At 38.3% G+C, this 114163-nt stretch overlaps 7 protein-coding genes across 9 annotated transcripts; 3 read left to right on the forward strand and 4 right to left on the reverse strand.

Annotated features, from left to right (window-relative positions):
- Positions 1 to 1043: 1043 nt before the first annotated feature.
- Positions 1044 to 12272, reverse strand: LOC586255. Of its 3 annotated transcripts, none has more exons than XM_786043.5 (6): positions 12079 to 12272; positions 9289 to 9584; positions 7311 to 8920; positions 6228 to 6748; positions 4484 to 4688; positions 1044 to 1837 (listed from the first exon to the last, which is right to left on the reverse strand). In XM_786043.5, the coding sequence occupies exons 2-6, from the start codon at positions 9581 to 9583 to the stop codon at positions 1775 to 1777; spliced, it is 2694 nt and encodes an 897-aa protein (XP_791136.5). In that variant the 5' UTR covers position 9584; positions 12079 to 12272; the 3' UTR covers positions 1044 to 1774. The 3 variants fall into 3 exon arrangements, with proteins under 3 accessions (XP_791136.5, XP_011673509.2, XP_011673510.2); XM_011675207.2 differs by having other exon boundaries at positions 12076 to 12272; XM_011675208.2 differs by lacking the exon at positions 12079 to 12272 and having other exon boundaries at positions 9289 to 9757.
- Positions 12273 to 13188: 916 nt separating this feature from the next.
- LOC583569 (cholinesterase 1) lies at positions 13189 to 22886 on the forward strand. Its single transcript, XM_030974358.1, has 9 exons — positions 13189 to 13706; positions 15789 to 15948; positions 16503 to 16583; positions 17483 to 17601; positions 17918 to 18082; positions 18781 to 19074; positions 20378 to 20721; positions 21291 to 21475; positions 22114 to 22886. Exons 1-9 carry the CDS (start codon positions 13314 to 13316, stop codon positions 22206 to 22208), a joined length of 1836 nt encoding a protein of 611 aa, XP_030830218.1. The 5' UTR covers positions 13189 to 13313; the 3' UTR covers positions 22209 to 22886.
- Positions 22887 to 24612: 1726 nt separating this feature from the next.
- LOC115919856 (cholinesterase 1-like) lies at positions 24613 to 32772 on the forward strand. Its single transcript, XM_030974359.1, has 8 exons — positions 24613 to 25123; positions 26872 to 27031; positions 28428 to 28508; positions 28907 to 29025; positions 29930 to 30094; positions 31064 to 31357; positions 31915 to 32258; positions 32550 to 32772. Exons 1-8 carry the CDS (start codon positions 24734 to 24736, stop codon positions 32755 to 32757), a joined length of 1761 nt encoding a protein of 586 aa, XP_030830219.1. The 5' UTR covers positions 24613 to 24733; the 3' UTR covers positions 32758 to 32772.
- Positions 32773 to 36558: 3786 nt separating this feature from the next.
- Positions 36559 to 47625, reverse strand: LOC583530 (2-aminomuconic semialdehyde dehydrogenase). The gene is made up of 9 exons (XM_030974394.1): positions 47399 to 47625; positions 46305 to 46505; positions 45667 to 45878; positions 44135 to 44301; positions 43547 to 43722; positions 42282 to 42453; positions 41811 to 41924; positions 40720 to 40815; positions 36559 to 38432 (listed from the first exon to the last, which is right to left on the reverse strand). The coding sequence occupies exons 1-9, from the start codon at positions 47596 to 47598 to the stop codon at positions 38286 to 38288; spliced, it is 1485 nt and encodes a 494-aa protein (XP_030830254.1). The 5' UTR covers positions 47599 to 47625; the 3' UTR covers positions 36559 to 38285.
- A 4086-nt stretch (positions 47626 to 51711) lies between these two features.
- Positions 51712 to 60441, reverse strand: LOC583511 (leucine-rich repeat-containing protein 51). Its single transcript, XM_003723678.3, has 2 exons — positions 59192 to 60441; positions 51712 to 53785 (listed from the first exon to the last, which is right to left on the reverse strand). The coding sequence occupies exon 2, from the start codon at positions 53663 to 53665 to the stop codon at positions 52988 to 52990; it is 678 nt and encodes a 225-aa protein (XP_003723726.1). The 5' UTR covers positions 53666 to 53785; positions 59192 to 60441; the 3' UTR covers positions 51712 to 52987.
- A 7799-nt stretch (positions 60442 to 68240) lies between these two features.
- LOC105445086 (deleted in malignant brain tumors 1 protein-like) lies at positions 68241 to 89343 on the reverse strand. The gene is given in 15 exon segments (XM_030974003.1): positions 68241 to 69332; positions 73470 to 73649; positions 74154 to 74459; positions 75504 to 75827; positions 77081 to 77392; positions 78063 to 78380; positions 78566 to 78892; positions 79929 to 80252; positions 81507 to 81818; positions 82463 to 82780; positions 83272 to 83589; positions 85780 to 85981; positions 86682 to 86854; positions 87777 to 88106; positions 89244 to 89343. Coding segments are annotated over 15 exon segments (3849 nt in total). The 5' UTR covers positions 89341 to 89343; the 3' UTR covers positions 68241 to 69324.
- Positions 89344 to 95783: 6440 nt separating this feature from the next.
- Positions 95784 to 113479, forward strand: LOC584505 (prolyl endopeptidase). The gene is made up of 17 exons (XM_030974187.1): positions 95784 to 95935; positions 98091 to 98218; positions 99102 to 99197; positions 99981 to 100149; positions 101143 to 101244; positions 101899 to 102041; positions 102406 to 102521; positions 103478 to 103623; positions 104347 to 104451; positions 105662 to 105766; positions 106661 to 106855; positions 107725 to 107873; positions 108995 to 109111; positions 109744 to 109839; positions 110259 to 110360; positions 110973 to 111198; positions 111622 to 113479. The coding sequence occupies exons 1-17, from the start codon at positions 95873 to 95875 to the stop codon at positions 111685 to 111687; spliced, it is 2124 nt and encodes a 707-aa protein (XP_030830047.1). The 5' UTR covers positions 95784 to 95872; the 3' UTR covers positions 111688 to 113479.
- The last annotated feature ends 684 nt before the right edge of the window (positions 113480 to 114163 follow it).

Raw genomic sequence — 114163 nt, forward strand, 5'->3', positions numbered from 1 at the left:
TCTATGCAACAAAATTAAAAAATGCAAAACGGTCACTTGATTAGAGTACACATAAACTTCACAGGCAAATTTTATTATAAGGTTTTGTATAACTTACACAAAGCTCAGTCTTTTTCATGTTTGCACAGTAAATGGACATTGATGACTATAAAAATTTGTTCCAACAATTTGACGCCTTTGATAACATAAAAAAATGTAACACCATCGGGAAAGACAACGCAATATAAAATATATATTTTCTACACTTTTCTGTTACATTACTGACTCAAATTCAGACAGACCCCGACAAAATAATTGTTTTAGCAATTTTTAAGTTACTAAAATAAGGATTATCACATTTCTGTAAACTCTTTGCTAAGATATCTTTACCAAATTTTACACTTTGAAAATAACAATAAATCATGAAGTATTAACATCGTTGTTTGTGACATGAGGGCACAATGGCGGAGAATTAACCTAAACATTTGGGAGAGGGGGCGGGTACCGGTCCTAAACAAGGGCATTCACCCATTTTTCTTCTATTAACCATTTGATTGAGTAGGCACGTGGCCCCATTATGTGTGAGCTCCATGGAAATTTAGCTACAGTGATCTGCTTAAGGAAATCTTGACCGTCTTCAGGTTGTGACCTAAAACAAATTCTTACAGTATCACAATGAATTTAAAAGGCTACAAATCAATTACACAATAAAAGTAGAAAGTGTGTAACAGAGCTTCGGAGTAATAACTTAAAGATAAACTTGAGTTCTGGTAAAAAAAAAAGAAAATAAATTATTACAGAATCAAACGAAACTTACACTGAATGTTAAAGATTACAAATAAATGTCATTTGCCAAAAAACTTTGGTAGAAAATGTATAATGGCTGAGTAATGAGCATATACAGATAAGGAAATCAAGGTGTCGGACCCCGACACCATTTGTCATTTGTGTAGTCCCATATACATCTTTCTGTGTACAGTGCTTGTTACTTTACCAAGACTTGGCCAAATCTATTATGATTTTGATAACTCCAGAACCTTGCAGTACACACCAATACTTACATGCTACATGGTCAACTTTTTCTGATCCAGCCCACACCTTTTCTTTCACAATGCAATCGCATGACCAGAACTCAACTTTATCTTTACGAAACAGAAATTGACCCATATTACAAGTAAACCCGATATACGTGCTGAGGAGCGATCACTCATAATATGAGTGGTGCTTTTCTGTACCTATATGGGGTCCGGCAAGTTTTTCCCCCTTTTTTTAAACCATGTACGCTAAGCAAGGTAGGAATATGGAGTGCTTTTAGCCAGTTTTTTTTTACGAATGCAACATTTAATTACTCCATGAGATTAATTCTAAATCTACAACAAAATATGTTACAATGTTTGCATTCAACAGTTTTGTTTTTCGTCAGGTGTGTGTTCATAAGACCATATTTCATTCGAAAGTTGGTTGTACCAATGACGAAACAATTTCTTCATGACTATTTGTCAGAGTATATCTAGTTGTGACGTAGGCAGGGGTATCTACATCCCCTGTTGTCTAAATTGCGTTGACATCATCAGGGGCGAGCGGTCGTTTGAACAATTTCAGTTGAATCGGGGTAGAGGTTGTCGATCGAGGTTCTCATACAGGTGTGAAAAGAAGAGTGATAAAGGTTTCATGATAACGATGAATATTTGGTTTCCGCACCTCCCCCGGAAAAAAAAAGGTGAGTGGGGGTGTTACTCCCCCATTTCCACTTTCTCCTGGAGCAAACCCCTTGGGAGACCAAAGCTGAGATATCTTAGGCAGGTCGTTCAAGTGTAAATACCATGTGCTCGAAGCAGTGATCATACTTCCTGGAATCCTGTAGACACGGTGAAAAAAATAAATATGCAAAGATTGTGGGAACAATGATGTATGAAAACAATTTCTTCCGAACGCTGTTATTCCTGCATCAAAAGAGCTTTCTTTTGTTGTGAGGGCCGGGGTGCGAAATTTTTATTCCCAAACAGGTTTGCAATTTCTTATATTTCCGTTCTTCTCAATGGCTGATATGTTCTACGTCATTAGCAGCTTGGAAAGAGGTCACAAACAATTAGACTTTGATTTTTTATTGCTTTGCCTCACTGTTTATAAAGGAAAAAAACTGAATAAACTGAGACTTGAACCCACAACTCTAAGATTGTATTACGCTGACCTTATCGATTGAGCCAACGATGGGTTAATGAAAAGAGTTTCTGCATGATTTCTATAACGCCATCACTCACCCTAACGGTTACGTCATTGCTAATGACGTAACATATCAGCCAATCAGATGACCGTAAATATTAGCATTGGCAAACCTGTTGGGAAGAAAAAAAAGTTAGCGGCCGGGGTACGTAAATGTAGGCTTCAGACAATAAATAATTATTGTACACATACTGAGTACATTGTACTGAAAAAAACTCAAGAGGACTCTCAAGAGATTGGTAATAAAGTGAAAAACTGTGTCATTGAAGATACACCGTGTAATATTGTGACGTCCTATGACCATGATAATGGTAACATATTTGAATATACAACCAAATATTAATGTCGTAGATATATATTTCTGTTCGTACTAATATACTAATATACACTGCATACCAGGGCTCAAATTAAATTTTTGTCCACGGGGGCTCTTCCAAAAAAAATAGCCCCCGTGAACCTTCTCACGGGGGCTCTTTTAGTGCTGACGGGGGCTCTTATTTTAATACAAATTTCCATTGGATGAAACTACTAAATTCCTTGTTATTTTATCATTATCATTTATTTAAGTCGGTATTCTCCCTCTTAGAAATTTACTTGTTACATAGCTGTATACTTTTATCCCCGTGATCAGTGGCGGATCCAGGGGGCGGGGGGCCGCCCCACCCCCCCCCCCCCCCGGGAAAAAAGAAGGGGGAAATAAGGGAAATTTTCTTCTTTCTTTTTTTTGAAAAAAGAAGTGTTCCTTTCCCACTTGTATCACAGAGAAACAACAGTTTAAGTTAAGTCTAACGTTAACGTTAATTTGTTATTAAAATTTAGAGTACAGCCCTTGGCCTTAGGCCTAATTTAGGTCGTAACTGTTTGAAAATCTAAAGTAAAATTAGACGGTTTTCATGGTTAGACCAAGTAATTGAGAAAAAAAAGTTTACCCGTCACTGAGACCAGGTCAATCAATCTTCTAGATCCATTATTAGGGTCTAACGTTAGTAGATATAAGGTAGATGCAGGCGCGGATCCAGCAGGGGTGAGCGGGCCTTGCCCCCCCCCCCCTTTCCCCAAAAGAGAGAGAGAGAGAAAGAGAGAGAAGGAGAAGAGGGAAAGGGAAAGAGGAGAGAAAGGGAAAGAAAGAAGAGGAAGAAGAAAAGAAAAGGGGAAGAAGGAGATTGGGGGGGGGGGCGAAAGGGCCTTGCCTCCCAGGCTGTTGCCTCCCCCCAATAAAACAAAATAAGAGAGAAGGAAGGAAGGAAATGGAAAGAAAAAAGGAAAAGAGGAGATGAAGGGGAGGAAAATTGAGGAAGAAGTAAAGAAAAGAAGGGGCATATCATGCAGTTGCAATTTTCCCGCCAACAAGTTGCGGATGGGGGTGGGGCAAAAGGCCTTTGCCTCCCCCGCCCGCGCTAAAAAAAAGAGAGAGAGAAGGAAGGAAAAGGAAAAAAGGAGAGCTAAAAGGGACCAAAAAAGAGGAAGAAGAAAAAAAAGGGTGAAAAGAATTTCGATGCGGTGTTCGAGTAGAATTCTGTGAGATGATATACTTTCTCGTAGCTTGATGTGACGAAGTGTCTCTATCCAAATATCTGTTGATAGTATTATAAAATATAGAAGCCTGATATGACCTTCTGCTCGTAACCGACACGTCACCGCATTAAAATTAAGTTGCAAATAGTGTTCAACAACACGATGGTGGATGAAACTTTCTAATATTCGAAGATATATGACCCTCAGACCATATTGTTTCATTATTTTTTATTCAATCAATCAACGTCAAAGAATTGATTCATCACCGCTCTTCAATTTATTATTTCACCTTTTAATGTACTTTCATTCTTATGCATCACGAAAGAACACTGAATTGGATTCTTCAGTGTTTGTTTTGATTAATTTCCTCCCCTTTCCTTCTCCCTGTTTAATACTAATAAAATTTTCAATATTTCTTAATCAAGGCAAAATATTATTTTTATATTTTCTTTATGCAAGACAGGGAGAGAGAGAGAGAGAAAGAATATGTTAAGTGAGTATTATCGAGTACAACTATGAATTGCATCCTTTTCAATATTATTCAATTCGCTGAAAATCTTTTTTTTATAATTCCACGGGGGCGATTTTTAATTTTGCAATCGCCCCCGTGGACAACCTGATGGGGGCGATTATGGAGCTCACGGGGGTGAATCGCCCATCGCCCCCCGTGTATTTTGAGCGCTGCTGCATACTCCGTTCAAAAGTTAATACTTAATATAAAAATAGATATAATAGAAAGCGTTATCCAATGAAAGACATGACTCACCGATGTCAGCGCTACTATGTACACCCAGAAGCCACCACTCGCTCTTTCGCTAGAGAGATTGTTATAGTGTTCCCTCCAAGCAATGACGTCATCGGTCCAGAACTTTCGATCAGCGACGCGGATACCTTGTGGAGCGAGGTCGACATCGGGACGATCACCGTCGTCGTTCGAAGAACATAAAGGGCTTTCGACATCCAGAAAAAATCTAGGGGAGAAAGGACAAGATGTATTGAAAGGAGGTTTGTACGTCGGATGTTGATGTCACCCTCATCCCCCATTACATAAACAATTTTCTTGTCGGTCAATTTAGGGGCTTTACAGGCTTGTTTGCAAGTCACAAAAATGATGACTTATAATGTGCGTTTGTTGTTAGCTAGGAACAATTTGTGCAACACCCCTTATTCAAAATGGTCTGGCGAGTAGCGATTCTTCTGATCAAATGAAAAACATTACCGAGTCGTTATTAATTGATGGTAGACCAATTTATGAAAGCTTTAAGCTTCAAATTCGGAAAATGACGGTGAAGATCAATTTAGAATTTCAGGCAGACAAATGGGCTTATCGAGAACATTTCGATTTTTGATTTTAATAAAGACAACAACTTTATAGATTTGCTAGATCCTTAACATCACCGACAGTTAAATCTTTCCCGCAATTCCGATATAATGAATAAAAAAAATTTGTATTGCTTTATTGTGTTCATCCCGCTTGGTTTACATCCAGTCCGTACCAATTGGTATATTCTCATTTGGTCTACATACTCTACAGTCTACGCCCATCCCGTCTACTATCCTCAGGGGTCGTTTCATTAAGGGCGCGTTCATGCTTGATTTTGAAGGTAGAATGAGCGATCTGAAATGCTCATCGTAAACGCTCATCGTGATCGCAGTTCCACGATGTACTGTTCATGCTTACTTCTCTGGCTCATCGAGGCAATTCTCCGTGTGTGGCCTTAATTGGTCTTCCAGCTGGATTCGCAAACCTTGACTGTGCATGCTACGTAGACCCACTAGAGTTCAGTGCGTTGACCCCATTTAAACGCGTTTACAAATTGTAAACGCATCTTTTTGTGAGTTTACGATCGGTGATCGTGATCGCCGTTTTTCGGTGATTCTACAAAAGTAAGCATGGACGCAACCGTGTTTAAAACTAAACGCGTAACAGATGCCTGATTCTGGCCAGAAAAAGTGAAGCATGAACACGCCCTAAACCAACTCCACGAGAGTCATAATCAGACTAATCTCCAATAGGTCTACTAACCATTTGATCTATTGCTCACTTAGTCTAATTTCCAATTGGTCTAATTCCCAGTTTGTCTAATGCCCATTGTATCTACTATCCATATGGTCTAATAATCATAAACAATGATAATCATCATAATGATCATTACACCATATGGATGGAAGACGAAACGAGCATTAGACAAACTAGGAATTAAACTTAATGGTCAATACACCAAGTTGGTAGTATACTAATTGGAGATTAGACCATATGGAAATTACACCAAATGATCTATCGCCTAAATGGTCATTAGACCAAATGATAAGTAGATGAAATGAGTAGTAGACTATGTGGATATATAGCAGACGGGTGGGAATAGACCATATGGGAATAGACCAATTGGGTAGTAGAACTGGTTGTAGACCAAATGGCAATTCACCCTTTATTCAACTTTATTCAAGATTTAAATGGAATTACTAGTTATCATTCTACATAGTTCATTTCTAATAGGGGGATACGACACCTCATTTTGAAGATAGTCGGTCTACGGATGCATTCTATGATGATCCTGATGACGTCATCGTAGTGCATGGGAGATTCCAGAACAAGGGCTCTAGGGGACGTCATATGTGGGAGTGTGCGTTCGATGAAGAAGTTCACTGTTTCAGTCGAGACGCAGGTGGACCTCCTGAAAATTGTGAATCCGTTCATGGGAGACAGCTCCACGTCAGTCTGTATCCCTTCCGTCTCCAGGAGGCCATGGGCTATCTCTCTCATGTAAGCGTCGGACCGTCTTCGTTCTTCGTTCGAAATGCGCGCCTCCTCGACATTGGGTAGACTGGCGAGCAGAGTGCGGTGATCCGTGGTGACACCCATCATATCTAGCTGTCGCACGCAGCGGAGTTTGTCCAGCGGACCATCAATCGGGAGATCGCATCCTTTCACGTCCAACCGCTCCAGAGACTTGCAGAGGGCGAGAGACTTCCACAAGAGATGCACTTGGTGGCTCGTGAGCTCGCAGTAGGCAATCACCATAGTCTTGATCTGTCGAGGGAGAGGTTGATCTTGATTGATTGGCTTATTTGAACGTAAAATAGTAATCATATATTAACACTTACTAAAGCTCTTCTGATGAATGAATAAATAAAACGAACAAATGAGAAAGAAGAGGAAACTGAAATATATCTTTTAATCTATAAAAAGAAAAATTAAAAAAAGAAAAGAATGTTTGAGCAACGAGAGAGAGAGAGAAAGAAAAAAAGAGGGAGAGACTAAGGAGAAAGAAAACCACAAGATGGGAAACCTCAAAGAGAAAAAACGAAGAAAATAATATAATAATATGAGGAAGAAAAAGAGACTTAAGGTCAATCTTTTTTTCTTTCTTAAAGGGCGGGCAACCATAGCTTGGTATTAGGTTTTATGAATATGGGCCCAGTGATCTAGTACTTCTCGGAATCGTGCAAAAGTTTTTGGGGATTACCAAAATTATGAATGGGGGTCTTCACTCTTATATTATTGAATAATTATATTAATGATAACAATATTCGGGTTTTAAAGTGCAACTTTTTTTCAAGCGATTTCCAAAAAGAGCAACAATAAATTTTACCTGGGCCTTAACTTCCATAGGAATTCTTGCAAACCCGTATACTGTGGCAGATGAGCTTGTCTCCACAAAATGAAATTCACCATCTTTGAAACATGGGAGAATCGTAGAGGTCAATTGCTCTTCGGTCAGTTTTTCAGTTGATTCGCAGAGGAGGTCAAACACAAGGCGATGATGTTGACTCCGTTCACCTAGTGCATGCATGTGAGGGGCCGGTGTGGACCAGGTGATGCTTTCGAACCTCTTCAAGATGGTTAGGCACACCGTGTCGGACGAACCTGCGGCAAATTTCAACACGTTCTCAAGTTCGAGTGCCCTTGCTTCGGTGGTAATGCCTTCGAGTATTCCCTGCAATGCTTCTCCATCGAGGGTCGACATATAGAACCCGGCGCAGTGTTCCTGGGCAAGCTTATGATAGAACTCCACGAATGTCGTCTCTGATTCGTCCCACTCGCTAGTTTCTTCAACCACTGTTTGTTTCGACACCAGCCCAATCTCAACAGCTATATCGAGATCGTCCTGGCAATCGACGAAATCCTCCTCCTCAAATATAAGCTTCTTGCTATCACTGAGTAGACTGTTCAGGGCAACTTTTCCGAATTGAGCCACAACTGATTTGATTAACCCCTTCTTAGATTTGCTGACCAAACTCTTAGAGCCGATAGATGCCTTTGATCGAGCATGCTCAAGGAGGTATTTTAATAACCTGTTGAATAATGCCGTTAGTGATTGTGTATCTTGTAGAAATTCGCCTTGCCAGAGAACGCAAAATGCCATACAGAAAAACGGAATGTTGATCAAAGATCCAATGGAGTGTTGATCTTTTAGATAGTTCTTTAGGCCAGTGGCATCTGCTTCCTTACTGCCAAAGAATCGATCAATGTAATCATCAGAGTCCTCCTTTGCGAATCCCTCTATATCCATCTTTGCGTACACGATTGGTAGTTCATCAATTTCAAAATCTTCTTGGCGATGTGGACGACAGGTAACTAGGACACGACATTTCTGAAAGCGCTGATACAGAAGAAGCTCATCTAGACTACTCTTTGGTCCTTCAGACGTTATTGACCCACTGTACTCATCGTAACCATCAAGGAGGATAACGCAGTCTTCTTCATTTTCGTCGATGAACTTCTCAATTTCTTCAGGAGTGACGCCATCTAGTTTACCAAGAAGCTGTCTCACGATAGCTTCTCCAAGCGACGTGCGTTGATCACTCCTTCTGAACTTCAGGGCGAACACGAGTGGCACTTTCTTCAGGGGAGAGTCTTCAGCTCCGGTCGCCCAGTCGTAAGCAATCTTTGTCAGTGATGTTGTCTTTCCATGTCCCGCACCACCGATCATAAGAATGCGGCTCGGAAGAGAACCATCGACCTTGGTCTTGAAGATATCATTGATGGAACCAGGAAGCGGTACTTTCTTGACATCATCGCCACCTCTTTGACCCCTTTCGGATACCATAAGACTAATTCTTGTGTGAAGATCATCGTAGTCAGCATAGTTGGTCTTGTCCCAAGGTTTGAGAGCGATTTTGCACGTCTTCTTGTACTGATCGACGAGTCTTTCTCTGCACTTTTCGACCGATAACTTTGGTGTGACTGATTTCGGTGAATCTAATGAAAAGAACGAGAAAAACAAAAGGGGGATTAAATCATAGAAAATAGCAATAATCGAAAGGATAATTATAAATTAAACATTTGCTTAGCCGCGTTTTCCTTTTGTATGGTTTCTCTTCTTCTAATTTACTAGGTGTCATGCTGGTAATGAAAAAGAGTTCGTGCAGTTTATGTTCGAACTCCTAAAAAATAACTTGATTATCTTGTTGTTTTTGACAAACAAAACTGATCAATATCCTTTCATAATCTACTACCTTTCCTCCTCAAATAGTATTCACATTCTGTCTTCCTAATCCTGCCAAATTAATGGTAAGGCATCTTTGAATCTGTCCATGTTACATGCAAATTGTTCAGGTGATACCTACCAGTTTTAGAAAGGCCCTCTCTAGTAAGGTTTGTAGTCGTCAGCATCTCCTGAACAGCCTCTATGGTCGACTCACTTGGAGGCAGCTTCATCTTCCATTTCTGGAGCATAAACTGGACGATCTCCCTTGTATCATCTCGATACTGCTTCTTTAGGTTAAGTACCTCGGTCAAACCGAAGCCGAGTTGGACTCCGAGGTCGCAGAGGTGATCGTAGGAGACTGTCCGAGAGAGGTCCAAAATGTCTTTGTCGGTGAGGCCATGTCCCGTATCCGTCGGGTTTCTAGTCCCCTCCATTCTGCGATTAAAACATGTATAATAATGGAGATTAAATTAATTTTATCGACTATTTTCAATAGAGAATATACATAGCTTACAGCCCCCTCCGTCAATACGAAAACTGCATGCAAGCAGTGACAAGAGGCATACAATTATAATCGTGCCAAGAGTTCTCCAGGCAACGAGGAAGCTGTAGGAAACTGTCAACCGTATAAATGAGCGCAACGGATATGCACTGAGCCATGCGTAACCATCACTTTTCCTGTTAGTTAACCCCGCACCTCCTCCTCCCCCCCCCCCGGTGTTATTTAGGGTACGCGTATGTATGTTCCCTCCATTTGAAAGCACCCCTCTCTCCGGTGTGTATAAGTCACTGGACTTTGTCGCGCGAAAAGTACTCCTTTACCGGAGATTTTGGAAACACGAATGCGGTTCCTCCGACCCCGGAGTGAGGGGGGGGGGGGGGGGCAGTTAACACTGCCTTGATCTAGAGGATCTAAATCACATGATATAAATAGGGTCCTTCTCTCCATTAATGGTATTGATAAAGCGTTAAAACAAACACATTCTCACACACAACCGCCCCACACAACCCAAAAATTATAAGATTTATAGCTCTGAATTGAATACTAGCATGATACCAGTGGCGTAGACAGGTTCGTACACCTGGGGGGGATGACTGGGCTGCCAACGCTAGTGAGGGCGTGAAGCGCCCGAGTGAGGGAGCGAAGCGACCGAGCGGGGGGAGGGTGTGGGAGGGGGGGTGTCCCCCCTCCCACGGTAGGGAGCTTTTGCAATTTTGAACTTGAAATCGTGCAATCTGATGCATACTTAATGAGGTAAAATAACACACACAAGCGTGCACGCACACACACACATACTCACACACACACACGCACGCGCACACACTCACACTCACACACACACGCACACGCACACACACACACACACATACTACGCCTTGAATGGACAGACATACATCGACAAGATCTACACACCGTGGCATACGAATACAGAATGGACTGACACATAGTATTGCATATTGAACCACACTACGTATTTATTTTTCTCTGTGAATTTTGCTGTTACACCTCTTCAGAAAAAAAACCAATGTCAACTGTGTACACGCAGGTATAGTCTTTGTTGTCTTGATAGGGGTATGTGGTTATAAATGAAAACAGCCTCTGTGGCCATTTGTGAATAGAACACATAAACAACAAACAAATAACGATTAAACTTTGAACAATATGTCTGTTCATTATAACGCATAATGAATACGTACATACTATGCTTTTTTTACCTCAAAGAAACAGGCATAGTATCAATAGATGGAGTATTGGCTGGCGGCTCATTAACATACAGATACAAAAAACATAAACAGTATCACTATGATCCATGGAGTAACAATACTGCTTTGTAAGTTTGTGAAGAAATCGGAACCATAACGGCATTGCATCGTTTCAAATTAGGGCATTACTTACTTCTATTTGATCTCAGTCTTATAATAGTAATAGTAATAATAATAATCATAATAATAATAATAATAATACAAATAAAAAATAATACTAATACAAATAATAATGCTAATACTAATAGGTTCCTTTTATCTCGCATTTCAAGACAGGGTAAATTCACACTGCGCTTTACATTAAACAAACTTCTTTAAACATTTCAAACTTATGTCTTCATGCATCAATCAACATACTTTAAATGAAAACAAAACAAAGTGCATCTTAAATAAAACAAAAATAAATAAATAGTTAACAATAAAGAAAAGATGTAGCTGCTGCAAGCTTAACAACAAACTAATGTATACAAGTCAGTCCTGATATCAGTATCAGTGAAACAATAGTCATATAGTGGGAGCATGAAGTTGAACAATTCATGATTATACATAATTATATATGTTTGTTTGAATAATACTTGTTATAAAGATAGTAGTATGGTACTCTCTGTCACGAATTATTATGTATATTGTTGTATCACATTCATTTTCTATTCTGTTTTAGAATTGGCTTTCACCGTGTGAATGCGGCTAACAATAAACACAATTACAATAATGATGAGGATTATTATTATCATCATCATAATTATTATTATTATTAATATTATAATTGTTATCATTATTATTATTACTATTATTATCATCATTATGACTTATTAAGTAAGCAAATATCATTCCCCAAAACCTGGGGGGGATGATTGTACATGCCATCCCCCCCCCACCTTGTGAGGTGGGGGGATGCATCCCCCTCATCCCCCCCCCCCCCGTTGTCTACGCCTCTGCTTGATACTATAGTATTCTCCAAATTAAATGTATAGAGTAATTAAAGGTTGATAACTATATTCTCCAAGATATTGAACGCAGATTCTTTTGACAATTCGGCTGTGAATACCAAGTCATTTACATTCTCTTGTTTGCAAGTTTTTGATGCGTGCCAGGGCTGCAGCCCCATGCACCCCGGCCCACGGGTTTCGCACCCCAAGTTTTAAAGAATGAATTAACTTACTACCTTGCTGCTAAGTAGTAGCCTACCGATGGTAGAATGGGTTCCTTTTTATCGGTAGTAGACAGTTGATCCGAAGGCAAATATGGAAGCAAGTAACAGCAAATTCCGCATGTCCCTCTGTAGATAGATACGATAGAGATTATTGTACCTCACATACAGAGCCAGGTTAACATGCAATGTTCAGTAGAGATAGCCCCGAGTTTGCGCTAACATCACAGGGGGGGGGGGGGGGGGGAGGTGACGAGCGTGCTCTTTCGACGCACCAAGAGGGCTTTCGTCTAATACCACATTTTTAAACTAGTGGTTAAAATCGCCCTTTCTAGATTTGTCATCGTTTAATAACAAAACTGAATATCGGGCGACTATAAAAACGGAATAATTAATTTGCTGTATTCGAGTGATGGAGAAATGGAGTCTCTGCAGTCTCCGGTTAATACCGCGGCAAAAATGACTGAAAATGCTAAGCAAATCATTTACATTGAAACTTCAAATCATTATTGGACTATTTTCATTTTCCCCATTAAATGTGATGTAGCTTTCGAAAACCAATTTTATGATTGCAGTTTAGACCAATTAAAGAACTAGAATTCTGTCAACGACATTCATTGAGTCGCATGTCTTCGCATACCTCATGAGAAGACTATAAGAATGTTGAATAAATGAACTAATAAGTTCCCCGCCCCGGCTGGATAATTGTCGTTCCTTGCTCGATCTTTCTATAGCCAAACCGATTAGAATATAAATGTGTATCATATTTCGATCAGATGACTTTACAAATGATAATGAATGCATTTGTTTCCCTACTCGGTGATATGTGACTAATATACAGTATTCTATCATGGCTTTAGGATAGCAATATTGTTTGTAGCAAAGTGCACCTTTGCAACGTACAAAAAATATAAATAAATCGCGAAGATCATGAAAATAAGACATGAAAGTGTTTTGGATACACTAAGCAAGTGGTAATTATCAGCCCCATTTCTCTCTCCCTTGCATATATGCATCCTCCCACCCCTCCTCAAACGGTTTAGTCCTGTGCAAAGAATTCGAGGTGGCTCACAAAAATAGTATATGCTTATGTTGACTTAATGATAAATTGAGGCTCTTTTGGACAGAGAGTCAATAAGGGAACAAATGCTGACACGACAGGATCCATACACCCTATAGTCCGCAAACGCTGGTATTAATATTCGTTTAAAATATCTGCTGGCCTGCAGAGTAGCATTTATAGGCACAACATGGCGAGGAGCACTGAACAGTCCTGCTGCTTCCATGTCGTGGTCATTGTCGCTATGATGTCAGTGGCATACGCGACAAACGCCGTCAAGGATGACGAGCGTCTCGTGGTGAAGACCTCGACAGCTACGTTCCACGGCAAACGAATAGAAGTCAACCCTTATCTCCTGCCCGACTTCCACGGCAGCGCAGCGGCATACACCCGAATTCCCTACACCGAGCCGCCCTTGGGCGAGTTACGGTTCCGACGACCAGTTCCCAAGGTCATCGAAGGCGACTTCGACGCAACGAGGACATCAGTGGCATGTCCACAGGCTTTACAACCACTTTTCAAAATAGACATGGATATGTCAGAAGATTGTCTTACTCTTGATGTGTTTGTTCCCGAGCCCAAGGTAACAGAGTTTGTTCTCTCTTTAAGTCTAGTGTGTGTGTATACAGTGTATTTTGATTTTTACAGACATGTATCAATCAGATATGAATACGTCTGGGGACCGACCTTTAACGTCACCATCCGAAAGACGTGACTAAGTTTCGAACCTGCGTCCTCGGCTGAATCAGTTTGTAACTTCCATTGTTAGCTGGATTACAGGCGCACGCCACAACGCGATCATATGAGATCTAATTTCAAACCTTCAATTAACCTCTAATAATATATACACACATGCAACATAGTTGCATCATATATTATACATGTGTGTGTGTATGTATGTATGTAATATATATATTCATATATAATTTTATAATCATTATGAACTGAACAATTAGTTACAAGGTAACATAACATTTCATTAACATTTAGAGTAAAAAGTCGAGCCGGTTTTCCACAGGGCTTTGCATCATGTACTTAAAGGGGCATGTTCCCCGTATTCCAGAGGGCGTTCAAAATACGTACCCGCTGGCGGACGGTGCTAGCTGCCTATTGACACCAACAGAATACGGCTCTTACGCAGATGGCATGTTCCGAATGCCCGGACAATACCGATTATCGCATACATGTGCCGAAGTAATGCCAATCGCAGTTCGGCTCTAAGATTCGGCTGCTGTTTCCGCCCACTTTCGTGACGTTGCGATCGGCAGCGATCAGCTGGCTTGGCGAAGGCAGGCCAGGCCGCGCGTACTTTGATTCACAGCTGTATGCAAATTAGAAGTCGACCTTCGGAACCAAGATGGCGATGACTAGAACAGCGATAACTAAACTGGCGGGAACGTGCCCCTTTAACATGCTTAAAGACAACACAATTCAAGGTATTTTCCATCACTTCAGTGAAGATAAACGATACACTCCAAGTTGAGTTTGGCGCGATACAAGAAAAGCAATTATCACAAACGTAGACCATATACTGACCATGCAATGCCCCATGTTTGCACAGGATATTTAAGGTATAATCTAATGGTTAATCATCTACTTGTTAAAATATAAAAGATATCCATTGTTTGTTCAATAATGTTTACAGTACGTTAGTATCTCCTCTGCTACGTTTATATTACCTGACACACAAGAAATAACGAAGCGAAAGAAAACGGTCCAGTAACAAAGATGAAGCGATTAGTCAAGTACCGGTAATTGTTTTTGATACTTCTCATTACGTCGCTTATGGTGTAGCTAGCTGGCCATCTGCAAATTTAACGCAGCAAGTGGCATCTCTGCATCGTTTCAGAGATTTTAAATTTACTATCTATCAGGGGCGGCGATCCCGGGGGAATGGGGAGGGGGACACGTCCCCCCTCATTTTTTTTTTTTTTTTTTTTGAAACTTGAAATTTGAAAAAGTACAACAATAATGTATAGCAAATACTGACTAAAGACTGCAACACATTTTTAGGCTCTGGAGGGCCTAAGAGTGCAAAGTTTAGACTAATACGTTCATGAAAAGAAACCGCCGCCCCTGCTATCTATGTTACATACCCAACTGTAGACTTTACCCTCTTCACTGAAGGTCTTTAGTAATTGACTAGCCTTTGTGAATGAAATGATATTATATATATAACTGAGTCATTTAGAAATGATAAGAATGACTTGTATCTGAAAAACAGGACCCTCAGTCATTTACCAATTGAGGGAGTGAGGAAATTGTTTATTGCAAAGCATACTTTCTGAAATTTGTTTAGAGTTTACACTAGTATTTGACCTAGTACGTGCGAATAAATTGCGAATAGATACTTTAGCTTTGATAAAGTATCTCCTCTCCTCTCCTCTCTCCTCCTTTTTTATTTTGTATAACGATTCATTCAAGTTTTCTCTATCCCCTTTTCCTCTTCGTTCACTCACATCCTCCTCATGTCCGTCTGTATCTCTCTCTCTTTGAGGCTTGAGCATCTGTCTCCCTCGATCTCTCTCCCTCTCTTATACGCTAGTTGATTCTCTATGCCTTTCTCTGTTTCTTTCTGTCTGTCTCATGAAACCCGAACACACGCACACACATCTACCTGCACACTATGTTTTTTTCTCTCTCTCTCTCTCTCTGTGCATGTTAGCCACTCTCTGCTGCTGTTATGGTATGGATACACGGAGGTGGATACGTAGTAGGTGCAGGGTCCATCCCAGAGGCACTACCCGTACCCCTGGCCGTTATGAATGACGTCATAGTGGTCACAATAAACTACCGTCTCAATATTCTGGGCTTCATCGTTCTTGGTAATGGATACAATTAAGAAAACAATGATGAAATTACTTACAAGAAATACAAAAACAAAACCAACAATGAGTAAAACTTCTGAAATATATCAACCCACGTTCAGCAGCCGACCGAAGCCCTTTTCAATAACTGTGATTCATTTTTTCAATAAATAATCTGTACTGTATATTAGCCTATTAAGAAGTCTTGTGACAACATCTAGATTAGTTTTGGTGCAACACAATTGGGAATTGGTGCAAATTATGATTTCACCAGCTCTGATTCCTTACACGAATGTAAATTGACGAAGTTTATGAGAGCAAAACACAAAAGATGTACAATTATGAAATATATATTATTCAGAAACTAATTCACTGTACAGGCTGGACTATATGGCTTTAGTACATCCTCAAAGCCCCTGAGAACCTTTCAGTTCAGTTCAGAGTATAAAGCACTCAGGCGATTAAGACACTTCTACATATTATATATAACTGTTGAGAATATTTACATTTTCGGCATATTGACCGTACCATAAACTGTTCAGACAACCTCTTTCTATATTCCATTAATTTAGGAGAGGAAGATGTGAGTGAAGCTAACGTAGGAATGCTGGATCAGCGGCAGGCCTTGGTTTGGGTTCAGGAAAATATCGCAGGTGAGAAACAACCCTTGTGCATGAGCAATACGGTTTGATTCACACAATGTCATTTCATATATTATCGACGATAGCGATTTATAATAGTAGTAATTATGAGGACGCTAGAAATTATGATAAGTTATCACGGATATGTTTTTTTTTTTTGTATAACGCAAAACCTGAGGAGTTTCGACACATGGGCAAAAGAAGCTTGGCACAGTCATTGATCTGGGCCCCGTTTCACAGAGCCTTTTTACAATGACAAATGTAAAATTTCAATGACAAATCCGCTGATAACCAATCAGTAGCAAGGATTTCAGTAGCTTATAACAAAAACTGTCATGTGTCACTGCATGACAAGTTTTGTGAAAAAGGGCCCTGATCTCGGTATTTCAAGCACGTAGCGACGTTGTGTGTAGCATCTCCACTCTCATTGGAACATTCTTACCATCACGTGATATGTTTGCACGTGACTCTTTTATCAGGACCGGGCGAGGTACACTGTACACTTAACCGTATTATAAACAAGCCCTAACCTTCTCTCTCAAGATCACCAATAATGATCTCGCAGAATTTTCGGAGTACTCAACTCAAAAACAAGAGGAAAATACACATTCCAAATTTAAGAGAGTTGAAGTTACACTCTCGACCGGGAACACGGAGAGGAATCACCATCGAAACAGTGTTCTAACACGAACATCAATAGAGAATCCACTCTTAATTTTCTCGGCATGGAGTCGTGAAGTAAGACAATGGAATACATCCAATCAAGTTGGTCCCATATTTGCACCTTGAAAAATCGCGTAGCCAATCAGCTGTATAATCTTTGAATGACGGGAAAACATTTTGTCGAACTTATTTTGGCGGGCTCGCAGAGATTATAATATTTCTTTGGTTACAATGTGTTAAATTTCCAGCGTTCGGTGGAGACCCAAGCAGAGTGACGATCTTCGGGGAGAGCGCCGGCGGGATGAGTGTGAGCCTTCATGTCCTCTCACCCATGAGTAAAGGTCTCTTTTCAGGAGCTATTTTGCAGGTAAATATAGAATCAGCATGTACCTTTTTACAGGACGGACTATAGATAGGACGAATGTTCTTCAGTTCTTGCAATTAGTCAAAGGTTACGGCTACAGCAAAAACAAACAAGTAAAATAATAACAAAACAGAAGGGCCCTTGTGCACTAGCTGCAATCACTATAAGCACCTCAATTCAACAAGTGTTCCACATCACCCGTCATGCTCTTACCGATCAGTCACAAACCTGATCTACTGATGATAGTAAGGCAATATCTTCTCCCGGTTTTCAATAAAAACTCAATAACATGTTTCAAAACCATTTCTCACCCTGACAGAGCGGTGCCGTGACATCACAGTGGTCTTACGGAACGCTGGCAGAAGGTGAAGAAACTGCTTTCGTGTACGGCCGCGCCCTGAACTGCAGTCAAAATACTCACAGGGAACTTGCTGAATGTCTACGTGGGATACCAGCTGATGATATTGTGTCATACCTCGCCTCGGTAGGTATAGGTGTACCCCTGGTCACGGTGAAGGTAAAACATACATAGCTCCAGAAGGGATATGGCAAAGTAGGCCTATACCCCTTTCACCCCCACACTTTCACCCCCTTTCACCCCCTCCTTCACCCCCTCCCTCCTCCATCCATCCTCCGAGTTTCGAGATGAAATACTTAGTAAGAGTATCTACATTTTGTCGGCCAGGTTGAATACAAATTTCGGCCGGAAACATGTAAGCTTTAATTATTTACTGCTCGATTTGTTCGTACATTAAGTACGGCAGAAATGAAAACAAGTGCATTTCTTAGCCACAAGTTTAAATTTTCATACGGAATGAATGAAGATGGTTCACGAACTCAGTAATTGTATTACTTCGTATACTCTTCAAAATCTTTTGTTTTTTATTCATATTCAGAGTGTGAGTTGCAAATCATTTAATGATATCTTTTTCATGAGCATTTCCAATAAATGTAAAAAAACGATTGCATTACTTATATTCATATTGAAATGTGGAAAATTATTTGATGGCATTAGGCCTATTACATAAGTATTCTCATAATCTAATACCGATGTGTCGCCTGATCGGCCTCGCATAGTATAGTGATCTGTTTTTTAAGTTGTGTAAATGTACTTTAAAAAGAAAATTCATGGAATGAATGAACTCGAACTTGACAAAAATATATAGTCCTTAATATCTTCAGAATCCTCCAGAAGCGTACACACACGCCATACGTCCATTCGTCGACGGTGAATTCATACCACGTGATCCCAAGGAGATGTACGCCGCAGGAGAGGTGAACGAAGTGTCCATTATGATCGGATGCCTATCAGAAGAAGGAACCATGATTATAATACCCCCCGACGCGAGTCTGGAGAGTTCCGACCGACCGGTCCTCGATAAGACCAACTACGATGGACTTCTTCCGGTCTTTATAAGGAACGTAGATGAACTGGTCAAAGACACGGCCGCATTGGTTTACATGTCTCCTGAAGAGGTGCGTGTTCGAGATGAAGATCTCTTTTCTATTGTTTAACTTGAACGGATCACAAACACTTTCGATAAATCAACTCAATGACAATTTCAATGGCCCCATGGGATATTCCATCACAGATATAACGTTCGGATTTCGTACAAGGTCATTGTGACGTCATTGTAATTGCAATGTTTGCATATTCAGCTGTATGTGATGGACAAGGCTGTAAAAATTGTCTTGGATTGATTTTTCGAAAGTCTTTGCGATGGTGTACATTTTTGCAATAGTATTATTTCCTATTATAATTTCCATTTCCAAACGAGAAACAAAAAACATTATAACACGGTGACATGTGCAGGACACGGCTCATAATCACTTTAAACAATCTTACAAAAAAGACATTTTCAACATGACTTCGATCATAAAGTACTAACAATGACGTAAATTGTCCATGATGTATATGTAGGAGAAATTGCACACTTCGATTTTGTGTTAACACATGAAAGAAAGAAAAAAGAAAAAAAAGTTTGGAATAAAGAGGCCAACATAATTAAAAGCCTCTTGGCAAATAATATTTGAGAGTCAAATTTAATAAAAATCTGATATTGAAATACTACCTGTCAAAGTAGTGCCTTTCGGAAAGCCTCTTTGGGTATAGCCTACTCCTTTTCTCATAGTCCTTCGCTGCTATCATTTTGATATTTTTACATTATCTAGGCTATTCATCAGCTATATGCCCAAGTCATCAACGCTATGATCGGCATAGAGAACTTTTACTTGATTCTCATTTGTTATTCTTTTCACTAGAGTCCTACCATAGAACTATTACCGAGAGTTGAAGGTTATGGTCCTGCAAACACGTCACAGAAAAATACTTAATTTGGTTCTAGGACAACTACCCCGGACAACTACCCCCAGACAACTACCCCCTAGGACAACTACCCCCAGATAACTAACCCAGACAACCACCCCCACGGCAACCATCCTCTAGAACAACTACCCTCGGACAAGTATCCTAGGGGGTAGTTGTATGCGGATAGTTGTCTGAGGTTAGTTGTCCGGGGTAGTTGTCCTAGGGATAGTTGTCCTAGGGGGTAGTTGTCCGGGGTAGTTGTCCTATGGGGTATTTGTCTGGGGATAGTTTTCCCAGGGTTAGTCGTCCTAGAGGGTGGTTGCCCTAGGGGTGGTTGCCCTAGAGGGTGGTTATCCTAGGGGTGGTTATCCGGAGTTGGATGTCCAGGGGTAGGTGTCCGGATACGACTTAATTTATCACAGTATTTTGTTTTACATGCAGTGAATAAACCTTCTCCTCTGTTTTAAAAAGATGATGAAAGCGGAACCGGAGTACACTGACGTCATCGTCGACTGCATGGGAGACTTCTTCTTTCTTTGCCCGAGTTTCGAGGCGGCCGACCATCTCTCGGCCGCTGGTCTGCCCACTTACAAGTACATCATGTCGCACCGCCCCTCCGTCTCGATATGGGGTAAGGGGATGACGTGGCTAGGAGCAACTCATGGTGAAGACATCGCTTATACTTTCGGAGCTCCTTTTTTGCTAGACATCCTCGACCCGGACCAGAGTTATTTACTAACCGGTCTCTTCAATGAGGAAGAAGTGGAACTGGCGGTGCAGGTCATGAGGTACTGGTCCAACTTTGCAAAGACAGGGTAAGTAGGCCTAAATAAATAGGTTTCACATTCGGGATGTCATAAACTCTCATCTTATTTCTTATTGTATCCTCTTTTGCTGTTTTTCTAGCTCTCTATTGATATATCGAGCTATTATGAAATAGATGTTTTCGTGAAAATGAAATTGATGATAGTGTTGCCATGTTTACTATAATTTAGTTTGGTTTAGTTTAATTTTCTGTATACAAAATATATATACATGAAGATTTATAAGAACAAAAAATTAGAAAGATAACACGACTGGATTGAAATAGAGAAAGGAAACAAGGAAAGAAAGAAAGAAAATAATAAAACATACATGAATATAACACAAAATATGTAATAAACATTTATAGATATAACCAAAAATATTACAAATAATATATGACATGCCCTATTCTATGAAACTAGCATATTCCCACTCCCTAACCGAATACATGTTACACTATCAAAATATATTATCCATTCATTAAGGCTATTTTTTAGTCTCTGTGGCATTTTGCGTCAAATATAATTCAACAAGGCATTATTGCTGAGGTGTGCTGAATCTCTGTATTTCCTATCCTCAGGAATCCAAATATCCAGTCCAAAGATGGTGAACCAGAGTCCAGATATCCCTTATGGGAAGCCTATTCTAAGGACAACAAAACCTACAAAGATCTGTCTGTGACCCTTGAGAATCGTGTGGGATATCCCAACCCTCAAAGTTGTATGTTCCAGAAGGATCTTCTTCCAAAGCTCCAAGCAAATGCAGGTAAAGTACAAAACATATTTCTGACCATAAAACCTCTTTATTTGAGTACAGAGCTGGTTAGTTGTCCAAAGATTCAAAAATCCGAAGGTTCCCTATATAAATTACGAATGTTGGTCTTGTGAACCTTTGGGATAGTTAATTTATGATTTACCAGAAAGTCCACCCAGTCGAAACCTTAGGGATATTATTTCCAGACCTTATTCCCAATAGATGCCCGAAGGTCACCAAGACATCTCATTGGCCTTCGGTTTTTTAGATCCTGTGAATTGTCTTGAACTATTTTGACCCTACGAATAAAAAGAATCGTGTTTCAGATACTAGAAGTTTAAGTGGAGCTGAGCAATGTTTTGTACAAAAAAAATTATAATAATATATCTGAAGTATGGGTACTTATGTGACAACCAAAGTGTATCACTAGACTTATTTAGACCATTTTACCACTTTGCTGTGAGGTTAGCCTCTGCTTAAAAAGTCACATTCAAGAAAACAACTCCTTAACAATTAATTATATGCGTTACTTCTTATTGATAATGAGACACTTTCACAATATCAACTTTGATAGTCAGTTGTTTCCACAGTTCGATTTCTGTCTTGAAATTTAAACATTTTATTTCCTGTTTAACTTTCATGTTTACTAGCTGAAATGGCCCGACTGAAATCCCTCTTGGAAGAAAAGGTGATGGCTGACACTGAGAAGACATGCGTAGATCCTGAATCTTGCCCAGAACAGTAAATGATTTAGTGGAACACATCTCTTGTCACAGAGATTAGTGGATTGCTCACTGATCCACATCATCATTCTTAATAGAGAACGGAAGTGCTAACGTCATATCCACTCGTCACCCAGGTTACTGGTTCTAATCAAAAGAGCCCGCGCATGAGGTTCATCTCGAAATCATTCAAGCAACGGGCTAGAGCAGGGCAAATTCAGTGTTTTGGCGCTGGTGTGACCGCCACACCATTGCTTAGCACAAAATTAGCAACCATGACAACTTAACCAGTATAACGTCACACTTCGGTACTCTATGGGTACCAAGTCCAAATGTTTAAACACTGGTAACTATTTTTGTAGTGATATAGTAAAGGGCCACCCTAACCAAACTAACATAGCCTTTTAAAACATGAATACACCTCTACTTATTAATATTCCAGCCTCTGATTTTTCAGAAAATCTCTGTATTGACCATAAAATGATAATAACCATCCATTTTTCACAGTTCTCACGCTTGCTGGGCTACACCTCTCGAAAAAAGGGTAATACGGTCACATGGCCTTGATGACGCATTTGACGTCATTGCGGGCATGTCCGGTTTGTCCTACAAATAAGGATCTTACAATCTCATTGTAATTCATAAATGAAACGTACTGGGATTATCAAGTGCATATTATTTTTCGGATAAATGTCTTTTTCCTACCAATTAATATCATAGTTTGCCTTTTAAAGACATTTAATGCCTAAATCACCCTTCTTTTCACCGGAGAGGCTCCTGCAATGACGTCATAAACAGTTGCGCAATACAGTTCCGAAACTGTGCTTTTTTGTGAGCTCTCTGAGTCGTCATTTTAAAGCTAGATTCCACAATTATTGATGATTTCTAATAAAAATCATTGTCATGTTTGGAATCTCCGTTAAAAAATTGTTCTACATGTCTTTTTTTTTCCCTTCATTTATTTAGCCCGTTTTGGTTCGAGTGGCCCTTTAATCTCTTTCATTATTATTATTATGTCGTTCATGAAATTCATGAAAGTCTTTTTGAATTACACAAAGCGATATGCTGTATTTTTCTTTACTTTTGCAACCGATAGATTCAATATAAAATCTAAACCACTTTTCAGTTGATTGAAATGCTGGGTGGTTGTCCTCGGAGGGGAGGGGGGGGGGGGGGGTAATTGTCCCTCTGGTAATTGGCCTGGGGATTGTTCATGGGGTAATGGTCCTAAAACCATATATATCGTATGAACATGTTTTTACCTTTGACGTGGACGTCAGTTTAAGTTGTGCCCCTTTTTATGTATGATTTTATGTCACCATGTTAAAAATGACTATACTGTGATAATGTACATGTTTGTGGAAAATAGATGAACATTAAACAATCAATCAATCAAGCAATGTTGTGCCCTCCTCATACACGCCCTTTACCAATGCGGTATATCATGCCACGATTGATTGTTTCTTCCAATCGTCTGGTCTGATGAGAGCCAGAAGGGCGTTAACTTTATGAAAAGTGTTATCAGTTAACGCCCTTCTGGCTCGATAAGCCGAGTGAATGACATTTTCTACCAACTTATGTACATCTCAGGTGATCAGATTAGATTAATCGACAGTTAGATTCATATTATCTGGTTTGCCCCATAATAAAGAACACAAACAGTTCCTCAGCTGAACCGCATTCAATTTCTATAAGTGTTTTGTTGCAATGGGTTGTTTGACCGTTTTCATCCACGAGGAAACATTCTAGTGATGTTATATTGATATAATGTCAGAATAAATTCATGAGAAATTTCCAAAGGTCGAAGCCTTCTTAAATTTTCTTCTTGTCGTCTAGCACAATCAAGTAACAGAATATCAAAACATTCCATTCCGACTCTCTCTCTCTCTCTCTCTGTACATTTGTTGTTGTATAAACGTAGAGGGATGCATCAGTGTTCATCTTTATGCATTCCAAAGTACCAATACCCATTGTTCCGAAGTTTCTTTGATTATTTTACTGTACTGTTTAGCCTTCTGATTTTGTCCATGCTACATGTAAAGCTAAACATCAGACAGTTTCAGTTTCAGTTTCAGTTTCAGTTTATTTTCATATTTCTCACATGTTGTATAGTACATCATTACATATAGCATGTTACACTTTGAACTCATTTTAGGATGCGTTTATACAAACAATAAAAAGAATGATACATAAGACTAAGTTGAATAAGGGAAGAAATATGATGGAGCCTAAAGAGAAAGCAATGCTTGTAGGTCATAGGCTCCGGAAGTTACAACAATGACATGGTCTTGTGTATATTTAAAAAAAAAACGTAATTTAATTAAGTTGAAACTTATTACAATTGATTACCAAAGGAAATTTCGAAAAATCAAGAACTTTGGACCTTGTTTCCTATATACAAAAGTTTTTAGCACATTCCGCTATCCTGTAAATCAGTAGGTTCATGTTTGCTGTGCCTTACGTATCTTCGGAATCGTTATCCTTTTGTCAAATACTCTGGCTAGCGCAGTTTGATTCACTCTAAAAGTTGCTGCCGCAGAAATACAACATGGCGCTGAAAGCTCTACTGTCCGTAAGCATTCGTCTCGCGATCATCATCGCTGTCGTGTCGGCTGCAAACGCTGACGCCGTCAGTGATGACGAGCAACTTGTGGTGAAGACCTCGACGGCTACGTTCCTGGGCAAACGAATAGAGGTCAACCCCTATCTCCTGCCCGACTTCCACGGGAGCGCAGCGGCATACACCCGAATCCCCTACGCCGAACCGCCCCTGGGCGAGTTACGGTTTCGTCGTCCAGTTCCCAAAGTCATCGAAGGCGACTTCGACGCGACGAGGAAATCAGTGGCATGTTCTCAGGCTTCACAACCACCTTTCGTGTTAGACATGGATATGTCTGAAGATTGCCTCACTCTCGATGTCTTTGTTCCCGAGCCCAAGGTAAAATAATAAAATACATCGCTTTAAAATAAATATTCTAGCAATTTCCGATGGGGAAAACATCATTTTTCTTTCAAGTTAGAAAACTTTCTGAGAGTAACGTTTGCGGAAAATAATCTCTATTCCAAATGCAGAGTAGGATACTGTCAATAACTTCGCTTAAGCCGATGTAAATGTATTAAATATTCCACAGCAGGACTAGGTTCAATGAAATTTAAATGATAGAATTTCCAGATTCTCTTGGTAAACCTTTGTTACCAAAGTTTGAATGGGAGCCTTACTTCAATGAGCAAATTGTAACTCATGTGAGATATATCAAAACCGTTACCCTTTGCCAATAACCACAACTGTTGTGGATGCATGTACATTGAAATAAATATGAAAGAAGTAATGTGAGCGTGTCATGCAACTAAATTCAATGATTACATTCTTATCGGTGGACCTCGCCCCCTATCTTTTTCAGAACGATTAAGTATCATACAAGATCAATATTGAGTGATTATCGGTTGATCATAATTTATCAGGCCTAATGTGCTTAAAGGTACATTATTTGAGATGATTTTTGTTTTTCTTTCTGTTTTTCATATTAAAAAAAAGTAAGAATTATTGAATATAATCTCATGGTCAATAGACTGATCTTATTTATAAAAGGGAATCTACAATTTACAAGCTTAGCTTTTTACTAGATTCCACCATATTTCACAACAAATATATTTGTCTAATTTCAGTTTAAATACCATGCATTTGTATTTATATCTCCGTATGTTATTTCGACTGTATTATTACTTTCATGTTCTGATATTATTGTATGTACTTTTTGTACACCTATTGAAAGAAAAATTCTTCTCATTCTTTAATTTTATTGCTTTTGATTTTTGTAATGAATGTGAAACATGAAATATGAAATAAAACTAAACTGAATAATTATATTGTATATTAGTGATTTCATGTTTTTAGATTTGTATATGTCTTTCTAAATCGAAATAAATAAATAAAATAAAAAGTAATTTAATTTCAGACAGTGTCTTCACTTTAATAATCAGGCTTTATAGTACTCAGAAAAGGGGACAGTTGCCAATGTCCTCATATATATCACATGAATTCGTGGACAGATCCCAAAGGTTAATCCTCTTTAAACGAACGCCGGGTTAGAACAAACATGATTCAATCGCAGAAACCATGGACCCTTTGTGGTAGCTAGGTCCATGCACAAACTATACGGACTATGCAGACACTGTTATCTAAATACGATTGCTCAATACTAGGTCAATATTACAGTGCTGATAAGTCTTGATCTGTCTCAAGGTCTTTTTCAAAAAAGAAACCAAAGGAAATGAATAAGGTTTATTCTGTTGGCCTTTTTTTTTTAAAACTTTGATGTTTACAGGAAATGGGCCTATACATCATAAATTAAACTAGGACCGTTTCAGCTTTACTGACCTCGGTCTAACTTAACTGAAAACTGAGCTTACATCCAGCATTAAGCTGGTGGTTTTGTTTATCTGTCTACATGTTTTTTACGAGTGTAAAAAAGTCTAGATTTTTCCCATTCAATCCCCATCAATGATCGCAATACTCCTTCGTTTCATCCTTCGCTAAATATATCATTATGTGTACGCCAACAGTATATCTCTCTCTAATAAATGAAATTAAAGTCTAAAAGTGTATTTATCTCTCTCTCTCTCTCTCTCTCTTTCTCTCTTTCTTCCCTTCTGTCTCTTTCTCTATCACTTTCATTCCACAACTAGCCATCATCTGCTGCTGTTATGGTATGGATACACGGAGGGGGGTACTCAGTGGGTGCAGGGTCCATCCCCGAGTCTCTACCCGTACCATTGGCCGTTATGAATGACGTCATAGTGGTTGCAATCAACTACCGCCTCAATATTTTCGGTTTCGTCGCTTCAGGTATGACAAAGGAAAGAAAGCATTTACATGTACAAGAAGAGTTAAGACAAGACATCATCATCATTATCAATTTCACGAGAGCACGCCATGCAACTCTTTCACCTGCCATTTGTGTTGCACCTTTCATTCCTTGTCTAGACATGTTCCTGATATCATCAGTCCAAGATATTGGTGGACGACCTCTACCCCGTTTTCCTTCGACTGCTCCTTGCAGTATTTGCTTCTCAACACCTTCAGATATCTTAACAATGTGCCCAAAATAGTTTAGTTTTCTTTCCATGATTCCACTTCTGATGGTCAAGTCTGTTCCAATCTTTTCCAGGACCCACACGTTTGTCTTTTTATCTTTCCATGACACCTGCAACAGCCTCCTGTAGCACCACATTTCAAAGGCATCAACTCTCTTTCTGTCTTTCTTTGTCATGGCCCAAAGACAAGACAACAACACTATTAGAACGCCACTTTCTTTCCACTATGCCACAACACACTACATGGAATATTAATTTTCTGCCCTTTCATATGACACCTCAATCAGGAAAAAATAAGCCAGGAATAACAAAGTTCTGTTTGTTTAAAGTAATGCTTGCATTTCCATAATTTTATTAAACGAATTCGTTTTCACTGGCTGTCTACCGTAACAACAAAGAAGACGAAATACTTCATGCATGGTTGATAGTCAACGAAACAGAGTTTGTTGTTTGTTTCTATACGGCAGGCAGCCAGTGAAAACGTATTCGTTTGATAAAATTATGGAAATGCAAGCATTACCTTAAACAAACAAAATTTTGTTATTCCTGGCTCATTCTTCCTGATTGAGGTGTCATTAATATTAATATATATAGTCAGACGTCAATGTCGTAATATATATAAAGGGACTCTGTTAAAATTTAATTGTGTCGCCCTCCGTAGACAATCTTACTTAAATGTAGTTTTTAACGATATCACACTTTGTATATAGCACATATTCGTGACCAATCAGTTCAATTAAGTTACAATAAATGCAAATTTCATACTAAATTCAATTCCATTCATTCCACCATATTAGTTATGAATAAGTCTTAAGATACACATAAAATGAATTCAATCGGACCTTTAGCTAGGTCACATTACAACTAGGTCAAATATCAGGGGGGGGGGGGCGTTTCATGAAACAATAATGTGGTTTTCACCGACTAATATCATGTTCACCGACAATTTTGTCAGCGCTGACTAAATTTGACCAATCACAGGCCTGGAAAATAGTCGGTGACAAAGAATTGTCGGTGAACATGATATTAGTCGGTGAAAACCACCGACTTATTGTTTCATGAAACGCCCCCCGGATTGTCAAAAAGAGCGCACCAATAAAATCCTTTGTTTTGTTGTTTCTTTCTTTCTATATTCCATTAATATTTAGGAGAGGAAGATGTGAGTGAAGCTAACGTAGGAATGCTGGATCAGCGGCAGGCCTTGGTTTGGGTTCAGGAAAATATCGCAGGTGAGTGATTAATTACAATCAAGAATGAGATATTGTAATTAGTAATATTCTTTAATCATCCCAGTAGACCGACAGCCCAGCAGACAACTGAGTTAAATATCTAGATGTCCTTAGATCTCCTTTAAATCCACACTGCACTACTTAGAGCAACTTGCGCCCTCTATACAGCAATCAATGCCTAATCGGTGACCATTGGTCCCCCATGATCCTCCTTTTCTTTTGTTAATTGAGAGCTGATTTGATGAGAAACCACATGTCAGTGACCTTGCAGGGTGGTCTAATCCCTCCTGTAAATTAGTACAAATGGGCTTTTAAAAAAGAAAAAATATTGTGGAAAATATATATAGTTTTTATAAGGAAGTTGCAAAGGTAATCCGCCGTTCTTATTTACTTTGCAGCATTCGGTGGAGACCCAAGCAGAGTGACAATCTTCGGGGAGAGCGCCGGCGGGATGAGTGTGAGCCTTCATGTCCTATCACCCATGAGTAAAGGTCTCTTTTCAGGAGCTATTTTGCAGGTAAAGATCAGAGTTCATCGTGCCATGTTTTATGACAAGGCAAAATTTTCTTTAAAAGAGAGGCTGGAACGTTTACTTTGAAAAAATTGGAGTGTTCAAAGCAGGCCTCGCGCCTGAACAGCAGATCGTCCGGGAAATTTGAAAAAGTGCAACAAAATAATGTACAGCAAAAACTGACTAAAGACTGCAACACACTATTAGGCTTTGGAGATCCCAAGAGTGCAGCGTTTAGACAAATACAAATGCAAAAATCGTCTGGCTCGGGAGCTATGCGTCCTCGCATAATATCCTTCAAAATGTACAAGTAAATATTGTAGAAAAGTGAAGTGTGGAACAAGTATATTGTTTGTTTTCATACTATAGTTTTGCTAAGGAATATAATTTTGTAATAAAACAAAACTTCAAAACCTGTGAGGGGGTAGTCACTTTCGTCACCTTCACCACTCTCGTTCACTTTGCTCACTCACTCGGGCTCACTACGCCCCTTGACCCCACGCCAAATTTACACCCCACTTAATTGCTTTGCTCTATCTGATCGCAAATACTTTAGCTCCCCCCCCCCCCTCTCACTTTGAAAAAAGTTCCGCGGGGCCTGCATGTAACATGTAAGAGCGGTGATGACGCTGATTTTTTTTCCTCTCCCCCCCCCCCCCCCCCCCCAATAAAGGTTTTTGCTCATTACGTCACTCCTCCCTCGTTCCTCGCCTTTCGTCCCCCCGGTCATGAAAAGAAATCGCCGCCCCTGGTGGACTATGCCTACTTCTATGAATTGGCATTTCAGTTACAGTTCATAATAAATATGTGATTGTAGTAAAATGCTCCTGTGAAGATAAAGAGGGTGAGGTATGTCTCGTACTTATGCATCCGGAGAATAATCTTTCGAAAACACTTTCCATTGATACAGAGCGGTGCCGTGACGACACAGTTTTCTTACGGAACACAGGCCGAAGGCGAAGAAAATTATTTCGTGTACGGCCGAGCCCTGAACTGCAGTCAAGATTCTTACAGGGAAGTTGTGGAATGTCTACGTGGGATACCAGCTGATGATATCACAGATTATTTAGCCACGGTAATTACATGTTCACTACTGAATCCTCCCATAGGCTTAATACATGGTCCACCCAGATTCAGTAGGCAACGAGTTAAATGATCTAAGTACCATTTCTCCATAACTCTGTTGGGCCCACTCAAGACTCGGTCACAAATGCCATTACCCACTGCTACGAACGCCGTACGAACGATTTCCAGACAATGGAAATTCGGGAAGACAATGGTAAAACAGGGAGATTCGTACGAAATTATCGTTCGTACGAGCCTTTGTGACCGTAGCATTAGGTCCACTTAGGTCCAAACATCCCAATCATTATTATTGTTTAACAACATCGCGATTTCAAAGTGATTGCTTTGCAACTTCCCCTTGGACGTCGCTATATTTGGACTGTCGTGTAAACACTATGAACAAGACGGACAATGAAAGCGGACAAAATATACAGTTCCTCATGTAGACAAAGGAACATCCCTTCACTGCTATTATGTGTAGAACAGGTGTCACAGGCATATTCACCTGTTCTACACATTTTTACATAATAGCATTGAAGGGATGAACTGTATGTTTTGTCCGCTTTCATTGTCCGTCATGTTCATAGTGAAATAAGCCTTTTAAGACTATTTCTTTGAAATTCCAAGTCTGAATTTCCCTTTTAAAGATAAATCAGGGCCTCATGGAGTATTCTTCATCGCGTAAATAATTCTTTTTATTTTCAGATGAACACGGTGGGATAGACTTACAAAACAATCAAGTTGAATGAATTTCAGTAGCCTTGCACATCATCTTTTAAACTGTACGAACGATTTTAACATTACAATGACGTGTTACGTGTTACAACCCTATCATGATCTGTAGACAATACGATAAGGTATTGATATTGGCCTTACATTGATTTCTTCCCTCGTCACCGACATTATTATCTCTCAACTGCATGGATACATTCAACATGATATCATGATCTACACTGTGTTTCACCCAAAATGCATTTAGGCGCCAGTGGAAATGTACACGCACATGCTTCGTCCTTTCATCGACGGTGAATTCATACCACGTGATCCGAAGGAGATGTATGCCGACGGAGAGGTGAACCAAGTCTCCATCATGACTGGGTGTCTTTCGGAAGAAGGAAACCTGTTTATAATACCTCCCGATTTGGGACTGGAAAACCCCGACCAACCGATCCTCAACAAGACCTCTTACGAAGGTGTCGTGTCGATGTTTGTGCCGAACGCGGATGAACTGGTGCTCAACACAGTCGCAATGGTCTACATGCCTCCTGAAGAGGTGTGTTAAAGACAAAAGGTCCACATTCTACTAAGGTGGTTAAACCTGACCCTGGGGCTAATATAGCACGTTTAACAACAAAAAAGAACTAGACGTCAGTCTATACTTTCTTTGTTAAAATACGATTTTGGAAAAGGCCTTGCACCCAGCGTTGGTTTAAAATTTAGCAAAGAATAGGGCCGCATGATTTTTCCTATTTAAGAAGACATGTATTAGTTGTTGGAATTGCTGATCACCCAGAGGCCTTTGGGAATTCATATGACATACTGTAGTTTTTCTTGTTTATGATTGTTATTTATATTCGTATTGACCCAAGGTATGAGAGGCATTTTCCTAAATGTTTATTGGAATTTAAAATCGTTTAAAAAAAAGAAATCATCCGTTAAATATTTAATTGCCTATGGACATGATAAAGTTCTAAAAGTCTTCCAAAATTAGAACAATGATTCGTCAGCGCCCATTGTACAATGTGCAACAAATAACGTTATAATGTGAAGAACAACGAACAGGTGTGCGCTTCGTTCCAAACTAACTAACGATCCTCCTTTGTTTTCAAGATGTCGAAAGCGGAACCGGAGTATACGGACGTCGTGGTCAACTACATGGGCGACTCCTATTTTGTTTGCCCGAATTTCGACGCGGCCGACCATCTCTCGGCCGCTGGTCTCTCCACTTACAGCTACATCATGACCCACCAGCCTTCTGTCTCGATGTGGGGCAAGAAGCTCAAGTGGTCAGGAGCAACCCATGGCGAAGACCTTCCCTACACACTCGGGAATCCGTTCATGTTAGAATCCCTCGATCCTGAAAGTAATCTCTTCTTGATCGGTCTCTTCAATGAGCAAGAAGTGGAACTGGCTCTACAGATCATGAAGTATTGGTCCAACTTCGCCAAGACAGGGTGATTACACGTTACGCTTAATATATTTTACTGTATACGTGTCTCATTGGAATTCGTTGTTATCCTCTTTTGTCTTGATTCTTCTGTTTCTTTTCTTATATCATGATAGAATATGTTTCTTGATAACACGAGTTACATCCCAGCTTCTGAAATTATTATGTATGTCCCCATATTTGCCTGTAACGCTTTATGCCACTGAAGGCTATTAAATCACAATACAACATTTTAATCCTATATAATTATGATTAAATGTTCAGAATTATATGAACAATCCCCTTTTTTTCTCTTCAGGAATCCTAATCTTTCATGCAAAGATGGCGAACCAGATTCGAAGTATCCACTATGGGAAGCTTATTCAAAGGAGAACAAAAACTACAAAGATCTATCTGTGACCTTTGAGAATCGTGCGGGATATCCCAACCCTCAAAGTTGTATGTTCCTGCGTGATGTTCTCCCAAAACTACTAACAAATGCAGGTACAGTAAATCATTGGAGGTAGTTTCAACTCAGTGTTATAGGTCGTCTGTACTAGTTTGGTCAGGAGGGATTAGACCACCCAGGGTGGTCACTGACAGGTGGCTATCTCATCAACTCGGGTCTCAATAAACATAAGAAAAAGAGGATCATGGGGGACCAATGGTCGCCGATTAGGCATTGTTTTCTATATAGAGGGAGCAAGTAGCTACAAGTAGTACAGTGGGGCTTTAATACAAAAATATTGGAGGTTGTTTCATCTCAGTGTCATAAAGACTTATGAGAGTAATTGCTAAAGGATATTGGTGTTTATGATAATCAAGAGACAAGCACGATCCCCGACAGGGAGCTTGAACGTGGGCACTGTTGGTCTGTTGGCAGGGCGCACTTACAGTTCATTGCCAAAGCCCCTTCCTCCGTTAATCAGTGTTTGGATACAGTGCAAATTGTCTTATTATGAGACAGAGTCAACGTGACATTTTGTAGATATTGTTGCTTTTTTATTTAATACTTCTAGTGTAAGTTTCCCTTTTCTGTCGTACTCTCTACAGCTGAAATGGTCCGACTGAAATCACTTTTGGAAGAAAAAGTGATGGCCGATACTGATAAGACCTGCTCAGATCCCGATTCCTGTCCAGAGGAGTAGATGGCTCGGTAGAAGCTGTCAGGGATCCACCACAACTTGTATCACTGGCACACCAACTGCCCCCTCGCAGTGATAGTTCCTAAGAATTTATGATCGGCTGTTAAAATAAGTTAAACAATAAGCCTAGTTATTAGTATCACCTTTATCTAATCCTTCGCTCGGGACTTGGATAAGCGTTGTTTAGATTGTTTGAAGTGATAGTTTCTTAAGCCTTATTCAGCTGGACTGATGATTTCATTGGTCGCATAAAAGTAAAAAATGTCAGTCACTGAACAGAATATCCAAATGCACATAGAATGTTGGGGCTAGATAAATTTCTATAAAAAGTTCTAATCGGAGGTATAATCTTTTTAACCAGAAGTGTAGGACTGGGTCCCGTCGCATAAAACTTACCAGTGATGGTAGCATTACAATCTATAGTCAGTAACTTCAATGGAAACCTTGATTTGATTGGCTATGGAGTGATGCTGCATTCCATGGTAGTCAATATTGACGGCAAAGTTACCACCAGTGGTTGGTTCTGTGCAAAAGGGATGCAGATCTGTATTCCCTCCTTCATTATGCTTCGGACAAGCCGACATTTAAATCATTGTATTCTAAACTGCCAATCAGCATGCCTCGCTCAAATACATAAAAAATCTTCTGCGTCAAAAGTGTAAAGTTGTGCTTCATTTTGACGTTTTATATTATTTTATATCATTAGCTAGGTTTAATGAAAATGTAATCAAAGATAAAATTCGATCATCTTTACAGTCAACACTGCTTCCTTTGAATGAATTTCTTATCGGATGGTATATACCATTCTGGCATATTCTCTGTATTTCAAATCATGAATTAAATTCCCACTTTTAAAACATTGATATATTATATGATGTATTTATTCTTCTGCACTATATAGAACACATGTTTTCTGTTTCTTCCTTAATTCTTTTTGCATTTATTTCTTATCTACTTTTAGGCTTTTTCCCCCGCAATTACACAAATTTCTTTATCGGGCGGCTATGTGATGTTATCCAAGCCCCACCAAAAACAATTGGGGGGGGGGGGCTGATGATATCTGAGCCCCACCAAAATATGGGGGGGGGGGGGGTGGTGCTCATTGATATCAGAGTCCCGCCAAAATATTTTGGGGTCTCAATGATATCCTAGATCCACCAAATATATTTTTTGGGGGTCAATGATATGCGATATCCGATGTCTGAGCCCCTCCCCAAATAAATATTTATAAAACGTTTATATTTGAATGGTAAGTCTTTAGATTATAGGTATACATGAGTTTCATGCCAAGAATATAATGATTGGGGAGGAGGGGGGTTAATGATATCCGAGCCCCGCAATAAGTATTTGGGGGCGGCTCAATGATATCTGAGCCCCACTTAAAATATTGGGGGCTTAATGGTATCTGAGCCCCTAAGGACTCAATAATATCTAAGCCCCACCAAAACAATTTGGGGCTCAATGATATCTATAAGCCCCGCCAAAAATATTTTTTGGGGGGCTCAATGATATCTGAGCCCCCCCCCCCCGGTTCCTAAGCCTATGTTGTAAATACTCCAATATTCCTAGAGATATGGTTCGATATTTTTTAACATGACCTTTTCCATTTCACGTCGCGGTCACCATCTAAATGTTTGATAATACCTTAAATGTACAGTCTTCACAGTTCTGAGAACGTATAAACGTCAATTAAAACAACTGGGCGGTAGTCGTATGGCGAGCTGGCGACTTATTTTGATTAAATTACGGTGGGTGAACTTTACAAAGTCAATGGGACATGAGGGTTCCAATGAAAGAGCTAGTGTCAACGTACGTCGGGGTGGATGTGCTTTTCGTTTAAACAAAAAATGAATTTTTAACGATTTTGGGGGGTAAAAGTCCCTGGGCTAACATGTTAGGCTGCTGGACTCTGACGATAGGGGGCGTTGTCCAATGAGACTAAACGGAGCTATATGATTTTCCCCTGACCTTCCGAATGCCCTACCCTCTGGACCCCACCAAGGGCCCTAAGTCGAGCCCCTTGATGCTCATCTGATCGTAATTAAATGCCTAAAACCCCTGTGGAACCCATCCAAATAAGTGACCTGCATGCCAGTGTCACAAATAATTAGGTATCAAAATATGCTCATCTGAGCTTGATTAGGCTCCGTCCCTGGACTCCACCCCAATGTACCTCCACTTTGCTTTGTATTGCTCTTCCTGATCGTAAATACTTTAGCCCTCCCCCCCCCCCCCCCACTTTGTAAAACGTTTAAGAGTGGTGTTGATGCAGATTTTTTTTTTCTGCCCCCCCCCCCAAAAAAAAAAAACAACGTTTTTGCCTATTATGCCACTGTTCACTCGTCCCTCGCATTTCGTCCCCCCGGTCATGAAAAGAAATCGCCGCCCCTGGTTTCGACTCTCGACTTCTCGATCAGCAAGAAGTCTTCCTTTGGCGAGACGGCGGATTCCTGGCAACGACGGCATCCAAACTGGGGGTTTTACTTGAAGGTAAGATGATAACAGCCTAAACATATTTATCATAATGATGTAACCACGGTAGCCTCACCAGCAGTCAGTACCAATACTACATTCCAGAGGCCTTCCCGAAGGGCACTAGCGCATCTCCTTGGTTTCGAACCCTTGTCACCGGATTACGAGACCACTGCTCTACCAACTGAGCTTTCGCGCATCTTAGTGATCAGTGCAATCAATTGCAAAATTCAATAGTAGGCCTACAATCAATTGCTAACTTTGTGTTACGGGGCCTAGGTTACTAGAAGGGGGTTGGTCAGTCAGGAATTCCTGTTTAATTCTGACAAAAGGTTCAGGTTCAGAGGTATATCTTGTAAAAAAGGTAATAACATTCTTGTTTTGATTTAAAGGGTTAAACTAAAATTTCTTCCTCTTTTCCTCTGCCTCACTCCTAATCTACCTAGCATCATTCTCTCTCTCTCTCTCTCTCTCTCTCTCTCTCTCTCTCCGTACATGTATCCCTCTGACGCTATGTCTCTTTCCCTACATGTACCCCCCCCCCCCTCTCTCTCTCTTCCCCTTCTTCCAATCTCTCTCTCTCTCTCTCCCCCTCTTTATGTGCTCTCTCTTTCTTCTACTCTCTCTCCCTTCCACTCTCTCTCTCTCTCTCAAGCCCAAAATGTTCTCTTGACTTGGTGACAATGTAAATGATCATGTAGCAAATGTTCATTTTGAGATTCCACAATGAATTTATTATCAAAGCAAAATGACCATCTATAAATGTACATATAATTGGAATAATATGATGTAGTGCTGCTTGCAGAAAATTTGAAAATTGAATAGATGAATATGCCAATAAATATCCTCCTGATTTCCAACTCTATCATTTCAATACAATATAAATTGTGGTTATTTACCCTCTCTCTTCCACTCACGCTTTCTCCCTCTCTTTCTCTCTCTTATTCTCAATCTTTCCCTTGGCAGTGGTAGTACTTGTAACTTTTTTTCCTTCAGTATCATTTGTTCCATTAATGGACCATTTTTTTTTGTTAAACCTAAGGCACAGTACGTCATTTAAAAAAATATATATATATATAGAAAATAAAAAGAAGACTTCTGCCCGAACCAAAGCCAAACAACCTCTTGATGCAACAAAATGTGCATAACAGTGTCTGCACTGTGAGACTAGGCTGACAGCATACATGTAGCTGCTCATTTGACACAGCCAGAGACTGACAGAGTTAGGCTCTGCTCAAGGCTTTTAGAATTGTGGTATAGTGTAAAATTAAATTAGAGTCTGTGCAGACTAATGTTTACCCAAATCTATGCTGGTGAGGGTATAAGATCCTCTATCTGAAAAAATAGCTAGTTCTAGAAAAATAAGATCATGCAGCTGGTATAAAAATGAAAGAAAAAAAAAACTTCCTTGAATAAGCTAGCCTAAATGTATAAGCCTAATTATTCATAAATGAATGATACACGCCATAAAACTAGAACAAAAACAACAACAGCCTTGATTTTTTGAATATCAGCCACATATTTTGTCTAAATGCGCATTTCAATATACCTCAATTATAAACAGATTCAGAAAAAAGGCACTGAGTGTTAAAGTGAAGTACAACATGTACTAGGAATAGTGAGTGGAATGTGCAAAGTTAAAATGTGGCAAATACAAAATAATAATAAAGTCAACTCTCTTTTAACATTTACAATGGGTTATCAAAAATATGAGGTCACAATCTTTTTAAAATACATAATAGACATTCAGTTACTGCAGAAAATAATCATTGCCTCATTAACAATATGGAAACTATGAAGGATGATTTCAAACCGTTTATAGATTAGATATTTGTACAACTATCAGCTATTTCATCATAATCTTTCTGGGTTAGTAATCTTATATTTCCGATAACAAAACTGAAAAGTTGAGAAATAATAATGATGTGTTATTTCGATATAACGGGATTGACCACCTCTCACTACAAAGAACAGTATTTTACATCCCCACAGGAAAGCTTGCAAACATCCCATCACCTGAGCATAAACATATCACACTAACACATTGGACCATTGTTATTTTAAACTTTAAGCTTGATAAAAAGTTCTAAACAAATTACTAACAACGACGTAACAACAAAGAATAGAAACAATGAGTCTTCACAGTTTTAAAAACAAGTTTGCCAAAAAATCAAAAGTTGATTTCATTCACATGGCACATGACTTGGGATAAAGATCCCCAATACTCATAGTTTGCGATTTAACCATAAAATTGGTCACGGATCACAACTTCAACTGTACTTAAAGTTTGAAGCCACAAGTGCGTCCACAAGGTCTATGCCCACAATATAACCTTGAAGTTTAAAAACCGCAATCTACACATTAAGTTGACAGAGTTTTGTGTGAACCTATCTATTATGTCTGTGAGTTTGTGTAGAAGAAGAATGCTTGTACTTCTCTCAGTGCTTGATACAGATGCACTTGGCTTCAGTGAAAAATTCCATGGATTCGTTGACCCCCTCTCGACCTACCCCAGAAGCCTTCATTCCTCCAAAAGGCATGTTGAGGTCGCGCACCATCCAGCAGTTGGCCCAAACCGTTCCGGCCTGTACCAAAGACAGACGATATGATACACAGAACAATATAATGATAATATTTCAAATTCATACATGTATAGTGCTTGAAAACTGCTTGAATATCTCTAAGCACTTAACGGATACAGTCAAATGTGTCTATAGCGAACACCCAAAGGTAACACAAAAAGTGGCCTTTGTAGACAGGTTCCTTCAGTACATGATTCAATGAGAAACCATTTTCAAGGGAAACAACAAATGTGGCCTTTGTAGACAGGTGGTCTTTGTAGACAGGTGGTCACTAAAGCAGGTTTGAATGTATATCATTGGATTGACTGATTCAGTCTTGCCTGCATTCTTTGTATCCGGGTCATAAAGCGATTAATACATCCACATTGACAGTGACACTAATTGCACCCTTTGGATCGACATATCACCGTCAGATTCAGGCTTGCCCACACACATTAGACGAAATTCATCAAAGAGGTTTGTCTTAGCCGATGGTCTCAACCTTCATAAGGCCTTTAAAAAAAAGATGTTGTATTGCCTTTTAGGTGCCAAAACATAGGTCGGTCGGTCAGAAATCTTTTTTTCCCAATTTTTTTTTTCTTCTCCCTCTTTGGGCTCATATTTTTCGGTTTTGAATGCTTTAAAGGTAATACAAAGTTTTGGTAAATTTTTAAAATTGGGTGGGTAGTGATTCTTTACAATTTTGATATATTTGGATGCCCCTGTGGATGTATTATAAGCACTAGAAAATTTAGCCCCTAAAACACTTCTGCTTTCGAGAAAAATTAAATCTAAAAATTTACTGGTGCTCCCGGTAAATTTTGATAAATTTCAAATAGCGCCTACGGCTGTACAATGGTAGCTGCGACCATGAAGAGCTCAGAATATGTAGTTGTGATATATCAATTTCAAACAGGAATAGCTAATCGGTCGATTTTAGTCAAGAGACATTGTTTTATAGCTTAATTAATATCTTGACCTTGAGATGGAGCTATACAACATAAAGAGTATATTATTTACAATTTCATAACTTTAGACTCGATTTCGACCGCGACAACGATTACTTAATATTGTAGGATCGCATATGCCTTCAATATGTTCATTTGAACCAAATCCATGACCCCATACCAAAACATTATATTACCTTTAATATTTTTATTTTTTTTAAAGGTTAAAAAAAAAACTTTTTTAAAAAGCCGACTGTAGATTTCAAGATTTTTGGGTCGGTCGCAAAGGGCAATACAACATCTTTTTTTTTAGGCCTTAGCATAGAACGTAATTGTCCACATGTCTAATGTCCGACATACTGATTACAGCATGGTGAGTTTTGACAAACTTTTACAACTGGCTTAGCGAAGATTTCCAAGCAATAGTCAAAGTAACACCAAGTCCCTCCAAATCCATGTAAATATGCATATGGTGTAACAATATTCAGCACATCGCTATTTTTATTAATGTGAAATTACATGTATTTCATATTACCAGGGCCTTGGCTTAATTGACATTTACCATTGATCCGTATTGATCACAAGTGGTCAAATCGATCACAGAGTAACATCCTCCTATCTTTATATTACAGATTTGCGACTGATATAATATGTCACGACTGATTAGATTCAACTAGCGATTAAAGGTAAAGACCAGTTATGGTCATGCGATTGCATTGTGAAAGAAACGTTGTGGAATCGATCAGAAAAGGTTGATCATCTAGCATCTAGCATCTGCAAGGTTCTGGAATCATCAAAATTACAAGCACTATACACAGAAAGATGTATATGGGACTACCCTATATCTCTCACAGACCATGAGAGAAACAAATTTACCAAATATATGAATTATTAGGCGGTTTCCCGGCAAATTTTTTATCATCATGTATTAGTCAAAACATATTCTTTCACATGATAGGTAATGAGAGCTTCCATTTCATTTTTTGAAATTGGGGCGTTTCCAATACTGGTCTTTACCTTTAAGGGAAGTTCACCCTGATATTGAATTGGTTTTAATATAAGCAGAAAAATGAGATAAACATGTTGGTGAAAGTTTAAGCAAAAACCAATTAAAGATAAGAAAGATGTGAATTTGTTAACATGCAATCAAACACAAATTAGTAACTCTATATAAAAAAAATATTTAAAAAATTGCTCCCATATGCCCTATTATTTTCATTAATATCTGATATTGCTAAACCTTTCACTAATATGTTTATCTCATTTTTCTGCTTTTATTGATACCAACGTAATATCAGGGTGGACTTCTCCTTAAAGATAGGGTGAAGAACTCAAGTAGACCTTGAAATGGAAAGGGTTCTCACCTGAAGTTTCTGAGACACACGATGTGTTCTTCCAACATCCTTAGTCCAGACACAAGCAGCTAGACCATACTTCACGCAGTTTGCCTTCTCAATGGCCTGCATATGAAATGAAAGAAGAACATTTCGAGGGGTCAGTGACACAAAGAGGTAACTCCATATTTTGCCAAAATGAGTATTTGATATCAAAATGTTCAGAAAAATGTTGGCTTACCAGGAAACACAAAGACTTAACTCCACCCAACACCCCATTGAAGTCCATGGCTAGTGAAACATAGACTTAACTCCTTAAGGCCCAAGTGCTCATGCAGTGACACATAAACCACTTTTTCTCAAAATGGCCAAAATGGAGTTACATCTTTGTGTCACTGACCCCTCAATTTAAATATCTATTATCTTTGTTGTAAAGAATTTTTTTGCTTGTACCCGGCCACTAGATACAGATCTTATTCTACTGGGTACAAGCCAAAAATTTCTTTACAACAATTAAAACTTCTCCCAGGAAGCCTAACATTCAAAGCTGTTGTCCTTATGGCGGACAGATGTATAATAATAAGTCAGAATGAGCCAGGAGAGCTGAGGAATTTGCAGCCTAGTGGTAGGGGGAAGTGAGCATTTTTTTCTTTGTTAAATCCCCCCCCCCCCCCCCCCGAAATTTTAAAATCACGCCGACCAATATTTCGCTCATTTGGGGGAGGGGGGTGGGAATGGGGGGGGGGGGATAGTGAGCATAAAAAAAGAGAACATTTTGCCCCCAATATTTCAATTAAAAAAATTTTTTTTTTAAATTCTTTACTTGGCAGCCCGGGGGTTGGGGGGGGGAGTAAACCCCCTAACCCCCCCCCCCCTCCCTCGTAGATCCGCCCCTGGCCCAGCAAACAGTATGTTCAAATCCTGTAGTTCCAAGATGTTTTCTGACTTGTCTACAATTACAAGATCGAGTAAGCAATCATTATCGAATGGTAGCAATCCGAAAATGTATTTACAAGAATTGAAACTTCTTATTTCAAATAGCTCTTCTAAATGGAGAAATCTTTATCGATAAAAACACCTGGAGCAAAAGTCATTTGAGACAATTGTGGGGTCACACTCACATCTTCTTCTGTGGTGAAAGGAGCGATACAGACGACTGGACCAAAGATCTCCTCCTGCATACATCTGCTATGCGGTCCTAGCCCAGTGATTACTGTAGGTGCCATGTAGTAACCCTAGAAAGGAAAGAAAGAACATTGGATCAAGGTCGTTGACACGAAACTTCAAAGGTAGAACAATTTTACATTTTACTGGAAATTGGGTAAAAGATTTCATCTTCCTGCACCCCTCACTCCTTCCCCTCCCTCTTCCTAATGTACCGGTAACAACAAGTGCATTGCATGTTTTATCTTTCATTCCCATGCACTTTATTTGATGGTAAAGAAATTTATATAAATTATTGATATTGTGAAGAAATGATTAGATATATCACAATTCAAAGGTAAGTCACTGAAACATTCTTCTTTTAATTTCTGACAATCCTGTTTGTACAATGTTACAGCAGTTACCAAAAAAAAGGAAAGAAAACTCACATTTTTATTTTTCAATGGAATATGCATCTCATCCACCCCTTCCCCACAATGGACTGTGCCACCTTCTTCAATGGCAAGCTCAACGTAACCTTTGACCTTATAGAGATGCTCCTTGCTGATGAGGGCACCGAGCTTTGAGGAGTCTTCCGAAGGAGGACCAACCACCATTTTTCTACATAAAGAAATAAATAAACAATAAAATGAACAAATACAAAATTGTAGAGACTTATGGTCTACTGGCTAAGTCATTAGATTAGGGATCACAAAGTACGTCACAGATAGAGAATATCATGAAATGAACAACTTTTGTGAACTATTAAAGATGGGCATTTTCAATAAGGCCTAAAATAAAAACTTGTTGCATTGCCCTTTGGGTGCCAAAACATGGGTCGGTCGGTCGGAAAAGTTTTTTATTTTTTTTTTATTTTTTTTATGTCGCCCTCTTTGGACCGATATTTTTCAGATTTGAATGTTTTTTTGTTTCTATTTTTTTTTCCAGCCCTCTTTTGGCTGATATTTCTCAGTTTTTAATGCTTTAATACATGCGTTTCAACGTCATCATTCCATTGATATCTTTTTCACCTCATAATCATCCATGGTTTGCACGAGTGAGAATTTTGGAATAATTTGATTTTATGCATTTATATTCCATTTAAACAAACAAAATACATATTTTTGTATCCATTAATATAAAAAAATTCTAAAAAAACGGTTTAAAAAAAAAAAACTTTTTTAAAATGTTGATCGTAGATTTTCATATTTTTGGGTCGGTCGCAAAGGGCAATACAACAAGTTTTTATTTTTTAAACCGTTTTTTTAGATTTTTGTTATATTAATGAATAAAAAAATATGTAAATATGTATAGGCCTAATAGTGGGTTCCTGTATAGCGCTCATGTCTGTCAGGCTATACACTCCGGTCGCTCCACACTTATTACCCCAGCTTTAGCATGGCTGCCATAACGGCGCTCTAGCATTTCATGAAAGTAATTCCTGCCAGGTACCCATTTACCTCACCTTGGTCGAGTGTGGCAAATGTAGATTAATGTTTTGCTAACAGACATTAGTGCCGCAGCAATCTTGAAATGCAAACCATGTGATCCACATTCTGGTGACTTATCCACTAGACCAAGACACTTCTGTGGATATTTGGGGTACTTCGTACCATGTACTATCTATAAAATGGTATAGTTTCAAGTATTTCGTGGCATGAAACTTTTGTGAATCTGAACTTCTCACGAATCATCTATATAATATTGGACTCACCTTGCAGCAGCGACATATTTCTCGACAAACTTCTCCAGAATGCTTTCTTGTACAAAGAACCTGCTCATGCACAGGCAGATCTCCCCCTGGTTCGTGAACCCTGACCTGACCACCGTCGGGATGATCTCGTCGAGGTCGACATCGTCGAACACCACGGCTGCATTCTTCCCCCCAAGCTAGAGCGAGTGGATATGTGTAAAGGAAGAATCAAACAACTACCGCACAAATATATGTCTGAGTCAGGACTCTGGGCTAGTGACATGCTTGAGAGTTTAAAGGATATTTGAACGTTTTGAAAGGTACTAGGAAAGGAAATGCCAAAAGATCAGTCTAAAAGTCAGAAAAATAAGACAAAAATTAGTATAAATATCAGGGGGCATCATCTCTTCAGAAATATTGAAAAATTCATCAAAAAGGTTTATTAGCGCTTAGAGACTTTGGCTTTATAAGCATCATTTTTATTATTATTTATTATTATTATTATGGTAAATAGTCAGTTATGGCAAAATGAAGTGACCTTGCTTTGTTCTTTTCTAGGAAAGGGAAAGGGGAAGGGGAGGGGTCACGCCATAATAAAAATGAACATACCTCAAGAGAGATTTTTTTACAGAGGGGTGATGCAAGGGCCATTATCTTCTTCCCTGTTTCTGTACCGCCCGTGAAGGAGACCAGAGGAACGTCAGGGTGCTCGACGATCGCAGATCCTGCTCTATGCCCTAACCCATAGACCATGTTCACCACACCATTAGGAAGACCTGGTGATATACAAAGAAAAAAATGTATTTAAATAACCATGTAGTACTGATATGTTAAAGATAAACTTTAGTACTGGTAATGCGATTGCATTGTGAAAGAAAAGGTGTGGAAAGGATCAGAAACAGTTGATCATGTAGCATATAAGTATTGGTGTGCACTGCAAGGTTCTGGAGACATTAAAATCATAATAAATTTGACCGAGTCTTGGTAAAGTAACAAGCACATAGAAAGCTATATATGGGACAACACACATGGTGTCGGGGCTAGTACTACCTTGATTTCCTCGTCTTTCTATGCTCATTACTCAGCCAGTATACATTTTCTTCCAAAATTGTTTGGCACATGTCATTTATTTGTAATCTTGAACATTCAGTGTAAGTTTCGTTTGATTCTGTGAAAATTATTTTTTTTTTTTTTTACCAGTACTGGAGTTTATCTTTAACCTATTGACTACTACCTTCTCTCCTTGCCATGGACCTAGTACAGGGAATTGAAAGAAAGCATGCATGACAATATATAGGCAATAGATATAAAAGGTCTAGATCGTCTTACCCTTTGACTGGGTCGTTCTTCAATATACCAGTTTGTAGATACAATCTGCGCATGCGCAGGTAAAGGTCACTTGTACGAAATTGTAAAACTCACTGAGACTAATACTAGATACATGCTCATGAAAGATATGTAATATGTATCACCTGTGATACATTCTATTGAGCACAGGTGGTGGAAGTAATCCTTTCAAGTGGGCAAACAAAGAATCACCTCCATGACTTAAGCTGTGATTAATCCAAAAGGCACAAAGTGGGATTTAGCTATTTTAAAAGATCTGTGGATATTTGGGGTCATCTGAACCATGTGCTAACTACGAATGGGTCTATTGTAGTAGACTAGATAATGGATAAACCAAAAAATGGAATTATCCAACGTGCACACTTTTTGCTTTTGTAAAGCACTTCACCCATTCATTTTGTACATAATGTGCATAGCAGACAACGTGAAAGGGAAGTTTGTTTTAGTTGCACCCACATGCAAAAATTCAATCAACTTTAGAATCTAGACTTACTGTGCCCATGGCTTCAGAATATTCTGAAAATTCCAGTTAGTACATGCACTCACAGCAGAGTGTCATTTGTGTTTAGGGTGATCCTGCATATTCTCCAGCAACGATAGCTCCAAGCTTTACTTCGTCATCAGTAGGCCTATAGGGTCTGGTTTGCAATTGGGTTGTATGTTATGTTTAGGGTTAAGGTAAGTTATAGAGTTTGGTCAAAGGTCGAATGGTAAGCATTGGAAGTTGACCCCGGACCAATTTTCACAGGAGTATTACAGCAGTCGTGTAATATCAATAATGCAAATGAACCAACCTGCTTTGACCATTAATTTGGCCAGTTTCCATGATGTCACGGAGGTCATCTCGCTAGGTTTGCAGACGCAGGTGTTGCCCGCGGCGATGCAGGGCGCAATCTTGAACGTGAGGAGATAGAGGGGTAGGTTCCATGGACTGATCATACCCGCTACCCCAATGGGCATGCGCATGGTGTAGTTGGTAGCTCCAACATCCTCAAGCAAGGTGGAGCTGTAATGGAAAGCCAAATACATTTCATTTAAAGCCTGTATGTAATAGTTTATCCAGGAGGGAATAATAATAATAATAATAATAATAATCTTTAAAGTCCACTCCAAACTTTATTAAGTTAAACCGAAAATGGAAATTCTTTTTGCCCAATTGATCGTGAGCCTGGCAGCCACTGAGCAGCGCAAGAATAGACCACCCAGGGTGGTCACTGACAGGTGGCTATCTCATTAACTCAGCTCAATTAACATATGAAAAAGAGGATCAACCGGGACCAATGGTCACCGATTAGGTATTGTTTTCTACATACAGGGAGCAATAGCTACATGTACAAGCAGTACAGTGGGGCTTTAACAAGAACGGTTTGTTCAACTGGTCAGCAACCATTGTCAGTTAAAAGGGTTTTTTTTAATGGTGATATTTTCCAACCTGTTTCTTGTGTGAAGAATAGATGATGCGAAGAAGCGGAAATTATGCACAGCCCTTGGGATGTCTATGGCCCTCGCCAGCCAGACGGGTTTCCCTTGGTCACGTGACTCGATCTGTGCAAGCTCCTCAAGGTTTTCTTCGATAAGATCGGCTATCTTGTTCATCATCTTGGCTCTCTCTACTCGGCTTTTGGAAGACCATCTAGATGGAGTTTGGAAAGAATCAAATTTAAGATAGTCAATGTTCCCCATCGTGATTGTTCACTGGTGCAGACTAAACTTGGGCCAGCATACTCATGAAGAGGGATTCAAAATAGTGCACTTGCTTGAATAAATTTTGAAATGATTGAATGTAGATAAATAATACTCCACCCCATCAGTCCTACCAGTACTTGCTTAGGGACAAGGAAGGCACTCTTGAGGCGACTTTGACATCTGTTGTATTTGTTTGACATAGGGCAAACATTGAATGCATGCAAATGTAATAATAATATAGCGCACAGAAACTAAGTATATAATCTACTGCGCTACAAGAGATCCTGATATGCTTAGATTTACAGTTAGGCCAAATAACAAAAATGAAGTGTTTCTGATCCCCGCCAACCTCCTTTTTTAAAACCATTTTGTGGCTCGATCTAGATCTATTCAGGAAAATAAAGCACCAAAACAATTATCCCCCCCCCCCCCAAAAAAAGCCTGTGATTTTGTTATAGCTATTAAAGTGAAACAAATCATTTGTTTTGCATACATTGTATCTGTATATACTAAAATAGCACAATATCTGTAAACAAATAGGCTTGGCCAGCCATCTTGGAAGAAAACGATCAATAAAATTCAAATGAATAAAAAAAAAAAGAAGTCCGGACGAGAAACACATTATTTTTGTTATTTGGCCTTAATTGAAAAGATGTGCTTTCAGTTTTGATTTAAATATATTCACAGATGATGATTTCCTGGTTTATAATGGTTATTCTGGAGTTTTGAGGTTGCACAAGCAAATGCTCAATCTCCTAGGCCTAGCATTATATTTTGTTCGAGCGAGTGCTCACTCGAGCTCGATCTCGATATCTTGCCTTTCCTCTCGTTCATACTTACATCGGAAAAGCACGTTTGGCGGCGGCCACTGCCAGATCAACCTCCTGCTTTCCACTGTCCGGAATTCGGGCCCAAACTTCTCCAACGGATGGATCAAAGCTGTCCAGAAAACTGGAGGCTGGCACGAACTCTCCGTCTATGAAATTTTCAAGAGTTACTTCTGCCATTTTGCGACGTTTTTCGTGCAGGTCCGTTGTCATAATCTTTGGGATCTGTCTTGTAGTTTTCACTGCACTGCTATGCGAGCGCTCAATACACGGGCGAGCGAGCATACGTATTGTTTAGCGCTTGAAAAGTCCCACGCGTTGTTTACTAATGATCAAGTAGTAGTAGTGGGTCGGAGCATCGGAGGAAGCGAACTGTCTGTGACCGGAAAACCCGTGCTATGATTGGACGAATGTGGGGGTGTGTCTAGGGTGTGAAGATCAAAGGTGAAAACGATCGTGTTGAACATGGCACGTGACAAGAATGTCCGTTGACATGGAGAAAGTTTGTTAACCTTGACTGAAAGATTAGTATTGGTCTTGGCCCTCTATATCTACGTCAGGTTTCACGAATCTCTGTAAATCGTGGAATTTCGCCGATATGCCCTATCAAAATGAACGAATGAATGAATAAATGAATGTGAACTATATAATTAATTAATTGTACGGATGAATTAATTAAAGAGTTATTAAATGAATAAATACTATACAAAACTTAAATTATCAAATAAAGAAGTGTCTTAATTTTTTTTATAAAGATTTAGTCTCGATGGCGATGGGAATGGAGTTTTTGGTGATGATATTGATGATGAACTCGATAATGACGTTGATGATGATGTTAATGATGAATGATGATGAAAACGAAATATTTATTTGCCATATATCAATAGATCTATATCAAATGATTTTCATTGGTTTTCTTGAATTTTACGGAATATCAAAATAGAACGAAACTAAAGTAAAACAATCACTCTCTGTCTGTCTTTTGTTCTTTCTTTCTTTCCTTTTCTTCCTCGTCTTTCGTTTTTTTCTTCTTTCTTTCTTTCTTCTTCTTCTTCTTCTTCTTCTTCTTCTTCTTTCTTTTGCCTTCTTCTCTCTTTCTTTCTTATTCTTCTTCTTCTTTCTTTCTTCTTCTTCTTCTTTCTTTCTTTCTTTCTTTGTTCTTCTTCTTCTTCATCTTTCTTTCTTTCTCCCTTCTCATTCATCTTCTCTTTCTTTCTTCTTTTTCTTCTTTTTCTTTCTTTCTTCTTCTTCTTCTTTCTTTCTTTCTTTCTTCTTATTCATCTCTCTTTCTTTATTCTTCTTCTTCTTCTTCATCTCTCTTTCTTTCTTCTTCTTCAACTTTCTTTCTTTCTTCTTCTTCAACTTTCTTTCTTTCTTCTTCTTCTTCTTCTTTCTTTCTTTCTTCTTCCTCTTCTTTATTTCTTCTTCTTCATCTCTCTTTCTTTCTTCTTCTTCTTCTTCTTCTTCTTCATCTTTCTTTCTTTGTTCTTCTTCAACTTTCTTTCTCTCTTCTAATTCATCTTCTCTTTCTTTCTTCTTTTTCTTCTTTTTCTTCTTTTTCTTTCTTTCTTCTTCTTCTTCTATTTTCTTTCTTTCTTTCTTTCTTCTTCTTCTTCATCTCTCTTTCTTTCTTCTTCTTCTTCTTCATCTTTCTTTCTTTCTTTCTTCTTCTTCAACTTTCTTTCTTTCTTCTTCTACAACTTTCTTTCTTTCTTCTTCAACTTTCTTTCTTCTTCCTCTTCTTTCTTTTTTTTTTCTTTCTTTCTTCTTCTTCGTCTCTCTTCTTGCTTCTTCTTCATTTTTCTTTCTTTCTTTCTTCTTCTTCTTCAACTTTCTTTCTTTCTTCTTCTTTCTTTCTTCTTCTTCATTTTTCTTCTTCTTCTTCTTCTTCATCTTTCTTTCTTTCTTTCTTTCTTCTTCTTCACATTTCTTTCTTTCATCTTCATGATCTTTCTTTCTTTCGTTCATCTCCTTCTTCTTCTTTTTGTTCTTCTTTTTTCTTTCTTTTTGTTTTTCTTCTTCTTTTTTCTTCTTCTTCGTCTTCCTCTTTCTTTCTTTGTCTTCTTCATCTTTCTTTCTTTCTTCTTCTTCATCTTTCTTTCATCGTTCTTCTTCTTTCTTTCTTTCTTTCTGTCTTTCTTTCTTTCGTTCTTCTTCTTCTTCTTCTTCTTCTTCTTCTTCTTCTTCTTCTTCTTCTTCTTCTTCTTCTTGTTCTTCTTGTTCTTCTTGTTCTTCTTCTTCTTCTTCTTTTTTCTTTCTTCTTCTTCTTCGTCTTCTTCTTCTTGAATAGATGGCAGTTTTTTGAAACAGTATCTAGTATGAATATTACCGTCGGAACATCAAACATTGATCAGTAGTAAACTGATTGTTTTTATTCAAACTTTTCCTTAAATTTCATGCTTTCAATACAAACAGCTTGAAATACAGGGTGCATGTATATTTTGAGCAAACTAAATCAGAGCTTTGCGAGACAGAGGGGCACGCAAACTTTCCACTTCATCCCACCCCTTCCCTTTCTCCTATATTCCATACAACCCCCTCCTCTCTCTCTCTCTCTCTCTCTCTCTCTCTCTCTCTCTCTTTCTCTCTCTCTCTCTCTCCTTCTCTATCCTCTCTCTCTCTCTCTCTCTCTCTCTCTCTCTCTCTCTCTCTCTCTCTATTTCTATACATATAGCACAAATAACTCAATTTGGATAATCCTCCGTCAGGGCAATATACAAATAATAATTAAAATAATTGAAATCAAAAATACTGGAGAGTTCATTTCTTTAATCTCAAAGATATTTTGTAATTGTTTTAATTATTATGTATATCCCACTCCTCTCTCTCTCCCTCTCTCTCTCTCTCTCTCTCTCTCTCTCTCTCTCCTCTCTCTCTCTCTCTCTCTCTCTCTCTTCTCTCTTTTTTTTTTCTCTCTCTCTCCATATCTCTCTCTCTCTCTCTCTCCCTCCCTCCCTTACTGTCTTCCTCTCTTTCTCTCGCTCCTGGATCGTTCACTAATAATATGTTCTTTATTTAAATTTAGCGCTCTCACACGATTGGTTTGATACTCATAGCGCTTTATACATGGTATAAAGGTAGGGGAATCATTTAAATGAATACGCCTTTAACTGCTTTTAAAAATTCTTTTTCACATCTGCTCTAACATTCCCTTTTCATAATTAATTAATTGAGAAATCTGGCATCCCTATTTGGCCTGAAACAATATGCATATCGTCAGTCGCTCCCCCCCCCCCCCCTCCCCCCCTCCAAAAAAAAAAAATTGTGCAACATCGGTGCAATTGCTTATATTCTGGCGCATTTCTTCATTAAATGCCAAACTGACAAATCAATAACATAGAGAATGGCGGAATCTTCACAAAAATTGATACAAAATAATGAATGTTCAAGCTTGAACAAAAATTTTATTGAAAGAGCAATCCAGACCTCATAATCAGCTACTTTCGACGAAACTTTAAGCAAAACAAATATAATTATTACGTGTTCATTTTATTTTTTTGCTTTCACTCAAAGTACCTTGCCAGCAAGACTTAATTGCCCTTAAGAAACATTTAAACAATCCAAATGGGTATTTCCTCTCAAACAATGGTATCGTAATTATAAATCTTATTCAGTTCCGAAAGTGGATTATGTTGAAATCATTGTGGAACAAAAACAATAATGATTACAGAAATCAAAATACAAAAATCTATAATTTATATGAAACAACTAATCTGTGGAAGTTATTATATACAAACAATTATTTAAATAGGCGTAAGGTATGCATTGACGATTGTGATTGATATAAGAGAGAGAGAGAGAGAGAGAGAGAGAGAGAGAGAAAGAGAGAAAGAGAGAGAGAGAGAGAGAGAGAGAGAAGGAGATTTTAAAATAAAAATGGTCTCCTCCCCCATTCTCTTTATGCTGCTTTGAATTCAAATGTTTATCTTAAATTGTGATAATTATAGCTCCTTTAAAGACAACAGTCGTTAAATAAAATGGAAGATGAAATGCGTCGTCATCTAGACCCCAACCATAATGAAATCATAATTATAGTAACAGTATCAATTAAACAAATATACGATCAATATGTTGTATGCATATGTCAAATGTTGTAACTTGTATAGGTTAACATCCCTTTGTACTTTTGTTAAGAGCTTAGAAACATTGTATTTAGCGCTATATCAAATGTATTATTATCCTTATTATTATAAAGAACTTATTGTCAAAATGATGCCCAATCATTTGAGATTCTATATTTTGTTTTTCTTTATGTCATTATATGTTTTAATAGTACAGCCACAAGTAGGTCTAATGAACGAGCATACACCACTAAGTCAAAAGGACTTCTGTGTTTGGCACATTAATAAGAAAGATTTATTATCATTCCATTTTTCATATGCTGGTTATAAGAAAAGAGCCATTCGAATACAAAATGAAAGATTCTAATTAATAAATCAAATTTTCAGCATAAAGGATAAAACAACTTGCTGTTCGATCTCATTATTTTATGTAGCATCATGAAGTATTGAATAAACAGGCCAATATAGAGCAATCCGTTGAAAGAGCCAATAAATCAATAAATAAAACTATGAATGTCATTAAGTCAATACTCAAGCCACCATAAATAAACACAAATGAAAACTGTGAAACTAAAATCGTTGCAAAACAGAAAAATCAGTCCGATTCTGCAAATTTTTGCGTGATTGCCAAAACATTTCGAATAGAACGCCAATGAAAAAAAAATACATATCCGCAAATTTATTGTGACGTTTCTTCGAACAGCCAAGTTAAAAAAATAAAATTAATGCTACTCTATCATACACATTAGGACTCTTTTTCAATTTTTAGCGGAAGGGCTCTCTGAAACCAAATTCACTAACTTAACAATACAAATCATAAAAAAAGAAAAAGCGTGGAAATATTAATCCAAATTCAATCATTGTACACAAAACAATCGATTCGATATTGCAAATTTCTAGATAAAAATGCAATTGACATAAACATTTCGAAGAGTGAACACCGATCGAGGAATAAAGTCTGTTAGGTTATCATTATCAGGACCACAAGGCCACCTTTAAAAAAGTCACTTTGTTTGCCACATCTTAAATGCTCTGCAATAAACAAGTTCGGAGATATTATTTTCTGCGCATGGGCAGATAAGGGCCATTAGTGTAAAATTCCACGTTTAAAAGCTGTGTGGATATTTAGGGGTCACTTGTACATGTGCTATCTCCATATAGGGTCGATAAAGACGGTATTTAAACTTACTTATTACTGAGAAGTCTTTCTAAAATCAGGCTGTTTGGTCATTGGTAATGCCCTAACGACACAAAAATAAATACAGTCAAACCTACTTTAGTGACCACCTGTTTACAAAGACCACCTGCCTACAAAGACCACATTTTTTGTTCCCCTTGAAAATGGATTCTCATTGAATCATGAACTAAAGGAACCTGTCTACAAAGACCACCTGTCTACAAAGGCCACGTTTTGTGTTTTCCTTGGGCGGTCGCTATAGACAGGTTTGACTGTATGATCCTTTTAAATGTATTTTCGTCCACATTATAGTAGGGCCTAGATATCAATCAATGTTATTGTCATAAACAGATGGCCAGCGGCTTCATTTTGTATTTGAGCGCGCATGTTTCTTCTTTGTAGTCGGATTTCGATCCCCGACCATCGATACGTACACTTGTGATTTCTCCCTGTCCGCTTTGGTTATCCTACTGAAGTCTAGCGCCCTCAAGTTGGGAAGTTTGGAGAGAACACGCTGCCTGTACCCAGGGTCAGACTCCACCGGGTTTCCATGAAGGGTGATGCTGATTAAATGTGGAAGTTGCGCAAGTTTATCTATCTCCTTGGCATCTTCGATGGCGTTTCCATGGAGATAGAGAATTTTGATGTTGGGGAAGTTGAGAATGACTTCATCTATTTTGATAAGATAGTTGAAGGAGAGATCCAGCCAGTAGAGTTCTTGCGGACTGGCCAGGACGTCCGTCAAAAATTGCGCGAAACCTTTCCACTCCTGCAAAAGGTTGTTGTTCATTTTCAGCGTCGTGGTCGAGTACTTCCCGTCTTCGGTCTTGACGGGAAGTTTCTTTTGACCCTGTTGCCGTGGTTCGTCGTCCTTGCCGTGTAGGTACGAGTCGAAGTTTCCAATGTTCATGAAGGAGAAGTCGAGGGGTGGAGCAGTGTAGGGGAACTCGGCATCGAAGGTGTTGATGAGGGGTTTGGCGTTCCGTGCCACGCGGGACCGCGGAAAGTCCGGGCGCGGGATCTGCTGGTAGAAGGCATCCATCTTCCAGCTGCAATGCTGGGCAATTAGGCTCGATTGTCGATTCTTCCGGTCGCTTTGAATTTAACCCCTAAACCATGGTGATGGACTGGAGATTGTTTGTTGAAGATATAATTTACAAACCTGTAGAAAGAATGGAAGAGAAAAGTGAGAGGATGTTTAAGAATGATTAAAAGGATTATTTTAAGCAAAACAATTATAATAATAGGTATTAAAAGCATATGGGATAAACAGGTTCATGCTTTCAGTCGTTTAACAACATAATAATAACACAAAGGTTGTTTAAAGATCACACCATTTCAAAATGTGAAACTCAGTAAAATTGCGATTTAATTAACTGTCTGAAAAGCAATTTAGATGAGAAAAAGACTGCATGTAGTCTTGCTGAAAGTCACAAACAATGTACATATAAATGTGTTCATCGGCCTATACACAAACATGTGGCATGAAAGTTTGGTTCAAACATTGCAGCCATTTCTTGTTATGTCTCGAATATGGCATTTAATTGAAAAGCCATCCTTTTTAAGAGAGATTTTCAATGATATTCTTACGCACCTACAAATTATGAACAAAAAAGCTCACAAATTATTTTACACCATTCCCAGAACTCGACCTTTTCTTTATACCATTCCACACACCGCACTAAAATATATAGAATTAAGATGACTATATGAATGGTGTTTCGATGTGCTGAAGAACGAGACATTATATCTCACTATGTATGGACAACAACGATTGATGGTGAGACCGGGTTGTGGAGGACCTAATAAAATAATGTATATAGGCCGAACAACCATAGAAAGCCATCATGTTACCTGGGTAACGGAATGAATTTTATAAGTTCGTATAACATCTGCAGTCCACCACCGCCCCCCCCCCCCGCCCCCAAAAGAAGAGGAAAACGGGCGTCTCTCTCTTTCTCTCCCCTCTCTCTCTCTCTCTCTCTCCCCTCTATTATATATAGTTATTATCATCATCATCATCATTATCATTACTATTATTATTATTATTATTATTATTATTATTATTATCATTATTATGATTATCATTATTATTTGTTAGTAGTATCGTTATTATCATCGTCATCATCATCATTATTATCATTATAACTCCCTCTTCCGCCGCCTCTGTAATTTTTGTCATATTGCTCTATCCAAGTACACCTGGAAAAAATCGCAACATGGCAAATGCAATTAATGTTCGGGACATTGCCTTTGCTACCCTTTGTCGCATCAAACTAGCAATTACCTACTGGAGCCAATTATCTTTTCAAATTTAGCGAAGTCAAGGGGGAACAGGTGATATTCGTGATTCACGCACTCTCTGGCGCAGTTGGCCATTATTGATATCATATCGATCATTATCGACGTTGCTTTTAATGACAATATCCAGCACACCTGTCATTTCCGATATTCCCAAAGGATACGATCAATATCGATCGACGTGTAGACAATGTCGAATCAAAGATTGTATCATTGCATTTTTAACGAAAGATATACCTGTTTTCGCACAACTGAAGGTAGTCAGCAGCTATTTATATTCCTGTTTTATGCACGTAGCCATTATGTTCAAACAGAGTATTACCGTTGATAAGCTCATGATCATCGACATTTTCGGATAACAAGTAGTATCAAGTCAATATTTTTTTCGGGGGGGGGGGGGGTGTCACTTTTGGCCATTAAATAATTAATTAGGGCTACTGCAGCTGCACTTGTTGAAAACAGGAGCCACCGACAACATGATTAATGGTGGATGATTGTTGAATAAAGGTCTTTTGATTACTCGGCCAAGGGGATTTCAAGTTTTAAAAATAATGTAAGCAAGTGCCCTTCTCTGTCCAGTCGCCCCACAAAGATTGTTCAAGGCGTATCATCGTTGCTACTCCCGTTGCAAAATATAAACTAGGGTATGGCATTTGTGGTTATACCAAATAACCTCGTACATGTCGAAAGGGTTTGTTTTGTTTGTTTTTGTTTTTAAACATAAACCGTTTTGAATAGACAGATAAATAACATCACTGACGAGCTAGGCGAGGAAATTGTAAGAATTTTATGCGCGATTTGTTTAAAATGTGAAACTTTAAATTTGTTCATGTAAATATTTTTCTTCTGTATATGTGTAACTTCATCTGCAAATATATTTTATATGAACATTTATTTGAAATCTTGTAGGTAAATGTTAAAGTTCACGAGCACATTTGTTTAGGCCTATGTGAAGATTATTTATCAATATTGCATAAATTTTATAAATTAAGTGAAATTTTCTTTATGAGAGAAGAGAATAAAAATCTATGAAGAAGAAGAAGACAAAAAATTGTCACACCAGACCAGTTTTAAACCAAAAATCATCCCGCCAGTAGGGCGATATATTCGTCTAATCGTCTATATATACTCGTCTCTACAGAGAAACACGTATTAAACCGTAGTTAAGATTACACATAACATTTAAATGAACTAAATTCGACGCAATGACATCAATATTATCAATCAAACTGCTAATTATCTCACATATCAGTCTTAATTGACGTGTACTTTGGACTACAGTAAAAACAAATATATACAAATGAACTGATTTAATTAAGTGACCAGATTAGAGATAGCAGATGACAAAAATACAGAACTATAGAGCCAGAAATCTCAATTTCCTCTCTCAATTTTGGCCAAAGTAATTTTTCGAGTGTCAATAATGTGTTTTGTTTTGTACTCGTTAGTTTTCTATTTAAACAAATAAAATAACCATCCGATGATGACATCATTTGTAATTGGCTATCATTACAATGTCAATAAGAAAAAATGTATATTTTGGTTCCCAGATACAGGGAATATGATAGATTAAAGAGAGAAATACGTTAAAAACAACAGCATGAGAGGACAACACAATAGGCCAACGTTATAAAGTAATGTACCTTGGCTCACCAGGTGATACGACTCCACAGAATTTAACCGTAATGCTTTACAATTGTCTACATTATCAGAAATAAAACTGTCCTTTTCAGAGCAAATACACACCAAGAAAATATCACAAAGAAATATTCAGATCCTCGATTGTTTAACCTGGACGAACACTCTGCATCACGTAATGGTCGCGCTAATCTTGCCAGTCTACTGTTAGATCCCGACTAAAGGACCTGACGGTGTGAGAAAATTATGGATAATTCATCCATCTAGTTCATGTCCAATCATAACCTTTGACCAACAGATATCATTAACTTTATTACGAGTCCACAAAAATGTAGGCGGTGGTCATGGCAACAGAAGTAAACAAATAACTTTATATATTGGACTTGGGAATGACTGGAATTATCCGAAAATAAACGCAGAACCTAACTTTCTTACTCGTATTTGACTATGTCTTTAACTGAACCTAGAAGTTATTACCCGGACATATTTTTTTCAGCAGGTTACACAGTCTGTATGTAACAAGGTAAATAACTTTAACTAGATTTGAACACAAAGGATATCAAATTGACTGGATGAAACCGATCCATTGTAATTCGATATGAGACAAAATTATACAGCTTCTTTTACTGTCATACAACTATTCTTAAGGTTCCATTTTCACTAGCTTTTATATTTTGACGACTCAATCTCCATCTTGCTTTTATTCGTAATGCCATAACTGTTATTGCAGGGATTTTTCAAAGGTCAGGCTACAGCCCAGATAGTGGTACTGCGTTGATAACAACGGGTAAGAAAAGGCACTTCTATGTCTTCCAGAATCCATTGAAGTTTCTGTGCTATGTTTGCTTTAGATTTACGGGAGATGGGGTGACACACGTTTTTGCATAGAAAAAGGATAATGAAGTATAGTTGAGAGGATCCCCTTATTTTAAGATGACGTCAGGAACCTCTAAAATCCCGGTAACCTTGGTAACGACGATTCGAGTCTACATTCTATAGTCGCATCAACATGACCGACTTCAGATCTACTATAGACCGAACAAGAAACTACACACCATACCCCCGAATGGCCTAACTAAAATTGTTGATTTTGATTTTTGGGGATAGGTTTGGCGGTGTGATTGGGATATTACTCTCCTAACTCTGGCCTTACTCTCCAGATGCCCATTACTCATCTCAAGGGATATGGAGACCGGGCATTTTCCTCTATTGCTCCTCGCCTGTGGAATTCCCTCCCATCATCTATTCGCGAAATTGACAACCTGGACCACTTCAAAGCTTCACTAAAAACTCACATCTTCCTTCAGACATTTAAATGCTAAATTTATTGGAGGAGCTCGCGCCTTTGAATGTTTTTTGAAACAGATATATGGCGCCATACAAATGCTGTTCATCATCATCATCATCATCATCATCATATTATCAATTGCCCTTACGTATGATCTTTTAAGAACGAATAAAATATGTAAAATATTATACGCACGGGAAAGGATAGATTTGCTTTTGAAAGATTAAACTTTCTATTTCCATCTCATTAAGATTACTTGACGGAACACCATTCCCTAATTCGGACAGCCGCGTATTAATTTTGTGCATTATTCACCAATGAAGATATCTATTCCAATCCAGGAATTTATAAAGTGTCAATATTAAGTTGCCTAATCAAAGGCGCGGATGAGAATGAAAAACTACCAACAATGTCTGTTCATGATTCTAACTGGGAAAGACAAAAAGCAGTGACTAATTGTAAGCAATCTGAAATAGATTTATGTTTTTAGTTGAGTTCTGAAAGTGGGTAACTGGTGACAAGAGCGAAGGATAATATTTACATTTTCTTCAGGTGCAGGCTGTTGCAGTATAAATGTCAATAATTTAGTTGTAAAACCGTTTCCTTCTTCGCCAATAACATCAGATGTGTAAGATTGTAGTGTTTGGAGCAGTATTTCAGTATCGCACCTCCTGAAACCTTTCTGCGACCCGAGCGACTTTCAACAATATCAGTAAAAATGAAAATTGGCTCATAAATCGAATGGCTCATACATCTGTCATAATAATATAATCTCCTTAAAATGATTTATTGAAAAGTTCCATTATTATCGTATGAAAAGAAAATTTTGGTTCCTTTTGCTTTTTGTCTGATTGTCTTTCGTAACCGCACAATGGGAATGCCAAAAATAACCATAAACATTTGTTCGGAGAGAAAATTCAGCCGGCATTTTTTTGTATTGGTTATTTTAATATTCCAAACATTCGAATGGATGTTTCGTTACATTCCATTTTTATTTCACTGTAGTATACGTTTAATAGGGTCTATCAAATTTTAAGCTAACCATATCACATCCAAACAATTTATGAAAGTTATCGACGAACACATATTTACACAAGGTTTATGACCGTGACATAATGTATACAGTCAAGAAAATTAATATTCTTGATTGTATACCATGTAGAAATAAAATAAAATACATTATTTATTATACCGAATCAATTTTTCGAGATAGAAAACTCAAACGTGGACAATGTCATGTTTTTGACAAATTTGTAGTAGAATTTAAAAAACCTAAAGAACATACATAAATATAAATGGTTCAATCGAAATGCATAATGGAAATAAAAGAAATTAAATTACCTTAACAAAATGCTTGCTCAATCAAAGCCAGGGTGTCAGCATTGTTGAAGGAAACTCGTCGGAATAAAGCGCCAGTACTTTCATCTGCTTAACCATTGTCAGCTGTAATCCAGATGATAGCTGATCTATTCGCGAGGATGTTCCAAAGGATAGTAAAAGGAGGAAATAAAATATATTTCCTTGAAGATTTGAGCTTTCTCAACCTGGCAGGACGATGTGTTTCTGAGTGTGAGGGATCCAAGCTCGATGATGTTTGCGTTACTCTGAATGCGTCGCTCAAATCTTGAAACAATTCATTAGTACTAATGATAGTAGTTGCCTTCTAAGTATCCACACAATTAATGGTACTCGGTGAGCTGTTTTGGTCATCCATACATCCAGATCAAAACCTCGCGGTGTCGTCAAGTTGTGCCGAGTGCATCATAGGCTGACGACGCAGACCCGTTCGTTTCATACAAACCCCAATCGAACAAACTTAAATCCAGAAGCACTGATTGACTTCTTAATTAAGCTAACGTCGTCATGTATTATGTCTGATTTGACGCAATGGATGCAACAACAATGATGGGAAAGTTGAATGTTCATCCCGATGTTCGTATCGACCGGATGAAGTTCGATCGTTCTCGGGATCGATATTGTTATTGTTTGCAGCTAGACGATGCGTTTGTTTCGTTATGACCCTTTTCAAGAATGTACATAGGTTGGCATTGGTTAATGAGGCATGTTTATTAGACCATTTCATGGCAAACAAACAAATCAAGCTTACGTAATTTAAAACTTTTCTTTTTATGACCCAAACATTTGGTTTCGAGCCTTACAAAAGAGACACACATTAAACGTTGATCGATAGCTATATTGGTCGACCAAATGCTCTTATGACACCCGATGCTTAGACTACTCGGTGTGAGCTTGGCAAACAGGTAGTAGATGTTGAAGAATACACTTCATTAAGAGAAGATAAATCCCGGTGTTTACCTGGGGCCAAACTGCCATTGATGTATCTCATCTTTTAAGTCATTAGCAACGGACACCTATGTCAATAGCGGTGTCAACGTACGTTTTTATATAATCATTTGTCCGTGCAAACGGTACGAAATCTCTAGCACACAATATTGTCGCTCGGGTATTGTCACTCGGGTATATGCAAATTGATGAACCATTGAAAGTGCTTTCGGAGTGCCATTTTCCTCAAATAAAGAAAATTTCATGTGTATATGAACAAAATACAGTTTTCATGAGTGCGAGTGTCATTGTGAAAGGACTTCAAGAGGGTTACAAATGAGGGGGGGGGGGGGCAATAATTGAATTAAGCTATGAAAATGTTTTCACCTCTTATGCTGATATCAGATATTCTTTCACATATTAACTTGTAAAATATTCTTATACCATATTCTAACTGCAAAACATGAATACCAGACAAAACCATCAAAAACAAACAGACCGTCCGATTAGATCAACAAAATGCCCAGACAAAATGTAGGACAAAAATATTCTGATGGTCATATCTCAGCCAATATTCAATTGGTTTTCGACATTAGGACATTTTTTTTGATGCTCTTTCGGAAAATGAAGAAAAAATTGAGAAATTCTAGAAATAGATGTTTATGATGTCACAGCTTCGGTACTCTATATAATGCACTAAATAACTTTTTTTAATTCCTCCTCTTAATGGGTCTTTACAAAAGGAACAGAGAGGAAATTAAAAAGGTTTATCATTCCATTCCCGCCGCTTGGACAAAATTACTTCTCAGTTGTTCTAATTTTCCAATCGCTAAATCAAGGTCCTTTCTAAAGCCGTTGATATCGTCCATGTTGCCATCGACATCACCATCGTCCCCGACGTCTTCGACGCCATCATCATCATCACGATCAACCAGCCGACGAAACCGCGGTTCTCGGAGACCTTTCAGTAGTCGTTCAAATGGATCTACCGCCTTTGACTCAGATTTTTCGGCAAAATCTCGCTCTCGATCTTGATTATATTCAGAACTATCGATGTCAGCGTCGTCTGCGAGACTGCTTTGAGTAACATAAACACAATTTTGTTTCCTGCGACTGCTAAAGCTACTTTGTTTCAACACGGGTAGTTTGTTGGCTATATTAGGAAGGCTCTCTGTGCTACCAACGTTCCCATTAAGCGAGATGCTATCCTCATCCTCATTTATAACTTTAGATTCTTGAGTTGATGCTTGTTCAGTCTTGTCGATAGATGCCGATATTAAGTGGTCCATATTCACGGTGATGGAGAGTTTCCCTGACAAAAACAAAATAAAAACAAAACAAAAATAAAACAAGAAGTATAATTGATTTAAGCAAAAAAATGGTTTGAAGAGAAATAGGAAAAAGGACACAACAAAAAAGCAAAGGGAACGTAAAGAGGGGGTATCTACTTCCCTTTCCCACCCCTCCCGTCTCATAATGATGCCGTTAATGATGTTGGCGATGATAATAATAACAACAACGAAACAACAACAACACTCATGATAATATTTAGAATGATATGTTGATGGTAAATATCAATAATGAGAATGCACAATGATTACCATGATTATGATTGGGACCTGTAACAGCTCTTACCCCTGTGCGTCAGGCATTTCAAAAGGTTGATACATGACCCCCCCCCCCCCCCCAAAAAAAAAAAAAAAAAAAAGATAGAAAAAATAACAAATAATATAATGTTCAACCTTTTGGAGAGCAAATTGATGACAGTGGAGGTACACTTTGATGACGTGGTCTCTCCCTAGACTCCACATTTCTTGTGATGACAGCCGGAGCAGTACGAGTCCTACAACGAGGTTCCAATGAAGTCGAGTTCCAGAAGCCTGTAAAATGTATATTATTGTGTAAATTGACATTGACAAAATGTAATGATAGTGTACTCTAAAAGGATTAGTATAATTCATTTTTGCCAAAACCACCTGATAAAGACATAATGCACTTCGAAACTTCGTGAACTAAAAACATGCTGACATTCTTTTTTTTCAATAAATTTGTTAAACACATTTTATTGAGCCTTTTCAACAACAAAGACAACTCTGAAAAGCAGCACTGAAAAACAAAATAAGCAATCAACTTCCAGCGGAGTACATGGACATATAATTAGATACGAAATCTGTGATCTTTTTTCCTCTATGGCTCACTATTTTGACATATCCATTCAATTTTAACTTATTACAGAACAACCAAAAACAAAGCCCAGCCCACAATTTTTTAACGTTACCCTTAAGTAATTTAGGACATAAAAACCTCTTATGCTTAAGTGAAGATATTCGGGAAACGGGTATCTGAACATAATCAAAATGTTGTTATTTGCGATAAAAACGACGGTTGGTATTGAAAGTGAATATTTTAATCGAAGAAATGAAGTTCTAAGAAACTTACCCTTATCATTTGTAATCTTCCTGTTGACAGGGATAGGTCTCGGAGCCATCAACATAGCGCTCCCGTTCACCCGGACATTCCTAGAGAGGTAGGACGCTGTCTTTGGTCTGGTAGGTTGGTCATGGACGTCAGAAGCAGGTCTTCGACGATGACGAAATGTTGCAAAGAAGCTTGCGGATGTTACTTCTCCGGGAATATGTACGTCTGTTGATGTTCTTCCAAACATGGTCGAAGAACACAATCTCCTGTCGGTACCCATGGCATCGAAAATCATTTGTTGATCTCGACGAAACTCCGCATCTAGCCAACTATTAGGTAGGAGATCATTGCGGGTGCCATTTGAAGCCTTTCTTAAGAGCGCTCCATCTAATACTAAATCAAAACTACTAGGAAGATTATCATCCCCACGATCATCTATATTTTCACGACTTTGCAGGTGTTCAAGCGTACGAGAGGTTGCCAATAGCTTAGCACTTGCATCAGGTATCTTCCAATCCCTTGTCAGCTGCTCATCGACGTGGTCATCGACTGGACTTGGCAGGTGTCCAAGTGTCCGAAAGGTTGTCGATGACCTCCCAAACGTGCCAGCAAATGACACTGGTGGTAATCGCTCGAGAGTGTTTGGAAAATTATCTCCAAAATTTTCCAGGTGTGCGAGCGTCTGGGTAGTTGTCGATGACCTGCTGAAGGTGTCACCTCTCTGCAAACGTGGCTCTAAACCAAAGCTCCCGAGATGATGATTGGCAACATGGTCATCTGTCAAATTGACCAGGTGACCAAGTGTCCGGGACGGCATCAATGACCTCCCGAAAGTGTCATCCGGAGACGGTGCAGACCGTGAGCGCCTTAGGGCACATGTATCCATTGATCGTCAGTCTCAAGGGTTGGTCAAGGGTTGGTCAAGGTTCTTTTAATAATAATGGGGAGAGTATAAAGGCCCTAGGGCAGGTCATAATGAGTATTGATCGGCGCTAACAACTTTAAGAATAACAACAAAATGCCATGCCCCGTCTTTTATGCTGATGGTAATAAAATCCAGACTGATCGAAAACAAAAGTTACAAAAACAACAATATTTTGAGATGAAAATCACTCGAAATTTTAAAGCAACTCTAAATGTGTATTAGTTGACCAACTCATTTTTAAAGAAATGTTTTAAATGTGTCTACCATAACACATTGGCATGATTTAAATCAAAGGATCGATTTCATAATCCATTTGTCAGAGAGCAGACAACAAACGAGAAAGTGCGTAAGTTCAGAGCGAAATTGACGTATTTCCTGCAAGACACATCAACCTCCCAAACTTCCGAGAATCATTAACGCTTTTAATCATTTTACCAATCCTGTAAATTGTCTGAAAATGGAAATGCACTGCCTAGTCTCCAGCTCTGACAATTAGTAATCACTATAAATTACTTTGGACAATAGTCTTCAAATATTTCCAAGCACCCTTGTGTGCCATGAAAGCAGTGAGGTAGAAAATTGGACAATAGCTTTGAGTGAAAGGAACTGGATACTCTGTTGGATACAAATACAAAATCAATACGAAATGTAACAGTCTATACAAGAAGAACATGTTTCGTTGACCAAAAGGACATGTCATTAGTCTGCTAATGTCATTTTGTGTTAATAGTGACTCGGTCAAGCAAACAAAGAGGGACTTCAAGTATGCATGTGGATAAGTATAATTAAGAAAATATAAGGGGATTCGATTTTGCACTAAGATGACGTTGTATAATATACAAGTAGATAGGGAAAAGCAGTCAGTGGGGCACGGCAAAACCTAATTTGGCAAACCTTTAGTTAAATATAAACAAAGACAAGTAATGTTCCCCCTAATATGCCCCAATCACGATTTTAGATCCAGGAAAGACACCCGAAAGTTTCGATTAACTTCTTGGGGGGGGGGGGGCTAAAGTATATTTTTAAAAGCTCGACGGTGCATCATGGCCTACTTCAACTTTAAGATTTCTTGAGTTTTAATACGGAGTATGTAATACGGTACACAATCACCTCTTATATTCGTCAGAGTTTTCTTTTTATACGTGGTATGTTCAATTTTACATATCACCTCTGGTTTCCCTGTAGATATATAGCTTGAAAAATAACGATCGGTATTGCGTTGATACAGATAGCACAAGTTTCAAGGTAATGACAGACACTGAATATATACATTCTTATCACAGCGTATTACAAATTCTAAATCAATGTAATTATGTACGAAAATGTATCGAGCTCTATTATATACATGCTCTAGTACTGTTGCAGGGACGTCATTAAATATATATTCGACCATTTCAAATTATATTCACTTAATGCTGCAAAACTCTAGGATAAGTATTTTTGTTAATTTTTTTTTTCTCTTTACCTCTTCAGAGGGACTTTATTGTTCCATTTCAAAATACATATATATTATTTACAAAACAAGTAAAATGAAACATGAATTATATACAAGATCAACATAATATCTTAAAATGATCATTTTAACATTTCTAATACTTTCTTAACTTCCTCAATATCGAAGTATTTTATATTTTCTTTGTATTTCAAATAACATTTTAATGATGAAATAAAATTATTTATTAACCTCTTTGGATTGGTTAGTACTTCTCCAAAGTTCCGCTTTAAGTAGTCTTTGTATATAACTAGTTGAGCATAATTTATCCAAAAATTAAGTAAAATTTTCTGTTATCTATTTTATATCCAATCAATAACATTTTCATATCAATTTCAATTTCTATTTTAAAAATGAAATATATAATTCTTGAGATAATTTTCCAAAAAACTCTTAATTTCTTGCAACGAAATATAAAATGTTCAATAGTTTCTTTTTCACGACAAATTTCACATTCGTTAGACTGTACGATTTTCCATATAAAGAGATTGTCTTTAGATGGCAATATTCTATGAATTAATTTGAAATTATATTGTTTGATCTTATTGTCTCTTATGTTATTAAATTGAACTGAAATACATCTTTCCAAACAAATGTTTCTGGTAGGCCTAAAATATTTTGCCAAAAATGGAAACCAATTTTCTCTTTTTTCCTTTCTAGAATTAAATTATAATAACTTTTCGCCGTAGTAAATTCAACGTTTATAACATCTAAAGTTGTCTCAATGTACATTGTTTCATTGAGACTTGGAGCTTTGTTTAAACGTAAATTTTGTGACCAATATTTTGGAATGCTTTTTTTAATTTTGACATTTTAAATAAAAACAACAGATTCTTTACATCAAAATGGTTATTGAATAGAGAGTTATCTATCCATGTACCTTGATTTATAACATGTTTGATTAGACAAATTCCTTTTTTTTTTATCCACGACGGGAAATACAGAGGTTTATTATCAATTACAATATTACTATTATTCCACAGTATTTCATTGGGAATATCTTTTACTTCAAATTTATTTACATAACGGCATCCCGCCAACTCTTTCAGTCCAAAATGAAAATAATGTCTTCCACATTGCATCATCTGCATTAAAAAACTTTTATATCCAAGATAATCTAAGTGAATTAGCTTTCAAAATCAAATCAACCATACCAAGCCCCCCTTCTCTTTCTGACTTGATACAAACATTCCGTTTTACTTTTTCACGTTTAGAATTCCATATAAATGTATATATAGTCCTATGTAAAGCCTTGCATATATGAATAGGCATTGAGACAGCTGTGCCTAAATAGACGAGCTGAGGAATTATCAAACATTTTATAATTATTATTTTTCCATAACAGGTCAGTCGTCTCATTTTCCACGTCTTAAGAATATTATTAATTTTTTCAACTTTCCCCTCCCAATTCATACTGCTAACATATTTATCATTTTTACCAACGTAAACACCTAAATGTTTAGTTGGTTCTTCTGTAAATTCAATATCATATTTTGTCGTATCTAATTCTTTCATTTTCATTACTTTTGTTGTATTCCAATTAATCTTTGGGCCTGCAAAATATTCAAAATCGTCTAACTCTTTCATAACATTTTCTACTGATTCTATTGAATTAACAAATAATGTGGTATCATCTGCGAATTGTGTTATCTTTACTTCGCTAACCCTCTGAACTTCTATATCTTTGGTTGTAATATTTATCCCTCTTATTGTATTGTTTTCTCGAATTTTATTTGCTAATATTTCTGCCACTAATATAAATAACGAAGCTGATACTGGGCAGCCTTGGCGAACGCCCTTTTGAATATAAAAAGTTTCAGATAGCCACCCATGCTGTGACACCCTACCATGGGCATTTGTGTATAAAGTTTTAATCCATCCTATAAAGGAAACTTTGAAATTCATACGTTTCAATGTCTCAAAAAGAAACGAGTGATTTACATTATCAAACGCCTTTTTGAAATCTAAAAATGAAATGATACCGTCAATATTTGTTAATTTACAATAATCAATAACATCTTGTACAAGTCTTATGTTTTCACTTGCCATTGTACCCTTCACGAAACCTCTCTGATCGGCCGAAATTATACTTGGCATATTTGGTTGTAGCCGTATTGACAAAACACGTGCTGCAATTTTATAGTCTATATTAAGGAGAGAAATCGGTCGCCAATTATCAAGAGAACCCTTGTTGCCCTTTTTATACAAAAGAGTAAGAATAGATTGACCTTGTGTGAACGAGAGCTCTTGCCTCTCATACCCTTCATTTAAACTATTTATCACCATGTCCTTTATCTGTTCCCAAAAACATTTATAGAATTCAACACTTAGACCGTCACTCCCAGGTGACTTATTTAAATTCATAGTAGACAATGCTTTCCAACATTCCGTCTCTTTTAACAAACCTTCACACCCGGCCCCCCCCCACTCAGTGTTATTTAGGGTACGCATATGCGTGTTCCAACCGACCCCCCCCCCCCCCTTTTCAGCAAAAGTCCGGTGTGTAAAGTCAATGCGGCTCGACCTTTTTCTTTTGTATACGAGCCTTTTTCCGCACCCCCCCTTTTCAGCAAAAGTCCGGTGTGTAAAGTCAATACGGCTCGACCTTTTTCTTTTGTTACGAAAAGGACATTTTGGCAACACGCATGCGGTCATTTTGAAACCTGAGTGGGGGGGCCGGGCCTTCACAGCTCTCGGCTTCCTCTTCTGTTAAACACTTCATGTTTACATTTCTGAAATAATCATCATAATTTGCTCCACTTTCTTCTGTCTTACTATACATCATCTTATAAAATTGTTGAATCTCTTTTAAAATATCTTCACTATTCACAATTCTGTTACCATCTTTCTCTATATAATGTAACTCTTTCTTTTTTCCTCTCTGTTTCTCAAGCTGTAAAAAAATACTTTGTACATTTTTCACCCTGTTCTAGCCATTTTTCTCTTGATCTGACGTAAGCTCCTTTACATTTCATAGTATACCATTCGTCTAGCTCTCGTTTTAGGTTATCTAGTTTTTCTTTATCAGTATCATTTAAATGTTCACCTTCTACTGAACACAACTGTCTTAATTCCTTTTCCATTTTCACATAATACTGTTTCATTTTTCTTTGTTTTAATCTTGCGTAACATATACTATATTCTTTTAATTTAAACTTACAAACTTTCTACTGTAGTTGTTTACTCATAGTACTTGTTTCAATCTTAATCGTTCGTATCAAGTCTTTAACATTTTGTACATACATGTTATCATCCAGCAAAAAATTATTTAACTTCCAATAATCTTTTCCCCTTTTTTCTTGGGATATTTTGATTTTCAAAGATATTGCATTGTGGTCACATTTTAAACATGGTCGAATATCTGTCGAGAAAACTGAACATTTAAAATCTTTTGTTATTAACCAATAATCCAGACGAGAGTAAAGTTTTAATGACAACTGTCGCCAAGTAAACTGTTTCTTGTCTGGAAAAAATTCCCCCATATATCTAAAAGCCTATTTCTCGTTTGGAAGGATTTAAAATACTTTTTGGGTAAATATGCGTGAGATATCCCGTAAGTATCTAGGGTTCTGTTCTGTACACAATTCCAGTCACCACCTGCAATCATAATACTACTACCGGGCCTATAAAGTTTTATCCATTGGTCAAGTGATTAATAGAATGTTTCCTTTTCTATACATTTTGCTGGTGAATATACATTTACACAAAAATATGTTTTTAAATTACATGAGAATTCCACAATTATCGCTCTTCCATCTCCTTTTAGATGAACATTAATTATATCAATTGGGAGACCACTGCGAATCAAAATTGCTACCCCTTTTTAGTGGTTGGTTCCGTGATCGAAAAACAATGCCCTGACCATTCACGATTTATACTATTTTCATTGTCACGCTTCAAAAAAGTTTCTTGTAGAAGTGCGATGTCACACTTTTGATGTTTCAACCACAGAAATATCTTATCTCTTTTCAATTTATTACGCAAACCCCTTACATTAAGGGATATCAAATGTATATTTGAATTGATCATAGTTAATCAAGAACTTCTCAGCATTTTCTTCATATATCTCAGTTTCAACTCACTTCTTCTTATTCGATTCCTTTCTTTTTCTCTTTGCTGCTTTTCTCTTCTCCCGTGCTGCCTTTGGTGGCGTTTCTGCTGATAGCGTGGATTCCGAGCTTTCGTCGTCGCTATCGCGATCGCTGATCTCGGAGTTCAAAGCACTGTCGCTTGAGGACTTGCTGTTGTTCTTTGGTTTATGCTTTTCCTTTTTTTTTTCTCTCGTCGGATACACGAGTTGACTGATCATGACTACCCTTCGACTTGTTGGATGTGTTGCTTGAAGATGGTGTTGTGCTAGTGGCCTTTGTGAATGGAAGGAAATCTTTTAGATTCGTTTGCTTTCAAACTTTAACGCTATATGATTCCTGTGTGAGACTATTGGTGTCTGAAAACTAGGAAAAATATTTTCGTTAAAAAGAGGAAAGAAACAGAACTATTGATTCTTTAATTTCTGATTTGTCCAAAGAACAATGGCGCGAGATATTCTCGGTTGAAGATGCTAATTTATCATATCAAAACTTTTTGCATAAACTCTCTTTTTATATAGATAAGAATATGCCATTTATTTAAAAAAAGACAATATAAGTATAAAACAGCCATGGATTACTCGGGGGTTAATGAAATCAATTTTAACTCGCAATCGTTTGTATAAAATATCATTGCGTAAACCAACTGCTCAGAATAAAGCATTATAGAAATAGATTAACAACTTTAATTCGTGTATCACGTAAACGGTATTATTCAAATAAAATAGAATCTAATCAAGGGAATGTAGGTATTATGGCAAACTATTAATGATCTCTTAAAAACTAAAAAGAAAGTATGCTCTGATATGATAGTTGAAAGTGGTAATGAAATCACGGACCCTCATTCAATTGCTACTGCTTTCAATAACTATTTTGTTAGTATAGGTCCACGTTTAGCCTCGACAATACACTCAAATGAAAACTTTAAGGATTATTTATTTGATGCTAATGAAAATTCATCATTTTTTATCCCAGTGAATGAAAATGAAATATTAGAGATAGTTCGATCGTTTAAGATGAGTAGATCATGCGGTTATGATGGAATAAGTGTGTATTTATTAAAGAAAATTATTTATTGTTTGGCCTCTCCCCTAGTTCATATTTGTAATTTATCCCTTTCGACAGGCATTTTCCCGGACTCCTTAAAGATAGCCAAAGTGATTCCTATTCATAAAAAAGATGATTTAACTCAAATAAAAAATTATCGCCCTATCTCGCTATTGCCGGTCATTTCCAAGATTTTAGAAAAAATTGTTTATAAACGCCTTTATTCTTTTTTACAAGAAAATAATACTCTTATTTGCAATCAGTTTGGATTCCGAAAAGGTGTTTCTACTGATTATGCTTTGATACAATCTTGTGATAAAATAACTCAAACACTTAATAATAAGGAACATATAATTGGGGTTTTTATGGACCTGTCAAAAGCTTTTGACACCATGAATCATAACATTTTGTTGCAAAAACTTACTCATTATGGTATACGAGGCACAGCCTTAAACTTGTTTAAGAATTATTTAGTTAATCGAAAGCAATTTGTTTCATTTCAGTCAGTAAATTCCCCTAACTTAAATGTGTTATGTGGTGTTCCTCAAGGATCAATTTTAGGCCCCCTTCTTTTTCTTATTTATATTAATGACATAGTAAAGTCATCACAACTTCTTACTTACGTGCTTTTCGCAGATGACACTAACATATTTTGTTCTCATAAATGCTTGAATACTCTAATTTATACTCTCAATAATTAATTAGTTAACATGTTTTAAATGCAATAAATTGTCCCTTAATTTAGATAAAACATGTTTTATCAATTTTGTGCTTCCCAAACACACTTTGATCAGGTTATAAACATTGTTATTGATGATATTTCTATAGTTGAAAGGAAATCGACAAAATTTTTAGGTATAACTTTGGATTCAAAGCTTACTTGGAATAATCATGTAAATAATATTACAACATCAATTTCAAGGGCAGTTGGGGTAATTGGTAAAATGAGGGATCTTGTACCCGAGAAAATACTTTATACATTATATAATGCATTAGTGTTACCTTATTTTACATACTGTAATGTAGTTTGGGGGAACTGTAGTATAACTAAGATTAATATAATTTTTCTCCTGCAAAAAAGAGCACTTAGGATTTGTACTCATTCTAATTACTTAGCTCATACAAATCCGTTATTTTATAGATTAAATATTTTAAAAGTGAGTGATTTGCACTTATATCAAACAGCAATCTGTATGTTTAAATACACACAAAATTCACTTCCTCTTTTTCATGACGTATTTATTCCTAATTCCCATGTTCACTCATATCCAACGCGTAATTGTACTGATTTTCATTTACACAATGATTGTGTAAATGAAAATCAGTACAATTACAGATTTCTGACTTTATGGTTTAGAAAGGGCTCAATAAAACAAGGATTAAGTAGCATTTTCTGTATTTTTTACAGTCCATAATTGAAGAAATAGTCCAGAATGGAATAATTCCTTGTTAATCCTAAATCTTTGTTAGCGCATAAGTCCATAAGATATCACGATCCAGACATTTGGAATGCACTCCCTAGACATATTAAAACAGTGTACATCTCTCTATTCATTTAAAGCTACACTAAAAAAAAAAACATTATTTCACAATATAATGTATAAAGATTTTTAAAAAATTTAAAAATTTAAAAATTTAAAAAAGCGTTTTTTGTAAAACTTTAGAAACTACATTAAATTTTGGTCTGACGTTACATAGTAATACTGATGATTTAACATTTTGGCGGTTGAGGACACTTGCACTTGCACACACACGCACCACTTGCACCCTTGTTTTTGTTTAGTTTCTCTCTTATCTCTGTCATTAACGTATAATTAGTAGCCATATAAATATGAGATTCATATGCTAATTCTATAATTATTTATATTGAATACAACTGTCTATATTCACATTTAATTGTAATATATATCATTTGAGTATCATGGCCCCCTCTTCTTGTTAATTTGCCAATATTTCACAACTCATTTTTATTTTAGCTCGGTTGACCGTCTACTCAAGCTTTTGCTTATAACGGCGACCTTCTGCTTTCTTTCTTTATACACGCAATGGCCCAACGTATAAGTTTACTCTTACTCATGTATTATACATTTGTTTCTATATTTTGTATATTGTTTGCATACCTTATGTTTTATATAATTATCCATATTTGTTGTATAACTGATTTGTTTGATTGCAGAAAATAAAGTCTTTGAAATGAAATGAAAATGAACACTGATTCTCTCGATCGGTTGCCTGGTGATGAGAAGCATTCGGACAATTAACTTTCACATGCCCACTTTGCATACATATGCGATTTTTTTTTTTTTTTAATAGTTTCAACAACAGACTAAGTAAAAGTGAATATACATTAATGAGGTCGACATAAAGTTCACATCCAGTTTATTCAATGATGACGTGTTTTGTAATCCAGGAGGGGGGGGGGGAATACTCAGATTCGGTTTGGACGGGGGTGTGCCGCCCAAGCCTCGAAACCCCTACCCCCTTATTAGGGGTCATTTTGGGTCATTTTTTTGTGGGAAAAGGACGCACTTTTCACAATTTTCGGGTGTTCTCGGAAATTTTGAAATTTTGAAAAAACAGACCCATTTTTAATGGTATTTTTGTTAAAAGTGGGACCCATTTTAAGATATTTTGTTGTGAAAAAGTGACCCATTAGAGCGGCACACTCCCGTATGTCCTGATATGTGAGTCCCCCCCCCCCCGGTTTGTAATAGTTGGTAAAACTTAGTCAAGACACAATAGGGCCTACCCGATCAAAACTAACAAAAATAGTCGACAAGGTATTCATTAATAGAGTAGTAACGGCACTAACGGGTAAATGTTGGCTGTAAAAACTCACATCTCCCTGGTAATACCTATTTTTATCAATTATAGACAAATGATTTGGGGTGATATTGGGAACGAGGTAAAACTAGTTAATAATGGGTTTAAACTGACTACAGACTGGCTTGGACTGCCTAATCCGATCTGAACTTAATATGAACTGGCTGTGGACGGGGAAGAAACGAGATGGACGTATTGAGGACTGTTTACAAACGAACTAGGATCGTATTATAGACATTTTTTACACATTCTGCCCCGACCACAACCCGTTTTACGATTTTCTAGGACGGTTCCAGAACCTAGTGAGAACTAGGTTGGTGTGATGGAGGCTTAAGTATTGCATTGCATTGTATTGTCATTAGGTGCCCGTTTCACAAAACTTGTCATCGGTCACAAATGACAGTCTTTGTTATTAGCTACTGAAATCCTTGCTTCTGATTGGTTATCAGCAGATTTGTCACTGATTTTTGGCAATTGTCATTGAAAAAAGGCTTTGTGAAACGGGTTCCTGATGATCAGCGGATATAAGCAGAGATTGCTAACCTTTCCTGGGAGGACAGGTGAGGGATAGTCCTGTCCATCTCTTGTCGGTGCCGCATCGCCACTCCACCGACTCGTTGCCTTAGGTACAAATGACGGCTATGACCTCGTCCTCATTGTAATGTGACTTGACAAAACTCATGTATGTGTTTGGAGGGAGTGATGGAAGGTCACATGCAAGATCTGCCAAGGAAACACATGGAAAGAAACTGCTTTAAAGTAGAGACCAGATTTTTAATTCTTGACATTTGACAACCTCCGACATATTCTCAGTAGGTAATGTGATTACATATTGTGGTTGTGACCTCGTTATTTGTTGTAGTTTAACTTGGCAAAGCTCATGTATGTCTTTGGAAGGAGCCAATTGCAAGGTCACATGCCACATCTATATCAATAGGAAGCATTGAAAAATACTATTCTTTACATGTGACTTCATGAAATCAGGGAATTGTGTGTTGTCAAATTATGCAAATTTACATTTAGGGCTAACTCATACAGTGTTCTATTCTAAATTGATGACCACACACATTTCTTGTATTCCTCTTTTAACCTCTGGCAATTATCAACAAGATTCCATGGAAAGCATTATGGCTATGACCTCATCTTCCTTGTAATGTAACTTGACAATGCCCATTTATGTGTCTGGAGGTAGCGACAGAAGGGTACATCTGATCGTGTTAACCCTACCTTTTCCTGTGCAGATCACTCCAGCGTCCTCCAAATGCGAGCAGTCATGGGTAGTGTCGTGTGGGCAGTCTGTGAGGCTTTGTTCATCCCCTTCACAAGCCACGTTATCCATGTAGATAGAGCCATAAGAGCGAGAGCCGAAATAGCTAGCGGGAACGACCCGCTTTGCGCTGCCGAAGCCCAGTTCGTTACAGACCACAGTGGCGTCGTTTTTGTCCCAATCGTCATCGCATATGGTCCCCCATACGATGTTGCGGAGAATCTCCACGCGGCCCTCGTAGGGACCGGAACCGTCTACAAGTCGGACTAAGATAAGATAAAATTACGAAATAAAATGTTATTACAACAAGTGTGGGTCGTGACTGCAGGTCCTGAATTCTGCATTGGATCCTGAATGCAAGTATGGATCCGGAAGGCAATGAACTTTAAAAATGTAGACATTTATCCACATTTGCCACTCCCCACCCAGGTAATGTAAATATTTACCCTGTAGGAATTAGTTCCTTGAAATGCTAGAGCACCTTATAAATATCAGTGGAGCGTCAGGAGTCAAATATGTCGGACATGAGCACTATAAAAGAACCCATGATGATTATTATTATTACTATTATCATTATTATTATTATTATTATTATTATTATTATTATAATCATCATCAATATTATTATTAGGTTATTATTATTATTAATATTGTTATCATTATCTTCATTTTTATTATTAACTGAACAAAATCACCATGGCTATATTTGTGACAAGTTTCAATTGCTAAGAGTAAGAACTGAAAATACATGTAAAATAAGAAATGCTGCGACTGGCATATTACTGTCTATTGCTGTAATCATCGTGCATTGCAAGACTTTAAAAAAGACTTTAAAATACCTTATTGTGGCTGGTTAGTGTTATTTATAGACAATCAAATGTGTTTCCTCCGACTGCAAAAGATTAGAATGAGTTGCAATCATGTAATATTGATGTACGTTTTAAATATATATTAGGTCACATCCTCGAAAATATAAGTATTGACATTCCAATCAATGTTCGTCTTTTTAATTGGAATACTTTGTAAAAAAATAATGTATTTTGCTTCAATTATCGCTTTGTAGTTTTGATAAAAAATGAAAATTCTGTATGTATTATTTTCTTTCTTATTTCTTCCAATTAATACAGTAAATGCTATCCGTTTCGTTTTCTTTGTGATTTGCACGTATTCCCACGCTTTTAAAAATGTATCTGATTAAATATTGTTCTTAAAATTGTACAATGGACTTTGTGATAGATTAGCCTCGTGTTCTTATAATTCTTACACTACACTACTGCTATTAAAGGGGAGTAAAACATAATTTGTCTTACTTGGAGCTGAGCATACGACTCCTGCGTCGTTCTCATGAGTGCAATTGTGGACTTCTACCCCATTGTTGGGACAGAATGCGATTGACGACTCGTGTCCTCCGCAGGCCAGGTTGTCCACGTAGATCGGTCCAGTACCCGGTCCGAAGCTGGCACCTTTGGCGGCCTCGATGCCAGGACCAAGACCTAGCTGCTTGCAGACCACACGGGCATCGTTCTTGTCCCAGTTGTTGTCACAGACCGTGCCCCAGACACCATCGAGCTCGATTTCGATTCGACCTTGGTAGGCGTTTTCGCCACCAACCAGCCGAAGAGTGATGTTGTTTTCTGAGTTTATGAATGAGAAGGTGATAATAATGAAAATAATAATACAAATTAATAATATTATTATAACAATAACAAACCTAAATTTGATTTGTTTAGCGCATTTTCCAGCGGGTGTAAGTTGTTGTTTGTTGTTTGATTGAGTTTTAAGTCAATTCAGTCAAACTTGAATATTTATGCCTTAAGGTGCTGTTACTTAGTTTATAAACTGCTGGAGAATAGTAGATTAGGAAAAGAAGAGGCAAATGTTTTTAATTTATGAGAACAAAAGCACTAGTTCTTAGAAATGTATTTAGTTTATTCAATAGTCTTGGGACAACAGATTGGAGAATTTGAAGGCAGTCTTTTTTCGTGGTTTGAGAAAGAAGGAAGGAAATGAATTAGATCGAAGTGAATATGATTTGTTCTGCTGCCGGAAGAGTGAGGGGGTGTTTTAGGACGTGTGGTTGACATAGCTATAAAAGACTGAAGTATCCGCAATTCTGAATTCTGTCAGTAATCATCATAATATATACTGAAAGTTATCATGGAGATGGTCGGTCGAGTGATGTCCAGATTTTGTGGATATACTCTAGGTTTTGTACATTGGTAACTTTTAAAATCAAGATATAACCTAATCAGCCAGAGCAAACCACAGAATTGAGTGACCACGCTTCTGCGTTTGGGTAGATTAATGGATTACTGAGTTTATATGACTTTTATAAATAAATACAGTTCCCCCCCCCCCCAGATTAGAATACAAATTACAAGAACTGTGCTCTGCAGAGGGTATCTAGGATTGTTCAAAAAGGGGCAATTTTTTGTTTATTCCTGAAATGTCTTTTAGTTGAAAAGGAGAAATCCGAACCCTTCGACCTTGATTCACCTATGATATGTCAACTTTGGTGTCTGTTTCGGGGGCTCTCGATCGGGGCCAAACCTTAGAGCTCAAGCTAGGTTATGCTAACCTTTTTGTTCATGCATGATGGATGATATGGGTGACTATTTTGAGATAATATCCTAGACTTTATACTTTCCACCCAGGTGTTAAATGAGTACCCGGTAGGATGCGACCGTCATTGTTGTTCAAACAATTTTTGAGCGTCAAGTAACGCCTGGCTGGAATGCTCCCCAGGGAGTGGAGCATGTGCACACAGCGTGTGCAGGCAAGCACTGAATCCACTGACCGGGGTAATAGTATATTTATAAAGTGCTTAGAGACATTTTATTAATCGCTATATAAAAGCTAAATACTATTATATTATTATTATCCTTACCGGGGAGTGAGCAGATCACACCAGCATCTCGTGAGTGGTCGCACGTCGTGTTTGGCGAGATGCCGAACTGCGGGCACTGCACCAACGACCCTTCATAACCGGTGCACCGTATGTTTTCGGCGAGGATCGGCCCCGTGCCCTCTCCGAAATACGAACCGGTCTTGGCCGTAGCTGCGAAGCCGTACTTGAGCTGACGACAGGCAACACGGGCCTCGTCCTCATCCCACTGCGTGTCACAGATTGTGCTCCATTCGTCGTTGACGTACATCTCTACTCGACCCTGGTACGCGTTCATACCTCCCATGAGACGAACTGATATTAGGCAAGGGCAAAACCAACAGAATTTACATTCATGTTATGAAGAATATTATGGGAAGGTATTGAAGAATAAAAATACGAGGCGGAAACCAGAGGGCCTCGAAAGTTGGTATTCTATAATTATAAAGACGCGACTCGTGCTGCACGGATTTTGACAGAAAAACCGGTTGCATGCGACTCCCGTGGCCCTCACAATCGATGAGAATGCATTCCGACTCGACAAGTTGATGTTTGGAAACATATTATCTAGGTAATCTGCTCTGAATATATATTATAGTGAAATAATTAGTTAATGTACCAAGATGTATTAGCAATTGATTTATAGGAATTCATGAGAATAAATTTTGAACACAAAATATCGTTACATTGAGTTGCCAAAAACACAAAGGCAACTACTTTTGAAAAGGCAAAAGCCTTGTGCGTGACCTATATTGAAATGTGCAAACATGACAATGACGAATAACGTAACCTAACAATGATATCTATATATATACAATAGGGTATTGAAATCGCCCTTTCGTTGATTTATCAAAATAGTTGCCTTTGTGTTTTTGGTAACTCGATAAAATTGAAGGCTGTTATGCATAGGTACGATTTTTTTTAAGGACTCGCATTTGATCATTTATTATTTATAAAACAGTTACTATTTACGATCGGTACCCACTTTTTGGAACACACACCACACCGGCATCTTCACTGTGGGAGCATCCAGTTTGGTTGTTATATTCGCAATCAAAGATTGTTGCTTCGTCTCCAGAGCACAGGACATCATCCATGTGGATCGGTCCGAAGCCCCGGCCAAAGCTGGCGTACTTCCTGGCCTCGACGGCCCGTCCGAGCCCGAGCTGGTTGCAGACTACCGAAGCGTCCTCCATGTCCCAGTAATCATCGCACACGGTTCCCCAGGTGTTGTTGATGTTAACCTCGACGCGGCCTTCGAAGATGTTGTTGCCTCCAACCAGACGAAGTCCCATTGCAGAATCTGAGGAAGAGCGGGAGAGAAAAGATGAAGGATGCATGAGGAGCATGTATAGATTATTCCTCTTTTAACCTCTGGCAACTTTCAACAAGATTCCATGGAAAGCCTTATGGCTATGACCCCATCTTCCTTGTAATGTAACTTGACAATGCCCATTTTTGTGTCTGGAGGTAGCGACAGAAGGGTACATCTGATCGTGTTAACCCTACCTTTTCCCGTGCAGATAACTCCAGCATCCTCCAAATGCGAGCAGTCATGGGTAGTGTCATGCGGGCAGTCTGTGAGGCTTTGTTCATCCCCTTCACAAGCCACGTTATCCATGTGGATATAGCCATAAGAGCGAGAGCCGAAGTAGCTAGCGGCGACGGCCCGCTTTGCACCGCCGAAGCCGAGTTCGTTGCAGACCACAGTGGCGTCGTTGATGTCCCAACCGTCATCGCATACAATCCCCCATACGATGTTGCGGAGAATCTCCAAGCGGCCCTCGTATGGACCGGAACCGTCTACAAGTCGGACTAAGATCAGATAAAATTACGAAATAAAATTTTATTACAACAAGTGTGGGTCGTGACTGCAGGTCCTGAATTCTGCATTGGATCCTGAATGCAAGTATGGATCCGGAAGGCAATGAACTTTAAAAATGTAGACATTTATCCACATTTGCCACTCCCCACCCAGGTAATGTAAATATTTACCCTGTAGGAATTAGTTCCTTGAAATGCTAGAGCACCTTATAAATAGCAGTGGAGCGTCAGGAGTCAAATATGTCGGACATGAGCACTATAAAAGAACCCATGATGATTATTATTATTACTATTATCATTATTATTATTATTATTATTATTATTATTATAATCATCATCAATATTATTATTAGGTTATTATTATTATTAATATTATTATCATTATCTTCATTTTTATTATTAACTGAAAAAAAATCACCATGGCTATATTTGTGACAAGTTTCAATTGCTAAGAACTGAAAATACATGAAAAACCAGAAGTGCTGCGACTGGCATATTACTGTCTATGCTGTAATCATCATGCATTGCAAGACTTTAAAAAAGACTTTAATATACCTAATTGTGGCTGGTTAAATTTATTTATAGACAACCAAATGTGTTTCCTCCGACTGCAAAAGATTAGAATGAGTTGCAATCATGTAATATTGATGTACGTTTTAAATATATATTAGGTCAAATCCTCGAAAATATAAGTATTGACATTCCAATCAATGTTCGTCTTTTTATTGGAATACTTTGTAAACAAATAAATGTATTTTGCTTCAGTTATCGCTTTGTAGTTTTGATAAAAAATGAAAATTCTGTATGTATTATTTTCTTTTCTTATTTCTTCCAATTAATACAGTAAATGCTATCCGTTTCGTTTTCTTTCTGATTTGCATGTATTCCCGCGCTTTTAAACATGTATCTGATTAAATATTGTTCTTGAAATTGTACAATGGACTTTGTGATAGATTAGCCTCGTGTTCTTATAATTCTTACACTACACTACTGCTATTAAAGGGGAGTAAAACATAATTAGTCTTACTTGGAGCTGAGCATACGACTCCTGCGTCGTTCTCATGAGTGCAATTGTGGACTTCTACCCCATTGTTGGGACAGAATGCGATTGACGACTCGTGTCCTCCGCAGGCCAGGTTGTCCACGTAGATCGGTCCAGTACCCGGTCCGAAGCTGGCACCTTTGGCGGCCTCGATGCCAGGACCAAGACCTAGCTGCTTGCAGACCACACGGGCATCGTTCTTGTCCCAGTTGTTGTCACAGACCGTGCCCCAGACACCATCGAGCTTGATGTCGATCCGACCTTGGTAGGCGTTCTCGCCACCAACCAGCCGAAGAGTGATGTTGTTTTCTGAGTTTATGAATGAGAAGGTGATAATAATGAAAATAATAATACAAATTAATAATATTATTATAACAATAACAAACCTAAATTTGATTTGTTTAGCGCATTTTCCAGCGGGTGTAAGTTGTTGTTTGTTGTTTGATTGAGTTTTAAGTCAATTCAGTCAAACTTGAATATTTATGCCTTAAGGTGCTGTTACTTAGTTTATAAACTGCTGGATAATAGCAGATTATGAAAAGAAGAGGCAATGTTTTTAATTTATGAGAACAAAAGCACTAGTTCTTAGAAATGTATTTAGTTTATTCAATAGTCTTGGGACAACAGAGTGGAGAATTTGAAGGCAGTCTTTTTTCGTGGTTTGAGAAAGAAGGAAGGAAATGAATTAGATCGAAGTGAATATGATTTGTTTTGCTGCCGGAAGAGTGAGGGGATGTTTTAGGACGTGTGGTTGACATAGCTATAAAAGACTGAAGTATCCGCAATTCTGAATTCTGTCAGTAATCATCATAATATATACTGAAAGTAATCATGGAGATGGTCGGTCGAGTGATGTCCAGATTTTGTGGATATACTCTAGGTTTTGTACATTGGTAACTTTTAAAATCAAGATATAACTTAATCAGCCAGAGCAAACTACAGAATTGAGTGACCACGCTTCTGCGTTTGGGTAGATTAATGGATTACTGAGTTTATATGACTTTTATAAATAAATACAGTTCCCCCCCCCCCCCAGATTAGAATACAAATTACAAGAACTGTGCTCTGCAGAGGGTATCTAGGATTGTTCAAAAAGGGGGCAATTTTTTGTTTATTCCTGAAATGTCTTTTAGTTGAAAAGGAGAAATCCGAACCCTTCGACCTTGATTCACCTATGATATGTCAACTTTGGTGTCTGTTTCGGGGGCTCTCGATCGGGGCCAAACCTTAGAGCTCAAGCTAGGTTATGCTAACCTTTTTGTTCATGCATGATGGATGATATGGGTGACTATTTTGAGATAATATCCTAGACTTTATACTTTCCACCCAGGTGTTAAATGAGGACCCAGTAGGATGCGACCGTCATTGTTGTTCAAACAATTTTTGAGCGTCAAGTAACGCCTGGCAGGAATGCTCCCCAGGGAGTGGAGCATGTGCACACAGCGTGTGCAGGCAAGCACTGAATCTACTGACCGGGGTAATAGTATATTTATAAAGCGCTTAGAGACATTGTATTAATCGCTATATAAAAGCTAAATACTATTATATTATTATTATCCTTACCGGGGAGTGAGCAGATCACACCAGCATCTCGTGAGTGGTCGCACGTCGTGTTTGGCGAGATGCCGAACTGCGGGCACTGCACCAACGACCCTTCATAACCGGTGCACCGTATGTTTTCGGCGAGGATCGGCCCCGTGCCCTCTCCGAAATACGAACCGGTCTTGGCCGTAGCTGCGAAGCCGTACTTGAGCTGACGACAGGCAACACGGGCCTCGTCCTCATCCCACTGCGTGTCACAGATTGTGCTCCATTCGTCGTTGACGTACATCTCTACTCGACCCTGGTACGCGTTCATACCTCCCATGAGACGAACTGATATTAGGCAAGGGGCAAAACCAACAGAATTTACATTCATGTTATGAAGAAGATTATGGGAAGATATATTGAAGAATAAAAATACGAGGCGGAAACCAGAGGGCCTCGAAAGTTGGTATTCTATATAAAGACGCGATTCGTGCTGCACGGATTTTGACAGAAAAACCGGTTGCATGCGACTCCCGTGGCCCTCACAATCGATGAGAATGCATTCCGACTCGACAAGATGATGTTTGGAAACATATTATCTAGGTAATCTGCTCTGAATATATATTATAGTGAAATAAGTAGTTAATGTACCAAGATGTATTAGCAATTGATTTATAGGAATTCATGAGAATAAATTTTGAACACAATATATCGTTACATTGAGTTGCCAAAAACACAAAGGCAACTACTTTTGAAAAGGCAAAAGCCTTGTGCGTGACCTATATTGAAATGTGCAAACGTGACAATGACGAATAACGTAACCTAACAATGATATCTATATAGGGTATTGAAATCGCCCTTTCGTTGATCAAAAAATCAAAAATAGTTGCCTTTGTTTTTTGGGTAACTCGATATTATGCATAGGTACGATTTTTTTTAAGGACTCGCATTTATTATTTATAAAACAGTTACTATTTACAATCGGTACCCACTTTTTGGAGCACACACCACACCGGCATCTTCACTGTGGGAGCATCCAGTCTGGTTGTTATATTCGCAATCAAAGATGGTTGCTTCGTCTCCAGAGCACAGGACATCGTCCATGTGGATCGGTCCGAAGCCCCGGCCAAAGCTGGCGTACTTCCTGGCCTCGACGGCCCGGCCGAGCCCGAGCTGGTTGCAGACTACCGAAGCGTCTTCCATGTCCCAGTAATCATCGCACACGGTTCCCCAGGTGTTGTTGATGTTAACCTCGACGCGGCCTTCGAAGATGTTGTTGCCGCCAACCAGACGAAGTCCCATTGCAGCATCTGAGGAAGAGCAGGAGAGGGGAGATGAAGGATGCATGAGGAGCATGTATAGATTAATATAAATTATAAATCTGTATAAATTATATCGGCAAATCTAAGCCACATCATTTTGTTCCAAATGTTATTGAACTCAGTAAGTCGACTTGTTTAGGATGAGAAGGCCCAGGAAGACAAGGTGTTGCAGCTCGGCAGGTAGACTAGTGTAAGACGAGAAGACAAAATGCCGTGGTGGTGACAAAGGGGAGGTGATAGGGGAGCCCCTGACGTATTTTTTCTCATTGTCTGAAGAAGACTTAACAGTTTGGGGGTAGGAGTATGGGTCACCCTGTACATGACTACCCCTTCAACTGACAAGCAAAAATCAAAACAAGTCGACTCATCATCATCTTCTCGTCCTTGCTTCGTTCTTCTCGTATATTCGTCTTGTTGCTCTAAATTATTCCAAAATAAGTTCCAAGCGAAAATGGGACCAGGAAAGACATTTTACTCACCAGAATTTGAGCAAACGATGCCAACGTCATTATCGCTGGTGCATTGTGGGTCCCCGTCAGGTACCACTTCCGACGCGCACTGGTACATCAGCTGAAAGTTGGAATTGCAGTTGACGTTCTTGACCACAGCAGTGCCGGTGGCGTTGCCGTACCGGTCGTTGCCAAGCGACATGCTGATAACTTCTCCGTACCCCATCTGATTGCAGACAATGTTCGCATCGATGTCGTCGAACCCGACGCCGCATACCGTCTGCCATTGTTCGCCAACCTTGACCTCGACGCGACCTTCGGAGTGATTGCTGCCGCCAGCTAAGCGGGCTGCGTGACAAAGGTAAACAAAATCAAAATAGATTTAATATATATATATATATATATACAAACCTATCCGTTTTGACGAGAATGAAACTGATGGAAATACATCCCAATGTATTAATCATTGTTATTATTATTTTTAATCCTATATTGGGTAAAGAGTTGGTCTACTGATTTAAAACGCAACAGGGGGGCGTTTCATGAAAAAATTAGTCTGTGGTTTTCACCGACTAATATCATGTTCACCGACAATTCTTTTCCAGGCCTGAGATTGGTCAAATTTAGTCAGCGCTGACTAAAGTTTCATGAAACGCCCCCCTGGTCTCAACATGATCATACACCCACAACAAAAAGTGAGTCACCCTTACTCAAATTGATGAGTCACTGGTTTGTCCGTACAGCGAAACACTTGAAGGATCATGTGAGTCATTATGACTCGATACAAGTGAGTCTTAGATAAATAAGACTCATTTGTATCGAGTCATAGTGACTCACATGATCCTTCAAGTGTTTCGCTGTACGGACAAACCAGTGACTCATCAATTTGAGTAAGGGTGACTCACTTTTTGTTGTGGGTGCATCATGACATAGACCCCCCCTACTCCCTAGGCCTATCACACACATACCATACCATGCCAGAGTCACTGTCCACATTTGCAATGGAAAATATATCCTAAAATATCACATTTTAGCGATGTAATCGGTGGTCCCGCTACCCGAATCTGAAAAATCTACTTTGTACGCACTAAATTAAGCCTTAACTTGAGATTTATTTGTCACCCATACTGTCACGAAACAATCTTGAATTAATTCGTTTTACATCAAATAACAAGGATCTAGGAGTTTCGTTGTATAAAACAATGATGCAAGATCATGCATGTTTTCATTCGACACGGCTTCGTGCGATACAGTAGAATCTATAGTTAAGTTACACACAGCCTCATCAACTCGAGTGCGGATATCGTAAAATGAACGCATGCATCATTTGTATAATAATTAGAAGATTCAGCCCACGAATCCAGTTATAAAAATCATCGTTTAAAACCATATGAATAATTATGCGTACCAATTTTTCACTAGCTGCAGTCAAAACTCTTCTAAATCCAAGATATAAGATGGCGACGTCGCGTCGTCGATCGGGAATTCAAATATGGCTCGAGAATGAGCATTTTTGGATGACGTCACGAAAGCATGCGCGCGCATGCATACAGCCTCACTTTCAAGATGACTCACTTTTTTCTTCTAAAATGCTCTTATGTCGATCTTGACTCATTTTTTACGACTATGTGAGTCAGTCGAAGCATTTTGCAAATGCGTCAGCTCATGATTGACACACTGGTGAAATATAAATGAGTCAATAGAGACTCATTGGTTGTTACTAATGAGTCAATTTACACCTGACTCACGAAAATTATGCTTAAATGTGTCAAATGACTCACTTTTTGTTGTGGGTGTACAAAATGTGATCTGTAACTGTAGTGATTGAACAAATTTATGTTATATTAATGAGCTTGTAACATCCTTTTCAATAATCAATTTCACTTCCTTTAAACAAAGACTGAGTTTGACACTTGACATTCATAACCACCATCATGATCAACCTTAAAATCATTTTCTTCTGCGGCGCTATTGCATCTTCCTATCACTTACAGCTCATCATCATTGCAATCATCGTCATCATCATCATAATTTTCTTCTTCTTTTTCGTTTTCTTCACCATCTTCTTCTCCATCTTGATTCTTCGTCATCTTCTTCTTCTTTGGGGTGCAATTATCACCACCACCAACATCTTCAGAATCAGAATCTTCATCTTAATTGTCGTCATCATCACCCATCATCTTCACCATCGTCATCCGCCATCATCATCATCATCATCATCATCATCCTTCACCATCATTAATCCGCCATCATCATCATTATCATTATCATCATCATCATCATCATCATCCTCATCCTTCACCATCATCGTCCGCTATCATCATCATCATAATCATCAATTCATTAACACCACCAACAGTATCATCATCATCAGAATCTTCATCATCATCTCCATCATCATCATCATCATCATCCTCATCCTTCACCATCATTAATCCGCCATCATCATCATCATCATTATCATCATCATCATCATCATCCTCAACCTTCACCATCATTAATCCGCCATCATCATCATCACGCTTATTATTCTCTTACATTCCGGCAAGCATATCACCCCAGCGTCCTCCGTGTGCCGACAATTGTGGACGCCAATGCCACGGTGTTGGCAGTCGAGGATTGACGTTTCGCTGCCGTAGCATCGAGTGTCGTCCATGTGGATTAGACCGAGGCCCTGGCCAAAACGAGCGTTGGTGGAAGCAGCGAAAACCTCCTGGAAGCCGAGTTGACGACAGACGATCTATTGGAGAATTGATAAACGGCGGAGTTGTTGACGTAAGTTAATATAAATGTTTTAACTTGATTATATTAACAGATTGTTTGAAAGAATAAGAAAGATAAGTGTTTAATGGAACTGGGACAAATTCACCTTACCGTTACCTAATTTCGTATTGCATTAATTTGAATTTTTACGAAAATTGTCTATACTTTTTGGTTTGTATCGTATACGTGTACTACCGATCCCATTAAATTCTTCTTCTTTTCTCCTTCTTCTTTTTCTTCCTCTTATTCATCTTCTTGTTCGTGTAATACGAAATGGAAACAATTAATAATGCTAGAGTTGCTAGAGTTGTATCGCCTTTTGTAGGAAGAATTAAAAGCAAAAGAAAAAAACGAGACAAGAAGTGGAAGAAGAGGTTGCTAAAACGAAAACACAAGATTTGAAAAATTAAAAACGTGAATACGATACAAAACCTTCCAAACAAAAAAAGAGGAAAATTGTAAAGGGTATCAAACAAAACGGAGAAGAGATAAGAAGGGAAGACATAACCGGAAAAAAACTCGATCGCAGCTACTTTTGGAAATATCAACCTAAGGCTTGAGCGTCATCTATTGAAATTGTTCAACATGAAAATGACGTACTACGTAATTCAAGCAATTAGATATTGCCCCTGCATTGATTGTTCGGAAGTCGTTGCAGTTGAACTAAGTATACAAACCCGAGCATCGGTAGTGTCCCAGCTATCATCGCAGATCGTTCCCCAAGCACTATTGAGATAGACCTCTACCCTCCCCTGAAAGGGACTATTCCCTCCCATCAGCCGAACGGGTATGGCTACATCTGGCGGAAGCGTTGTCACTGGGTTAGGCAGCATCGTCGTCATCATCGACGCTATTGAAAAGGAAAATGACGATGAAAGCATATAATTATGCTAGTTTGAATCATTCGGGTTTGCAATTGTTTCTCATGTCAGACTAAAGGTATACTTAGTACGATGACCATTCGCGACGGGGTCTGGGTTAATGACATGTAAAAAAAAAAAAAAAAAAAAAAAGGCTTATGTGTGCATGATAACAAAATTAAATATTTTTCAGATTTTCAAATTCCCTAAAATGGTAACGTTAACAACTGCAAAAATGGTCATCAACATTTCAAATTTGCCGACGAAGGAAAAAGGTTCATTAGAATATAAGTGATCAGCCAACAAAGCTCCTAATTTTGCCAAATCCTGGACAAAGATTGGTCCTATAAACCCCAACCCTGCGCGCGCGCGCTCTCTCTCTCTCTCTCTCTCTCTCTCTTTCTCTCTATCTCTCTCTCTCTATCTTCCTCTCTCTCTCCATCTCCCTCTCTCCATCTCTTTTTTTCTCTCTCTCTCCCTCTCACTCCCTCCCGTGCCTCTAGTAATACATTTGCCCACTTCCACATTTTAATGTTTAACTGTCTATTGTACATACGAATCATTAAACATTCACATGTAAAACTGAAAATATAATTATACCTTCAAAATTGCAAAGGGCAGAAAAACTGGAAGTGAATGTAAGTCAATAATGAAAATGCAAAGACGTATTCTTAGGAATCTAAACAAAAACTAATCGATATTCATTTTTTCTTGTGTTTGCCATAATGCATTTCCAAACAGACGAAGAAACAAGAAAATAAAAGGGCAAATACTTTGAAAGAAATTCCATTACAAAGAAATTTAAAAGAAAAATTAAAGATCATCTCATACTTTAATATGAATGATTTATATCAGTCGTAATTCTTTTGATTAACACCTCTAGCAATAGTCTTATTATTATTGGATTCTTACCCGGGGTGGACGGGTAACAGACCACACCTGGGTCATCGGGATGTTGGCAGTCCACCTCGGAGAACTGCCCCACCGGACACTCCTCGAGATGACTCTCACTCCCCGTGCACTGGTAGTTCGTAGACATGATCCGTCCCGTGCTTGAGCCGAAGCGGGCCGTACGCGAAACCGAAGTCGCGTTGGTGAAGCCGAGGTGCTGGCAGACTACCGATCCGTCCCCGATGTCCCAGTACGCGCCGCACAATGACATCCAGTCTAAAGAGTTCCATCGCATTTCAACCCGACCTTCGTTTGGCGCGCTACCGTTGACCAATCGAAGCTCGTAAGACCCTTCAGAATGTCAAAAAAACGAACCGAAAGCAAAATTACTTAAAATGGTATATAATAAACCTATTCTAGAAGAAGAAGAAAAGGGAAAAGAAGAAGAAGAAGAAGAAGAAGAAGAAGAAGAAGAAGAAGAAGAAGGAGAAGAAGAAGAAAAAGGAGGAGAAGAAGAAGAAGAAGAAGAAGAAGAAGAAGAATATACGAAAATGCCTTTTATTCCGATCAAAGTGATAAACGAGGAGAAAGAAAGAGCTTATCATCATGGGAGTAAGCATTTAACATTTCATAGTAGGCCAGACAACAAAAAAAATCAATGTATGGCCAGCCAAAATGTAGTCAATTCAGAATATCAGATTGAGAATCACATAGTATGCATTAGCGTAGCATCGGGGAGGGCTACTGGGGTCCGTACTCTCCCTAGGAGGGAGATGAAGGAAATATTACAAAGTAAGATGACAAGATCTCATACCTACTTGAAGGCCTTGTTTACATTTGTTTTAATCATGGTCTCCCCTCCCCCTTGCCAGTACCCCTCGGTGGCTGGGCCCTTGCTACACCACTAAAGCAAGTTTCCTGCTGCTTTCAGAAAGTTGTATCCGGAAATTGTAGTGGCATAGGCTTAGTTGTGAGGGTGGGATTACCCGTTTATAAATAAGTCAGAAGCGGAGATCAAATTAATGATATTGATAAATCTGTGCGACCATCGGCGAGGACTTTGGATGAAAAAGCGAAATGTTTACAATTATTTTCGCGGGATTTTTGCATCTGGATTTTTCACAGTAGCGAAATTATGGGTGAGATATTATCCTGACGAAAATAGTAACCCATGTTTAAGGCCAAGATCTGAAATGTGGGGGCACTTTTAGGGATTTTGCAGTACAAAATCATACCCCGTGTTTAGGGATTTTTTGCAAAAAAGTAACACATTAGAGTGGCACATCCCCGTATAATGTATAAGGCGAGTACCGCTCCCCCCCCCCCCCCCCCCCCCCCCCTCTGGCCAACTGCCTGTTCCAACTTGGATGCACTCAATCATCGGCTTCGCATTTTTTCAAAAATAACGGTGGATACTAAAATATATTTTTTACATCTAAGTTTGATAGTTTAAGTCATTAAAATATTTAATTTTAGAAAAATACGTACCTTGGCACTTCACTGTCTCTAATCCATTTAGACAAAAGAACAATAAGAGCATAGACGACCAAATAGGTAAAGTTGGTGTACTTCTGTCAGGCGCCATTTTGTATTCTGCAAAAATATGAAATACATGTGAATGAAATAGCTGTGTGCGTTAACAAATAGTCCAAGGTATTTGTATTGCTAAAGTTGGATGTCCATGCATTACACAGTATTATGGTATGAGAAACATAAGTTAACAACTAAATTAGTCATACCCTTACCATTTTTTTTAATTTGTATGTACGTGAACAATATTTATTTAGCCAAATGTATGGGTTTTTTTTTAAACTTGACGTATTAAAGCTTACATCTAAAGGTAATCAAACAAAGGTCCTAATTCTGCCATTCCATCTTTCCTTCTTGAGTAATAAAAGACCCCCAAAAATCATATGTACAAGGGGTATGAATAATTCAGTTGTAAATTGCGAGAGGCCGAGTTATTTTTCAGTTTAAAGTAGAATATAAATGGTGTGATGATATCATTTATTCCATTTATTAGTTTAACACGGTCGAAACGATTACGGACATTTAAAAAAAAAAACTGTTTTAAGATTTTAAAATCTGGTTTGCTTTGTTGTTATTTCTTTACCATATTTAAACTTCTTTTATCGATCGTCACTCTCATTTAATATTCTTAGATCAATTTCCATTTCTTATTTGCTTATTATTGCAATATTTATGTTTAAGCCAAAATATCAATGTACAGTGCATCCAGTCTATGATTTTTGAGGCGTGAAGTAGAAATTAACTATATATTTCACAATAGGTACATGTTAGTCCGTTGTATATTTTCATGATGAATTCATCTTTCCTATAAACCATTGAGACGATAATGCGGTTCATCTCCCTCTTGACAGCTAGCCTATTGACAATCAAATAAAGGGAAAAGCATTCGCTTTAAAGCCTGTCTGCACTAGTTTGGCCAGGAGGGATTAAAGGGATTAGCATGGTCACTGACAGGTGGTTATCTCATCACTTCAGCTCTCAATTAACGTAAGAAAGGGGATCATGGGGGACCAACGGGTATCGCTTGGGCATTGTTTGCTATATAGAGGGCGTAAGTAGCTACAACAGTGGGGCTTGAGGTTGGATTTCTCTTAAGAGCGGAATTCGTTCAGTTTAATTTAGTTTGTTTATTAGTAATTACACATTGTTTTCGAAGACATCAAGACTTTGTAAAGGTAGTTTGTGAAAACTTGCACAAAAAGTTATTTGATAAGTTTCCTTGATGTTTATCGAATATTTTACCATAAAAAGGTATTTAAAAAAAGTCTAGGCTAATTCCGGATGACACGCCTTCTATATTACCCCTCGCTATAGGATATTTATCTATCAATGCTAAGTTATGAAATCGACATGCGGCAAATTATTACGTGCACACCCCGGTGCACACAGTGAAGTCATATAATTGCAATGGTATAATTCTGTATGATCGTATTGTTCAGAAAACAGAGAGGTGTCAAGCAAATATCAAGAGAAAATAATGAACCTACTTTTAAATTTCATACACGTTTGTATCCTTAAATATCTCCGCAGAATAACTTTGATAATACTACAAACTATCATATGGCTCCGTTTAGTCTCATTTCACAAAGCCCCCTATCGTCAGAGCATGATCAGAGCCAGCAGCCTAACACGTTAGCCTATGGACGTTTTTTTTTAAAATCGTTAAAAATTCATTTTTTGTTTAAACGAAAAGCACATCCACCCCGACGTACGTTATCACTAGCTCTTTCATTGGAGCCCTCATGTCTCATTGACTTTTGAAAGTTCACCCACCGTAATTTTTCAAAATAGGTTGCAAGCTCGTCATTGCCTATAATACACATGTGAAACAAGTCTAACTTTGGACTCAGTTTACCTAGCGATTTAAAGATTATAGGTCGAGCACACGAAACATAAAAAGCATGAAGTATCATAGATCACTTCTGCCTATTTCATTATGTCCATTTCATCCAACCCCCCACCGTAATTTTTCCATTTTGTAAAAGCAAACATTTTGCCGAGTTTAGCAAAAACATGAATATTCATGAACAGTCAGACAATACAGCCTTTTAGTACGTAACGTATAGTGAATGGGAATGGGCGATGATCCGTTCAGGTCAGTGGTTTGTGCTGGCAATGTTCACGCGAGCGAAAATGAGACAATCGGAGTAATATGGAAGCCAACTATGATAAGGAAAACATATATGCAGACAGAGCAGTTTAACATTTGTGAAGGGTTATGACCCCCCCCCCCCCCCCAGCCCCCCCCCCCTCTCGCAAAAAAAAACGCAATGAATAACACGAACAATTAGAAAAAACAAGCCTGCTGTGTTTCCTTCGAAAGGTAAATGAAATGTATTAATTTTCTTCAGTGTTAGATAAAAACAAGTTGATAGAAAACAGATAAAAGACAGAGCAGTTTAACATTAGTGAGGAGCTATGACCTACCCCGCTCCAGCCCCCCCCCCCCCTCGCAAAAAACCCGCAATAAATAAGACGAACATTTAGAAAAAACAGGTCTGATGTGTTTCCTTCGAAAAATAAAATAAATTCATTAACTTTTTCAAGAGTATTAGATAGAACAGGTTGATAGAAAACAGATAAAAGGAAAATTTAGATGACTTTCCACCAAAATAATAAGTTTTAGGTTTTTTTAGGGGGGTTTACACACAACAAATTTCCAAAGGGGGGGGTTTAACCCCCAAACCCCCCCCCCCCCCCCCCCCTGCGTACGCGCCTGCATACAACCTTGTTTTTGGCATGAAGTGTTCTACCTGCACATCTCTTTACGCAATTGCTACTTGGCAAATAGTGCTATCGAAAGCGGAAGAGGACACGGAAGTTTTTCCGGGTGTTTTATTAAACATTGTTCCAATGTTCCGGTTATTAAATGGTTGTAGTTTAAAGCCTCGTTGGGCCAGTTGAAAATGAGTATAGATACGAGCATTGATTCTTAATGTGTCAATGGTATTAAAGCGCATGCGATAAAAATTAAGGCGGGGAGGCTTTCATAATTCTAAATACTGTGACCGATTTTCCTCCTTATGTACAGATTTGATTTGGTAAACATCAACCATTTAAGCCACTTATCTCACGCACTTTTTAATTATTATCGTGTCATTTTTACCGATTTGTGTCCCTCCTCTCCTCCCTTCCCCTTCTTTTTTTTTTTAGCTGGACGACTGTCTTGTAGTTTGAGGAAAGACTAAACATAATCTTAAGTAAATGTCCACCTACCCCTCTCTTTCTCCCCCCCCCCCCCCCCCTCTCCTCTGTTCACAAACTTCTTTTTCTCCCATTTCATCTTTCTCACACAGGGGCGTCGCTAGACCTTTTTCAGGGGGGGGGGTGTAGAGGCCAACGCTTACCGACAAAACTAGCGACCAATTACCGACAAAATTAAATGTCCAATATCTACAAATTTAACTCTATAAACCCGGGGCCAAAGGCTAAATTGTTTTTCCTATGTACTATCTATAGTACTTCATTTTCTTCGACGACATAAATATACGAATTGTTTCGTCAACTTAGTCAGCATAATAGCTGATAATTATATTTTAATGCAGGCGCGAAGATAGGATCTTATTTTAGGGAGGGCGGTAGTGAGCAAGCGAATCACTTAAAGAGCGCTCATTAGAGGGTGTGGGTGATAGGCCTCTAAATTATTAGGAAAAGAAGACGATTTATTGTACCTTTCTCGACTGTTAATCCTTGTCTAAATGAAGTTCCTCCCCCCTCCCGCGCGAAAGCTTTGACGTTTCATTAAATTATTATGAAAAGAAGACGATTTGATGTACCGTTCTCTACTGTTAAACCTTGTCTAAATTCAGTTTCTCCCCCTCCCGCACGAAGCGCGGAAGCTTTGGCGGTTCATTAAATTATTAGAGAAAGTAGACGATTCGTTGAACCTTGTTCGACTCTTAATCCTTGTCTGAATGAAGCTTTCCCCTCCACGCGAAGCGCGAAATTTTGACCGTTTCATTAAATTATAAGAGAAAGAACACGATTCGTTGTACCGTTTTCGACTTGTCTAAATAAAGTTTTCTCCCTTCGCGCGAAGCGCGGAAGTTTTGGCGTTTCATCACAATATAGAGAAAGGAAGACGATTCGTCGTACCGTTCTCGACTCTTAATCCTTGTTTGAATCAAGTTCCCCTTCCTCCGCGCGTAGTGCGGAAGCTTTGACCTTTCATTAGATTATTAAAGACAGAAGAAGATTCGTTGTACCATTCTCGATCTACTCTTAATCCTTGTCTGAATTCAGGTTCCCCGCTCCCGCGCGAACCGCGGAACCATTGACGTCTCATAAATAAAATTTTTCATAAATTATTAGAGAAAGAAGACGATTCGTTGTACCGTTCTCGACTCTTAATCCTTATCTGAATCCAACCCCCCCCCCAATCCCCTCCCGCGCGAAGCGCGGAAGTTTTGACGTTTCATTAAATTATTAGAGAAAGTAGACGATTCGTTGAACCGTGCTCGACTCTTAATATTTGGCTACAAACTACGGGCCCGGGACACAAAACGTTTTTAATTTGAACAAGAACCTTATTTCACTTCTTCCTTACAATCTTAGCATTGATGATAATCGTATTAAAACAATTTCTTACCTGTAAACACGAGAAATGAGTTATTTTTTTGTATGTATGTATAACTATATAGCCTACACGTATACAGTATGTCACGATCATTAAGAGTAATTGCGCGACGTGCGCGAACAAGCACTTCATAAACTTTAGAATAATTTTTCGTTATTTTGCAAGGTATTATTATAGCCCAGACGTAAAGTGCGCCAGCGCGTGAGCGCTTAAAAAGTGCAATCATGTACAGTAGATGCCCGGCTCCCCCCCCCCCCCCCCCACTCAGTGTTATTTAGGGTACGCGTATGCTCGTTCCATCCCTTTGAAAGCACCACCCCCCCCCCTTTCTCAGGACTGCCAACATTTCTGAATCTCCCTTTCGCCGGCTTTTCGCTGGCTTTTCCTGCCTTGGAGACCCCCCCCCCCCCCCAAAAAAAAAAAAAAAAAAAAAAAAAAGCTAGCAGGAATTTCAGGAATTTGATCCCGGGATTTGATCAATTTGATATTCAAGATATATTATAACCCCCTTTTTACATTTTTGTCAGGAGTCCAAAGAGAGAAAGAAAAAAACCACCCCCTTTTTAAAGAAATCTCCGGGTGAAAAGTCAAATACACCTCCTTTTTTACAATTCTCTATGAATTTCTATGAAAGTCTATGTTTGAATTAATTTGTTGTTTATATTGAATGAATTGAATTGAATTCAGATAAATAGGGCTTAATAAGAGTCGAGAGGTTTTAGGTATGTAATTACGGTCAGATGAGCATCCAGAGGCCCGCCTTAGAGCCCTTGGTGGGGTCCAAAGGGCAGAGCACCCGAAAGCTCAGGGGTTTTAGGTATTTAATTACTGTCAGATGAGCATCCAGGGGCCCGCCTTAGAACCCTTGGTGGGGTCCAGGGGGCAGAGCCCCTGGAAGCTCGGGGTTTTTAGGTATTTAATTCACGGTCAGATGAGCATCAAGGGGCCCGCCTTAGGGCCCTTGGTGGGATCCAGGGGGCAGAGCCCCGGAAGCTCAGGGGTTTTAGGTATTTAATTACGGTCAGATGAGCATCCAGGGGACCGCCTTAGGGCCCTTGGTGGGGTCCGGGGGTCAGATGAGCATTTGTATACCTTATTTCTGACCTGGGCAGGTCACCTATTTTTTCTCTCCGTCTTTCTTTCTTTTTCTCTTTAACATACTTTTTCAAAAAGTGAAGGGGGGGGGCTCGAGCCCAGCCGCCTTGCAGACCATGACATAAAGGCTTTTAAATAAGCGTTTTTTCGCCCGACTGTAATTTGGGAATTTCTTATTTTCCAACAAACCCATAAAAAGGTATGACTTACAAAAAAATGGAGAAAAAATACCGGCATAACAGCAACATTTGTAAATCATTGGTATCGAATAACGAATACACCCCAACCCCATCAGTACGCCAGCGTTCAGGGGCTCATGTCTTCTCATCCCTATTTTTTTTTTTGGGGGGGGGGGGGGCAACTGCCCCCCCCCCCACTTCCGGCGCCTATGGGGGGGGGGGGGGGAGTGAGATTTTTTTTTTTTTTTTTTGGTTCGACGGGGTGGGGGGAGGGTATGGAGCTCTACTTTATTTTTTACTCAACACCCCGCCCCCCCCCCGCCCCTTTGGGCAACAACAAAACATACCTTTAGTTTGTTTTTTCAAAGATAAAATTAACAATGCCGTGTTTTTTAAATCTATTTTTGGGGCCAGGGGAGGGGCCTGGGCCCCCGCCCCCACCCCCCCCCCCCCCCCCTGGATAATGACCCTAACCCGATATTTTCTCATGGATTTTCGTTTCTCCCGGCCTCGGCCTCTCAGTTTAGAGTACCTACATTATGTAGGTACTCTATCTCAGTTACAAAGAGATTCGTTCATACCATAGAGATTATATACTTATCTCTATGGTTCATACACAGTATGCTCAGTTAAGTTTAGAGCGCCATCTTGTGGTACATTCTCGTCTGTTCTGCTGATTCACGTCCGTAAGGCTTCACTAACTGTCTCTCAAACTCCGCATTTTAGCCGAATTTGAGATGTTTTCATATCCAGCATTCCGTAAAGATAAAGAGGCCGTAGATGAATATCATGGCCAGAAGGTAAGAGACTTTAATTTTTCCTATCAATTATGATATTGTCCCATCAAATATCGAAGTCGCTCGCTCCGGTCCCATTCGTAGACCATGAGGTAGGCAAATTCATGCAAAAAACTATATTAAAAAAATTGACTTGAAATTTGAAAACACATCACACAGTTAGTCTGAACCGAGTCAGGAGCAAATTTGAAGAAATTATATTTTTAAATGTTGTAAAACCAAAGATATAAGAAGAAAACTGACCAAGTATCTGTACTAAAAATTGTTAAATGTCAGATTGTACATGTAAAATTGGTCGTACTCGTAGACATCGACAGCTGAATATAACGCGCACGGTTGCATTACGTGCGTTCTCAAATCCAAAATCGTACCTCACACACACAATCTCGCCATACCGCGAATGGTCCGTCTTGGGGAGCTAGCCAGCTGAGAGTTTGCAGCGATACCAACGCAGCTTCGGAGCTCCGCAGCGCGCCATTTTAGCGGGACTCGGAAAGGTTTGTGATGGGAAGGCAGCGGCCTAGCTTTTTGCCCAAACAACGCTAGATCGGCTGCTGGCAAAATGAAAATAACTACGATCGAGAACATCGTCGGTTTCTTAACTTTTCAGTGAGATAATTCTGAATTCTAATTGACCTCGTAACAAATTCGTTGCAAAAAAAAAAATTCAAGGGTGATTTTGAAGCAGTGAAGAACATTGGCGCTGCAATGCGCAGAAATATACTTGAAAGAAACTTAAAAAATAATACCTGAATTTTCAGAAAATCGTATTTGTATTAGTGTACCTAGATGTGACTTGTTTATAAATCAGATTTTATGAAGATTTGTCGGGAAAAAATGTCAATTTTTTCCGTTTGGTGGTCATTTCTAGGCTAATATTTTAAAAGTTGCATCAGTAATGGGCCCGATGTTTCTCTTATCGTACTCGCATGTTATTTCTACATAGATTAAACATAGGATGGTTAAGGGTAAGACCAGATAACATAAAAAAGGTATATCCTTCCACCCTCCCATATCCAAGTTTTGGGCTGATTATTGCCGACCCACCGCAGCAAGGCCATTCAGATTTTCGTACGCGCGCAAAGCGCCCTCTAGTGCCCCATGAATGTGCCTACATGAGGTGTGTACGGTACGCGGGTACCTTACCAATTTTCATTCATTCTCGACTTGTCATATGTCAACATTATGCGACAAAGATTTCTTTCTCCTCCTCCTTGTTGATTGTTGTTGACGTTTTTATTTTTTGTTGAAGTTGTTGATGTTGCTGTTTGTGGTGTTGCTGCTGTTGCTCCTCCTCCTTTTTTTTCCTTCTTCTTCTTTGCTTTCCCTTTTCTTCTGACATGTCTGAGAGAAAAATGGGTTATGAATTTTTGTTTTTTGCAAAGTGATTATTGTTGAGCACCTATTTGAAATAAGAAATCTCCTCAATGTATTTCAATAGATCTGTTACCAACTAATGCATGAAGCTAGGCGAAACAAAATATTTATTTTGACTCTAATGATAACATATTTCTTTCATTCCCCTATTTGTATGATTTAAATAAAGTAGAAATATTGATGTCCATAATTCAATTTTTAGATGTATTGCGTATCATTATCACCATTTAAGTTGAATATACTCTTCCAATTTGGGAAAGTAACATTGAATATGATTACATTCACAGCTTTAAAAAATTAAGCTGAACTGGATTCTTGTATGTCCCTTTTATTTAAAATTCCTCTTCTCCCTTATGTTTTTTACCCCTCCTTCTCTCTTCCTCCCTTTCCTCCTCTCAATATTTCTCTATCCTACCCAACCTCTCTCAATCATTCTCTCCTTTTCCTCTCCCTCTTTCTCCTACTCCCCTCTCCCATCTTGCTCTCTATATATATCCCTCCCTATCTCTCCCCCTCTTCCCTTCTCTCTGTCACACCCTTCCCTCCCCTCCCTCTCTCTCTTCCCTTCCTCTTCCCTTCCTTACCTCCTCTCAATATTTCTCTATCCTACCGACCCTCTCTCAATCATTCTCTCCTTTTCCTCCCACTCTTTCTCCTACTCCCCTCTCCCCTCTTATTCTCTAATCTATCTCTCACTCCTCTTTCCTCCATCTCTCACCTTTCCCAACCCCTCTATATCTATCTTTCTTTCTCCCTGTGTCTGTCTCTCTCTCTCTCTCAGGTGGCAGACCCGTACGTGTGGATGGAGGACCCAGACAGTGACGAGACGAAGGCCTTTGTTGAAGCCCAGAACAACATCACAATGCCATACCTAGAAAAGATGGACGTGAGGCAACCATTTCATGATAGGTATACAAACATTCTATGAATGGAAGTGGCAGTTATTCTTGTCTCTTAATAATAATAATAATACATAAGATTTATAAGGTTCCAAATCCACTTGACAGTCAAATGCTCAAGGCGCAGCTTGTGCAAAAGATGAAATACTTGATAAATATATACAAAAGTGTAATAGGAAAGGTACAGACATAAAGGTAAGGGTAATCAATTGCTTGCTTTTAAGTGCAAACAAACTAAAATTTGCCTTTCAGTAAGCAAACTGCTGGCTGACCGGTTAAGAAATGACACGTTATATTTGTGAATAGGGGAGGTGAAGACATCCATTCTAGTTTTTAATTGAGCATTTCAATTATTGGAGATCTACATGGCAAACCTTACCATGCAGTACCGGTACTCAATTTGCTAGAAGAAGTTATGCATCTGAGAAAGAGTGAAAGGTAACTCGCTTAGAATCTGAAGTGAGAACGGAATTCGCCTAGAATTTAATGTGAGAACGTTGGCCCTAAAAAAAAGATGTTGTACTGCCCTTTGAGACCGACCCCAAAATCTTGAAATCTACGGTCGGCTTTTAAAAAAAAAAATTTGTTTACCCTTCTTTAGAGAAGAAAAAAATATCAGAAATATCAGCCCAAAGAGGGAGGGAAAAAAAAAGTTAAAAAAAAAAAAAAAAATTCTGACCGACAGACCCATGTTTTGGCACCTAAAGGGCAATACAACATCTTCTTCTTTTTTTAGGCCTTATAGTGAATTAACATTAAATGTAACATTTAATGTCTGTAATTTTGTTTATACAAGTAGCCACTATTATTATTATTATTATTATTCCACAAAATTGAGTATCGGAGCAAATGGAAACCCAGCTGATGTATTGATTTACCTCTCTTATTTGCAGACTGAAGGGGTTGTGGGACTTCCCCAAGTATGGATGCCCATTCAAGCGAGGATCACGCTACTTCTACTTCTACAACACTGGCCTGCAAAACCAAAGGTAAATAAGAATACATGAATTATTATGCTTGGTGTGTGAAAGGTAGCACTCCAATTCAGCACAATGTGTGTCAATAATTTTAGGAGTATGTTGCATTTTCAGAAGACATTTGCCTGTAATTCTGCTTTGTATGTTATGCAGTAGATTTGTGGTTTGGATCAGCAAATTGAAAACAATGACATTCTGGTAATAACACTCCCTGTAACCATTCATATTATTCCTATGCAAGTCCAGGGGGGTGTTTCACAAAGATCCCAAGTCGAACTTAACTCTAAGTTGGACTTAAATATTATGGAAAGCCATTTGTAGCCTTAAAATAAAACATATTCAAAAGCGATAATTCAAGTATTTTAGAAATTTTTATAAATTACACATCAAGCACATGAAATCTCCTCGATAATAGAAAATATGAATGATTTGAATCAACATTTAATGCCTTTTAAAATAACTTTTAGAAAATATTTTCATAGACGCTAACAGATTTCCATAATTGTTAAGTCCAACTTAGAGATAAGTTCAACTAAGAATCTTTGTGAAACACCCCCCAGGACCAGTAATTTGTTTTCCTATCCTTCTTTAATCATTACGTAGCTATTATATTGTCTACCAAGTTTTGTTCTTGATTCATTAATATGAAAGTGTCATTTTCCATCCTGAATAGCAGAATTCAAAACTCACCATCAAGTATTCAGTTACAGCTTTTGTTAAAGTATTGATTTTATAAAATGCAATGAAAGGAAGGTACATTAGCATTGTCGACCTCACCTCACTTTTGTTGTTCAGTGTGATGTATGTACAGGACTCCTTAGATGCTGAAGCCCAGGTGTTTCTTGACCCGAACAAGCTCTCGGAGGATGGCACCGTTGCCCTAAGAGGGCGCTCATTCTCAGAAGACGGAGAGTACTTTGCTTTTGGACTGAGCAAGAGTGGGTCCGATTGGGTCACAATCAAGGTAAGTCTTCTACATTTCAATAGACCAGTTCACGGTTAGCACATGTCTGCAATGAGCCCGAATATCCACAGATCTTCAAAACATGAAGAGGTCCCACTTTGTACATTTTGAAATAATCACTCCTACAGCGATGGAATTGCTACATAAATTACCTTTGTTTCCCCTTTTCAAAGAATACTTCCACCTGTGTATCATGGAGTGCACTGCTTTTGCAGGATTGAATAATGATTACATAACTTTCATGAGCACGTATCCAGTATTTTGTCTCCGTGTACTTCACAATTTGTTCTGCAATGACCTTTATCTGCTCATGCTCAGACTGCAACTGTGAACTGGCTTATTGCTAGAGCAAGACCTCATGGTCATATACTTGGAACCGTCCAGTTCCTAGCCTACATATGATGCCCTCCGTAATATTATACCTAGCAGTATAATCTGTTATGCCTTTCTGCACTGGTTCATTTAACTTTGATCCATTTTTTCTTTTTAATTTGTAAACTTGGCATAAATATGACCTGTGATGTTGATCATTTTTTCTGTTCCATTGACAGTGGCATAGCTTGAAGGACACTAGGAGTGTGTGTGTGTGTGTGTGTTGGGGGGGGGGGGGCGGCAGGTGAGGGCTGTTGTGTTTATCACTATGGATGAAATGCAAGGGATGGCTTGTATCGCGAATGCTCATTCCCCTTTATTCTCCGTCTTTATTTTGTTTAAATACTTTTTTGGGGGACATGTGATTGATTTAATAAAAAGAACGGCGTGACAAAAGCCGTTCCAGTGTTAAAGAAGAAAAAAATACTAAAAAATGCATACTTTGTGTATTTAAAGTAAATGGAATTTGACAGAAGAGGGGTGGGGGAGGGGTATGGAAGATATAGGAGAAACCAGAATCAGTCTAAATAAAAACTAGAATACTGATGATGGAGAGGAGAAGAGTAGGTTTTCCCTTTTGTATAATCTCTCTCAGTAATTTTCCCCCATTTTTTCCCTCAGGCTATGAAAGTAGACGGAGCTCAGGACCTACCTGATACCTTGGAAAGAGTCAAGTTCAGTGGCATCGCATGGACACACGATAACAAGGGCTTCTTCTATAGTGTAAGTTGATACAGTGAAACCTGTCTATAAAGACCACCCAAGGGAGACAAGAAAAGTGATCTTTATGGGCAGGTGGACTTTATGTTACAGGTTCCTTCAGTACACGTTTCAATCGGAAACCATTTTCAAGGGAAACAAAAAAAAGTGGTCTTTCTATGCAGGTGGTCACTATAGCAGGTTTGACTGTGTATAGGGAATGCTTTTGAATATTGACAATGTAATAAGTAATATATAGTTATCAATAAAAGCACTTCTATCTCCACGTCCCAAAATTACTGTACTTGAAAAGAAACAATTCAGTCAGAAAAAAGTGTTTGTATGATGATGAGCGTCTTAACATATATTTCTTTTCATAATATTTTCTTTCTTTTACATCGAAAATAAAAGACATGTCTCATTTCATCTAGAGACTACCTACTTCAAGATAAGTTTTTGTAAGCTTCTGCTCTTGATTAAATAGTGTGGTTAGCCCCACATTTGAATTTAGATACAGGTCATGTGAATGATTTTCCCTGACTTTTTAATAAACATATATTGAAGAAAAAAAATATAGATATTCTGTTGGTGGAGCAATTTTTTAATTGAACTTCCTCCTGAAAGAAGATGGCAAGGGATATTAAATTTTGATTTGATTTTCATTTGCATTTCTTTCAGAGGTTCCCAGATTCTGACAGCAAGGCCGATGGCACTGAAACCTCTGCCAACCTCAACCAGAAGTTGTACTACCATGTGCTTGGTACCAACCAATCAGAAGATGTCATGTGTGCAGAGTGTCCGGACAACCCCAAATGGATCATGTAAGTGATGCAGAGTTACAGTGAAATTGAATACACCAGTTTACGGTTACATCAGTGCGCATGCGCACCGACACAGTGTCGGGGCTAGTACCACCTTGATTTCCTTGTCTTTCTATGCTCATTACTCAGCCAGTATACATTTTCTTCCAAAATTGTTCGGCACATGTCATTTATTTGTAATCTTGAACATTCAGTGTAAGTTTCGTTTGATTCTGTGAGAATTAATTTTCTTTTTTTTACCAGAACTCAAGTTTATCTTTAAGTGGTAACGTGTCACAACTGTCTCTCACAATATGCTGTGGGTAAATCGGGTAGTGTATAATATAACAATTTTCCCTTCTCTCTTTCTCCTCCATGCTCGCAGAGGAGCTGAAGTGAGTGATGATGGACGATACTTTCTTCTGACCATCTCTGAGGGATGCGATCCGGTCAACAGACTCTACTACTGTGACCGGGAAACTCTAAAAGAAGGAATAAATGGTAAATTATACCCATTCACTTCTTCAGTCTCGTTCACATGTGGTGAAATACACTTCCTACAAAACTGCCGTGGAAGTATTTTAAAGATAAAGTTGGAGTTCTGGTCATGCGATTGCATTGTGAAAGAAACATTGTGGAATCGATCAGAAAAGGTTGATCGTCTAGCATATAAGTATTGGTGTGTACTGCAAGGCTCTGGAATCATCAAAATGAAAAGAAATTTGGCCCAGTCTTGGTAAAGTTACAAGCGCTGTACACAGAAAGATGTATATGGGGCTACACAAACATGTGGCATACAAATCTGTCCCGATTTTTTAGGATGTTGCATGCCATGTTTAGAATATTAAGGCATTTGAAGAGCCATACTTTTCAGGAAACATTTTGTTATCTGATGTTCTTCCACACTTGCATAATACAATGATAACGCTCACAAATTATTATCACATCTTCCCAGAACTCAACCTTCTCTTTAAGTTTGATTGGGAAGGGGGAGGGGGGAGGGGGGTGGGGGTAGTTGCACATAGCAGAGGCCTCTATGTGTTCTCACTTACCCGAGTATTGAATGATACAAAAATGTGGCTTTATTTCGCCTCCCCCCCCCCCCCCCCCATTTTTTTGGAGGTAGTTTATTGCATGATTCGCATCATGAGTGAAAAGGCTATTTAAAAATACAGCTCTCATACCAAATATTACTACCATAGTACTGGGTCAAGGAGGAAGATGCTGTGAATGGGCATTACCAGTTCATCAGAGACATGGAAAGTCCAAATACTCGTACAATGAATTTATATGATCACAGGGCCATCAAGGCTTCTTTGATTAAGTAGGGTCAAAAGAAGGACAGAATTTGCTGTTGCTGTTTTTCTTTTCCGTTTGTGTGTGTGTGTTTTATATGATTTACTACAATGACACATGAACTTGGTGTAAATGCAATAATGTTCCCTTGTGTTTTGCAGGTGTTCTACCATGGGTCAAGCTGATAGATAACTTTGATGCTGAATATGAATACATCACCAATGAGGGAACCCTGTTCACATTCAAGACTAATCTGAACGCACCCAAGTACAAACTGATTAACATCGACTTCAGCAAGCCAGAAAAGGTAAGAAGTTCAATTGTTCAAATATGACACCTGGGCCCCATTGCATAAAACTTTTATACCATTGATGGTAACTTTGCCATCAAAGGTAACTACCATGGAAACCTTGATTTTGATTGGCTGTTGAGCCCTGTTACCATGGTAGTTGCCATTGATGGAAAAGTTACCATCAATGGTAAGTTTAATGCAACGGGGGCCCTGCAATAATCAAATCCATAATTTGAGAGTGGAGTTATACAACCCAATCGATTAATATTGATTTCAGCTTGTCAGAAATTTTAAAAAGTTGAACAGATTTATTTTAATTTGAAACCTGTGACAATTTAATTTATGACTATTTTCAGAACGGAGCTATAAAATCAAGGTTAGGAACATAGCATTGTACTGAGATTTGAAAGTAGTAACAATTTGTATTGATACAATTAATCCAATATATTTGAGCTTTGTTTCATGGCGTGAAAATGCAATTTTGCTTGAAACAGCCAGTCTTGCTTTTTTTGTGCAAAGAGGAAGTGCAGCAAATTAATGTTTGAATAAAAATCTGATGGGTAAAACGACATAAATGTATAAAACTTATGACAAGAAATCTTAAAGGTGGATGTAATTCATGTCCACTTTTCTGTGACAATTTTGATCATAACGTCGTCTTTGAAAATATTGAAATTACCAATTTCTCAAATAGAGCTTAATTCATTCGTTTAATTTGATTCACATTACGTCCTTCAGGAGAACTGGAAAGATCTGGTTTCAGAATCAGAGACTGATGTTCTGGAATGGGCTGCATGTGTCAACCAGACTAAACTGGTTCTGTGCTATCTACATGATGTAAAGGTAAGTCACCTTTCTCCAGTGTTGCAACGTAATAAATAGACTTTAAATACCGAGGAAGAGGCCAAAGCTGCCGGGATTTCCAGTTAATCTAAGCTGATCAACAACCGTAATTCTGGAGATTTTGTGATTTTGTAGGGGGCTGTCTTGAATGTTTTCTGTTGTTATGCCTACGGTACAAAGTAGCCAGAGGCATTATGTTTTCTGGTTGTCCGTCCATCCGTACGTCCCGTTCTCGTGATCGCGTTATATCAAGAACCGATTGATGGATTACCGCCAAACTTTAATCATGCATGTATCTTGCAGAGCCAATGAAGTGTTTAGATTTTGGGGTCTCAAGTTCAAAGGTCAAAGGGCTCATTATGTTTGCAAAATAGCTTGTGATCGCGTTATCTCAAGAACCGAATATTGGATTACAGCCAAAGGTCATGTATGTATCTTGCATAGCCAAGGAGCTGATTAGATTTTGAAGTCACAAGGTTGAAGGTCAAAGGTCATAGGGCTCATTATGTATGAAAAATAGCTTGTGATCACGTTATCTCAAGAACCGAATGATAGATTACTGCCAAACTCAGGTCATGTATGTATCTTGCATAGCCAATGAGCTGATTAGATTTTGGAGTCACAAGATTGAAGGTCAAAGGTCACAGGGCTCATTATGTATGCAAAATAGCTCATTATCACGTTATCTCTAGAACCGATTGATGGATTCCTCCCAAACTTGGGTCATGTATGTATCTTGTAGAGCCAATGAACTGATTGGATATTGGGGGTCATGAGGTCAAAGTTCAAAGGTCACAGGGCTCATTATGTATGCACAAATAGCTTGTGATCACATTATCATGAAAACCACAAGACAGATTACTATCAAACTCAAGACATGTATATGTATCTTGTAGAGCCAATGAACTGATTAGATTTAGGGTCATCAGGTCAAAGGTTATGGGGCTCATTAAGGATGCCTATAAATAGCTTGTGAATGCATTATTAAAGATGCGCTAGTGCCCTTTGGTAAGGCATTAATCCTCATTACCAGGTCCCGCGGAGAGGACCTAAAGCCGTCGGGCGTCTGGTTGCTTACTTACAAGTATTTATGCTTTTTTAGCAGTTGGGTAAAATATCCACCATCACCATCACCATCAACTCAATTTTGCTATAAAAATGTCTTGAATGCAATGCTACATTTATCTTTATTATGTAATCCTCCTATCAGAACATCCTCCAACTGAACGAGCTAGCATCTGGTCAGAATGTCACTACATTCCCTCTAGATGTCGGGACGATTACAGGCTACTCAGGAAAGAAGAAGGACACTGCAGTAAGTTTTCTAGAATGTTTTTTGTTTAGTTTTGTTTTTATGTTTGTTTGTTTGCTTCCATGATTATATACTTCAGTCATACCAACAAACTGATTCCACATTAAAGGGAGTGTAGCATAACGAGAACTTTGGTCTGTTTCGCGAACGCTAGCACATTGCCCATGTAGAGATTAAGTCGCTGACTACCGTTAATAAAGTCCATTCGTTTAAATGCAGTTGTCCAAAAGAAGACTTAGATGGCGTTAACCAGTATTTGCAAAGCTACACTCCCTTTAACAGATAAATGACAAAAGTGTAGCAAATCATGGTAATGTAATTGTTTATTTGGACTATTTTACGAAACCGTCGTAAGTATAAGTTCATCGACTTCCCATTGAAATGCATGTTAAATTTGGTATATGCATCTCAATGGTTTGTTAGGGAGTTTTGTACATATGACGATTTTGTGAAACGCTCCCCTCGTGGCAATGTCAGTGTGACTGGGATATGAGGCCTTCGATATTCCAGTGTAGATGCTAAACAAGGGAGTGGAGAATGTGCACATATTGTGTGCGGGTAAGCTTGAATCCGATGACCGGGTAATAATATATATCTGTAAAGCGCTTTGAGAGGGCCTGCGGTCCTGAAAAGCGCTATATAAGAACGAACTATTATTATTATTACATGACTGAAGATTTAGCTGCCTCTAATATGTAGTTTATGCACCTCCATTGTTAAGTTGGATCTTGGGTATGCTGGTACATTTGCTTCACAAAAAAGAATGATATTTTACATAAAGAGGGGAGGTGGTGCACATATTGTGTGGGGGTAATAATATCTGTAAAACACTTATGAAGCATTTGTATCAACTGCTATTATTATTTTTATGTCCTATTATTATTTTCTCTCTGACAGATCTTCTACCAGTTTACATCCTTCCTCACACCCAGCATCATTTACCATTGTGACCTCACTGCTGCGACCCTTGACCCTACCGTCTTCAGACAGATAGAGGTCAAAGGTTTTGATGCCAGTGCCTTTGAGACGACCCAGGTGTTCTACCCTAGCAAGGATGGTACCAAGATACCGATGTTCATTGTACACAAGAAGGTAATGTGTCTCTCTCTGTCTTTGTATATCTAGGAAATATCTAGGAGTTGGAAAGGGCATTGCAGGGATTTGCACAGTGAAAAGTTCAAAACTTGTGAAAGGATGAAATCATAATCATAATCATAATTGAAAACTTTTTAAACAGTTTGGTGGCAAAATTTTCTCTATTAGTGAAATTACAGTCATTTTTCATTTTAATTTGAATGTTGCAACTTGCAGTGTTTTATTTCACCCCATTTGTTGTGTACGATAGGAGGGCTTGAACTTTCACTCATAGAGAGAAAAATACAGAGTCTTTTAATCTGAAATTTTGCACACACTTTCATGAACTCAAATTGCTGCTGCAGATAACTTTTTGAGGGCTTGTGAATCCCTGATAGGGGCTTTAGTCCATTGAATATTAAGTCAGAAATTAGCCTGAGACCTTAAGAAAATGCTTGTTGTATCAATTCTAAATTCTGTATTCAGTAGTTATTTAAAAAGTTATCTTTTCAAAATCTGGAATGATGTAAATGCACACTACTTTCAAATGGGTGAATTTGGGTAAATTATCTTGTGTATTGATAATGCTATCCAAAACAGAGAACAGATATATTGGAAATGAATGTAATAATCAGGAACGTTTTCAAAATGAAATAGTAGACTTATCCCCCTTTTAGAGGTTTTAATTGAGCACAACTTATAATAAAGTGACTACAAATTTGGTTGCCTTCAAGTTTGAGAAAGTGTGATTATATTCCAGCAAAAATTTGATCATGATTTTGTCCACTTTATATTTGAGTCATATGAAAGAAAAAAAAACTCTCACTCTGTTATCATTTACATTTAATAAACTCCAACCTCCTTCCCCCTCCCCTCATCTCCTGCAGGGTCTAAAGAAGACCGGGGACCACCCTGTCCTACTGTATGGCTATGGTGGCTTCAATATATCTATCACTCCGAGCTTCAGTGTGTCCCGGATTGTCTTCATTCAAAACCTCGGGGGCGTCCTAGCTGTTCCAAATATACGAGGAGGAGGGTAAGTTCTTGTTTGTTCTACTAAAGAGCGCCAGTGATATAAATACTGTCAAACCTTTCTCTAATTCATGAAATGCAATTTTTATTCTGAGTAAATCTAATAAAAAGTGACAATTAAAGCCATGCAAATTGACTCTTGGGGGTGTTTTACAAAGACTAAGATCGACTTTAAGTTGGACTTAGCTATGGCAGGCCGTTCATGCCACTGTTTACTCTCCCCATTATGATCTTTAGACACTGTTTTTTCCACCAATAATCAATTATAAAAAAATGTCAAATTCTGTAGATTTGTGACCACGATTGGTACGTCCCTTAATAAATCAATGCCAGGAATGGTTAGAGGCACGATATATTCATGTTTATATTACACATACTAAGAATCTTCCTCTAAGATTGGTCAAAAGTAAATCACGTGATGAAAGATAGTTCGCCCATTATTTATGGGAGAAGCAAAAAGTTTGTTACACTGTGTAGATAGTACTACTATCTACACAGTGCAACGCACTTTCACTGAAGATCGAGGTACTATCTACACAGGGCAACACGCACTTTCACTGAAGATTATCAAAAAAAGGCACTAAAACAGACGTAATTAAGCGCGCATTACCAATGAGCGCAATTAAACCAAACACATGCGCGCACCGTACCCTCAAGGGGTTGGGTTAAACTTTTAACTCTTTTGGTGGGAATTTGGGCCTGGTGTCTTTCATGTAGATGCATACACATCCTTTTCTTTTTGTAGTTAAATTGTTTTAGATGTGAAATATAAAGCAAATAATCACCTTTTGGTTTCAGGCGATGGCAAACTATCACTTCCTCGTCGATCAGAATGTATACGCTATCTTTCCTCAGCTTTGCTTCGGAAAGATAGCTACATCCAGATCGCCTCGGAAGTGATAGTTTGTCCCATCACCTTCACCGACGGTAGTTATTTGCTTATTATTGGATGGTGAGGTGCCCTCATTCATTATTTTATATCTTATCTAGTGTGTTGACTACTAAATCAATTTTTTACCACAAATCTTCACCATTCACACAAATTTGCCAACATTTCATGCGTGCTAAAGATTGTTCAACAGTTTCTGTGTTATCAAGTCTTTCACTTGTTTTATCTTATGATAGAGAGTATGGAGAGACGTGGCATAAAGGAGGCATGCTGGCTAACAAACAGAATTGTTTTGATGACTTCCAGTGTGCTGCTAAATACCTCATCGAGAACAAGTACACCGCGCCTCAGAAGTAAGTATTGATACCGGTGGAACTGATGGAGCCGGGTGAAGATGAAGACGGTGGTTGTGATGGTGATGGTACTGGTAGGAATTGATATGATGGTATTAGTGATAGTGATGACTGGGATAGCAATGATGATGATGATGGTGCTAATGATAATGATGATGATGATGATGATGATGATGATGATGATAAATGATAAAGAGGATGATAGTGACTATGATGAGAGGATACTGATGACAATGAGGATGATGATGATGATAGTGGTGGTGGTGGTGGTGGTGCAGATGATGATGATAATGATGGTTAATATGATAATGATGATACTGATAATGACGGTGATGAAGATGATGATGATGATGATGATAATAACGACGATGATAATGATGATGGTGGTGGTGATGATGACTATGATAATGATGATGGTGGTAGTGGTGGTGATGAAGATGATGATGATAATGTTGATGTTGAAGATAATGCTATTGCTATAACTGCTGCTGAAAATAATGATGGTAATGATGGTTGGGCCCATTAAACAATGCCAGAAACATCAACTGAAAACAAAAATGAATCCAATTCCACTTTTCTTTTGATTAGTTTATGTATAATTATCAATAACGCATGTGATATTATTTTGTTAGGATCGCAATCAACGGCGGATCCAATGGAGGGCTCCTGGTAGGAGCATGTTGCAATCAGGCTCCTGAGCTCTTTGGTTGTGTCATCTGTCAAGTTGGGTAAGTCAAAACTCCTCATCTCATCATCCTCACCCATTCCTTCCTGTCCTCTTCCATATTCATCTCCTTTTTCTCCTAATGCATCACTGCTTTGTCCCTCACTTCATTCTTACCGACTTCAAGATCCAAGAACAAAGTTATGTTGTCCTTATATGATACAGAAAATTGTATTCATTTGGGGTGCTACATGCATGTGTAAACATGGTACATGGTACTGTGTGCTGAGAGCCAGAAGGGCGGTAACACTGTGTTAAAGTACCTATTTAGGTCAACATCTTTCTTTTACTCCTTCAGCCTTTTTTTATTCATTCATGTATCATTTCTTTTAACATCATTATCATCGTTATCCATATATTTGTACATATCTGTGTTCATGCTTATGTAAGTTTATCATCTTTTCTTATCTTGTTGTGTTTCAGGGTGATGGACATGCTGAAATTCCACAAGTTCACCATTGGTCATGCTTGGACTACTGACTTTGGCTGCTCAGATAAGAAGGAAGAGTTTGATTGGCTCATCAAGTAAGTTCATGGATAATTCATTTGTTTAGCTCAGCTCCTGATTTATTGAAAGCATTTTGTACAATTTGAAGAAAAAAAAGAAGAAAGATAGCAATCATAGGAACAACCCCTGTTTCATAAAACTTGTTATCAATAACAAGTTATAACTGATATAAGTTATGATTGGCTGAGAGCAAACTTTTCTTAGGAATTTAGAATTTGTTATCAATAACAAGTTTTCTGAAACAGGGCCCAGGTTTTGTTGTAAAGTGTGTCTCCTTATTAAAAGGTAGCCAAATCTGCTCCACACTTCAATGACATAAGTTTTTTTGAACAATTTTGTATTGAATTGCTCATGATCTAAACTTTTTAAAAACAAAATACTAATCAGGTATTTACACAAGTGTGTCCTTGAGTGGGATCATATTCAATGCTCCTCCAACAAAGAAGCATGATGCGCATGGGTTTGAGTTTATGACTATGAACAATGTCTTGAAGTCGCAACTATGCAATGATGTGATGAAAGCAAGGCCTACCTCCCCTCCCCCAAAAAGCTCTTATGTAACCCTCCCCCCCCCCCCCACTCCCTTACAATGTTAGAATCATTATTAATGATTATTTTCTTGCTCCCAGGTATTCCCCTCTCCACAACATGAAATGTCCTGACGGCGACGCCCAGTATCCCAGCGTCCTCTTACTGACTGGTGACCATGACGACCGCGTCTCTCCCCTCCATTCCCTCAAGTACATTGCTACACTACAAGAAATCGTCGGAGCGTCGGAGAAGCAGAAGAACCCCCTCATGATCCGCATCGATACCAAGTCTGGTCATGGGTTTGGCAAGCCTACAGAGAAAGTGGTAGGTTTCTGATTTATAGGTAGCTTTATGGTGAAATGCAGTGGCACTCAAAGATGCGATTTGGTTCCTTACACATTCACTAGTTTTTCAAAAGAAAAATACCTGTTTTGTTGATTGTTACTTGCAGTTGTGCTAGCTTCCTCAATCCTTTGTCTAAAGGTACTGTTACTAATGCATTAGACAATGGATGGGGGATAGTTAACCTTGGTTATTTGTCTAGCTAATTAATTACCACTTGATGATTATATATGGCTTTGTTTCATACAGGTTTTGTTTCCTCTTAGCTCCGTTGAATAGCCTTGATCTTTTGCACACTACTGAATTGCTCATGTCAACGAAAGAATACTAATTACTTATATAATCCATTTAACTAAAATAGTATATAATTAGGATACAAATTGTTTTTCTCTTTTTAATCCACAGATTGAAGAGTATTCGGACATATATGCTTTCATCGCAGCTGCTCTCAAAGCTCAATGGACTGATTAAAGCCCTTTCTTCACGTTTTTAATACTAGCACAAATACAGTTCATAATAGACCATTGGACCGCATACAATCTTGCAACAGTCTAGCCTCAAGATATGACAAAAGACTCTGTGCACATTGTGTTGTGAATCATTTGTTCTTTCATATGAAGAAAAAACCTAAATGCTTCATGATTTTGTATTTATATCAGTGCCTGCCACATGAAGTAAAAGTATACCTATACTCGGCTTTAAAAGATAAATAAAACTCTTAGTTTTTGTTTGGTATCGAATGTTTCAAACTATTTCTTTTCATGTCTTTTTTTAAGTAGCAAAACAGGGTTAAATAGAAGAGAAAATGCACTAATTCAATTAACAAATGGCAATGTACATATATTTTAAAACTGAGTCCTTCAGATATAATGTGAAATGTTGGTAATATATTGCTTGTCTTGAAGCATTCGCTTACTTTCTTAGAACTCCAAAGGAAGTGAGATAATAACTTGATCAAACTTTCAGACATATGTGCATGACCTACAAAGGTATGATACGTAAAGGACAATAAACATAGTTTCGTAGAAACATTTACATATCGAGGGGTCAGTGACACAAAGACGTAACTTGATTTTGGCCATTTTTAGAAAAAGTGATTTATGTGTCACTGCACACTTGGGCCTTAAGGAGTTAAGTCTATGTTTCACTAGCCATCGACTTCAACGGGGTGTTGGGTGGAGTTTAGTCTTTGTGTTTCCTGGAAAGCCCACATATTTCTGAACATTTTGATATCAAATACTCATTTTGAAAAAGTATGGAGTTACTTCTTTGTGTCACTGACCCCTCGATATGTATATGTTAACCACTATTGCCCTGATAGAATGGTGAAGAAAGTCTCACATACCTCGGTAGCAATGAATGTCTCGTCTGAGAGTGCAGCAAATTAATGCAAGGTTGTGCTTTTGAAAGAAATGTATATATTTCAGTCATTAGCAGAACTTATGAATATTTATCATTTACTTAAACTCCTGCACATGTGCACAAAATCTACTAATTTTGGGAAATATATACGCTTCACAAGAGTCCTGATTATGAAATTACTTGTGCTATGCTGTCCTAAAGATACTTAAAATTATTGAATAGAAGGAGATCTTGTTCATCTAATGTATTGAGAATACAAAACATGTACAACATCACATGTAAAAATGCTGTATAAACAGTTTTATATGTTTCCCTTCTGAATTGATATAATTAATTTAACACACCTAGTATGCCTGTTAATCTGTGTTATATGTTCATGTATGTTAAGGATCAATTTAATAAGTATTATTTCATTAGAAGACATGTCATAATAACCATATTAGAATGTACACCTTTCATAGAATATGTTCAACTACCACCATTACAAAAACTACGGCTGGAAACATATTGTCCCACTAATCGCAAATGTTACGGCCATTACTAACGCTTCATAATGGGAATATTAATTTCTAAGGGAGTTTGTAAGGTTTGTCACCAAAATTGTGATAAATGTATATGAGTCTGTACACTTTGATGGCGAAAATGCCATTAAATAGACATAATGGCTCAAACTCGCAAACGATGTACATCTAAATCATGGTTTAAAGCCTCCATAAGTGAAGTACGCATGTGTCCTGCTGTCCAATGTATTAGCTTTGGTCCAGTATGCTTTGTTTGGTTGACTGTTGAGTTAAACTATGGTTTTAGACCATGGTATGAATTAAAATCTTCTTTGTGCATTCAAGCCAATATGGCAATTTATCATTGTGAATAAATGACTGACACAATCTTTTTGTAAATATTTGTTTCTGTCCTGCTGTGCCAGTTTTTTGTTGCCTCTGCTTTACATAATAATCTGCTGACAATTAAGTGAGGTTTGCACCATTTTTAATCTGTAGGTATATGGAAATTAGTGGATGATAACTTTTTTTGAGCATATTACTGTAAAACAACTACCGGTAATGAAGATTAATAACTATGAAACAATAAAAGAATAAAAAAAGGAATGGAGGAAATCAATGTGAATTGTGGAAAGTCAAGAGGAACTCAGCATATACTCAACAATACTCATATTACATCTAGTACATAAGAAAAGATATTTACCCAGAATATAGCATACAAACAAATTTAATATTCAAAAGGTCTTATTTTTTGTTCCAAGAGTTAAGTCTTTTACGACCAAGAGCAACTTATTTTTCAATAGCACAATTTAATTTTAATTTACTAATAATGTGATAGATATTACGCAATATCGTATTACATCGGCAGCAAAAGAGACAATATTTTGGCATGAAGAATTACAAAATTAAATTTGTCAAAAGCGGGATCCATAATACCAAAGTACACATCTCTAATTGGTTATAATGAAACTGGTGTGCAGTTTTCCTTGTGCAGTACATTTTTCTGCACTTCTGACCAAAAGGAATTATCTATTCTAAAATCCCCCAAAAGATGTTAAGTGTCTCGTCATCATTTTCACACAGGG

The sequence above is a fragment of the Strongylocentrotus purpuratus genome, unplaced genomic scaffold (genome assembly GCF_000002235.5).
Source record: "Strongylocentrotus purpuratus isolate Spur 01 unplaced genomic scaffold, Spur_5.0 spur5_scaffold_7, whole genome shotgun sequence".
NCBI classification, from domain to species: domain Eukaryota; kingdom Metazoa; phylum Echinodermata; class Echinoidea; order Camarodonta; family Strongylocentrotidae; genus Strongylocentrotus; species Strongylocentrotus purpuratus.

What these genes read in the sequence shown, in the direction of transcription:
- LOC584505 (XM_030974187.1), top strand. Translation starts at nt 95,873, where the DNA reads ATGTTTTCATATCCAGCATTCCGTAAAGATAAAGAGGCCGTAGATGAA. An exon ending in AGGCAACCATTTCATGATAG is followed by an intron (nt 98,219 to 99,101) that starts GTATACAAACAT and finishes TCTTATTTGCAG; the next exon opens with ACTGAAGGGGTTGTGGGACT. An exon ending in CCGATTGGGTCACAATCAAG is followed by an intron (nt 100,150 to 101,142) that starts GTAAGTCTTCTA and finishes TTTTTCCCTCAG; the next exon opens with GCTATGAAAGTAGACGGAGC.
- LOC586255 (XM_786043.5), bottom strand. Translation starts at nt 9,583, where the DNA reads ATGGAGGGGACTAGAAACCCGACGGATACGGGACATGGCCTCACCGAC. An exon ending in AGAGGGCCTTTCTAAAACTG is followed by an intron (nt 8,921 to 9,288) that starts GTAGGTATCACC and finishes TCTTTTCATTAG; the next exon opens with ATTCACCGAAATCAGTCACA. An exon ending in ACATAGTAGCGCTGACATCG is followed by an intron (nt 1,838 to 4,483) that starts GTGAGTCATGTC and finishes CCGTGTCTACAG; the next exon opens with GATTCCAGGAAGTATGATCA.
- LOC583511 (XM_003723678.3), bottom strand. Translation starts at nt 53,665, where the DNA reads ATGGATGCCTTCTACCAGCAGATCCCGCGCCCGGACTTTCCGCGGTCC.
- LOC583569 (XM_030974358.1), top strand. Translation starts at nt 13,314, where the DNA reads ATGGCGAGGAGCACTGAACAGTCCTGCTGCTTCCATGTCGTGGTCATT. An exon ending in GGTTCAGGAAAATATCGCAG is followed by an intron (nt 16,584 to 17,482) that starts GTGAGAAACAAC and finishes TTAAATTTCCAG; the next exon opens with CGTTCGGTGGAGACCCAAGC. An exon ending in TCCAACTTTGCAAAGACAGG is followed by an intron (nt 20,722 to 21,290) that starts GTAAGTAGGCCT and finishes TCCTATCCTCAG; the next exon opens with GAATCCAAATATCCAGTCCA.
- LOC583530 (XM_030974394.1), bottom strand. Translation starts at nt 47,598, where the DNA reads ATGACAACGGACCTGCACGAAAAACGTCGCAAAATGGCAGAAGTAACT. An exon ending in AAATATGTCGCTGCTGCAAG is followed by an intron (nt 42,454 to 43,546) that starts GTGAGTCCAATA and finishes TTCTTTATGTAG; the next exon opens with AAAAATGGTGGTTGGTCCTC. An exon ending in CTTTCACCACAGAAGAAGAT is followed by an intron (nt 40,816 to 41,810) that starts GTGAGTGTGACC and finishes TTTCATATGCAG; the next exon opens with GCCATTGAGAAGGCAAACTG.
- LOC115919856 (XM_030974359.1), top strand. Translation starts at nt 24,734, where the DNA reads ATGGCGCTGAAAGCTCTACTGTCCGTAAGCATTCGTCTCGCGATCATC. An exon ending in TTTCAGGAGCTATTTTGCAG is followed by an intron (nt 29,026 to 29,929) that starts GTAAAGATCAGA and finishes CCATTGATACAG; the next exon opens with AGCGGTGCCGTGACGACACA. An exon ending in TCTACATGCCTCCTGAAGAG is followed by an intron (nt 31,358 to 31,914) that starts GTGTGTTAAAGA and finishes TTTGTTTTCAAG; the next exon opens with ATGTCGAAAGCGGAACCGGA.